Source organism: Lepidochelys olivacea (assembly GCF_965140295.1).
Source record: "Lepidochelys olivacea isolate rLepOli2 genome assembly, chromosome: 7".
Taxonomy (NCBI): domain Eukaryota; kingdom Metazoa; phylum Chordata; order Testudines; family Cheloniidae; genus Lepidochelys; species Lepidochelys olivacea.
In genome coordinates, this window is record NC_140417.1 from 108111740 (window position 1) to 108255918 (window position 144179).

The 144179-nt window shown below is 39.0% G+C and overlaps 1 protein-coding gene across 3 annotated transcripts; it reads right to left on the reverse strand.

The window, feature by feature from the left end:
- Positions 1 to 33617: 33617 nt before the first annotated feature.
- WDR11 (WD repeat domain 11) lies at positions 33618 to 109096 on the reverse strand. Of its 3 annotated transcripts, none has more exons than XM_084635033.1 (29): positions 108859 to 109092; positions 104461 to 104572; positions 95876 to 96029; positions 89048 to 89221; positions 87324 to 87510; positions 83355 to 83520; positions 80283 to 80397; positions 78874 to 79069; positions 77514 to 77617; positions 76209 to 76385; positions 73152 to 73236; positions 67565 to 67671; positions 61166 to 61241; positions 59036 to 59144; positions 58593 to 58717; positions 57922 to 58069; positions 52564 to 52670; positions 51198 to 51312; positions 50299 to 50470; positions 48348 to 48456; positions 45725 to 45787; positions 44380 to 44445; positions 43234 to 43405; positions 42695 to 42790; positions 41508 to 41673; positions 40453 to 40550; positions 38550 to 38695; positions 38015 to 38097; positions 33618 to 36832 (listed from the first exon to the last, which is right to left on the reverse strand). In XM_084635033.1, the coding sequence occupies exons 1-29, from the start codon at positions 108942 to 108944 to the stop codon at positions 36678 to 36680; spliced, it is 3669 nt and encodes a 1222-aa protein (XP_084491159.1). In that variant the 5' UTR covers positions 108945 to 109092; the 3' UTR covers positions 33618 to 36677. The 3 variants fall into 3 exon arrangements, 2 of the variants coding, with proteins under 2 accessions (XP_084491159.1, XP_084491158.1); XM_084635032.1 differs by having other exon boundaries at positions 76209 to 76388; XR_014712497.1 differs by lacking the exons at positions 33618 to 36832; positions 40453 to 40550 and having other exon boundaries at positions 76209 to 76388; positions 108859 to 109096.
- Positions 109097 to 144179: the final 35083 nt, after the last annotated feature.

Below are 144179 nucleotides of genomic sequence, written 5' to 3' on the forward strand. Positions count from 1 at the left end.
GTTGGCTCTTCCACAATACCTTAAAAAGATCCCTGATGGAACAGAATCATTCTGTTTGTTTGTGTGGTTGGGGGGTGGAAATCCTGTGTTTAAGATTCAGGAAGCAGGAATCACCCTGTTACTAGACAAGAAAATTCCACAGGCTTTAGATGCCTTAAAAAGGAGACTGACTGACACTACAAAACATGTAACTGGGGTCTAAATCATTCTGTGCAGCCCTGCTAGTTTCATAATTATACTCTGATCCCCATGATTGCTTCTGTGACTCTGAATGGAGTTTTAAGGGAACGGGGGAGGAACAGGTTGACTAGGAAGTGGATGGAGGTCTTTCAAGATTGATTTTAATTAATTTCAAATTCATAACATGCTTGGGAAATCAAAATGTATTAACGGAACCTGTAAATTGGGCCTAGCTCTTCAAAGGGATCAAAATGAATCCAAATATGTTGTCAACTTTAGTAGTTTTTGACTTGTGGTTAAGGAATTTAGATTTGGACTCCAACAGTGCTTCACAGGAAAAATTATAAATGGTAACTGTAACCCCCCCCCCCAATAAACCTACTTCTGTTAAGATCATCCCTGAGAACTGTAATATGTTCCTTTCACAATTTCTTCATATGAATCCAATATACACATACAGAAAAGTACAGTAAAAGTAGGAAACCATGTATTGTTGGGTAAAGTTTTTACCAAATACAATCTTAGCTTTCCATCAATACTAAAATAAACATGACTCATTCTGCTTTGTTCATCATTATTTGGGTCCATATCATTCCAAAACACAGTTTAGGTGTCAGCAGTTTGGGGGTCTCAAATGCCAGAAAGGTTGATAAAAATCTCATAAAAGTCAAACACCAGGAATTTATACACTGACCGTAGAGCAACATTGTATTTAGCATATTTCAAAGCAATAAGCACCATAAGATCATCAGGTGACACTAGTGCCAGTAACATGTCTACATGAAGGTTTCCACTGGGAAAAGTGTCTGGTTGCATAAATTGCAATCATCTTTGGAGATTTTTGTGTATCTTTTCATTAGAATTAAGTAAATGTTACTAGAGGATTCAGGTTTTCTGAAAACAAGGATACTTTCCCTGCATACATTCTCCTCCAGATACTTACTTTACTTGTCTCTCCCACATAGGACATCCCATCCCTTATTTTTAGGAAAATAGCCTTAACTTTCAGCCAGCCAATCTATTGTATGTCTGTCTCAGATAGTATAGCCAGTCGTCTACTTATGCTACCTTGGAAAGACCAGACATGCTGCTATACCTGTGACAAAGGCAGGAACCGTTTCCTGAATCTATTCAGAAGGCTTGTTACACAGGTAGAGAATGGTTAATTTATTATCCACCGCCAATTAATATAGTATTACTGTTTTTAACGTTGTTCACACTGAAAGATATATGTTATGTGTGTAAATGTTGCAGCTTTGTCTCAGTTCAATATCAGGCCGGGATTGACATACTCACAGATTTTAAGGCAAGAAGGGATTAGATAATCTAGCCAATAAAAATCATGAATGGTGTGGAGAAACTGAATAAGGAAGTGTTATTTACCCCTTCACATAATGCAAGAACCAAGGATCAGCCAATTAAATGAATAGGCAGCACGTTTAAAACAAACATAAGGAAGTACTATTTCACCACACACAGTCAACGTGTTGCCAGGGGATGTTGTGAAGCCAAGGGTATAACTGGGTTAAAAAAGCCCCAAGATAATCCATGGAGGATAGGTTCATCAATAGTTATTAGGCAAGCTGGTCAGGGATACAACCCCACACTCTGCGTGCCCCTAAACCTCTGACTGCAGGAAGCTGGGACTGGACAAAAGGGGATGGAACACTTGATAAATTGCCCTGTTCTGTTCACTCCCTCTGAAGCATCTGGCACCAGCCACTATCAGAAGACAGGATACTGGTCTAGAAGGACCATTGCTCTGACCCAGTGTAGCCATTCTTATGTTCTTAATCTGACCTCCTGTATAGAACAGGCTACAGAATTTTATCCATATATTCTTGTAGTGAGCCCAGTAACATGGGTAATTGTGTTAGTGGAAAATCATGGTCAATTTTAATTGTACAAAGGAGAAGACATCAAATAGGAGGTTGTAAGAAATGTTGTATATTCATTGTCCTCTTAAATGATTCACAGGATGAAAATCAGCTGGGACACACATGCTTATGAGAACGGCACACTGTGGATTTAAGCAAATACGGATTTGGGTATTTCTTTCCTCTTGCCCTATTTATAAAAAACATTTACACTGCAGTGGCACCTAGGGACCTTAACCAAGGTTGGACCCCACAGTGTTAGCCACTCTATGCACACACAGGAAAAGAGAGTCCCTGCCCCAAAGATCTTACAATGTATTACTTGGATTTTTTGTATACTGCTATTGTGATGATTTTGAAACTACCTTACGCAAGGCTCCTGTCACTCTAATTCTCCTTCCATGTGTCTAATTTTTGTTAAAAGAAAAGGAGTACTTGTGACACCTTAGAGACTAACCAATTTATTTGAACATAAGCTTTCATGAGCTACAGCTCACTTCATCGGATGCATACTGTGGAAAATACAGAAGACGTTTTTATACACACAAACCATGAAAAAATGAGTGATTATCACTACAAAAGGTTTTCTCTCCCCCCACCCCACTCTCCTGCTGGTAATAGCTTATGTAAAGTGATCACTCTCCTCACAATGTGTATGATAATCAAGGTGGGCCATTTCCAGCACAAATCCAGGGTTTAACAAGAACGTTTGAGGAAGGGGGCGGGGGGCGGGTAGTTTAAAAAAAAAGGGGAAATAGGTTACCTTGCATAATGACTTAGCCACTCCCAGTCTCTATTCAAGCCTAAGTTAATTGTATCCAATTTGCAAATGAATTCCAATTCAGCAGTTTCTCGCTGAAGTCTGGATTTGAAGTTTTTCTGTTGTAATATCGCAACTTTCATGTCTGTAATCGTGTGACCAGAGAGATTGAAGTGTTCTCCGACTGGTTTATGAATGTTATAATTCTTGACATTTGATTTGTGTCCATTTATTCTTTTACGTAGAGACTGTCCAGTTTGACCAATGTACATGGCAGAGGGGCATTGCTGGCACATGATGGCATATAACATGAAGTGCAGGTGAACGAGCCTCTGATAGTGTGGCTGATGTTATTAGGCCCTCTATGGTGTCCCTTGAATAGATATGTGGGCACAGTTGGCAACGGGCTTTGTTGCAAGGATAGGTTCCTGGGTTAGTGGTTCTGTTGTGTGGTATGTGGTTGCTGGTGAGTATTCACTTCAGGTTGGGGGGCTGTCTGTAGGCAAGGACTGGCCTGTCTCCCAAGATTTGTGAGAGTGTTGGGTCATCCTTCAGGATAGGTTGTAGATAGGTTTTTGTTGTTATTCCTGAACTCATGGGATAATATTGCAAAATCAAAAATAAAGAATGATGGAGGTTCTATCACTTTTCCAGGAAATGCTACCTCCTATAGGAGGCATTAATTGGAATCGGGTTTCTCAAGTGCCCAGAATTGGGCAGAACATCTATGGTAATTTTGGGGGGGAGGGAGGAGAAAGAGATTGTGTGCCATACCCTGCTTTGTTGCTTTTAAGTGTCTTGGCCTGGAAATTAATTCCATTCATTCGGTGAAATTCATCACAAGGGCATAATTAGCCTTTGCAGTTGTCTTTAAACATTAAATATAGTATAAAATAAGGCCTAATTTTCCTTAACTATTATCAATGGTAAGAGACCATATTCCCTAGATCTCAGGTGACTACACTACCACATTGCATTGCAATACCAGGGCCTGTGTTTTTAAAACTCAAGTAGCAAGAATCTCTGGCACACCTTGTAGACTAATTTCAATCAAAATTTATTATATATATAGCAAAAAAACAAGAGGAAGCATGCAGGGCTAGCTTTAGTGTTTTGTCTTGTGAGGCCTGCAAAAATATTTGGCTACCAACACTTTCTCATAACCCACACTCCATGCAAAAAAGGAAAAAAATAAATAAATTACTGATTACTCCCCTTTAAAAAGCCACTTGGTGCCTTTCAGGTTGCTCCATTCGGACACAGCCTTCAGATTCTTGGGAAGCTGCTGATGAATCAGAAACATTTTGAGTTGTCTCTCAGCGTAACAGCAAGCTGGTGTGGTGTCCTCTTATGGGTCCAATGTAAAATACTTGGACAATAATATTTTATATAGGTACTATAACCATTATATAAAACATATATGCCAAAGGAGTAGTGACTCAGCCCTGTAGACAGTACTATACTTTATCTGATATCCTGGTGATTATATGGCCTTCGTTCACCATCATGTCTGAGCACCACCAAAATGCAGCCAGCTCTGAGATGGAGGGAGGCAACCAGATGCCACACACCACACTGCACAACAAAGAGGATTGGAAAGAAGGATAATTTTGATAATATAGTCATATAACGACCCATTTGTTTTTAATACAGACTTTCCCCTTACAAAGTCCCAAAGTCTGCTGTTTGGAGTCTCCTTATACAGTCCTACAGAATAAATAAATAGTAGTAATCTCTTATATAGCACTTTTCATCTATAGATTGCAAAGCAGTTGAACAAAGGCAGGCAAATAACATTATCCCCATTTTACAGATGAGGAAGCTGAGGCACAAAAAAACAAAGTGACTTGCCCAAGAACAGAATCCAGATCTCCCAAATTCCAGTCCACTTCACCATTCTGCCTCCCTTACAGCCTAGAGTTCTTAGTATTGCTTTTGTGAATAAGCAATACTACACAGTACCCTCTCGAAAGTAAACTTTTTACTGATACTTATTCAAGTTAACTTTCCTTAACCTCTTATTTTGCCATAGAATCATAGAATATCAGGGTTGGAAAGAACCTCAGGAGGTCATCTAGTCCAACCCCCTGCTCAAAGCAGGACCAATCCCCAATTTTTGCCCCAGATCCCTAAATGGCCCCCTCAGGGATTGAACTCACAACCCTGGGTTTTGCAGGCCAACGTTCAAACCACTGAGCTGTCCCTCCCCCCATATACATTCTGACAAGTCATCTCAGCCCTTGGAACTGAAAGCGACCCTATGCTGTAAGCAGATGAAATGCAACTGCTGCACAAGGGAGGAAAGTCCGCCCCTCCCCTACCCCCACCCACTTTGTTAGTTAACTTCTGACTGATTTAAACATGTGTTAGAATTTTCCTGGAATCTTAAAGTTTAATTTGGAACACGGTCATGGAGAAAGGATTCAACTGAGTACATAGTGTAAGAATATGATAGCTTATGAGAGATCCTGATTTACTAGCAAGGGAAGATGACAAACTTTGTGTTTTAAAAAAATACCTGATGATTTCTCAATATTTAAATTCACTTAGAATCTGGGTTCTAGATTTCACCTGATAGTATGGTGCAAAATAAGCATGCCTCTTCTTTAGATAAGCTATTACCAGAAGGAGAGTGGGGTGGGAGGAGGTATTTTTTCATGCTTTGTGTGTATATAAAAAGATCTTCTACACTTTCCACAGTATGCATCCGATGAAGTGAGATGTAGCTCACGAAAGCTTGTGGACTCCTCCTGAAGGTCGAAACAGCAGACTGGACTTCTACATAGAGTGCTTCCGCCGACGTGCACGGGCTGAAATTGTGGAAAAGCAGCATCACTTGCCCCACAACCTCAGCCGTGCGGAACACAATGCCATCCACAGCCTCAGAAACAATTCTGACATCATAATCAAAAAGGCTGACAAAGGAGGTGCTGTTGTCATCATGAATAGGTCGGAATATGAACAAGAGGCTGCTCGGCAGCTCTCCAACACCACTTTCTACAAGCCATTACCCTCTGATCCCACTGAGAGTTACCAAAAGAAACTACAGCATTTGCTCAAGAAACTCCCTGAAAAAGCACAAGATCAAATCCGCACAGACACACCCCTGGAACCTCGACCTGGGATATTCTATCTACTAACCAAGATCCATAAACCTGGAAATCCTGGGCGCCCCATCATCTCAGGCATTGGCACCCTGACAGCAGGATAGTCTAGTTATGTAGACTCCCTCCTCAGGCCCTACGCTACCAGCAGTCCCAGCTACCTTCGAGACACCACTGACTTCCTGAGGAAACTACAGTCCATCGGTGATCTTCCTGATAATGCCATCCTGGCCACTATGGATGTAGAAGCCCTCTACAGCAACATTCCACACAAAGATGGACTACACGCCGTCAAGAACACTATCCCCGATAATGTCACGGCTAACCTGGTGGCTGAACTTTGTGACTTTGTCCTTACCCATAACTATTTTACATTTGGGGACAATGTATACCTTCAGATCAGCGGCACTGCTATGGGTACCCGCATGGCCCCACAGTATGCCAACATTTTTATGGCGGACATAGAACGACGCTTCCTCAGCTCTCGTCCCCCAACGCCCCTACTCTACTTGCGCTATATTGATGACATCTTCATCATCTGGACCCATGGAAAAGAAGCCCTTGAGGAATTCCACCATGATTTCAACAATTTCCATCTCACCATCAACCTCAGCCTGGTCCAGTCCACACAAGAGATCCACTTCCTGGACACTATAGTGCTAATAAATGATGGTCACATAAACACCACCCTATACCAGAAACCTACTGACCGCTATTCCTACCTACATGCCTCCAGCTTTCACCTTGACCACACCACACGATCCATCGTCTACAGCCAAGCTCTGCGATACAACCGCATTTGCTCCAACCCCTCAGACAGAGACAAACACCTACAAGATCTCTATCAAGCATTCTTACAACTACAATACCCACCTGCGGAAGTGAAGAAACAGATTGATAGAGCCAGAAGAGTTCCCAGAAGTCTCCTACTACAGGACGGGCCTAACAAAGAAAATAACAGAACGCCACAAGCCGTCACCTTCAGCCCCAAACTAAAACCCCTCCAACGCATTATTAAGGATCTACAACCTATCCTGAAGGATGACCCAACACTCTCACATATCTTGGGAGACAGGCCAGTCCTTGCCTACAGACAGCCCCGCAACCTGAAGCAAATACTCACCAGCAACCACATACTACACAACAGAACCACTAGCCCAGGAACCTATCCTTGCAACAAAGCCCGTTGCCAACTGTGCCCACATATCTATTCAGGGGACACCATCAGAGGGCCTAATAACATCAGCCACACTATCAGAGGCTCGTTCACCTGCACATCCACCAATGTGATATATGCCATCATGTGCCAGCAATGCCCCTCTGCCATGTACATTGGTCAAACTGGACAGTCTCTACGTAAAAGAATAAATGGACACAAATCAGATGTCAAGAATTATAACATTCATAAACCAGTCGGAGAACACTTCAATCTCTCTGGTCACGCGATTACAGACATGAAAGTTGCGATATTACAACAGAAAAAATTCAAATCCAGACTCCAGCGAGAAACTGTTGAATTGGAATTCATTTGCAAATTGGATACAATTAACTTAGGCTTGAATAGAGACTGGGAGTGGCTAAGTCATTATGCAAGGTAACCTGTTTCCCCTTGTTTTTTCATACCTCCTCCCTTCCTCAGACGTTCTTGTTAAACCCTGGATTTGTGCTGGAAATGGCCCACCTTGATTATCACATACATTGTAAAGAGAGTGGTCACTTTTAGATAAGCTGTTACCAGCAGGAGAGTGGGTTTGTGTGTGTGGTGGGGGCGGGGGGGGGGTGAGAAAACCTGGATTTGTGCTGGAAATGGCCCAACTTGATTATCATACACATTGTAAGGAGAGTGATCACTTTAGATAAGCTATTACCAGCAGGGGAGTGGGGTGGGAGGAGGTATTTTTTCATGCTGTGTGTGTGTATATAAAAAGATCTTCTACGCTTTCCACAGTATGCATCCGATGAAGTGAGCTGTAGCTCACGAAAGCTTATGCTCAAATAAATTGGTTAGTCTCTAAGGTGCCACAAGTACTCCTTTTTCTTTTTGCGAATACAGACTAACACGGCTGTTACTCTGAAATCTTCCTGTACTGTGATGAACATGCGTGGGACCCCCTGTTACGTGTGCTGTAAAAAATTTGTAAAGCAAATCCTACAGCTTAAAGATGCTAGTCACAACTAGCATTGCAATGTGTGTTTTTATTCTGTGATCAGAATGTAACCACCAGTGCCTAATATGAAACTAATCTGCTGCTTCACTGGTTTTCGCCTTGCTTTAATAACTTTCATCTTAGGAAAGTATGAAGAAAAGAACAAAATCTGCTCTTCTATAACCATGAATATGCATTAAAAAAATTCAGATGACAAACTACTTTGTGCCTAGAAACAAAATCTAACATAATTCAGGAATAAATTAAAATGATCACCGTGTGCTGAGCAGCAGCATTGGGAGCACTTTGAGTTTAGACATACTTGGATTTTTCTGTCATCAGTATGTAATTGTCCCAAGATATCAAATGATGGCTTGGTAGCAGCCGGAATTCCTATTGCTGGGAGGTTCGGCACTGATAATTATTGGGAACCTTGACTCTACTAAAATATGAGCCTGATAAAAATCAAAGCTGACCTCTCAGGTAGGTGGCTTTCAGACAGCAAAGACACAATATGGTGCCTAGTCATAAATGCTTAAAGGAATGAGGACAGGGAAATATTTGGCAAAAAATATAGAGAGAATAAAAAAAATTCTTGCATATTTCTATAAGGCTTTCCAAGGGAAAGAGCATTCATTCTATTATAAAAATGCCCCAGGAATGATGAGTTTCAGTAAATTTCCACTTTTGACAAAATGGCCCCTTGTCCCAGCATTAACTTTTAGTTAGGTAAAGCTTTAAAGGAAGAATTCTGTAGCAGTGACTTATTCGGTTATTAGAAGATGAGCGAAAAGGTGTGACTGTGTGTTCCTTTAAATTGTACTTTTCTCAAAGAAATTCATACTTAGTATGGACAAGTGATACTTCTCCTAGCAATATTAAGTAGGCTTTTAAACCCAATTTTAAAAAATGATGTGTGGGGTGGTGAATGGAAAGTGGTACAAACTCTATTTGATCAAAATGCTAAATGGCTGGAAGCTGAAGCTAAATAAATTCAGACCAGAAATAAGGCAGAATATTTTAACACTTTACCTAGGGATGTGGTGGATTCTCTGTCACTTGAAGTCTTTAAATCAAGATTTGACTTCTTCATAAAAGATCTGGTCTAACGCTACCAGAAGTTACAGCAAGGGTGCAGGTACCACTTTGTAAAAGACTGTGGTTTGTGCTATCCAGGAGATGAGAACAGTTGATCATAATGGCTCCTTCCAGCCTTAAAATCGATGAATATTAAAGGCAAACTTCATTTTATTTGTTTTCTACTTTCCTGGTACCAAAGAGGTCAGAGCTCTGTTTGGTTGACACAGGACTGTCAAGACTCTCAAGGAAGCTGAGGTTGCTCTCTCTGAGGGCACGTCTACGCTCGCAGCGCTACATTGGCGCAACGGCACCAATCCAGCTGCACCGCTGTAGCTCATCTGGTGAAGATGCTCTGTGCCAACAGGAGACTGCTCTCCTATCATCATAAGTATTCCACCTCGACAAGAGGCTGAAGCCTTCTTGGCAGGAGAGCCTCTCCCTCTGACACGGCACCGGTGTGGACGGTGCTCAGGTTGCTGTAACTTGTTTCACTCGGGGATGTGTGTCTTTTTCACAGCCCTGAGCGATGAAAGTTAGATTGACTTAAGCGGCAGCATAGGCCTGCCCTGAGATGCAATATACACCTCTTCATTAAATCAACACCTGCAAAGTTGAATGAAAGCCTCTAAACATTTTCAGCAAATATTCACTTGAATAAAAATTAGGAATTTGCTTTGCTGGTCTTTCTAACCCCCTCCCTCCTTCCCCGCAAAATTTCTTTTTGATTCACTTTCTGTGAATAGTCTAGTGCCAATGAGTTTTGACAAAAATTTACATGGAAACCCATAGCACAGATCTTCAGCTGGTTTAATTGTCTTTAATGGAGCTACACTAATTTACACCAGCTGAAGAACTATCTCAGCAAATTTTAAGGAACTGTTCAGTAAATATTCACCTAATGTGAATGGGACTGACTATTCACATCAGATATCTGATTCCAAGAGCTAAACTCATCCAATCACAGGACGCAGACAATACCATGTGATCAAACTAATTGACACTTCATGTCTTTTCATTGTTGATACTTGCAATGAACTGCCTACAAAGAATCTATAGATCAAGAGTGGTTCATAGGAAGCATTTATCAAATAATTTTTACTAATGAAGAGATATGAAACAAAAATTATGATTTGCTTATGGACAGTTTGTGAACAGCAAAAGAGAAGAAATTCACTGAATTATTTACAATCAAGTATTCACTTTGATTTAATAAGTGCTATAATGTCCTCAATACCAACACAGAGGTATTAAATAAATAACATGGGAAGATACCAAACTATCTTAAAATGACAGGTTTCAGAGTAACAGCCGTGTTAGTCTGTATTTGCAAAAAGAAAAGGAGTACTCGTGGCACCTTAGAGACTAACCAATTTATTTGAGCATAAGCTTTCATGAGCTACAGCTCACTTCATCGGATGCAGCTCACGAAAGCTTATGCTCAAATAAATTGGTTAGTCTCTAAGGTGCCACAAGTACTCCTTTTCTTTTATCTTAAAATGCTAACCAGAAGCAAGAGTGAGGGATGAAAACAAATGGCTTTGATACAAAACAATCTACACTTATTAATAGTTACCTTTCCTATCTAATAAATCAGCCTGCGTGCCGCCCCAAAGTTCAGTCTATTACAGAGCTGGCTGGCTTCATGGGAATCAGGATCCAATTTTGCACGAGAACATCGCCACTCCCAAAGATATCTCCTCAGGGAAAGTATACAGAGTGCCTTTCCCTACCCTGTATTACACTTCTGAAACAGTCTTTTGTCTCTATTAATAGGCAGGGTGATTCTCTGTCTGTTGTAATGTTCCTATTTTATCTCCAAGTGGTTTCAATTGTTTGCAGTTATCTCTGATGGTTTTCCATTAAAAGTCTTCAGATGGAGCAAGGCTTGACAATTGAGCCTTGCATTACATCACCAGCTAGCCCTGGTGGGGTGACAACTCCCTCCTGTTTGAATGGGCCATCAACGAGACATATTATCCCTGAAGAATAACTCTTACTCCAAGTTCATAAAGCATACTTTCAATATAATTGCATTATTCATTAAATATTACCTGTACATACATCTCACAATGATTATGAATCTTGACAAGTTATGAGCTTTCTATAGATACCTTACGTGTTAGTCTTTATGGATAAATACCATGCAAGATCTGTTTTTGGTGTAGTGAGTTTGGCAGATCTGAGGTGAAAGTGGTTTGCAAAGAACCGGGAGACCTTTTGTCAAGGATCCTGTGTCACATAGCATCCCTTCACTAACACAAGTTTCTTATGCTGCGTTCATAGCCGCAGTGTCTGAGCACTTTTCAGCAGTGCATTAAGCAACATGTTTAACATCTGTCACATGTTTATTCTCTCATCCTCTCCCAGGGGGAGAAATATGTGCAGTGGAGTGTTTTGTTTTGGAATGTGTTTAACTATATCCACACATTGCCGTATGTTTATGTTAAAGAAGGTAAGGTCAAAGAAATGCACTTTGCACTTAGGAAGATAGGGAGGTTTGTGATGCTCTTTAGTCCCTCGGGGAGTTTACGCTATAGTTTTAGTTGGCCCCTCAGAAAGCCAGATTTGAACTAGAGACCTGGATCTGAGACATTAATTCTTGAGGCTCACCCAGTTTCTAATATAACCTCAGATGTGTTATAATGTTATGGCTGGAAAGTCCAAATCAAGGGCAACTCGAGAGGAGTGAGGTAGATTAGCACATCCGATCTTCCATAACAATTCTGCAGGGTGCTACCACCCCCTTCTTATAGCTCTTCTGTCTGGAAAGCAGCATGCTGTCCTGTAACCCTTGCAAATGCAGTAATTCAATATAAACTGATACGGACTCAAACATAAAAAAGCACATACTGAGACACTGCCACCTTGTGGGAATTTAGACAGAACTAAACAAAACAGTCGCACATTCAAGAGTAACTTAAAAACAGGGCTGCGGCCAACCAGTATTCAGTAAGGAACAGAGGCATTGTCTAAATAATCATTTTTTAAGTCCTTAAGTTTTTCAGGGTGAGAGTAATATTTGGTCTATGTTTTAAAATATAACTGTTTGTTTCATAACATTAAGGGTAACTGTGTTCAAAGGATAACTGTGATGCATCTGATGAAGTGGGCTTTAGTCCACGAAAGCTTATGCTCAAATAAATTTGTTAGTGCCACAAGTACTTCTCATTCTTTGTGATCAAAGAAAATCTTAAATTATACTTTTCTTGATAGTTGTCACAAATCCTTGTTGTAAAATGACTTTACGTGGTATTTCCCCTTCCCCCATTCTGTGCCTACAAATGAATAAGAGAATCATTTATATATCAAATGTTCAGAACTAGTTCTCTCTAATGCTTTTTTATAGTACCGCTGACCAGGATATCTAAGGCCCCAATCCAGGAAAGCACTTCAACGCATGCTTCACTTTAAGCACACGAGTATCCTATTGACAGCCAAATATCTACCATTCAGTTAAACACTGGGACTATTCATGTGCTTAAAATGAAATATGTACTTAAGTACTTTGCTGGATCAGGGCCTGAGCCTCTGCAATGGTGAAGAATTTCACCAGTGCTTTAGTTCACAGCTAGCAAAGATTAAGTGCTTGTGTAGAACGGTGAGAAGTACTGTAAGAAATAACTTCAAATGAATTGTCATCTTGTTAACCAAATCTATTTCCTTGTTGACTTTTACAGTTGAAAGTTCAGGGGATCCTTTACTATAATGTGCTAAAGCTGTTCTTTCTATATCTTTCTAGCGGTTCCAAATAATTTCACACAGGGCTTTAAATAATACAACATGTATAGACATTTCAAGGAGGAGTGGGTTTTGGTCTGGGTTCCTCCTCAAAAGAAACCATAAACCGTGAAGCCAACATAGCATGTTTACCCTGTGATGCAAGAGTCAGCATGTTTAAGAAACATGAACTTGAAATGAAGATGAATTGGGCCACTAGATTGCCCAGCACTTATTGGTGCCTCTCACCTGAGGTCAGTTACACTCCCAACTTTTCACAATTTACTTAAAGTTCTTAAACTGTAATCCGTCACTCAACCAACAATTCATTACTCATCAGTAAAACATGTACATACAAGCAAGCTTTGAGGTATGTATTTTTGAAAACTCTAACACAGAAAGTTCTTCCTGTCATAAGTTTTCAATGCCCCTTTCTTCCTCCTACACACATAAAATTAGCTACTGTAATCTATGCTTGTACATATGAATGTTGTCCTGACATTTTAAGGTGCATTATCTGATCTCAGTGTACTCCAGTCCAATACATAAATGACGTAAAGATTTGCTTCAATTCAAGACATATTTGCTGCAATTCATGCTTAGATTAGAGGGATATATCATCTCTATTTTCTATTCTGCTGGTAATTCTTTGTAAATAAAACAAAAACAAAAAACAAAATCATGTTTTCCAGATCAGCATAATGTGTCTGAAATGCTTCCTGTAGTTTAGAATTAAGCACAGCTAAAACCTTCTATGCTACCAATAATGAACAGAGATATCCTTCCTTTATGAATTATACTTTAGGTATAGAAGACAAACATCTGACTTTTATAATAAATAATGACTACTGAAGAGAATCTTTCAGCAGAGGGATAAAATGAGCCAGAGTTGACCATGACAAACTAAAAGATTTGAAAACACATCTTTGTTCTGTCTGCATAAGGGGCAAAGTTGTGTTTAAAATCCTGCCTTATTTTCCCAGCCTAGAAAAATTCCAAGTGAAGTGTGGCCTAGTCTTTGCATACAACCAGTCATTCCCTCTTTCTAATTCCTTTTTATGGGGAGGGTTAGTGTAAGACACCAACATGATATCCTCCTTTCCTGCCCAGACAGTTATAAATTAAACTGAATTTCATACTTACTAAGGAAATAGCTACTGCTTGGCTAGTTGTTGCCTTGGAGCTGCCACATTATTTGAAGTAGATTAGGGAGTATATACATGTGCGTGGTGGATCGTCAAAATAACTTAATTTCATAATATTCCACTGTACAGTAGCTAGCTTGTCTCCTCGTCCCAGTCTGCTCTATTCCCTGATCTTTGCTGCCCTCTTCTGGTTGCTATTAATGAAAAATGACACACAGTTAATATTAGTTGGGTAAGAAAACTGACAACAAGGGGGAAGGAACACAAACCAGAATGGGGCGGGGGGGGGGGGCGGTGGTGGAGGAAGAGAAGAGTGGAAATGGTTCAAGTATATTTAGACAAGCTAGATGTATTCAAGTCATCAGGGATGACATTCACCGTAGGTTACTGAAAGAACCAGCTGACACAATCTTGGAACCATTAGCAATTATTTTGGAGAACTTATGGAGGATGGGCGAGGTCCAAGAGAACAGAAGGGGAAACATAGTATCTATCTTTAAAAAGGGGAACAAAGAGGACTCAGGGAATTATACAAGAGTCATCCTAACTTGAATACCTGGAAAGATACTGAAACAAATTATTAAATAATCAGCTTTTAGCACCCAGGAGACAAGAGAGTGCTAAGTAGTAGTCGATATGGACTGTCCAGAACAAATCATGCCAAACCAAGCTAATTTCTTTTTTGACAGGGTTACTGGCCTAGGGGGTGGTGGGGATGCAGTAGGTGTGATATAGCTTGATTTTAATAAGGCTTTTGACACAGTTCCACATGACATTCTCATAAGCAAACTAGGGAAACATAGTCTAGGTGGAATTACTATAAAGTGGGTGCCCAACTCTTTGAAAGACCAGACTAATAAAGTAGTTATCAATGGTTCTATCTAGTGGGGTTCCAAAAGGCTCTGTCCTAGATCCAGCACTGTTCAATATTTTCATTAGTGATCTGGCTAGTGACGTGGAGAGTATGCTTATAAAATGTGCAGATGACACCAGTGTGGAAGGGTTGTTACTGCTTTGGAGGACAAATGTCAATTTCAAAATGACCTTAATAAATTGGAGACTTGATAAAAAATCATCAAGATCAAATTCAGTGAAGATAAATGTGAAGTACTGCACATAGGAATGAAAAATCAAATGCACAACTACAAACAGGGAATAACTGCCTAGAAAGCAGTACTGCAGAAAAATCTGGGGATCTATAGTGGATCATTAATTGAATATGAGCCAATAATGGATCTCTTTTTGGAAATGGTTAATATAATTCTTGGGTGTATTAACAGGATCGTTGTATGTAAGATGTGAGAGGTAACGGTCCGCTCTATTCAGCATTGATTAAGCCTCAACTGGAGTACTGTGTAGAATTTTGTGTACCACACTGTAAGAAAGATGTGGACAAATGGAAGAGAGTCCAGAGGAGAGCAACAAAGATGATAATAGGTTTAGAAAACTTGGCCTATGAGGAAAGGCTAAAAAAAACTAGCCATGTTTAATTGCGAGAGAAGAAGACTGAGGGGGACCTGATAATATAAATCAGATAAAGTAAGGGCTGTTATAAAGAGGAAAGTGATCAATTGTTTTCCATGTCCACTGAAGGCAGGACAAGAAGTAATTGTCTTAATCTGCAGCAAGGGAGATTTAGGTTAGATATTAGGAAAAACTTTCCAACTATAAGGGTAGTTAAGCACTGGAATAGGCTTTCCAAGGAAGTTGCGGAATCCCCGTCATTGGAAGGTTTTAAGAACTGGTTAGACACATGCCTGCTAGGGATAATCTAGGTATACTTGGCCCTGCCTTAGTGTGGGGGGACTGGACTAGACCTCTCAAGCTCCTTTCCAGCCCTACATTGCTATGATTCCATAGCTGTTTAAAGGTTTAGGTACTGAGAGGCAATATTAATCATATTAGATGCCTCTTGTAAGAATGTATAAAGGGAAAGGGCACAATTCAGGGCATGGATAAAATGCAGACATTGTTACGTATTTGGAAACTCCACAAGGCAAAAGACCCACACTGAGTCATGGTGAAATAAAGTAGATAATTTTGTTTCTGGAGTTGGGTTCTTTATTCATATTATGTGGGCCACACAGCTTTGTGCCTCTGGAAGGCTGCAGGTAAGGTAAAATATGCTGTGCTACCTTTCAGTGCTGGCCTCCACTAATGAAGATAGCTCTGGTGTGGCATGCACCACACCTCTAAAGGGAGCATTTGTGGGAGTGATTTGACAAGTTAGTGGCAGGGTGGGGCTTCACCCGACATGACATGGGGCTATCGATACTTGCAGAAATTTGTAGAAGTGACATTTCCAACACTCACCATTTTTGATGAAAAATAGAGCATTTAAAGTTACATCTCTTCAGAGCAGTGGGACTAATGCAGATATTTCTTGGGAGGAGGAGCAAATTCCAGTAGTTCTCCCCCTTCCTCAGCTGTGGAGTCTTCCCTCCCTCTAACCCACACAATGCATGAGCTGGTGCTGCCAGGAACCAAGTTCTCAGTGGACTCCTCTGCACTTCTCTGTACAGGAACAGACTCCCTATGTGCCAGGTCATGATGTCATTGGCCACGGCCCCCCTCCATCTGTATGGAGAGGCAGCTGGGTTAAATTTCAGTGGCATTGCAACCATGCAGCAGACATGATACTCCAGACCACACCAGCAGCTGGCATACTGATTTAGTACCAGACCACTGCTTAAAAATGGTCGGGCCATGTCCCTCCAACACTTGGCCTATGGAAGTTTGAGCAAGTAAAAAGTTTTTTTGGGGGGAGGGGGCACATTTGCTAAGCTCACCTTCCAAGTGGTGCCACTGCTCCAGAGAGTGGGTGATGGGCCCTTTTTTCCCTGTGACTCTTCTGTGGGGGAGTGGCATGACCTTCACCCTGTTTCCACAGCTTCTTCAGTAGGTACCTGACAGGCCCCTCATCGCCTGTGGTCTCCTTAAAGTCAGCTCCTTCCTGATTCTCGGTGGGGAAGTGAAGACCCAGGGCCTCTCTGGTTCTTAGGTTCCTTTCGTTGTCTCTTCTCCTCCTAAAATTCTCTTCACTGTGACTCTCTCTCAGTATCTGTCCACCCTCCCTTGAGGTCTACTAGCTCTCCTCTATTCTGGCTGCTCCCTACAGAGTGATGGTTTTCTAGCCTCCTGTTTCTCTTCCCATCTGTCCACAATGTCTTGACTCCCTAACATGGAGGAGAGGGAGAATAAGAGCTACATAGTTTACTTCAGTTACCAGGCCATCCTGAGATTATGAATTTGTAAGTATAATGGAGATTTAAATTTTCCCCTAGGTTCAGCAGGTGGCATCATATGGGGAAACATCATAAGCCGCTCAGTGTGCATCAGGCACACGTACGAGAAGGGAAAACAGTATTCTTTACAAGTAATTGCCTTAGAGTCCATGGGGGATGACATAGAAATAGCTAGACAGGACAAATGAGTCAATGAGGTTTAGGTAAAATATGTGTTGACTTTTTGATGAATGGCTTAGATTCCACTTTAAGCAGGATATTTGTGGTAAAAACAACAACATGCAAAAGCCTTATTATCAGCCTGACAGTAACAAAATAGTGAAAGGCCCTACTGGGATTAAAACTGGTCCCGGAAAACAACACACACAGGACAAAGCTTTCAATGACAAATTACCTTCCTGCTTTCTCTTCATATAACAAGTGCTGGGTTTTTCTTCCTGCAGTGAACTCATGTCTCTTTCAGTTTGCTTTTAATTGAAAACAGACTTAACTTTACAGCATGGGAAAAGCAACCAGACCAGTGGTAAACCGCAAAGTAGAGCAAGGAGCAAGAGTCAAAATAGAAAGTAGTTTTGATTTGTTAAATAACCATTCTTAAATACTATTTTTCTGAAAAGATGGAGGGGAAAGAAAAATATTCTATGCCACACCCATTTAGGGAGGAAAGATGGTCTTGTGGTTAAAGACCTGGACTGGGACTCAGGAAATCTTCAGTCAATTTCGAGTGCTGCCACAGACTCTGTGACCTTGCCACTAGGTTGCTCTGTGCCTCAGTTCCCCATCTGTGAAATGTGGGTAATACTCTCTTACCTTGTCTAATAAAATCTGAGAGCTTGAAACTGTCACCTACTATGTGTTTGTACAGTGCCAAGCATGTTGCAGCCTTTTCTATTCTAGTAATACAAACAACATAGCTAGTTACTGAAATCTGAGGGAAAAAATCCATTATAACTAACAGATATTGTTCAAGTGAAGAGTAAAACTGGTACTAAAAATATTTTTCTGGATATTCAGGAGCAATATTATGTAAGCAAACTGGAGGATGCCATATAGAACTTCCTGTTGAGAAAATTAGCAGTGAAACTCTCAGAGAAAGGGAACTAGTTTTATAAAGGACGTTGTAAGCTTCATTACCACAGTAGAACATGGCATAATGCTGCTATATAGCTACTGTTGACCATGCACGCAGTCAATATTGATTGCAGTATACATAATATGCATTCCAAATGGTTTGGCTAGTGTATCCAAATCATTATGAAAATTCAATTTATTTGAATCTTTAAAGAAATAAACTTCAGATTAACCACTTATATAAGTTGGTTCTCTTTTGTCCTCAGATACTTGAATAAACCAGCTGAAATAGATGAGCTTATTCTATAATACCCTGTCTCTTCATTGATCCTGCGCCTGTAGGTTTTAATTTTAAAAACCAGAGGCCATAAGCCACCAGGTACTTCCATAAGTGATGTGAAAATGTGTTCATAATGTTGAGAGAACTAGCCAAAAGGAATCAATTGCTATTGGCTGATGACAGGTTTCAGAGTAACAGCCGTGTTAGTCTGTATTCGCAAAAAGAAAAGGAGTACTTGTGGCACCTTAGAGACTAACCAATTTATTTGAGCATGAGCTTTCGTGAGCTACAGCTCACTTCATCGGATGCATACGTGGAAACTGCAGCAGACTTTATATATTCTCTGTGTATATATAAAGTCTGCTGCAGTTTCCACGGTATGCATCCGATGAAGTGAGCTGTAGCTCACGAAAGCTCATGCTCAAATAAATTGGTTAGTCTCTAAGGTGTCACAAGTACTCCTTTTCTATTGGCTGATGGTTTGTTATCATCATTACCATTGGTCTATTTAAAACAGGCCTAGTAAGTTTCATTGAATGAGTACAGACTGACTTTCTAGGCAAAGCTAACACATACAAGAGAACATATGAATAGCCATACTGGGTCAGACCAATGGTCCATCTAGCTCAGGATCCTGTCTTCCAACAATGGCAAATGCCTGATGCTTCCGAACAGAACAGGCAATCATCATATGATCCATCCCTTGTTGTCTAGTCCTAGCTTCTGGCAGTCAGAGGCTTAGGGATACCCAGAGCATGGGGTTGAATCCCTGACCATCTTGGCTAATAGGCTATCCTCCATGAATTTATCTAATTCTTTTCTGAACCCAGTTATACTTTTTGGCCTTCACTGCATCCCCTGGCAATGCAGTACGCAGGTGACTATGGACTGTGAGGTACTACCTTTTGTGTTTTTAAAACATGATGCTTATTAATTTCATTGGGTGACCCCTGGTTCAGGGGTTACATGAAAGAGTAAATTATACTTTCTTATTCACTTTGTTCACACCATTCATGATTTTATAGACCTCTACCATATCTGCCTTTAGTTATCTCTTTTCCGAGCTGAACAGGCCCAGTCTTTCTAATCTCTCCTCATAGGGAAGCTGGTCCATACCCCTAATAATTTTTGCTGCCCTTCTCTGTACTTTTTCTAATTCTAATATATCTTTCTTGAGATGGGGTGACCAGAACTGCACAGGCTATTCAAGATGTAGGCATACTATGGGTTTGTATAGGGGCATTATAATATTTTCTGTCTTATCTATCCTTTTCCTAATGGTTCCTAACAGTTAGCTTTTTTTGACTGCCACTGTAGATTGAGCAGATGTTTTCCCCAATGACTCCAAGATCTCTTTCTTGAGTGGTAACAGCTAATTTAGACCCCCAGTATTTTGTGTGTAGAGATGGGGTTAAGTTTTCCAATGTGCACAACTTTGCATTTATGAACATTGAAATTCATCTGCCAATATGTTACCCAATGACCCAGTTTAGTGAGATCCCTTTGTAACTCTTTGTAGTTAGCTTTGAACTTAATATATCTTGAGTAATTTTGTACCATCTGCAAACTTTGCAACCTCACTGTTGACCCCTTTTTTCAAGCTCATGTATGAAACTGTTGAACAGCACCGGTCCCAGTGCTGAAAACAGACAATTTATTCCTACCCTTTGTTTCCTGTCATTAACCAGTTACTGATCCAGAAACTACACCCTAATGACAACAAGAACTCTTGGCCTGTTTGGGATTAGACAATGTATGTAGATTTCAGAGTAGCAGCCGTGTTAGTCTGTATTCGCAAAAAGAAAAGGAGGACTTGTGGCACCTTAGAGACTAACCAATTTATTTGAGCATGAGCTTTCGTGAGCTACAGCTCACTTCATCGGATGCATTATGCTTATGCTCAAATAAATTGGTTAGTCTCTAAGGTGCCACAAGTCCTCCTTTTCTTTTTACAATGTATGTAGAAACTCTTTTTCTGCACACAATTCTGTTTTGGGGGATCAGACCACTACTACGATCAGTACAATTCCACAGTCTTGATGGCTAGACACAAGGTCCTGTCAAGACAAATTCCCCTTCAGGCCAGGGAGCATGCAGAAATTGGGAGTGGCCTGAAAAAAATGGCTAGAAGATTTGTGCTGATTCCCATCAATTTCACACTGGGGAGCCAAGCATTCTGGATGCAGTAGTAGGGAGAGGTGCTAAGAACTGATGAACACTAATCAGAAAACACTGATTTATAGTGTTAGAAGGACTGACTTAAAAAAAAATCCAGAAGCCATAAAATATGTTTATGATTAATAGAAAAGATTGTCTCATCCTTGAAAAGTCAACTTAAATTTATGTTGACTTACAAATATTCAGAACCCTTCTCCAGTTACAAAGCTACTTTTGGCAGTACTGAACGTAGAAAGGGGAATAGAGTTGCTGCATTCATATTTGCATAACATTACCCAGAATCCCTTTCTAAGTCACAGCTACCTGGTGTCCGCACTCTGGAGGAAAGGTTCAAGGTTTGTTATGATGACCTGTTTGCAAAGTTTTATCTAATGCAACTGGGTTTTATAAAAACTTTTAATATTTTACATTTAAACTGTTCTTTCTATCTCCAAAGCTCCGAAATAGCTTTACAAACCATGGGCATATGTCTTTCCTGGTATCTCCATGAAGTTCCCATTTGGCACTCCGGCCATACCTCCTTCTGAGACAGAAAGTACCCAACTACCTAGAATATAGAACAAGAATATTTCTGGGGGCTGTGGAGGCAAGGATATTGAGCTAATCTCTATTTTTAACAAAAGCCCCAAAGGGAATTGTAAAGTAGCACAGAGCAAATAAGAGACTGAGACTGAAAAGTCTCATTTGAAAAACCTAGATGATGTAAATTGTATGGCACGCCTCTGCCTTGGAAAGATGTAGGAATAAATCCACCTATGTTTCTTGGAAGTCTATGTATTTGATAACTGAAGTTTAGAATACAAGCCATCACCTGCATTCATGCTCAAACTGTTCCACAGGTGCTTTAAAAAGAATGGTCCAAATTCATCCCTGGTCATTAAACTGACAGATTTACAAAGAGGATAAATTTGATCCAATGTATTGGATACTATTAGAGCAATGGCTATGTAGATAAATATGGCAGCTATTATGAATTCAGCAGCAGTTCATAACTGTGCACATTGGAACTGACTGAGAGCTGGAGTACTAGTCAAAAGACCAGGGTCACCCACTGATTCTGAAAAGTGTCTTGGAATCTTTAACTCACACATGGAGAGTCTGGGATAAAAGTTTAAGTCACCATCTAAATGAGACATTTTCTATTTTATGCTTTTTTCCCTTAAGGAGCAAAGTAAATACACAACCGAAGAGCACAAAAGAAAATGAAAATCAGAATTAACTGGAAAAAATACCATTAGTAGACATTTTTATTGGTTCTTGTGGAGGCTTTGAATACCTAGGTACATGACATTTTGTAACTGAGAAGTTGTTTTTAATTCACACAATATTCAGAATTTTTAAAAAAGGGTATTCTGAAAAACTGGCATCAGAGATTGCAATAATTTGCTTAAGTGTTAGGAATGCACAAATGAGCCGTCCAAGAATTTATTCAGCCTTGACCTTATGGAGGCTGCCAATTCCTTGGCAAAAACATAAATCAAAAACTCTTCTACTGCAACAGCATCTTTCAGTAACTCAGTCATTTGCCTGTCTCTAGGGTCTCTAGGATTTGCACTTCCATAAATATAGTTGGGGTGTGTTTTGTACAGAAAGCACAGATTTGACCAGGAGTAATTTTAGAACATGAAGTGCCAGATTATAAAACAATTCTTACTGGGGTGTGTATACCTCCCCATGGAACTTCCTGTCCTCCCTGAAATACACACCTGCCCTTCCCCCATTAAAAAACAAAGGTTCTAGGGCTTCTGCTTTATGGAAGATAAACATAGTTTGGGCGGATCGAGCCTTAAAAAAACTGTACATTTTTAACACTGTAATCAACAACATAAGGCAGCTCTGGAATATTTTGGACCAAGCTCTTCTATTTCCTGGCTTATGTATAAAGGATATTAAGATAATTAGGGTGTGGACTTTAGGGTAAACAATCACACTTTAAGTACCAGTATTAACTTTTTAATTGGTGACCATTTTAATAAATGGAATAGGTAAGAGAATTCTAACTTCAAAATAAAACGGTAACTGGACCCACTTAGCAAATGAAATTAGCCAGTGAGTCAAAAATGGCCAAGGCAATAACACCCTAATTTATATTCAGTTGAGATATCACATTATTAAATTGGCTAAATATATGTACCTGGCATTCCTGTTGACATAAAATTGCTGAAGTGCTGTGTTTAATTGGATGACTGACCTACAAACTTGACCCATAGAAAGGAATTACTTTCCCTTTGGAAAGAACAACACGGCTTAGGTCAATAAGCACCAAAATTCAGTCAAGTGGATTTGCTGCCAAAGATGAAAAACCAAGGAAGTTATATAATATGGTCCACTTACTTCAGCAAAGAAAATCTGGCTTCTCATCTCTAAGACGAATGACTACATTATCACCATGACAACATTATTCATAATTGAGATCTAGACGGGGTGAAAGTAACTTAAAGGAAAGTAACGTACCGGTACTCGGAGTCCTGAATAGGGGGTGTGGCCTCAACCGGAAGAAGCAGGGCCTTTAAATACCCAGGCCCTTTAAATCCAGATTTAAAGGGCACGGGGCTCTGGCTGTGAGCCCCAGGGCCTTTAAATCAGTCTGGAGGTACCAGCTGCGGAGGCGGCTGGGAGACCCGAGGCTCAGGGACAATTTAAAGGGCCTGGGACTCTGGCCACTGCTACCACAGTGAAGCTCCAGGCCCTTTACATCACCACCGGAGCCCTGGGGTACACCAGAGCCCTGCCACTGCTACCCCAGGGCTCCGGCAGCTTGGCTCCAGCGGCACTTTAAAGGGCCTGGGGCTTCCCGCAGCGGCCGGAGCCCCTGGCCATTTAAATCATCACCAGAGCCCTGCTGCCACTACCCTGGGCTCCGTTGCTGCAGGGAGCCCCCTGCCGTTTAAAGGGCCCCCATGCCCTGGGGAAGCCGGTCTGGTCCGGCACAGCGTACTGGCTCTTCCCGGTATGCCGTACCGGATCGGACCAGCTTACTTTCACCTCTGGATCTCGAGTACCTTGTTGCAAACCCCATAGTGACAGAACTATTCAGTTGCAGAGTGTATTCTCTGCAAAATGTGTCTCTGTGAAATACTTATTAATATAAATATATCCTCAAGAGTGAAGACCATATGAAGCAGACTGGCTCTTCACAGTTAAGCCTTGGGATTTCAGTTTCACTCTGGTGAATTGTGGGAGTTCAGGAAATGTTACCAGCAATCTCTTCATTAAAAGTCTGTATTGCTATTAAAAAGTGTAATAAATAGGTTAAATCAAAACTCTGATACACATTGGCTTCTATTAAAACAGGCACATGCCCAGTGGTAAATTCATTAGTGGTCTTGTTCACTTCAAAAGAATTCAGACCAGTTTTTCTATATAGTTGGCACATTAGTTCCATGGTAAAATGTAAAGGATAAAGCAAATGTCATTTTTCTTCAGTTGTGACCCCACTTAACACAAACGTATAACTGAAGCAAAATCCAACATATTTTGGAGTATGGGGAGGGAGGGAGGCAAGAATTTGAATAAAACAATTGTTTAAAGAGAACCATTTTATACTCTTCCATGAGATTCAATTTTAATGTAGACATTGAGCACCATCAATACCCACACGTAAGATATTATGAGACACAACTGCATAATCAGGAATGTATTAACAGAGCCATCTGAAATGCTAGTGGAAGCTAGAGACAAGGTGGGTGAGTAATACCATTTATTGGACAAACTTTGTTTCCCCAGCTACAGACAGGAATCCGCTCCCCCTCCCCACCCAGAAGCAGATTTCTGCTGGCAGCTGGGGAAACGAAGTTGGTCCTGTAAAAGGTATTACCTCATCCACCATGTCTCGCTAATATCCTGGGACCAACACAGCTACAACACTGCACACAACAGTGGAGGCTAAGTCACACAACACAGGATTAATTTCCTGCTTGTATACAACACTGCGAGTGACAAACTAAAAGGTAAAAAACTAGATGGCAGACAGATGTGAGGAAGGAAATTTCAGAGAAAGCACAGGCACAAATACAGGATCATCATCCTCAATATGGAGAGCAACTAGTGGAAAACTCTTAGAAAATCCTGTTCTGGTGGCACACTCCACTAGATTCTGATGCGTCTATAAAACTGGTTTGGGGAAGTGCTAGAGCGTGTGGAGATTCTGTGTGTATTTAATGGGCATAGCCAAACATTTGTAAGTATTGGCTGCTGTGAAGAGAGCAAGCGTGTTTGATAACTTCCTCTAATCTCCCAGATGCCCCAATAGCTATATTATCAGAGTACCCAGGAAATGATCCTACCTCTAGACTGCAGTCAAGTGATCTTACACCTGTAGTATTAATAATGGGAGGGTTTAGTTGGGGATTGGTCCTACTTTGAGCAGGGGGTTGGACTAGATGACCTCCTGAGGTCCCTTCCAACCCTGATAGTCTATGATTCTATGAATAGCAACAAGATTGGTCTTGCCATGCTGGAAACAAAATGATCTCTCAACAATTACCCATTGGTATGGCATGGTCTGGGCAATGGAAAAGTTTACTCATGGGAGACATATGCAGAAAGTGGGTTGCCTTCTATTTCAGATTCAGATAAGGAGCTTAATGATGTGATAATTATGAATATGAAACATTCCCCTCAAGTCCAGTGTATAATAAAAATGAATAATAATGTATGTTCTTTGCATTCTACCTCTAGACTATGAAAAAGGCATCTGAGACAATGATTGCTCTGGAAAAACAAACCATCATCAGAATTACTGTCAACTAAAATATGTTCGCAAAAAGAAAAGGAGGACTTGTGGCACCTTAGAGACTAACCAATTTATTAGAGCATAAGCTTTCGTGAGCTACAGCTCACTTCCTCAGATGTGGCTTGTTTGTGGCTTTTTATTAGCACTTGTAAGGGAACCAGAAGCTAGACTAGTCTAATATAGCATGACACCATCTCCTGTTGTGGTACAGAGAAAATAAAATGTCAACAAGATCACTTTTTTCTTTAAAAGCCCCTTTTTGGCACCTGGTTTCAACCATGCAGGATGCTAGTACTCTGAATAACTCTCTGTAAAACAGCTATGGAAATGGAGGGTATCAAACTTATAGGGAAATTACATTGAAATAAGAAAATGTTATTTGCCAAATGAAGAAAAAGGCACCTATGAAATAGAATAAACACACCTTCATCTTATGGTACTTGACTCATAAAAAACAAAACCTTTAACTGAGGTTGATTAAACCATTTGAAAAATTAAACTATTCGAAATATCATTGCCGTTGTCACTGTGCCCGTGTTACCCCAGAATTTGACATTCCTGCATGTACCCCGGAATTTGATAGTGCTGCAGTCAGCCATCTTGTGTATTCAGCCACTTCCAGCTGAAAGCCAAACATCACATAACTAGGAAAATCTTAGGCCCTGAGAGGAAAGGCCAAATAACTACATGTTTGGAGTTCTGCTATCAGAATGGGAGAATAAAACAAAAAAGTGAATGTATTGTAAGAATGAAAGGAATGTTTGGACGGCTGACCTTGGTCTTGAGCACCTCTGTCACCTTTGACATGTAAGTTTCATTATTATGATTAGAAATGCTTTAATAATAAGAGAGATTATTATTTGCTGAAAGTAAAAAAATTGGTAACACATTAGGGAGTCACTATATGTTATGTGCTTTGTTTAAAATTAGCTATAAAAATTAGGCAAAGCAATTTGCTTTAGAGCAGTCCAAAAAAACCTTTCCTCTGATCAAAAATTTAACACCTAAATTCCCCAGTAGCTAAACAAAAGGGAGGGCCCCCAAAAGCCTGGCTTCTAATTCCTCAAAACCATTTCAAACTTTTCAAATAACTACAAATACTTAAAATGCTCTAAACCTACTGCTACAGCATGTGTATACACACAATGCTTAAAACCTAATAAAAAAGTTTTAAATAAAAGCCTCTTGCTTGTGTCAATAATTTATCAAACAAGCTGTGCCCCCATTAATTTATTCCTAACAATGCTTAACAAGAAACAGTTAAATTACCTCTGCTGTGAGTTCTAAAAACTCTGGGTAACATTAGTTTTGAAACTTTTACAGCCAACACACACTATATTTCTAGCATTAGACCCTGTAATCTCAAGTCATTCCCACCTACCTGCCAATTATGGACACTTTACAATCCCTCCTGTCCTTCCAACTTTTGCTCCAAGGCCAGGTATTGATCCTTTGTTCCAGTAAATAAAAAAAATTAGGACCAAATATCCCTTTGAAAATAATGAAAATTCACTCACTGACATCATGACTCCAGTTGACCCAAGATCTTGGACGTAGCTATTGGAATTGACCTTTATATTCCCTATATTTAGGACAGCGACTATTTACCCCCTAAAAGTTTATGTTGGTTATTGCCTATTGGATATGACAGTTGTTTCCCCCCTTCAATATTTATTTTTTTCCTTTTCTCCAATTGGTATTGCCTAAGCCAGAAAGCCATTAGAAGTGTTTAAAAAAAATCCATTATAAAAATCAGAATTAAATTAAATGAAGATACATTCTGAAGGCTTCAATTAGGATAAGCTTATGACATTCTGAATACAATGCCAGACAAGTGATGGGATAAAAGATTGTACCCTTTTCTGTTCTGTATCGGATGATAACCAAAAGTGAGCTGTAGCTCAGGAAAGCTTATGCTCAAATAAATTTGTTAGTCTCTAAGGTGCCACAAGTCCTCCTTTTCTTTTTTCAGAAGAATGTGGTATCAATTATAATGTATCATCAATACACACTGTCCTATAACCTACAGTAATATGCTATATTTGGCCCTTTTCAGTATTTACATTTAAATTATCCGCTCATTTTATTTCATTACAGCTTAATTCACTGCTATGGATTGAAGGAACAGCATTGTACTATATCACACTGGAAGAATCAGGGTTCTCTATTATAGAATAGAGGGACCATTCACATTTTGATATTTATTTCTTAAAAAACAGGTTGTGTCCATCCTGCACCAACCTCCCTTCGTATTCTTTGCTTTTGTCAAGATTTACAATATAGAAATTAATAATTTTCCTCTCAATTGTCAGAATGTACTTTTGTAGAGTCTCTTGAAATGAAGCAGACATACTAAGTTCTTGTCAAAAGCCAGGTAGAATAAAACAGGCAGAATCTGTCTTTGGATCACCCTTCCGAAATAGGAAGATGGACTGTATCCAGTCTGGTTAAACCTATCAAGTTCTGCATCTTGAATCTGGCACTGTTTAATGCTTTAGAGGAAAACAGCATAGCAGGAAAATATTTTGCAGAGGAATAGCAAGACAAACAAGTCAAAAGTACCCTGCATTTGCAGTAGCTGGGTTGTCCGTTAGAGAATTTAGGGATGAGATTTCAGATCAATTTAGGGAATTTAGACATACATCTTCCCTTAAAATTAAGGGAAGATGTATATCTAAATCCCCTAAATCGCTTTAGAAAATCTCACCCTAGGATATTAAAAGCGTTGAAGCCCTTGCTTAGGCTTTAGAATCTAGAATACCCTTTTCTAGTGTCAAATAGACACCTTAAAAGGTAGGTATTTAAACCCTTTCAAAATTTTGGCATGTTAACAACGTAGGACAAGCCCAAGATGAAGATACTGGCATCGTTCAGATAAAGAACAAACTTTTGTGTTCATACATATGGCACATACTGGAAAATGAAAAAGGAAGGACCCAGGATCATGAAGGGAAACACCATAAATGAACCTGTTTATTTCTACTGATACTATTTCTGTTGTGAAATACCCTAGGTGCTTTCCAAACAAAAGAACATTTTTTCAAATGTGCATTTTTAAGTTTCCCCAAACAGGAGTTTCCTTCCAACTTCACATTTTTAAGGCCTTTCCTGTGGTTCTCTTGCCATCGTAGATACAGTAATTAACGGACTCTAATTCACTGTGTGGGGATGTTTTGCCAGCAGGGTGCCCCGTTGACTTCAATAGGGCTGGGCTCTCTGGCACTGCCATGTACCCACATGCAGACAATTGCAGCACTGGGGACTAAATCTGAAATAAAGTTTTAAAGAATTTATTTTACTTTTCACTATTTTTGCTGTTTCTTTTTGGACAATGAAAATAGATTGATTAAGTTTGACTGCTTTTAGTCAGTTGTCTTTTTGGTTCCCATGCTTTAGCACATTTCAAAGAGGACTGTTTAACGACCCAGTTCCATGGAATTGTATTTTAAATTTATGATTTAAAAAAAAAAAAAAAAAAAAAGCTAAGCTTTCGCCCTTAAGTACATGCAAGTATCCCTTCAGAGTCTATTCATTAGTGTTCATTTACAATGTTCTTTTGGTTTCTGGTTTAGTATTTTAAAATATTTTGCCTTTTTTTTTCTCCTGACAGTACCTAAGAGCATCAAAAGGATTTTCTGTTTTTTGCCCCAGTTTAATTAACCACTGTACCTTCTGATCCTTTAACTGATTTGCTTCAGTACTACTTCTACTGGGAAATTCATTCTAATATTTGGCATCTGCTCCCAACTGTCCTTTCTGAACAGACAGGGAAAAGTCCATTTTTATTTGTAGCATCATTTCTCTCTTTTGCCAACAAATTACCTGTGGCATCTTTTACAGCCTTTTGGTCTCCTTAACTGTGTAATTGTTTCCCCTTTCCATAATGTCTTCATGAGGGTCACGCTTTTACGTTACCAATGATCTCATTTAGGCCAGGATTATGCAAAGACACATTTAATTAAAAGCATTAGTAGTCCCAGTGAATAAAGTTAAATATATGAAAGTCTGTGAAGGATTGGGACCTTAACAAACCCAACTTGATTATTAGTCCTGTAAATTAACTTTCCTTACCTCTGCTTATATTTCACAGTTCCTTATTCACCTGTATTGACACAGAACATATGACCAGGTTACTCCTACTGAATAACTTATGCTGATGTAAAAGAAACTACTGTGGAGAAAGGTGCTACTTAGTGTGAGCAAAAGTTTCACAATCTGTCCCAAAGCTTGAAGAACAGTAGATTGCTAAGAGGCTTTCCCTGATGTAATTAAATTGATCCTCAAAAGCATAAATGAGTCCTAGTTATTGGACATTTGTTATTTTTTCCATAAAGACAAAATGTAAATATATTCCAAAGGGATTAGCCCGGTGGAAGCCATTTATAGTGCAATGCAGGGAAATTTCAATTTAAGTAGAAAGTCCTATTAAATGCATTGAAGAGAATCATCCTACTTCACTAATAACTGGAGTTTTGCTATATCCAAGTTCATTTTAAGCGGATTTCACTGAACTGTAGAAGCCATCTGATGCAAAGCAAAGCAAAAATAGTTTTCCATCCATTGCATTTGGAGATGCAACGCTAATACTACTGGAATAAGAAGTGACTCCTCGTGAAGGGTGAGGGCCTGAACAAAAACCCTGGATCCAATCACCTCCTTAAATTTGGGGAAATTTGTTTCTGGGTGCAGACTTTGGGTGCCATCTCTACCCATATGTGCAGAGCAGTCCCTTGGGTAGGCCGAATCAGGGTGACTGCTCAGGGCCTGTGCAATTAGCCGGTGCAGTTGGTTCCAGAAGACGTAGGCATGGGAAGTAGGAGCTTGGGGGGTGCTGCTCCCTGCGTGCCTGGGGTCCTGGGTGCTGCAACTGCAACCCAGAACCAGGCCGGATCCATCCCACCAGCCCAGTCGCTGATGCAGAGTGGGGCCCCCAAGCCGGTGTGGGGTGATTTGTCCCAGGCTCCGCACCCCACTAAGGACGGCCCTGCATATGTGAATTAAGTTACATTGCCTAGAGTAAACTACAGTTGAAAAGACATGAAACATTAAGGGCAGAAGATATCAAACATCAGTCAAGTACATGAGTGCTTTCCATCTTCTCATAGTATAGTGTCACTTGTGACCTATATAAACAAAAATCAAACTCAGGAGGGGCTAGAGGAGGAGCAAAGGAGAAACATCCATGAAAACTTAATGACAATCACTCAATCAACAAAACGGTTACTAACCTTCTCGTAACTGTTGTTCTTTGAGATGTGTTGCTCATGTTCATTCCAATAGGTGATTCCCAATTAGATGTGTGTGTGCCTAATTGGAATGGACATGAGCAATCATTCGAAGAAAAAACGGTTACTAACCTTCTTGTAACTGTTGTTCTTCAAGATGTGTTGCTCATGTCCATTCCAGTTAGGCGCGTGCACACCTAATTGGAATCACCTCTTGGAGTAGACATGAGCAATCTCACTTTCTCACATCTCACTCCTAGAGCCAGTTAGAACTCACTGCTATAGCAGCTCATAGAACCCACTCTAAAAGTAAATGAACTTTCTTAAATAGTTAGACTAAGATACACTTGTTTTTGGAGATCATGTATAAATAAATTGGAAGAGCTCTTTCATTTTGATAACTGATACAAGAATCTATTCGAAACTCAGTATGCATACCCATAAAAGACAGACATTTAAAAAAAAAAAGCAACCACCTTAGTCTTGGACTTTAATTCTCTCAATATCGTTGTTTTTGGTCAACTTGATCATGCATGCAAATAAGCAATGTTTTGATTAAGAAAGCTTCTTGCTTTGTTACTCTGATCCAGTAGACAAATAAAGGCAAAATTCTTCCGGATCTGCATACTGCAATTTTTGCACTTGCTCAACACACAACGTTTACACTGTGAATTGGATGTGCTGTATGAGTGAACAATCATAGTGATAGAAAAAGAGCTATTAGCTCATTTGTCATCCTTCTACCAGTGCTGGATTGCTCCCAAGAGTAATGTTTGTCAGAATTTTGTCCAGTCTCTTATGAAGTGTTCCAGTAAACAGGACTCTCATCAGTTATAACTTGGTGGAGTATCCCAAAGTTTAAGATTGCCCTATGTCTTTAAAAGAAAATGGAAATATTTTTTTTATTTTATTAGATATATTAACTGAAATTATCCACTTCAGAAATTAAATTGTTGATATATGACAGCTACAGATGAGCTCCAATGAAGCTAAATTTAATAGATTTAGTAGTTTCTGGTTTGTATGTGATAACCGAGGTTTTGATGCTTTCATCAGATACAGACATGTCTTCCTCACACATTATTACATCATAAAAATATGGAAAATTCTTTGGATAAAAAATATAATTTGTGCATACAGCAGTATCAAGAAACCGAACAGCAAACTAGACCACATTTAAAAGTGCTGGCATGCAAACAGTTTTCTTCTGTGCCTTAGTTCTTTTCTTTTTGACTCTGCTTAAATAGGTGGCACTCTGCCTTCTGGCTGAGCTAAAAATGGAATAATTGTTGCTCATATCAGACTAAAAAGCATTTAGTGCCTTGATACGAGTTCATAGGTGCTCCATGATACATGGGTGCCATAAGATTGATTACCTCCCATTCCAGACTCCTTAAAGGATTCCATTCTCAAGCAGGACTCATTCTAGTAACAGTATTCTCCTGAATTCTAGTTTAAAGATAAGCATTTGTTAAAAAAACAAACAAACCCAAAACATTAAGTCTTTGCCAGATTGTAATTATTCTTTTACGCTCCAAATCAATTGCTAGCTGAATCTTTACTGAATTGCATTTAGCTTCAGCTAGTGATCATCCAAACTAAACAAATTCATTGTTCAAGGGTCATGAATGTTCTCTTCTCCCTGTCCCCAGGGTCAGCTCCTGCAAAAACAACTGAGATCCTAGACTAGTTACTCAGGCATTGATCACATCATCATCCTGGATTGGATTTTCTTGATGTACGATAATATGTCTTTATCTGGTTGCAAAGTCTCTAAATTGGCACACTCTCAAAGATGTTTTAAATTTCAATAAATTTAATGATTCATTTGCAATATAGTACTAATCATTTTTGTTCTGCTATACATGCTAACAGTTTGTCATTTTCCATAGATATATGCCCATCAAATATATATGTAGTATACACATCAAAGTATTTCAGATGCCTACCCAATTTTAGACACTTAATTCATGTAATTAATTGTCAATTTACACAGACTACCTCTATTGCAACATAATATTTTATAATGCAACTCTAAAGGCTTGCTTATATTAAAACACAGTTGTTAAAGAGTACACTCTGGACATTTCATTTAATCTTAAAACAAGAATGTTATCATTGATGTAGGAGCCATTTTTAAAATAGTTTGAACTTCATTTGTTTTATCACAGGATCAGGCGATCAAACAACATAGTTTCAAATTAAAATCTTACTACAGCTGTCCCCCAACATTTATGCAAACAGAAGAGTTTCTCTGATTCCGAGAACGGTAGCTGGGACTGAATGAGCTTCAGACAACAGCTGCACAAATTTAAAAAAGCTTATTTGGTTATGTAGAGTCATATACAAGTAATTCAAAGAGCTAAAAAAATAGACAACTTTTCATCCAATGAGACTAAAGGCTGTCTTCAACGGGTGAGAAAGAAGGGATCACTACTGTAAGTCTACTTGTGTTCTAAAAAGTGTATTTTGCAGGCTCCCCATCAAGACACTCAAACAGCTTGGTCAGACTCCTTAATTAGAGGCAGGGGTTTTGGTCCTTCTGAAGTAAATTTCAAAACTGGCAAAGGGCACGCGTTCAGAAAACCAACAGCAAGCTTGATTTGATATAAAAAAGCTGCTAGTTATATAGATATTCAAAGAATTATGGAGCATATTTGTTTGCAAACTTAATTCCCATATGTTTCTTCACTGTTACTATGGTGCAGCAGCATCATACTTAAGGCTGTGTTAGAGAGTTCTGTTTTGATGGGTGCTTTAAATCTTTATTTTGTAAAAGTTTCAATGAAATGACAAAAACCAAACACACAGAATATAGATAGCAAACACCATTTGAAATTCTTCATGGAGGTTTGATAATAAAAGAAATACAAGAAACAAGATACAAAAAACAAGAGTTTAAAAATCACCCATTTTGGCAGTTATTTGATTGGACAATCTCACTTTTATTTGTACCATTTTGCAAGAAATCTCACACGCTCTAGGACCTGTCCTTTGGCCACATTTTGCTGTACTGATTCTAGAATCTCAGTTACACATCAGGAATATCAGTCCACAACGTATTTTACAGTATTTAAGCCATAATGTCAAGTTTGTTCACCAAAATTAACTCAACGATTTTTAATTTGACAAAGAATCTGCTGTGTTCGGAATGCTGTCACTCACTTGTAAGGGCGACACACAGCACACCAGAGTGAGAGTCCTTCCCTCAATACCCCTGAAACCTAGACAAAAGTTCTCTGAGCTCGGAAAGAAGAGACTAGGAGATTAGTGACAGAGACCTCAGAGTGTTACAGCAAAATAACTTCCCAAATGCATGAAATGTGTGACAGCCAGATGTGCTGATCTGTTGATATAATCGATATCAAGGCACATAGTCATCATTAAGCTTTCACGTTAGAGTGCAAATTTTGAGGAAGCTGAGGTACATAATGCTTTCTGATATTGGTGGGAGATGGAAGTGAAAGCCTTATGAAGTGTTTGAGTGTGTTACTGCAGTGTAGACAACAGAAAGGTGTAAAGGGATACACATGTCTTTCCCCTAACTTCTTTCCATGCTTTTAAGGTTTTGAGTGGATGGGGTGTGTCCTACTGTAATTTTAACCGAAAAAGAAAAAGGAGATACAGGCAGCGTTCGGCTAAGTATAGTGATTGCAATATTTTTGAATTAAATCAAACACACCACAGTGGTTGTCAGAGTATTTTTTAATTACATTCTGTGACTGTGTTCATATCCAAATGGATTTTAGGAATGATTTTTACACTGTCCATAATTTGTGCATAAGATAACAAAAATCAGGTAACCTTGTGCAAGATGTACAACCTTCATACTTAAAAACGAAGCACACAGAAACACATCCAGTAGGAGGAAGGCTTTTTCAATAAGTTTTTTTTCATAACATGAAATCACAGATTTAAAATTCAAACTGTACACTAAAGCATATGCAGAATTTTTTCAGAGACTTACTGAGAAATGCCTATAAGGATTTGCCTAAGGACAGATTCTGATATGCTTACTCACACTGAAAAGAACATGAGTAATTCTGGATATACTCAGTGTAAGTAAAGGTGCCAGAATTTAATCCTTAGTAGTTACATTAACTTTTTTTCAACTATGAGTCAGGCAAAATAAATGCTTAAGGCAAATTTTATTGTATATATTTTTCAAAGCTAACATAATTATATGTACTTGGTTTATAATACACTAAAGGAATGTACATTATGGTATGTGGAACATGTGGCAGGAAGAAGTCAGATACGTTATAGTTAAAACATTCAGTTTCCTGTTTATAGAAATGTTTTTCTATTTATATAAAACCCACCATGTACTGAAATTTTATCATACATGCCACTTTGGCTTACAGTTAAAAACGTTTCTGGAGTTAGAGATGTAAACAAATATGGAGACCTGGGGAAATTTTATGTTCTGTTACTTTTAAGGTGTAATGCATGAAGTCAAAACAACTGCTGAGCTACCACTCTGAAGATTTAAGTGCTTTGCTTCTTTACAGCATCACCTATTAAATTAGTTAGTGACAGTAACTTAATTTTAAGTGATTAACGGTTCCTTAACTGACATAGTTTCAGTATCCTTTACCTTCATTTTGTGAGTCCAGTGTCACAATCCAGGCAAATCATATTTCAGCAGACTTCTTGTAAAATGCTTCTTAATCCATGCAATCGTAAAATAGATATGTTTGCCACAAGCAACAGTAATGCAAAGAACACGGTCAAACAAGCAGCTAGGATGTTCTGGAAAATACCCTATGCTGAGGCTCAAATACTGTATGGCTGGCACAGCAATCAGGAGCAGAGATGCTGCCAGAGGCATTATCTGTTACGTTAAGTCCTGTCAACCAGGGGATCCCTCCTCACAGTAAGGTAGGGAATGACATACTGAAGTCTATACTTCGTTATTCCGTAAAATGCTTTCTCTACCAACTGATGATGGCAGCACATTCAACAGCGAACTACGCCACAATAGCTCCTGAACCACAGAAGAGGCGCAAGAGCATGCGTGTTAGCAGCCCTTTCTCCTAGTGATCTTGAATGCTGTGGAGAGATCCTGCCCTGCAGCTTGTGTGGTAGGATCTTTTCCTCTCCTTTTAATCTTAAGAACTGAACAGTACAGTGCATGGCAGCATTTAGTCCTTAAGGCATGGAGGAGGTTCACATTTAAAATAATATGGAATGGAATGCCTTAAAAATTATAACCACACTAATGCGCTGAAGAAAACACTTTTTGATGGGTTTTGAAAAGTTAAAAAGGAGAATTTTGTAAGTACTTTTTAAAGATTTCTTGTCCTTAAAGTTTTCAAAGGTAATATGCACAGCCCACTTCGAGAATGTCAAAACACGCTGCACTTAGCCAAAATAATTATGGGGCTTGGGCAAAAATTATGGTTTTCATGGCAAGAAAACCACTGCATGTTTTTGTGATTTACATTTATTCCTTGACTAATTTTTCTTATTAATGTACAAAATCCATAATATATGCACATAAACTCACCTATGATCAATTCCAAATGTCTATAAAGGTCTCTTAAAAAAGTAAAAGTAGCCCTCCCTCAAATTTAACAAATCTTTTAGCAAATTCTGGAACCTTGATCTCTGTGCCTAGGATCAAAAAGTTAAAAGCATTTCCAGTTCTATGATTTTTCAGATGTTTCTATGCCTCTTCTCAGAAGTGAGGATAATTAAAAAAAATCTGAGATAACTTAAAAATAAATTCTGTCTTAACTAGTTCTTATCATTGTCTCCACATACATCTTTTAAAAAAAGTCTCGTCCAAATGAAACATCCTATATATATGATCCCTAATGTAATGGTCCAAGAGAAAGGATATTTTCATACAATGGAATCTCATTAACCTTGGAAATGTAACTAACAAATACCCCATCGGATGGAAATCTTATATTTTTATGACAAAGTTGTCACTCTTCAGTCACTTCCTCTTCAGGTTGTTTAAGCTCATTCAATAAATCTTTACCAGATGCTCCTGCTTTTGAAGCAAACATAATAGCACCCTGTTTAAAACCCAAGGTCTTCAAACTTCTGGCATAATCCGCAAATACTACATGGATTAGTTTATGTAAATGACGGTTAAGGAAAACAGAAGTGAGAGATAATGGAGAAGGCTCAGAACCAGGCTTCTCTTATACCAACCCCTGTCTAAGCAGGAAATACTGAACACTGCTGTTAATCACTTGTTCACTTCTGGAACAAGATACCAAATATCATCTAAATATAACCTCTATGCACAAATTAAGGCAAAAGGCCTAATGCAAATGATTTACAAATAGCTGCTCAGCACCATTTTTCCAGATCGTCTAATGGCAGCGAATTAAAAACAGCAAAATTTTGATGAGGATCTATGGAAATTAATTTGAACACCCAGATACAACAATACAAAATTTAATATCTTGTCTGGACATATTTGAGTTTTCTTATGGTACACAGATCCCATTTTTAGCAAACAGACTGCAAGATATTGGCAATAAAATAATTTGGGATGATCTATAGGACTCACTTGTGGCTTTGTCAGCTGGGAGCACCCAGGTCATCCCAAAATTCATGTAAATAAAAATCTTTATAATGGCTACAATTTTCAAGATTCAACACGTTAGCAGAAGTATACACTGGAAGAAACAAGTTCTCAGGTGGATTTTTTATTGTTAAGCTTTCATCTCACACTACACTTCGATTTATAACTTACATAATTCTTACAAGCTCAAAACTGATGATCCTTTTAGTAAAGGAAAAAAAAAATATTCTTACCAGCACACACTGCAGGGGAGTGTGCCAAAAGACCTGAAATTCAATGTACATTGTGGCGTACAATTTTTAAAAAGATAACTGCCTTATTAGCCTAGCTAGCTCAACCTCGCTATGTGCCCAGCAGTAACCAGCAATTTAGCCCAAGTTCCATCAGCATCAACACTCTGCCATCTGCTCCCTTCTCCATTCCCAAATTTAAAGGTGTGAATTTAGGTAGTAGCATCCATAGGTTTGCTCTTATTCTTGCTCCCTTGTTTGTTTCCCAGTGCCACTGATTTAACAGAATACAGGAAGAGCCTGGTATTATGATTTGGGTGTATATTTTCTCTCCACGCATTTTCTTATTCTGTTGTTCCTTCAAGAAGTGCAGTACACACCCTGGGGGACATAATTATTAGGAGTTTCTTTTCCTGTACAGACTAGCTGATTTTTTTATATATATAGATATACACACACACACATATACATTCACCGTATGTCTTTTGGAAAAGGATATTTGTAACTTCATTAACTTCAATTGTGCCATACTTCAGACACACCTCAACAAATAAGGCAGCTCTATCAAAATACCTCATGCTGTTGAAAAGAAAAACAAACAAACTGTTAGGACAGGAAGATTTAAAAGTTCAAACCATTTTGATCTGGCTTACCTAACTCTATAATTCAAGAGTATTCAATGAGTTGATCTTTGATGCTAAAGTTTTGAAAGGACAAGGTTCAATTTACTAGCTCTGAGTAACAGCTGTTATAAAATGTTAGCACTTGTTTAGATGCTGGCACCTTTAAAAGCTGCTGAAAATTTAAAATGCCAACATGTTCCCTTGAAATTACAGAAAAAGCATCAGTACAAGCACACAGACAAGGATGACATGCTGTTGAAGTAACTGTCAACTAAATAAAACAGAATGAATTGTTCAAAAAATGAATTAAATGTAAGTAGTTCACAGAAAAACACACATTTCCTGATTATACGTTCAGCTGACAATTTTGGACAAAGCAGTGTAGAGAATGTGCTCATTCAGTTCTACCTGTGCAGCATCTCTGCAACTCTTGTAAAACATCCTAGCGATAAGAGGACAAGGATGGCCTTGGATTTCTGGTTAACTTGGGGAGAGCAAAGGTGATCAACCCAACGTTTCAAGACATCAGCACACTCCTCTGAATTCAAACGAACCTTTGGGAGATAAAGAAGACCCAAGTCTGAATGCAACAACTGCTATATAACGAAAGAAAACATTTCCATGACAAGCCACGTACAAGTTTACTACATGATTTTATCTGATTGTAACTTCATTACAACTCAGCAGATTCTTACTCAGAGTTTCTCTCAAGTTACCACTTCCCAAATTCACTGGTCCCTAGAATGGTAATAATGAGGAAAATGAGAAACACAAAAAAGTTCTCAGATTACTTAAACCTTGACATAGGAAATCAGGCTTGCTTGCTATGCATTACATTACACGTACCCCTGACGGTATGCAGAAGTCTTCCAGGGGGTACATCAACTCATCTAGATATTTGCCTAGTTTTACAACCGGCTACATAAAGAGCACTTGTGAAGTCAGTACCAACTAAAATTTCATACAGTGACTTGTTTATACTGCTCTGTATACTGTACATTGAAATGTAAGTACAATATTTATATTCCAATTTATGTATTTTATAATTACATGGTAAAACTAAGAAAGTAAGCAATTTTTCAGTAATAGTGTGCTGTGACACCTTTGTATTTTTATGTCTGATTTTGTAAGCAAGTAGTTTTTAAGTGAGCTGAATCTTGGAGATACGCAAGATAAAGCCTGCTGCAGTTTCCACGATATGCATCTGAGGAAGTGAGCTGTAGCTCACGAAAGCTTATGCTCTAATAAATTGGTTAGTCTCTAAGGTGCCACAAGTCCTCCTTTTCTTTTTGCAAGATAAATTAGCCTCCTGAAAGGGGTACACTAGTCTGGAAAGACAGAGCCACTGCACTAACAGGATTCACTGCAATCAAAAGTGTCAAGGAATTAAATACAATGGGAGAAATGTCAACTTCTCCTGAAGATCTAAAAAACCAAAACGGGCAAATAAAAATGGGACTCATCGATTTGGAAAAATCTATATTGCCCCACTCCCTTACCTCTTACCAGTGAAATAGCTAAACAGATTGAAATTTTTATTACTTTAGGATAGACACCCATGAAAGTGAAATATATTATCTTTTTATTATTTTATTTTTTTCCAGACATTAAAATAAATCACATAAGGGATATACAATTTTACAAAAGAAAAATGTAGACAACAATCAGAACAGGTTATTAAAATGTCTTTAACAAATCTTTGGTGACAAACTTGAAAACTGGGAATTTTGACCATTGTTAGTCCCCAATCCTACAATCTGATCCATGCAGGTGGGCCTCTGTGCCCACAGGGAGACCTTCTGGGGCTCCCTATGGGAGAAGGTGTCTGCCGGCAATGATCCAGTTGCAGGGTTGGGACATTATAGCTTAATGCATTGGAAAGAACTTTTCTCATTGATATGTTTCTGAATTGATACTGAATGTTCTTCAAGTCTGAAGGACCTTGAAATCCACACTAATCTCTATAAATATACGTCTTGAGGCAGGCCTTTTATGTTCACAGTTTAATTTATACTTATTTTATTTCCAATGTTCTGCAAGCTGTTGAAGTAAAGAAAATTTCTTTTACTACTAAGTAAAAGATATAGAGATAGTTACAGGTGGCATTGTTGACTAGGTCATGGGAAAAAATGTAGACCGTAACCAATGAATATAATAACAAAGTCATCAGTGTACTTTAGTTGCAAGCTAACTGAATCATTGACAGTATATAAACAAAACCAAATGCCACTGCAGTTTAAAATAAGCCAAAAATTGATGCAGGGCTTCTTTGTACTATCTGGGTAATAATCTGGATTGAGCAATTACATACTTTTGCAAGCCATGCTGCACGGTTCCATTCTCCATAGGTTTGCAAATAACGACACGCATCAGCAGCTTTATCTATTAGACTGAGCAACTGCACTCCCTCTGGAAAATAGAAGTAGATTACCTAAAACTTGACTCTTAACTAATGGGAAAAAAAAGAAGTTGCTATTTAAATGCAACAGATCCCTCAGAAAGGGCCACTTGCTGCCTCTTGGGATACAGGAGCTCCACAAAGTCTCCAGTTCTTAACACCCACCTCTTCATGCATTGTAGAGCTTTGGAGCTCTGAAGTTATCCACGACACCATCTCCCTTTGCCTTACATGACATCTGCAGAGCTTAGAAATGCTCCACAAAGTTCTAACCTCTCCTCTGCTTCTCTTTGCCTCAAACAGACATGCTAAGGAGATCATTGGACCATGTAGACTTAATCAGTGTCACAGAATTATACCAAACAACAAGCTCGATTTCTGCAAATCATCCTTTAACTTTTTTTTTTCAAAAAGTAGCCTAGGCCCTAAAAAAAAAATATTAACAAAACAGAGTAATATGCTTAAGAAATGTCTAATCACCTATAAACATAAGTAGTTCCACCACATGACTTCAGAAATTCCAGTCACCTTACAACAAGCATCTATTACATGAGGTAGAAAAACACAAAGATACAGTTCTAAGAGCCTATTTATATATTAATGGGTTTGAAACAAACTGAAATATAGAAGGCCTTTCATTTCCAACCTGTGTGTTTTAATTTTATCCAATAAATATGCTTTTGTTTTCATTAGGAATGTGACAGCAACCTTCTTTGGGATTAGCAATAAATTGCAAACAGGTTCATTTCTGGAATATGGTTTGCAATAAAAAAATAGACCGACTTGTTCAGCCTTCTTTTGAAGTACTTAAAATTATGTCTAATGCTTTTTGTACATCTGCAAACCCTATAAAATAAGCACCCTATATGGTTTACTGTAAAAAAGAGGCTTTTTGTCTAACCGTATTAATTTCCATAATAATTATCAGTATTGATTGCTTACAAACAAAAGGAAAACACATATTTTACCTGCTAGCTTTCCATTTGCTATCATGTTGGTTGCTACCAGTTTAATGGTGCTTTGAGAAGGACCTGATGAAGTGACCGTAGTGACCAAACATGCCTTGAGTGAATCACAGTAGTAATGTGGGTTTTCTGCATTTGTCTCTAATAATAGTTGTACTGCTCTGTCAGTCTGGTGAGAAAAAATAAAATTACATCATCTTAAAACCCCCCCCACTTTTGTTTGGATGTTTAAAAAAAAACAAAAAACAAAAAAAACAACAAACAGTTATAGTAACAGAGATAAAAGGAAAAAATCTATTTTTTCAAGTTTGTATACTAACTTGACTATAGTCCCAATTCAAGATAGCACCTTATTTAGGACACCACTTAAGCACACATGCTCTGAATAGGGATAGGGTTAAAACACACGCTTAAGTGCTTTCCAGAAAGAGGGCCTACATAGGAGAAACAATAAATTGCGTATGCAGTTTTCCCTGTTTGTGTGGTCTTTCACAGAGCAACGGAGGAAAGAAAAGCAACTTAAAAAGTAGGGGTGAGATAAGACTGTATAAGCAAAGAAACTGGTCAGATACCCAAAGGGTGGCACCTGCAATAACCTAGCACATTTTTTTTGAAATTCACTGTATTTAAAGTTGATAGGTTAACAAATTATGGAGAAATATGAAAGGCATTATGTATACTTAGTAAAATCTGATTTTAGGCTGCACTGGTTGTGTTGGTATATTATCTCTTTATTCATGTCAAATCTTTTAGATTTGACAGGAGTCATTGACACCACTATGTCTTCTTGTAAACTTGCATACCAATACTAGCAGTTTTTCCCTGCAAATACTAAGCTATCTGAGCAGCTTGATTATTTTCTTTCAGAGAACTCAAAGGGTAGTGTCTGTTTGGTCATCTGACTGAAGAAAGATCCACGTGGAGTTCCAAAAGAAGGATGGGTGTTGAGGTGATTTTCGTATTTGGATGACACTTAACTCTGTTTCCATTTCATTGGACCCAGACGGTGCAGTGGAACAACTACCCAGCTGTCTAGCCAAGACTGGGTCTTGCATGTAGGCTAGCTTGAAGAAACTCAGCCTAAATAAGATAGACATAATGTTGTCTGGATAGAGGAAGTATTGAAAAGAACACACAAAACCCACAGAAACAGGTAAGGGACATTACAAACAAACAAGCCACCCACAAACCTGCCCCAGGAGAAGAAGCTGGTCAGCACATTTCCTGGTGTGGTCATAGGTTGATCTTTTAACTTCCTGTAGATGTACCCTTTCAAGCTGAAATTTCTGCAGAGAAAAATTAAAATGATTACAAATCTGAGAATAAACTAGCTAATATATGAAATATATATTTTTATATATATATATATATAAATATACTTTTCCATAATATGAATTAGAAACACCTGCAAAAATATGTGATCTTAAAATATATATATAAATTTTAAGTACATACAAATGATCTTATAAGCCTATGATACTATTTATTTATTAAACCACAAAGAAAGCCCAGCCTTTAAATAGTACTGAGTGCTTTAAGTTCAAATAACAAGTACACTGAGATAAGGGTAAAACTCCATTATTAACACACAGTCATGCACCTTTTTCTTTGAAATAAAAGTGAGGCACTTATATGTAGGAGCTTTAAATTCAAAAGGGAAGAAATGCTCGTCATTTTGTTGATTTAGTCACACACCTACTAAATATTATTTATAAACGGTTTTCAATACCTGGAAGTAGGAATTTTCACACAGTATGTCATAGCATATATCCAACGGGTTGATTAATTTTTCTTGCAGACTATCTGTAGTTTTTGTAGTTTGTGCTTTTTCCTGAGAGAAACTGTACAAATAATGGGAAGCAACACTCCAAAAATGCAGTTCTGATTCATCCCCATAGAGTCTGAGAAGTCAAAAACCAAAATGAAGCAAACCCTACCATTATACATTGTAGCTACAACATCAGACTAGTTTAAATTCCCAGCACCCCCCAATACAATCACTTGTAACCATAATACTTATTCATTGTAGATTTTTTTCCACATACTACTAGTAATTGTTCTGTATTTTAAAATAATTTCTTTATTCAGAGAATAAGGTACATTCTTTTTGGCATCACAAATATTGTGGGTTACCAATAAGACTTATATATGACATCACAAACAATGATCTCTTTTGAAATATGTTCGACAAACTAGGAAGTAGCCAGTTGGAGGAAAGACTTTTACAAGGTTAGTTAAAGCTCAGTAAATCTCTCCACAAACTAGTTTAGCGAAGGCATTCAGAACTTAATCTATCCTCAACTTAATTTTCTGGGTTGCTTTACGCTTCACCAGGAAAAAAATCTATCATAAAAGCTTAGAAGCAACTAAAAAATGCAGAACAGGTTAAAAATTATCATTTGAGCAGAGCAACAACATGACAATGGTCATGGAATTAAAAAAGAGCCCCACTTTCTCTTTTCCTTTGCTTGCATATGGGCCTAGGTTTTAGGTTGTAAACTCTTTGGGAGAGAGATTGGACTCTATATTCCAGTAAAGTACCGAATACACTTTTGGGCATTGTACAAGTAACAACTACTATTTCACTGTAGGTACGGTCGTTTCTTATACCTTTCTAAAATGCAATTCTATTCAATCATGTTAAAGGAGTCTTTTCACTGTAATATAAAACTCAGTGGAAATACAAATAATTCACTAAGATAATAACTTAGACCCCATCCTTGAAATACATACACATTCCTAACTTTATGCACATCATTAGTGTCATTCATTTTAATAATACTATATACATGCTTAAAGTTAAGCACATGTGTAAGTGCTGACAGGGTCAGGATTATTTAGAAAAACCTTTCGACTTCATCTGAATCTCTGTTACCTTGCAACCAGTAAACATCTCTGCAATAGAGTAAATTCAGGATCAAGCACAAGTTTCTTGACGTCACTGCAAAAGCAGAAAGCCATATCTGATCTGTAATATGCTGTGCTGGATTTTTAAAAAACAAGTACTATATATTACATCTAGGAATTAAAGTTTACAAACGAAAACAAGACTTATTTCTTCTTGTCGGACAAGGAAAGTAGAAGCTTATCTCATGCTGACCTGAACAAAGGCCTCTATCAAACAATATTTCATCACGGCAATAGGAATTATACCAAGTTTAAGTATGTCGAAATCTTTACAGGAGCAATTCACTGTTTATCAGTTTTAATAGTTAAAACCAGCCTGTCAAGAATGCCTTCTGACTTACATGTATTGCAATAAATGTGAACTACCAGAAGAGTATACCTGAAGCTGTAATATTGGTTTGCAGCAATTCTAAATATTATAAAATTAAATTAATAAATGTCATAATTATGTAAATATAATCTGTATGGTGTCACTGGACAACAAATACATCTATTATAAATCTATGAATTCAGGTTTTGCATAAATTTTTCTGCATACAAAAGAAAATTAGCCTTTTTTTTGGGTAGAGGGGAGGAAAGGGGAAGAGCTTCCAGTTTCTTGGCTGCAAAGGCTGCCTTAATAGTTTAAATGAATGTACTGCCATCTGTTGGCTATGCAACCAGGGAGACTGATGTAATATCGTCAGAAGTATGAACTTCACCCATGAAGAGTAACTTATCTTGAAAGGGTAGGATTTTCAAAAGGACCAATGTGATATTTTTCTGGTTAGGGTTTAAAATTCTGCATAATGTTTCGAATGATACATTTTTTTTTTAATAGGCTGCACCCATTTGGCCCAGGCAGCACTCTGAGGAGCAGACATGTTGAGAAACAGTTGCCAATAAACTGTGAATGCCATTTGAATTTAAATGCTGAGTATTCCTGGGCCTCTGGCTGGCAGCCACCGTTGTCTGTGGCATCAACAATGTGACAACCTAAATGTCTCAAATTAGGCATGAGTTTCATCCCACTTTAATGTTTAATACAGTAAATTATTCTGTCAAGCCAATATTAAACAATTTGTTTTAAGAAAGATCTCCGATTTGGTAAGAATGCTACCGTTAACTTTTCATTAGACAAAGCAGGTCATGAAGTAAGCTAAATTTCATTTATTGTAACAAGTACTTATCTTTAAGCACAATCAAATGTTTTAATACAAAAATAAAGTTATTCCAGAGTGGCTGCTAAATGAAAAACCAATCATTACAACTTTTGCTGCTGCAATCTCATTCAAAGCAGTATTTTGTTAAAACATTAATAAAATGGTGCTTACTTGGACAATGAATTCAACTGTTTTTGAAGCAGATTTTTAATATTTTCATTCTCTGGATAATCACTGCAAAGAAAACATTTGATTTAACAGGAATATATATTCTAATTTTATATTTTATAAATTATTTTATATTTTTATATATATATATATATAATTTTATATTTCCTCATAACTATATTGGCAATATTATCTGAAGTGGTGGAAAAGTGTTGGCTATGTACAACACGAAACATGGTGGAAGCCAACTTAATGTTCTCATGTCCTTAATAAAAAAACAGTTTAGACAGAAAATCTTGGACATCAGTTACTAGTTTCGAAGTACTATTCATGGCCTGTTCTTCATTCCTGCTCACCCTCATTACTCCCACATCTCTGTTATTGTCTCCTTTCTCTTCGCATTTCTTTCTTACCCACTCACCTTTACGTCTCCCCCTTTTTATGTTGCCTGCCCATTCCTAATCCTCAATCCCACTTGTCTCACAAGTTCTTTTCCTATCTCCTCTTCTTTCTCTATTGCTTACTCCTGCTTATTTTCAGCAATAATAAATCCAATCTTGACCATCCTCTTATTCTTATCTTTTATGCCCAACGTACCCACTGTTACCATGGCTTTCCCACACTGGTCCCTCACTCATCAATCTCACCCCCATTTCCACCTCTTTTTCATCTACAGTAGAACCTCAGAGTTACAAACATCAGAGAGACGAACTGACCAGTCAACCACACACCTCATTTGGAATTGGAAGTATGCAATCAGGCAGCAGACACAGGGACAAAAAGCAAATACTGTACAGTACAGTGTTAAATGTAAACTACAAAAATATAAAGGGAAAGTTAAAACATTTGACAAGGTAAAGAAACTGTTTCTGTGCTTGTTTAATTTAAATTAAGATGGTTAAAAGCAGCATTTTTCTTCTGCATAGTAAAGTTTCAAAGCTGCATTAAGTCAATGTTCAGTTGTAAACTTCTGAAAGAACAACCAAGTTTTGTTCGGAGTTATGAACAACTTCCATTCCCGAGATGTTCAGAACTCCGAGGTTCTACTGTATTCTAGAATGCCCGCTTTCATAAAAAGACCATCTCCAATCTATTCACCTCTCACTCCCTTCCATCTTGAACTCATAGAAACCTAGATTTCCCCGTACAACACTGTAGCCTTAATTTTCAAAAGTGGTTCATGAATTTGGGTGCCTTACTGTTTAGGTGCCCAACTTGAGAAACCCGAAAGGGGCCTAGTTTTCAGAGGGTGGGTGCTCAGTACTTCTGAAAACCACTCCCTTTAAGGAGTCTCTGGTTAGGCACCCAAAAATAGAGGCCCTCAAAATCACTACTCACTTTGGAAAATGTAGGCCAGCATGTTTGCAGCTGTTCTTTCTTATGGCAGTCTTTACTTCTCTCACATCCTCCAAACTGAGGGCTTGCCCACACAAAAACTTAGTTGTCAGCAAGCTTGTGTGTGAATCTACCCCACACTGGCCTGCTGTACAATGAGTGTCTGTGTTGACCCTGCTGCTGTGCACTAAAAATTCCCAACTGAGCTTTAATGTATTCTGTTTCAAGGCAGCATAGATCAAAGCATACAAGGGAATTTTTAGAGCATGGCAGCACAGTCCACCTGGACACTTAGAGCACGGCAGGCTAATGAAAGGTATAGTCAGACTCCAGCTAGCCATGAACTAAGTGTCCATATAGACAAGCCCTGAGATGGCTCCCAAAGGCTGCAGTGGAAGTGTCTATCTTCTCTTCTCTTGCTGTTTGCATCCCCTTCCTTTTTCTCACTCCATTTCCATTTTTGATCAATACCCCATTCAACTCCCTATTCCCTTCCTTTCAAAGCTGAAATCATCTGCTCCCCAATGGACTCACTGCTCTCCATCTCATCACAAACCATCATGCTTCTCTTTGAGGAGTTCAAGCTTCATGATGGCGTCCTGCCTAGCCCCTTTAGCTTCCACCTCCTTAGACTTATGTACTTTATATTTCATTTGCATTACGGCCATATTAATAATATATATCATGCAAATAAGTTTGCATATATTGACCATATCATTTTGTACATTGATTATCTTCTTAGATTGCAAACTCTTTAGGGCAAGGTGTGCATCTTCCTATGGTCTGTATGTTGCCCTGAACAATCCTCATGGGGTCTAAGCTACTGCCCTATAAATAATAAATGTTACATCCTTATAAGGTGCTCCACTCTGATAGGAATCTGCACCACTAAAGAGGAAACATGATCATTAGTGTAGGGGAAAGGGCTGGAATTACTCTCTAGTGGCCACCTCTAACTTTGAAATCACCTGCTTTTAGAATGAAAACATTTTTGTTTTTTGATGCAATATGTTGCATGAGTTTCTAATTCGGAGTACAGACAATTGCTATTGTCTTAAAAACGTAGGGGCTGTTTTCAAAGATGAAGGTAGGTTGGTGCCACTTGAAATAAACCAAACCTTTGACCTCACATCGCTCTGGTCTGATGAGAGGGAAGTATTGCCCCTCCATTCCGACTACTCGTTAAGTGCTGAAGTTCACCCATTTAACAACCTCCTCCCAAAGAATACGTAGGGGACCTGCATGTGATAACAGTTAAAAGTTTGAACAGAAAATTAAAACAAAGCCTTACATGTGTAAAATATCTAGAGTACATTTATCATTCCATGGCTGATGCAGCAAGAAGGCTTTTAAAGCTAATGAGGCCCTTGGAACAAGGAGATAAGGGCACCACACAGGCTCTGAAATAGAAGAAAGAAAGTGAGGAGGGAAATGAGTCATATTCAAGAGCTATGAGTAGCTAACCTCTAATGACATAGCATTTAACAACTATAAAATATATAGGTAGCTGCCTGTAACAGAAGATAAAATATTAGATGTTAGGCCAGATTGTAATCCCAGATGTACAGCATGGATCATTGCACATGGAAGTCTGCTGCTACACATGAGCAAAAAGATTTTCTAGGAGATACAGTTAGTCACTAGACATTTACAATCAGAACCTGGTTTCCTCGGTCTTTGGCTTTTAGTTTAGTTAAAATCTGGTTGCAGATGAACTTGCAAAGTAAAAGTGAAATTTGAGTTAAGCAGAGATGTATATGGCAGGATGCTTCTATAAAGCAGATGTGAAAGAAATTCATACAAGATATGCCAGAATGCCTCATCCTTACACATCACAATTACTATGGACTCCAGTGAAACTGTATCACAGTTATTATCACAGTATTCAGGAATATCTGTATTGAAAACAGGAAGCATCAATATGGTTTTATAGGGAGGGAATTAAACTAAACGTATATCAATACTGAATGCCTCAAAAAGTCTGGTCAGTAGGGATACTTGTGCTTAACTATTGCCATAATGAATCAGATTGGTGGTCCATCTAGTCTGGTATCTAGTCTCTGACACCAGTAAGATGCTCCAGAAGAAGGGGTTAGATTCCCTGTCCTAGAAAATTATTGAATAATCTGCTCCTATGGGAAGTTTCTTTCTAACCTCCAACTGTTAGTGGTTTGCTTAAACACAAAACTATGATGGCTTTTATTTCTTGTATTTTCTATCTATCTCATGTAACCTAAGACTGTTTTCATTATTGCTATAAATGTCTAATCCTTTTTTGAATCACACTAAATTCTTGGACTCTGTGATACCCTGTTCTTTAAGCACAACAGGTTAATGAAATAAATATGCATTGACACAGTTTAATTTTCAGGTCTCAAAAGATAATTTATGATAACTAAATTATCCTTCAATGATGCTGATCCCACTGTTACTTGTCTTTCGTCAAAACTATAGCCTTCATAGTGTCAGGAGAAAACAATCCATTTTTATTTTAGACAAAGTTAGCGAAGTATATTAAATCAGAATATCTATCAAACACAGCATCAAATGATGATACTCTTACTCTCATTAAGTAATACCTTACTCCACAAGTAGTCTCAAAGATTTTAATGGGATTGGCCCACAATTTGAAAAAACTGGATCATCTTCAAGTCACGATTTTACGTATTAACCATTTTAGCTGCACAGTTCATCCCATAGACAAAAGAATGTAAAAGCAATTTTTTGTAAGAACTTATGCTAGCTAAAAACATGTAAAAAGTCAGATAACAAGGCTATCAGAAACTGATGCATTTCTACAATTTCATGGAAACATCCACGTTGGCCAGTCACTGAACCAGTCAATGAGCAGGATTCAAACTCTGGAAATATACAGCAGTATAAAAAAAGCAATTTTTCATGTATGACAAACATGACTAAAACTCATGCTGTGTATGTGAATGACTGTTCTAATGCAATGAATTTATACATTCATTTGCTGCATATTTATGCAGATAAAACTAAAAAAGCAAAATATGAGTTATTTAGAAATATCAAAAGCTGTATATCCTATTATTATAAAACTGATCCATATTCCCAAAGTTTCTGGTGTTTGTAAGCTACCTCATTTTCTGTCTTAGACTGACAGTTTTAAATAGTAAAGACTATTTTGCACACCCTTCCAAATGAAATATACTGTGGTCTGCAGCAAAAGAGAAAATTCAAAACACATGAGCATTAGGTACTCTTGAGATCTCTCAGACCTGTTAATTCTTGTTCATCCATTCTAAAACATGTTGACTTCATAGTTGTCTCTAGAACTCTGATGCACCCATCATCTGATGCCAGGATCACTTTGTCTGAGGTACACCAATCCACATCCAGTATTCGGAAGTTGACATTTCTTCCACTTCTTAAACTGCTTACCATCTGCACCTTGAAACATTAAGACATTTTCGCTTTAGTAATGCTGTTAATCACACTGGTCAAGATTCTGTGTTGTGCCTCCCAGAGGCGTTTCACAGAACTCGCAAGAACATTCCTCAGACATCATTCCTCGGGGAAAGGATTACAGGGTCATAGCCTACTCTGCCTGTGAAATCCATGGAGTTCAAGTGTCTATGGACCTCTGGAGGGAGGAATGCAATTCCAACTACGTAAGATGAATCCCAGAATTTTTAAGAGCATTTTCCCTAATACAGATTTTTCTTGCAGGAGGAGAAGCATGGCCAATGTTAATATAAGTGTCTGGCCTTCTCATATCCTCAAGTGAGTTAAAACCAAGCTCTGAAGATAAGACAACTTTACAATTCCATAAATGTAGATGTTCATTAAACTTTGATAAAGTTTTTGGAAGGGAGATTTTTCTACTTATAAGTGAGAGTTCAAAACAACATATACAACTCAAACTCACTTGAAGAGTAGTAAAATTGTACATTTCAATAGAGTGTCAGCTTTCATAATGAAAGGCACTTCTCAAGTGAAAACAGATTGAAAAAATTAAAAACGAAAAGTCCTTTGTGAAAGGCTGGGTAACTATTATACCAATGTCAGCAACAGATTAAGTATTATTTTAATCAGATTGCTTGGGCACCTGACAGTCTCTAATTCAAAGCAGCATATTTTGCACACACGGGAATACTGATAAGAAATACATGTGCACCTCTTTTGTGTCCCAAACTTCAGCTCCATCAGTGTACATTGTTATCACTTTTTGATTTCCTTTCCCAGGGGCAAAGCGTATTTTTCTCACCCAGCTTCGGTGTGTGGGGATCCCCCTGGGGACAAAAGGACAACAGGTTCAATTTCATTCTCAGGAACAGATATGCCACAAGTTGTTAATATAAATTCTCCCTTAAGCATTTACACTTTAATCCTGTATAAATTTGTAGAACTAAACTTCCAAGGCTACCTAAATAGATTAGCAAAAGCCCCACAAAATATCAAAAATTGACAGCGCTATTAAAAAAAAAAGTGGTCATGGGAGGGGAGAACATTTAATACTATTAGTTATCAAAATTTAGAATGAAATAAGATTTCTTGGATTAAACATAACAGGCAAGCTCTCTGCTTGGTGTGAATCATCATCAATTTCATTTAAGTCAGTGGAACAATACCAGTTTACACTAGTGAGAACATTCTATATCACAGAACCAGAAATTAATGGTGAATTTGGTATAAGTGATCATGACTTGATCACATTTATAATTTCTGAACCAGTGATGTATATACTTGATGCTTTAAAATGGCCAATTTCACAAAGCTGAAACCAATTATGAGCCAGATCAGCTGGGAAGAAGAATTTAATCAGAAAAATGTGAATGATAATTGGGAATGGTCTAAGGAAACTTTACTAGATGCCCAAAAAGCCACAATCCCACACTGAGGAAGACAGTCATATTGGTTAAAAAACAAAGACCTGGTTTAGGGGTAAGTGAAGGCAGCTATAAAAAAAAAAAAATCATATAACAGATAGAAGAAAGGAGTGAGTTGATTACAATCTAGAAGTACCTATATGGGGAACAAATATTTGATAATGGGCTCTTCACTCTAGCAGAGAAAGGCACAAGAAGATCCAAAAGCTAGATATTGAAGCGACACAAATACAGACTAGAAATAAGGAGCAAATTTTAAAAAGTGAGAGTAAATAAACAAAGGAGCAATTTACCAAGGGTCATGGTGGATTCTCCATCACTGACCATTTAAAAATCAAGATTGAATGTTTTTCTAAAAGATATGCTCTCGGAATTATTTTGGGGAAGTTTTATGGCCCGTGTTAGAGGTCAGACTAAATGATCACAAAGGTACCTTCTGGCCTGGGAGCTGTAAATCTATTAACATGGCCCAATATCTCTCTGGTTAATCACTCTCTGCTAGGACATGACTGAGAATTTTCATTTTAAAAATACAATCTTGAATAGTTATCTCAGACAACACACAATCGTCTATTGCAGAGGAAAAAAAAAGAAATAAAGTTTTACCTTTCCTTCATTTCATATGAATAAGTAAGATTTTATCCACACTCATACCTGGATACTCTTGCTTTCAAATCCCAGAAGTTTAAGTTTCCATCAACATCTCCAAGAACCAACGTATCTCCTTTCCATGCAATACAAGTAACGCTACCCATGCTTCCCTGCAAGTATTTCAGAAGAAGAATAAAACTGTAATTAATAGTAGCATACATCGGCATAAATGTATCAGTATGGATATTTCCTCTTTTTCCACAATAGATAAATCTAATGGGCCAAATTCTTCTCTGTTACAACAAAGAAATTCAGCGGAATTTAATGGAGTTGTTCTGGGTCAGAGAACAGAATCTGCCACATCATATTTTTGAAGACCTTTTGTCCTGAATGAAGTGTTTTGTATTTTCATTTTAAAGCAATGAAAGATTTGGAGTTTTAAAGCAATGAAAAGCTTTTGTGTCCCTAGCTGCATGTAAACCCCAAGACAGGACTGGACTGAACTATCAAACTAGACAGGACTGAACTATCAAACACTCACAGGACCAACAAACTATACTAGGAAATAGAAATAAGAGGATTCCAATTTGATAGATAAATTTATCTGAGCCTTCATGTTTGATGCCGGAAAGTGGCTGCACTTCAGAGAAGCAAAAAAATTGTTAAAAGGTCCCAAAAAGAGAGCTCTGACCCATTACAAATCTGAAGTGAACCTGAGCCCTTTCTGTTCAATTCACGATTTGAATGTCACTACAAAAGAAATTACCGCTGAACAAATGATTAACTTAAGAGAAACTCATACCAAGGTTAATTATTAGATGGCAACATTCAGTTTTTGAACACTGAAATATAACATGAAATTTTAATCTAAAATGACAAAAGCTGTAATTAGTCTGCACCTAGATATTAATATTTCTTGTTCTACAAATTGGTCTCAAGTTTTTTTTGGTTTTTTTTGTCAGGTCACAATGTAAAAACCATGATTGAAAAAGTGTTACGTGTAACTCAGATAATGCATTTTCCAACCAATAATTCTGTTGTGCCCCAGAAGTAGGGAAAACGATGATCTAGTGGACAGGCTACCAGACTTGAACTCAGGAGACCTCAGTTCAATTCCTAGCTCAGTAAAGGCTTCCTGTGTGATCTTGAGCAAATCACTTAATCTGCCTATGTCTCAGATGGGAATCGCAGGGGTGATATGAAGACAAAATTCATTAGTGACTGAGGTGCTCAGATTCTATGGTGACGAGGTCCATGTAAGTATCTAGATAAATAGTTAGGTTTTCCACAAATTTACTGATATAAAAACAACCCATCATATAACATGAAAAGTGACATCCTCCAAACTTATGACTAAAAAGTGTCTGCAAACATTTTTCTCCTTGTTTGACAGGTTATAATGTATTATTTACCTGTAAAACTGTCTCTGAAGATAGGAGCTTACAAAAAAAAAAATATCCAAGATCTTGGGTCACTAAATCCACTGTCTGGCAAAGACAGTGCCAATGCTTAAAGACTCCTGCCTCACCGTGGGTAGCAGCCATAAGCAAGAAACACACAGAGCTATGCGTAGTGTGTTATAGTCTCCAATGAGCCTTTTTCACTGCAACCATAACAGAGTCAGGGAACCTATATTCTAATTTGATTGTTATAACCTCTGTAAAGTGAAAGTGAGAACTAACAGTCATTTAATCTTCTAAAATAGGGGTTGTCAAGCTTTTTCATAATTTGGACTGCATCTTAAACTGTGTTATGGGACCACATTCTTTCCTCTGACAATGATATGGAAAAGTAATTTTAGAAAAATATTTGAAATAGTTATAGCTTCTTCTAATAAAATTTAGAAGCTGAAAACGAGGAGATTCAGCACCATACATCCGGTCAACTCTGCATGGACCATCAGCAAGGGTTGTATTTACCACTGTCTGTCATGAACCATAGCTTAGGGTCACTATTCAAAAATGATGAAGAGCTGGCCAAAACCAAGGCCATGCATCTGAACTTTGGACTGTCTGAAACCCAGATTTTGTGGCTTTAGCACACCTCTAGAAATAGGTCAGGGATTTGTGTGTATTTAAGTATCTTTATCCCAATATTTTGTATTTGCTTTACTCCTAAACATTTAATCTGTGGAGAGGTATTAATTAAAAGAAAAATAATTCTTAAGAGACATCTGGTCTGGAATACTTTAAAAAGTTTGTTCAGCATAATCCAGTAACATTAGACTTTCTAGTGAACTACTTTTATCTTGAGCTAAAACTCAAAGTATATGAAGAACATCTATAAAACTGTTCTGTCCTAGTCAACTTGTAATGCTCAGATATATTTTAAAATTGCTGTCTAAGTTACCAGACATAAATATCATACACTATCTGTATGATTATATGGGTAACTTTTGTTTGTATTGTTATAGCTATATATACATGCACAAAATATACATAAATTAAAAAAATATTTCAGGAGACCTCTGTCTTTAAAAATGCTTTGTTTATGTAATGGCAGGTAAAAACTCACCACCTATTTCCTAAATTCTGCAAATGTACTCTGAAAATACATAATTTTTCATTAAATCCCAAGGAAAAGAAATCACACAATAAAACAGCAATTTTTCCATTGTTTTTTTCTATCCCCTGTGCCCAAGTCTGCTCTAAATTATTTACTAAAGCCATCAAAGACTGGATCCTTAATACCTGGTCTCTCTTTGTGAAAGCTGCCACTATCTCTGAAAACAGACAACCTGTCACATGGAACAGAATGATTTTTGTAATATTTTGACTGCTGACCTAAACAAGGAGAATGGGATAATAAAATGAGTAACATTTAACAATGTTACTTAAATGTTTTGAAATGTATAGGATAAGAGGTGTCAAATGGAGAAATATTCGGGTTCCTAAGGTTGCAACATGTATTTTTAAGAAGCAGTCTGAAGACAAACAGGTTTTTTAAATAGATAGGGTGTAAGTACCTGCAGGGCAAGCTCCATTAACTGTTCAACAAGGAAGACTTCATCTTTCCTAGAGCAAACCAATTACTTTAGGAGTCACAGGAGAGTGTGATCTTGGATTTCAATCCTTTTCTGAGTCTATATTGCCAACTATACCATGAAACTTTTGCCTAGTAAGACTGACTACTAGCCACTGGGGGCTAACCTGAGAATGTCACACATGTCACTTATAGTTATGAGGGGTTGTAGAGATCATTGGTTTAGCCACTAAATCACTGCATAAAGGTTGTACATGAACTTTATTTTTTCTGTCCCATGAAGAAAAAAAATTAAGACGTGGCTATTGAACCATAGGATATTATTCTGTGCTCCTTACTAAGGCAAATTTGCATTCACTTCAGCAATAGGCCCTTAAGTAAGTAGTAATGCACATGCTATTAGCAAAAAGAACAATCCAACAGAACATCTGCAGCCTAAAATATCTTAAGAATGAAAATAAAAATAAATGGAAATTCATTGCCACTACATAGCTCCGATTCAAATATATAACTATGACCAGTAACAACATTTTGTACTTAGGCATGCCACTATAAGCTAAATTCAATCAAGTCTTGGTTCAAGTTAAAGCTCAAACGTTTTCCCTATCCTAAACCCCATCACATGCATTTAACATGCAGCACTGCACAATTGTTTAGCAGCATGTGATAGTGTTTTGGGCAAAAGGTAGGCTTCACTTTCTTGTGAAGGAATAGTTACTGGCCACTACCAGAGGAACGCTACCAGAACTGATCGACGAGTAATCTGATCTAGTGTTGCAAATCTTGTATTCCAGGGCTATGACTGATGTACCGGTCCCCACTGAAAATGAGAAAACAGACTTAGACCCCAATCCCACATACACTTACACAGGTGCTTAAATTTTTACATATGTGAATAATTCCCCTGAGCTAAATAGGGCTGTTAATACATTTAAAGTTATTCATATGTGTTTACAGAATCAAGGCTAAATATGTTCATATTAAATGCAATTAAACATTTAGTAAAACGTTAAGGATGAATGGTTAAATCACAAGTCACACAATGCACAAACTAAGGCTCCAACAGAAATATCAACCTGTTCATTTTGAACATCTTGTATGTTTACTGGCATGCATCTTATGACAAATATATAATGTACACATTTAAACAGAAAAACGGGAATACTACATGTCCAAGTTAACTTTGCTGTTGGAATATCAGAATCATAGTCAGGAAGTGTAAAAATTAACTGTGCAGCCTTTAATGTTGCATAAATATTTTTTTTTAACTTTTATTTTCCTTGTGATTTTTAAAAGTAATAGAAAGAGATCTCATGCTTAAGAGTCAACTTTTCAAAGTTGACACATCATCACCCTGGTCAGGTCTTATGGGGAAAGTGTGCAATTATATCACAAAATGGGCAGGGCTTCATTAGGCTCGGTTTAAAAAAATCCAAATGACCAAAGATGCCCAACACCCGCTCCATACATCCCACTCTATCCAAAAAAAAAAAAAGGTCTCAGAAATGCTTTATAAATACAAACTATTTAAAAAGTGTTTCCACCCTCAAACGAAGCAAAGGCGCCAGTGCTCACTGAGGACCATGGTTACACCACATTTGAAATTTAATTTCAGCTGTTTTTGTTGTCTTGTCTGAAAGAATATGCCCCCATTTCCCCACAAAGCAGTGGAACAAAGTATCTGCAAAATCAAAATTAGCTAAAAGTATTTTGCTCAAAAATTAAAGAAAAAAATCTCTCATGTGAAAAACATGCATAGAATTTTCAAAACATGTGCTGCTTTTTTGGGTTATGTTAATTGGGCAAACAATGGAAATAGTTTTGTTATCTATAGCAGTTGCTATCAGATGCCTACTATATGATCAAATTGGTTAATGCCTTGTCTCATCATACATAGGTGAAACTACTGTTTTCTTAAACCAAATATGATAGTGTATACCTGTACAGAAGTCTAAGACAGACACAAAACACATTCTATAGCTAGCATAAATGGAGTGTTTTCCTTTTTCCAAATGCTGTATTTACTATTTCCATAAGAATTCAGACACCTTCAACATCTGCATACAGCTTCCCTCGTTTACGTACTATTATGCAAAACAGGGACACAATGAACAAAAATCCTCCATTGTTCTTTCCAAGTAAATATAGTGATCACATATATAACAAATTAATGCGCTCTTGTAAATAAGAGCACTGTTTGAATATTTACATAAAATCATATAGTCCTACAAAATTGTAAGTGTCCTTTTTTTAAAGCCAGTAATTTTAGTTTATGTTTTACATCTTATATTTTTGGTTTCATGTTTCCAATTATTGATTTCTGGTAAATATTTGCCATTAAAATGCATATCCCTATTAATATTAATGTCATGCTATTTTCTGCAACAGTAAATATGAAAACAAACGACAGCACTGATGAAACAAAAATATCGAACTCACATCAGGTGGAATTCTTGCACCGTCTTTTACCGAGTTTCCCTCCACCGTGAGATGATAAACCTGCCCATCGGTATCTGTAAACACGAAGTGCTCTCTGGCAGAAATGTTCTGACTCAGCTCAGATTTACTTTCGGCCTCCTGTAATAAGCTTTAAGAGAAAGATAATAAGATAAAGGTGACCTTTCTTTTTCTTGAAATGGATATAAGAGGTTGTGACCCCAATCAACAAATACATAAAAATAGACAGTAGATTGGTAGGGAGTATTTTCCCTGAGAATTGTCTACATAAGTCCTGAAATAACAAATTGGTTTATACACTTATTACAGTTAACAAGTGGCAAATTAAAATTTGACTTCAAGAAGTAGGCCACTAAAGGATGTTGTTAAAGTCTGTTGAGATAACTTTTCTTGCTCAGCAGTGAAATCAAGGGACCATGTTCAAGTGCTAGACTCTGGCCCATTCTTTGGCTCCTTTGTGCTGTTCAAATGGCACAAAAGAGCCTGCAAAGTTGCTTTAATGGGACAGCTCAAGGTACCTCCATCATGGGAGAGCATCTGGATGGCATGTACCAAACAGCACTATTAACGAGTGACAATCTGTAGAGTAAGAGAACTTATCTGAAGAATAACTGATGTATTACCATATCATACGAGACAGTGATGGGCAATACCTGATCACAGAAGATTCTACACTGCTAAGTTCTGTATCAGACACAACCGTCTGTCGGGCCATGGCTTCACGAGCTGCAAGCTGTTTCTTTTTCAAGCTCTTCAAGTTATGAGTAGGTGACCATTCCTGTGAGAATTTTTAATTAGGAAAATGGAAAATATGTCCCTTTTACTTCCTAGTTTTATTGATTAATAATTATGATGCCAATTACAGATTTATTTTTATGAAAAAAAACCCCCAAACCTATGTTTTAGAAGGGCATCTTTTCAAAATAGGGTTCCCTCCTTAATAGCCTAGTTTGTGAGAGAAGAGTAGGGGTGGGGAGATAGGTCAGACTGTGTTTGTAGACTAGAGAAATACAAAAAACAATCATATTATTTCAAGATATACAAATTTAATAACCATTTACATTTCAAATGAGAAGCAACAGATTGGATTCCTTACCAAAGCAGTCACGGTAGGGAAGTTTTTTGACATTTCTCTAAGAAGAGTACACGTCCTGACATCCCAGAGTTCCAGAGGCTTGTCTTTAAACACTACAGCTAAGTACTGCCTGAAATAAATGAGACCTTTATTACATTCCAGTTTATTTTTTAAGTATTTTATTTTCTACCTTTTCTTACTGGCATCATGTTGCTGATGTGTGCATCTGTGTGGGGTTATTATTATTATTTTTTTAATTTTATTTTTTAAGTAGAGGGCGAAAACACACTGAACAAATTTAGACTTGCCCCGATCTCGCAACAAGTTCTGTGGAACTAGACTGCTGCACCCATTCAGAACCCCTCTGACTTTTCTCATGGGAACAAATGTCTAGATTTCATTACAGAATTAGAAACTAAATGATCCAAAACTTCTGGTCACTATCATAGTTTAGTAGTGCATGGTATGTGTGAATTACTTTTGAAAACTGTTGCAAAAACTGATATATAAACTCATATTACCATTTCCTGATATATATACATCCATAAACCACAATTAATTTTAAAACATTGTTATCATAAGGTTCCTGACATATATGGAGACTAATGAGAAGAAGAAAATTTGAATTAAAATGTGAATTTGTTAAACTTGATGCTGTTGCAACAATCTCTTACCCAGCCAATCCAGGATCTATACTACACAGTAAATATTGTTTTTTTTTAGATTTAAATGAAAGAATTTTTCATTTCTAAATCCGTCTGCTAAAGCAAAGAAGAGCTGGTAGTAGTATATACTGATTTGACAAAAACTCATTTACCCGAGATAAATGTTTAGCAGACTCTCATTGTACAAATATTAATACAAGAAAACACAACTGTGTTTACAGATTAGCTACCTAAATGGGCTTTTAAAAATACTTATTCTGCTATTCTGATTTTGTTCTAGCATAATAAAATGAGGATAATCTGATCTCAAGACTACCTAGCTATAGAATTTATGCTCTCCCCCTACTGAAGATAATATTCTTCTGAGAACAAGGCTAGATTGTAAGGTCTTCATATTTGAATGCTTATTATATAATGAAAGCTGTCTGCTATATTAAACAAAAAATCTATAATAAAACATTTTATAGAATTATATTGAATCCAATATTGTTTAAATTATATTTACAAAGAAAAAAAAAATCAGAAGACTTCACACCATAGTCCTGCAGTACATGGACATGGAATCTTCTAACTACTAATTCATTTGCCACTTTTGCCTTCCAAAACGTTATTCTTAAGGAATTTCCTGCCTTCATCCTGTGGAGAATTACAAGTCTCTAGTCCAGGATCTTTGCCTTCCCATAAGGACATGTGCAGGTGCAGAGAAACCCTTCTAGAGTTAACTCCCTGTTTTCTGGGCAGTTTTCTGTCACACCACAGTTTGCAATTGACTTTTGCAAAGTAACTTTTTATGACTTGGATACACGCTGTTTCCTTGTTTTTTCACATTGTACATTTTAAAAGTAAAATTCACACTTTAATATTCTGTAAGCTATCAACTCTACCTTCTCCCTCAAACCGAAGGTATTATAGCCTCTTTCCTAACCCATCTTAATCTCTTGCCAGTCTAACTGTTTCTTTTTGGTCTCACCTAATAATCGTCTACATCTTCAGACTGAACCTGCTAATTTGTAATTGTGGTGGCAATTTCAGGGCCTAACTGTGTTAAATGCTGTGCAAAACACATGAAGATCGATGTGCAACCCTGAACTTCTGATTTTATTTAAGGTTTAGATTCTAAAAAGACCTTGAAACTCATGGAGAAACCCAAACTATGAAAAAATATTTCATAACAACCATTCTCTAGTGGCCCTGGACATCAAAATACAACTATTAGATGAAAATCCTCCTTAATTATTCTAGCCACCCAATGGCATTTTGAAGTTTGTGAAAACATCCATTACACAAACATTCACATTTTAATAAAAGCCTACAGTAACAAACATATGTTAAAAATAGATTATTTCCTTTGATTAATTTGCATATTCTTTTCCACCTTTTCCTTGTGCAGAGTCTTTCCTCATCCCAGTTTACTTCTGTCTGTTACAAGCATCTCCTGAAAATTCAATACTAGATAACACGAGCTTTACAAGGCTGATCTACTTACTTCAAATGAGACACCTTTATCATTTCAATGGCTGGTTCATCATTGCCTCTTTCCCCACGAAATGCAATGCTCCTGCCTAGAATACAGAAGTTATATGGGGAAAAAAAGAGAGGGGAATAAAAAATAGTAACCCCAAAGAAGTAAAACCCCTGTAATTGACCTGTCACATCCCCTGCTTCTCTATTCACATTGTTATTCATCTTTTATTTGCCTTCAAGACACTAAAACATAATATACTCTCTATTGCCTGAGAAAATACCCCACAACAATCTCACTTCCAGAGTGGAACAACTGGAATTAATGCATGATTGGCATTATGCAAATACTGACATCTCAGCGAGTTAGTTGAGTTGTGGCTCATAGACAATATTTCATATCTATTTAATGACTGCTCCACGAGGAAACCTTGAATGGATTTCAATTTTCATACCAAAAACATATTCTCCCCTTGTATTTTTTAACTCCTTTTGAATATAAGAAATGTATAAGTATTTCTCAAATGAAGTATTAACTTATTTACACTCAGTGAATCACTGCATTCCTGATGGCTTGTATGTGTAACTTTCAAAACGAAGTGATCACTGCTGAATACCAATAATGAAACTTGCTGTCCTTTCTCAGCAAAACTTTATATTACCTATACAACTGTCTAGTGTCATAGACTTAAAGGTGTTTTAAACAAAAGTGGCCCAGCCAACTCACAGTGCCCTACCCATAGGGTCAGATGAGGAGACATGGGATATTGGCGGAGGAGGGGGCGCATCAGATGGACAGAGTGGGGCACACAGGGCTGCTGGGGAATCACACAGACCGAGGTTCAGAAGGGCTAGTGTGGGGGACAGATTGGAGCAGAGGCACAGGAGCTTGTGAGGTGACAACATTGAGCCAGGGGCTAAATGGGAGTGGGGGTGCAGGGTCACATGGAGACAGGAGGGAGTGAGGGTGCAGGGACACACAGGGGCAGATGTACCCGACTGAATGAGAGAGGCTGGGGTCAGCCAGGGTCTGCATGGGGGAGGCTCCCCAACTCCCTAACTATCCCTCACCCTGAAAAAAACACCTGTTCCATACTTCTCCTACTCCCACACCCAACAACCCTCCAGGTTCACTCTGAGGCTCCTGTCCAGCAATTACTTCCCTCTCTGTTGGCTCCTCTCTCATCCCTGACTCCGCCAAGCCTTTGCATTGAGAGGTGCAGAAAATATGTTTCTGTATTGTAGTTTAAATGAATTATTACTCAAACTTCCATATTAAATATGCTTAGTAAGGAATCTGTCAAAAAAAACCCAAACATTTCCTGAACCTTTTTTGTTGTCTGTATTGTTACAGACATACTTGCTGACAAGTATTTTGAAATAAATTTCCAAAATAATTGAAACCGGCATGGTTATATTCTGTTATTTTGACAAATAAAATATGCAGAATTTTGTGTGCAGAATTTTTTGGTGCACAATTCCCCCAGAAGTACTTTTCCTATGGTTGCAGACTTCCTCCTTAGTTAAAATAGCCAAGCATGTATGGGGTATATGAAGTCAGCAGTGAATCATAAGCAGTAGAGCAAAAAGTCTGCCTGTGTGGAATATTAAAGTTTGTTTTCTTCATAACTGAAAAAATACCTTCAGGTTCTCTAAACATTCATTATTAATATACTAAAGATATAACGGCAACTTTAGCAAAAGGCACAACTGGGCTACATTTTTTCAACCCTCCATGCAGACTCTTTTTCTAGTGCTTACAGGTCTACTGATAAAATAGTAAATTGGGAAGTCCATGACTGCTACTCTAGGAAGCTACTAAAGGGACAAAAGGGGAAGGTTAGTCATTGTCAGCATCTGATAAAATCACAGCTAATTCAGTTTACTTGAGAACATAGCTGCTTATGGAAAGCTTGAGTCTTTTTATTACTTTTTTTTTTTTTTTTTGAAGTTGATGTTACTATTTAGGAATTTCTGTAGAATAAAAAGTTTAGTGGAAACCAAATTTCTTTTAGCTATAATGTCACAAATATATTTTCCACTTCTTTTCTCCTTACTGCTCATTTGGTTTTATAAAAGATTAAAAAAAATGCAATAGCAAAGTTAGATAAACAGCTATTTTGTGCAATGCCTTAGAAGTGCTTATAAAATTAGAAAAGTACTTTTATATCATTTTAAAAGTTGTTGCATGCTACATAAAGTAATTCAGAATTATTGGTGTGTTACAAAACTCAGGGTCTTCAATCAGAAATTAAATGGTTCTAGGTTTATACATTTTAAAACAATTTAAAATTAGTGAAAGTGCTTCCCATTCCTAGAAACTCTCTAATCTTCCAAATTAAATTTCTCTGTATTGTGCAACCGTTAAACTCAAAGATCACAGATGCATTTTTCACCCACCTGAGCCCTCGGTGTTTGATAGTTTGACAACTAGGCCAAAGAGCTTTCAACAGACAATTTACTAACAAGCTGATTAGAAAGAACTTGCAATGCATTGTTTTAAACTGTCTCAACTCTCCACAACTTAGTGTTAAAATATCTATTACATATATACAGCAAGTTTATTTTCAAAAAGTATTTTTAAATAATAACCTTATATAAAAACCAAGAATGAACATTAATTTCAGTAGAATATCAGCTTATAATGTAGCATCATACATGTGTCACAAACTAGATTTTTACTTTAAAGTAAAACTATACCATAAACCATCACATTTTGGGGTATCATTTGTTTCCCCAGTAACTTTGATATCAAACATGCTTATTTTGTAAGTAGGGAGTTAATGGCAGAGGGATCTTCAATGGACTGTAGGGGACGTTCACAGTGCCCAGGGGAGGGGCGAATACAAAAGCCCATGCATGGTGGAGTGGCTGCCCTCTCCACTCCCAGCTCCACTGTCTTCTCACTGGCTGACAAACCAACTAGCCAGTTGGCTCTTGTGGGCCACCACCTCATTTTAAGCCTCTTGTGCCTGCCAGCAACCATGTTCATTGCTGGCCTGAATGGATAAGGTAAAAGGGACCAACTTTCAGAGTTAAAGGAGATCCAGGATTTTTCTGGTTGTCCTTTTGCCTGTGGGGAAAAAGGAGAGACCTGAAGTCTTTGCAGACTGAGGCCCTCTCTTGGTAACCTCTACTGCCCCACAAGTGGCAGGAGGTAGAGATTCAGAAGTGAGCTCAGTCCTAAGGGTGAGCCTAAGTGGGTCTACTCTGAGTTACTGGTTATATGTAGGGCTGTTAATTAATCGCAGTTAACTCACGCGATTAACTACAAAAAATTAACTGTGATTAAAAAAATTAATCATGATTATTAGCACTGTTAAACAATAGAATACCAATTGAAATGTATTAAATATTTTGGATGTTTTTCTACATTTTCAAATATATTGATTTCTATTACAATACAGAATACGAAGTGTACAGTGCTCACTTTATATTATTATTTTTATTACAAATATTTGCACAGTAAAAATGATAAATAAAAGAAATAATATTTTTCAATTCACCTCACACAAGTACGGTAGTGCAATCTCTTTATCGTGAAAGTGTAACTTACAAATGTAGATTTTTTTGGGTACATAACTTCACTCAAAAACAAAACAACGTAAAACTTTAGAGCCTACAAGTCAACTCAGTCCTACTTCTTGTTCAGCCAATTGCTAAGACAAACAAGTTTGTTTACATTTACAAACCTGGCTGCTTCTTAATTACAATTTCACCTGAAAGCAAGAACAGGTGTTCTCACAACACTTTTGTAGCCGGTGTTTCAAGGTATTTACAAGCCAGATGTGCTAAACATTCATATGTCCCTTCACGCTTCGGCCACCATTTCAGAGGACATGCTTCCATGCTAATGAAGCTCATTAAAAAAATAATGCATTAATTAAATTTGTGACCGAACTCCTTAGGGGGAGAATTGTATGTCTCCTGTTCTGTTTTACACACATTCTGCCATACATTTCATGTTATAGCAGTCTCGGATGATGACCCAGCACATGTTTGTGGTAAGAACACTTTCACAGCAGATTTGACAAAACGCAAAGAAGGTACCAGTGTGAGATTTCTAAGGAAAGCTATAGCACTCTACCTAAGATTTAAGAATCTGAAGTGCCTTCCAAAATCTGAGAGGGATGAGGGGTGGAAAATGCTTTCAGATTCTTAAAAGAGCAACACTCCAATGCAGAAACTACAGAACCCGAACCACCGAAAAAGAAAATCAACCTTCTGCTGGTGGCATCCGACTCCAATGATGAAAATGAACATGTGTCAGTCCGCTCTGCTTTGGATTGTTATCGAGCGGAACCCATCATCAGCATGGACGGATATCTTCTGGAATGGTGGATGAGGCATGAAGGGACATATGAATCTCTAGTGCATCTGGCACGTAAATATCTTGCGACGCCAGCTACAACAGTGCCATGTGAATGCTTTTTCTCACTTTCAGGTGACATTGTAAACAAGACGTGGACAGCATTATCTCCTGCAAATTGTAACCAAACTTGTTTGTCTGAGCGATTGGCTGAAGTAGGACTGAGTGGACTTGTACGTTCTAAAGTTTTGCATTGTTTTATTTTTGAATGCAGTTATTTTTCTCCATAATTCTACATTTGCAAGTTCAGCTTTCATTATGAAGACATTGTACTACAGTACTTGTATTAGGTGAATTGAAATATACTATTTCTTTTGTTTTTTAAAGTGCAAATATTTGTAATCAAAAACAAATATAAAGTGAGCACTGTACACTTTGTATTCTGTGTTGTAATTGAAATAAATATATATGAAAATATAGAAAACATCCAAAAATATTTAAATAAATTGTATTCTATTATTGTTTAACAATGCGATTAACCACGATTAATTTTTTTAATTGTGAAAAAAATTTTAATTGCTTGACAGCCCTAGTTATATGGTATGGGAATCATTAAGAAAGGGATTAATAATAAGACAGAAAATATCACGTTGCCTCTACATAAATCCATGGTATGCCCACATCTTGAATACTGAATGCAGATGTGGTCGCCCCATCTCAAAAAAGACATATTGGAATTGGAAAAGGTTCAGAAAAGGGCAACAAAAATTATTAGGGGTATGGAACGGCTAACATCTGAAGAGAGATTAATAAGACAGGGACTTTTCAGCTTGAAAAAGAGATGACAAAGGGAGGATACAATAGATGCCCATAAAATCATGACTGGTGGGGAGAAAGTAAATAAGGAAGTGTTATTTACTCCTCTCATAACACAAGAACTAGGGGCCACCAAATGAAATTAATTGGCAGCAGAAAAGTATTTTTTTTCACACAGCGCACAGTCAACCTGTGGAACTCCTTGCCAGAGGATGTTGTGAATGCCAAGACTATATAACAGGGTTCAAAAAAGAACTAGATAAATTCATGAAGGATAGGTCCATCAATGGCTATTAGCCATGATGAGCAAGATGGTGTCCCTAGCCTCTGTTTGCCAGAAGCTGAGAATGGGTGACAGAGGGCAGATCACTTGATGATTGCCTGTTTTGTTCATTCTTTCTGGGGCACCTGGCATTGGTCACTGTTGGAAGACAGGATACTGAGCTAGATGGACTTTTGGTCTGACCCAGTACGGCAGTTCTTATGTATGGTAGGAGCCCTGTAACCCTCCACCAGACTCAGTTAAATGTCTGATATGTGACAGCAGGGGTTGGGGATACATAACACCTCTTCCCACTGTTAAAATAACAAAGTTGTGGCTTGCTGTTTAAAATCTATTCTGCGTGTCTGTCGTTCATGTGCCTGTGTGTCCTGATCAAAGAACCTTTTCTTGTTTATAAACCAATAGCTCTATAAACTCAGATTGGGATCTGAAAGTTGAGTTCTGCTCTTTCAAATAAGGTCACAGGCTCTTTAGGCCAAATTCTGCTCTCAGTGACCTGGCGTGTAGTACAATAATTATGCATTCACTGATGTGTATCATTAAAGGGTTCGGCACCATTTCAGCTGCACATGGCATAAATGCAAGTTTAGATCAAGACAAACCACTTTCAGCACCATTTCAGAAATCCATGGATAAAATACATCTGGAGACAGTCTTATCCACGGCTACATAACAACTGGTGCTCAACATGTTTTGTCTTGGCTGACGCAGTGCTGACTCTGTTGCTGATAAGTGGTAATTCTTCTAGGTTGGACCAAACCAGAGATATTTGAGCAAACCTCCTACCTTCAGTAAGTTTGCACAGATCTGACAGGCACTTACCCCTGTGGTTGGACAAGGAAGAACAGAATCAGCTCATTTCCTTTTAGTTATGTTATCTCTGCCATGACAACAGGATAAAGCATAATTTATTTGTCACTGAAGTCAGATACAAATCTGGGTATGCCCCAACAAGCAATTCTGTCACAGCCACTTTCCCAAGCATAATCTATACAGATGTCTCACGAGAGACTAACCTGTTGGAAGATCAACCAGCTGCAGTTCATTCCTTACCAATCCCAAATTGTTGGGCGTTGATGTGGCAAAGGAAAGAAAACCAGTCAAACTTGTCCACTCAATGCCCCTGTCACCAGAATAGAGTACATGGAGCAAATTAGCAGAAATTTTTGAGAGCCTAGAAAATGTTCTAGATTAGTGCAGAATTACTCTATAGCTTATTCTACACTTTGAAACAAATACATAGCTAATTTTCTATATTTTACAGAAACTTTTTTATTTAAACAAAATGTGAAAAGCAGGATACATGTGCATTTACATGTATGATAAAAATAAAAAAAATGCAGTTATCAAGTGATATTAATGCAAGATCTTTATTTTCAAACAGCGTTAGACACAATTTTCTTGACACAGTCTCTTGTTGGGTCAAGAAGACGTTTTGATCGAGGAACAGTAGGAAAGTTTTGCCCAAAATCTCAAGCTATGGCTGTAACTACAAGGAGCAGAACATGTTCACCACAGTGTAGAAGTGGGCCATAAATGTAGGCCATATGAAACCCAGACGTTTGATATGAGAACATCCTGTTCTATCTGGCACACAAAGTTGTGTGGGTAAACAGATCAGTCCAGGACAGCCAGGATGGATTTGCATGCTTCTAAGCAGCCAGGAATTAGTAGAGGTGGTAACATTCCCTTCCTATCAACATCAAGGACACAGGAAGAGAGAGGAGAGAGTGAATAACCAAACAGATTTGAAAAATGCCCCATACAACAAGTATGATGACCTGACAAACTCCAGTCTCATGTAAACATGTAACATTTTGTGTTTGCATATAAGCAGTTAGTATATTATAGGGAATATTCTGAAATGGTTGGGAGGTGGATTAGGAGGCCCAACAAATCTTTGTTGTTGCCAAATTCTATTCTATGATTTAATTTAATTGTATTATTTCTTCAAAAGTTGTTGTACATTATAGAAACACCACAGAGTAATTATAATTCATTATTATTCCCAGTGGCCATTTTCAGTCATCTTTAAAAGAACAGAAGCATGTTCTAGATTTTTAGTCATCAGCTCAGACTTATCAAATAAGTATTAGTTTTACTGCTGTTCCCTTTTATGCCATTTGGCCATCTGTCCATGTTAATAATGATCTAGTGAATCCCATGACACCCAGATTAACTAAGAATTTCCCTCCCTTTATAAATGCTTGCACTGCCGAAGCAATATAATTATTTGTTATTGTCATATGCATATATTAACCAATCTTGAAGAAACTAATAATTCATTGCACTAATTAAGACAACTGTTCTAGTTTTAATACAGCAAATCAGTAATGACGTCTCATTTGCTGGAATATTTCCTTTCTACAAAACTTTGTCATAAAACTACTATCCATTTATCTGATGCAAGTAAGAGTTACACTAAGCTGGTTTTGTAGACTACATCTATTTGTTAAAATGTAAGGTTCATGGATTTTGTATAAATAGCACTTTTTAGAAGCTATTTTACCATTAAAGTCTATAGCTCTGATCAATGCGCACTTTCAAGGGAAATGAAGATTTTGATCACTGGAGTTATAAGTTCTTACAGTTTTTAAATCCTTAGGTGGATAACAAGCTGAATCTAGCCAGGGAAGGAATACTGTCACTTTACAGTAGACTTATTATCACAAAGAAAAAAAGCCAAAATTAATGTGATTTTCAACCCCAAATTTTTATTTTTTCCACACACTTTGATTTTTTGATTTTTTATTTTTTCCACACACTTTTGATTTTTCCACACACTTTGCTGACAAAATCAGTTTGTGCATTTAAGGTGCCAACATGTAAGAATCTCAGTAATGGTAACAAAATATTTCCTTCGAGGAAGGTTAATAAAGAGAAGCTGAAAAGGTGCTGAATTTAATATGCCCCAACAACACTTTCAGCAGAACTGTATCCATTGCCTTGTATATAGGCAAGGCGTCTTCCTGCTTTTTTTTCATAGGTATTTGACCATTATGAGAGAGAATGGACCCAATGTGTGGAATTTTTTTTATTAACGGGTATCTAAAATTAAGTTATTATCAATTTCGCATCAGAACATAATTAAAGCATTTAATCAATTTAATCTTTATATCATTTAAAAATAAATTCTTCACTAAAATTCAACATTTATGAGTTCCGAATTAGTATTTTTACCTAGAGTAATAGAATGCTAATGCATTAACTCAAAATTGATTTATAGTATATCATATATTACATATAAATGAATCATTGGAAAGGATAGCTCTTGCTTTTCTAAACTGAAATATGGCGAAGTGAAAGCTTCACATTGATACTTGAATCCAACACATATTATGCCAATTCTGGTCATTCGGAGCATAACTGTCCAACACAAAACTAGCAGTTTGACATTGTCCAACAGCAGCTCAGCAAAATATTTCTAGAAATCCGTGGACAAGCTATTGGAAATTAATTTTCATAATTGTGACAGAATTCTCTCTTCTGAAATGTGTCAAACACCTGAAGAGAATACTAGTTAGGCTTCAATGCCATCAGGAACCAGCAAAGAACACAGTATGTTTCTACGTAGTACATTTTCATGCGATGTAAGCTGGGAGTAGAGAGAGGAGTAAAATACCATTCTCAAAGAGCCACTGTATCTCAAATGACAAGCAGACTATCACTATACAAATTGTTTGCCCACACCAGTATAAGTTGCCCTCCATTTTATTCTCTAATCCAACATTAAAAACCCAATATACAATAGTGCCATGTTTGAGGAAGCAGTATCATCTTTTTGCTTCGTCTGACTGTGGAAGGTTTAGTAATATGAATAATAAATAACTGTTCAACACAGATAAGTTTAATTACATGCCTTGAATAAAATACATTCAGAGATTTTAGCTAGCAGTCTTTCCACAAAAACATACATATTTGCAAAATTAAAACCCAAAGGGTATTTACATGCATATCTTCTACAAGAACACTTCCATTCTCCAGAAAATTTAACCATTATTATTTGTATTGCAGTAGCACCTAGAGACCAGAGTTGGCATCAGGCCCCCATCACGTTAGCACAGTACAGATGTAAAAGAAAGACCGTTCCCATGCCAAAGTGCTCCAAACTTTAATTCAGCTATTTTCTAGAGGGCACTGTAAGCTAGGTTGGCGCTTCGCTGCATGCTAATATGCTATCTATTATAAGTGGAGTGCATGGGATGTCTTTCTCTAAATTGTACATTTTCAGTTAAAAAAAAATCAGAAACCTTTACCTATTTTAGAGATTAAGTAAGAGTTCATACTAAAGGAAAATTTCCTGTATTCCAGGCATTTTAATTCACTGCAAAGATTAATGTGCAATATCTTACATTGCTTAATCATTCCCTTGAAGTTGTTAGAATTGGATACGAAATATCTCCTACATTATTAAAAATTAAATCAAGAGATCGAAGCTAGTCTCTTAGAGCTCTGCCTACACAATAAATGATGCCTATCACCATTAAGTAACATTTATGATAGTTTTAGTTTAGTTCAAAAACATACCGAGCAATAAGCAGTTAACAGAAAAATGTTACATTATCAAACTTCTAAAATATATAAGTATAAGAAGTTTGAGGAGTTAAAAGCCCTTGCCAGTGATCTTTTAAGTCTCCATAAAATTAAAACAATTTAAATCAAAATAAAATACACATTGATGTAATATATAAAAAATAATTCTAAAAAAAAAAAAAAGTTTAATTCCCCTGCCATCCATTGCCATATCTTTAGTAGTCCAATGTGGATTCATGGTTTCCTTATCTTTTACATTAAATTTTCCCAATTAGGAATCTCTCATTATGTTGTTTACTTTATAAATATGATGAACTATATTTTCAGAAGATGCAATATTAATCATACCCATGTCTGAATCTTTTATAACTATAACATAAGCACTTCCAATTTTCTAATGCTTCTACTAACCCTTTTAAGAATATTTTTGTAGGTCCACATTTTATTGATGCATCATTAAAACAAATACAACTAAAGTTTAAGTGGGAATATAAAATTTCATATTAGATGGATAAATTGATTTTTTCTATTTATGATACAAAAGCACTAAGGATTAAAAAAAGCCCAGCACTAGTATCCATTCATTATTAATGGAAGAAAAGATGAAAATAACTTTTCTGAAAGTTATGCTTTCAACATGCATACGAAACTGTATAATAGAGTAGTTTAGCTTTAATGAGAAGCCTTTTAAAATGTTTTTAAAAACCATATATGTAATATGTTAGCAATGGTTTTTAATTTTAAATGCTATAATCATGTTAATGAAAACTAAAAAAGCAGGATTTAGTAACCTCTTGGGTTTCATAACAGAATACAAAATGATAATAATTTCAAAACCAGTTGTTAGTAGGAAAAGAAGAAAAATCAAATGAAGATTAAAACAGATATCAAGTCCCTATAATGTCTATTAATCACACCACAAGTTCATTGGTGGAAGAGCCAAAACAGGGTTATTGAATAGCAGTTAGTATTCATTCTGTTATTCATATATTTCTTATGTGTTTGTACAATGCAGGGGCCAATCCTAATCAGGGCCTCTGGGCACTACTGAAATCTAAATCAGTGGTTTTCAACTTGGGGTCTGCAGACTAAGCTTTCCCAAGGGGTCTGCACATCCATTTTAAAATTTTTCAGGGGTCCTCAAATGTGATCTAAATAATCAATAGTAATAATAAATATTTTATTCCCTCCACTAGTATGGATCCTGAATTTGGTATTCAGACACATCCTCCTGATTATGGTCTCAAATTGCAGTGGGGGAGGTCTTGGTTGGATATTAGGAAAAACTATTTCAGCAGGAGGGTCCTTAACCACTGGAATGGGATACCTAGGGAAGTGGTGGAATCTCCATCCTTAGCGGTTTTTAAGGCCTGGCTTGACAAAGCCCTGGCTGGAATGATTTAGTTGGGGTTGGGTCCCACTTTGAGCAGGGGGTTGGAATAGATGACCTCCTGAGGCCTCTTCCAACTCTAATCTTCTATGATGATTCTATGATTACTCTTCATGTGCCATATATTTATATGGCATTATATATCTATAAATAAATGATGTCAGCTCTTTATGCTCCTTATTAAAAATATCTAAATATTACATGCATTGTGTCTTACAATTTTTTAAGATCAACTGCTTTTAATTCAGTTTGTACTAAAATTCTATCATCAGCAGTTTCAGCTTAATATGAATGAAAAAACAAACAAAATGAACTTTAATAAATGGAGTGGAATTAGTTCCAATGAGAAAAGGAACATGAATAGTAAAAGCCATATAAATCAGAGATTGTAATAAAGTTTATCATGTTAGAAAGAATTCTCTGTCCTACAATGTTCTAGAGAAAATGCAAACAGCCAATGTTCATCCTAGATCAAAAAGCACATTAGTTACTAATTCAAATATTTATAGTTCAATGCAGTGTCCAATCTAATTTTCACAAAGAGGTATTGGTTTTGCAGAGCAAAAAATTCAACGGGGTAATTTTCTTGTGTGTCAAAATGACTGCATTGCTTATGGAATACTAAATACTATAATTCTTATCCCCCCCAAAGGATTAGCAAGAATTAAAAACAAACTCACTTGACTTCGCAGGAATGGATACTTAACTCCTTGTGTAAAAGTCCAGTGGTAAGATTATACACTAAAACTGAGCCATTGCTTGTACCTATAAAAAGTCATTTGTATTTTAGAAAAAAATATATATGCAGAGCAGCTTTTGCAGTAATTTTTAAAAATGAAAACACAAGAGTCACAGCTACTTCAAATGATTTAATCTATAAATAATTCACATTTCCAGCAAGAAGTGGGCACTTTGATTTTTAAGGGGCTAAAGTTTAAATCCTACTTCAAAAATTGTAAGGTTCCAGTTTATGCCAGGAAACATTAGGTCTTCCAACTTTTAGAATTTGCTGAAGATTTGGGAACAAAGATGGAGGGGTTTTTTTATTACATAAAAGCATGTTCACTAGATACGAAAGTACCAGATACTTTTACTACAAAGGAGAGTTGCTGAATCATATGCAAAGATAAATTGGTTTCCTCAATAATCCAGAAGGAGCAACATGGCAAATTTTCATTAATCAATATTTACAATTCTGCTTTCTCTTCTTTGAAAAAAACCATTTCTGTTTTAAGCTACAAACCAATAAATGTATTAAGAGCTTCTAGCTTAAACCAAAAAGAAAAGGAGTACTTGTGGCACCTTAGAGACTAACCAATTTATTTGAGCATAAGCTTTCGTGAAGTGAGCTGTAGCTCACGAAAGCTTATGCTCAAATAAATTGGTTAGTCTCTAAGGTGCCACAAGTACTCCTTTTCTTTTTGCGAATACAGACTAACACGGCTGTTACTCTGAAACCTAGCTTAAACCAATTAGATCAAAAAACTTCATGGATAATGAAGTTTATAATTTTCTACTTCGTGTAGTTGACAGACTCTCTGGGTTTTTTTCTTAATAGTAAACCCAGTAGAAATATTGCCTTTTTCCCCTCTAACAGGGTTGCTATGGGTATAGATACGGAAAAGACAGTCTAAAGCCGTGGTTCTCAACATGTACCCCAGGGAATATGCAGAGGTCTTCCAGTGGGTATGTCTTCTTATTTAGATCAGAATTTCTCAACCTGGAAGCCGCAGGCCCCATCAGTCTCACAAGATGGGTTTAGGGAAATGGTGGGCAACCTGCGGGCCGCACGCAGCCTGTCAGGGTAATCTGCTGGCGGGCCATGAGACAGTTTGTTTGCATTGACGGGGCCGCATGTGGATTACCCGCTGATTAGGGTTTAGGGGGATTGCAAGTGCAGGGTAATTGTCTAAGACCCCACGCCACAGGGGTTCCCACGAAGCTAAGTTACTTGCTTCAGACCCGTTGCTTGGGCTCAGGCTTCAGAGAAGGCTCAAAAGTGAAAAACAGGCTCAAGTATCACACTGAAATATAAGTACAATATTTATATTCCAATTGATTTATAATCATATGGTAAAAATGAGAAAGTAAGCAATTTTTCAACAACAGTGACACTTTTTTTATTTTTTGATGTCTGATTTTGTAAGCAAGTAGTTTTTAACTGAGGTGAAACTTGAGGTACGCAAGATACATCAGACTCCTGAAAGGGGTACAGTAGTCTGGAAAGGTTAAGAACCACTGGTCTAAAGAATAGGATGAAAGACTGGTGCTTAAAGAACACACTCTTGGTGTACAGCAAATATTATCCTATACTGCTGAATGCATTTTATAGCTACATATTAGTTTCTTAATCTTTATATTTCACTCTTGGAACAAATACTAAGGCAAAGCTATAGTGGAAGGATTAGATATTTGTCAGTAAACACTGATTTGCTATATACACATAAATCAACGAAAAAATATTTCCATCAATAATAGAAATTTACAGGTAGGAAAAGAAAAAATGCTGCTTGAGAACTCAGTTTGATTTAAAGATATTTACAATACATATTTTTGACATGTGATGTTGATAATTTGGTGTTTTAATGGTAATAAAGCTTTCTTAATCTCAAAAAGTCTACTGTCATTACATAATTATTGGATGACATTATTTGCAATTGTGCTAAGGGACTAAAACAGGATTTATTAGGAGGAGGATTTACAAATTTCCAGAGTGAAATCCCATGTCAGAGAACTGGAATGGTATAAATAGCCCCCCAAATGCCCAGTTGTGGCCACAGGAGGATTCCCCAGCACAGACGTTGTGACAGACAACCATAAGCTGCCTTCTGAAGGTCCCTTTGCAATCCCTGGGAAAGGAAGTAGAATGGGAATGTTGGGGGCTGGACTCCAGCATACCATGTTGCAGAGACTCCAGGCAGTGCTGAAGTCCATAGGGCAGCCCAGGGAGGTTGCTGTAATTTAGCCAGGCCCCAAGGGTTTTCTAAATTATGCTGGGAGTTACTTCAGCCACAGAAGAAGTCAAGAATCAGGGTCCAGTCTTGCAAACATTACAGTGTGTTTCAGGCCCCAGTCCTGCAACTGGCTCCACTCAGGCAGATGCCTGAGCCTGCCTGGAACCCCAGTGAAGTCACTGGTGCTATGCACTAGCACAGGTGTCTTGCCAACATGGAGCCTGTTGAAGGATCAGAGTCTAAATAGCAAGGGTTTGCAAGATCAGGCCTTAGATGCCAATCACAGCAGTATCAAGATGCTTTAGGTCAGAACCAGATATGGCAAGGAAAAATAATGGCATGGTTAAAATTAAGTATATCCTTAGTTACTCACTTGAATCGGGGCCTTAAGGCATGTATTAAGCTCATTAATTCATTTTGGACAAATGGCATACAGAAATGAATTTTTAGGAGGGTTTGGAATGAGGAGCAATCACTGCCTTACAGAACAAATTTTGGAAAAGTATCCATGAACAGAGGGCAACATGGAAGACAGAAATACCACCAAAATACCTGTTTCTAAGCACAAGACAGCCAAACCACTTAAATTTACAAGCTGCACCACATATGCCCAAAGTTGCTGGCAGCAAAACTATGCAAAAAATATTTCTAATGAAAGTTACTAAAATGGCCACTGCTTTGGACTGGATGCACAGTATTAAAAATAGACTGAAATTATCCTTGGTTTTGTACATCCTTCACACATAAGTACAAAACATCAAGCACACCATTCAGAGTACTTACCAACAGCTAAGAGAGGCTGATACTGTTTTATGTTTTTTGTGGTTAGAGGTGGACACATACGGATAGCAAATGGAGGCAAAGGAAGTCCTGAGAGAAGCCCCGTCAGCAGGAATTTGAGGTGCACTTCTTGAAAGAAATAATTTTTTAACTGTTCTTCACCAGTAACTGCACCTTGTCCTGCTTTATATTTAAAAAAAAAAAATAGAAAATGAAGCTTCTGTAAGCATTGCATTTTAATCTGACAGTAGATACATACTTACCAGCTGCTTACAAAATAAGGCAATTAATTATCAATAAATGTATGCAGTAGTAACTTTTATTTAAAGAGGCATTCAATATTGTTGCAATAGACACAGGCAGAACTATCTTCAGGAGACTTACATTTCAGCTGGTAATTTCTTAAGTCTCAAACCTCTTACCTCCACCTGCCCCCACTTTTATCTTTAGGAACTCAAATATGTAAACTTTGTAGATTCTGATCTATTTCCATAAATTCAGAAATGGCTTCATTTTTGTCTTTTAGAGTTCAAAGGTGTTTTGCACATGATTAGTCCATTTGGAGAGAAAAAGAAGAGCCAATTCTGGAAAGTTACTACCGTATATACTCCACTTCTAGAGATTAAGTGCACTTGCACAGTAGTTATGTTAAAGACAGAAGAAAAATAGAGCTTGATTCTGTTGCCCTATGCTTTGCACAGCCATTTACGCCAATGCAAAGCAGTTGTAAGAAAGGTACCAAATCAGAATGGCACTGACGTAAATGACTACACAATATGCAGATAATGGAGAATCAGGTCCTAAGTGTCCATCCTTAATGCTCCAAATCATATCAAGTTATCGAAAAGAAGGGTTTTTTGAACAGTGGTCTGCTGAGGGTGAAAATTCATTCAAGTGCAGTATATCTTTATACCATGTCGGGAATGGGTGCACAGGTCACATCTCACAGTCAGGGTATCTCTGCACTGGATTTGAATAGGGCTATTCCAGTGAATCCAAATTGTCACACACGTGATTCATAGGAGCTGTAACCATTATTTCCAGATATACAAAGGTTCTCCTGCTACTGAAATGTTGTTTATTTTCCCAACATTACATTTTTAAGAGGAGCACATACAAGGTATGTTGTCTTCATGTCATAGAAAGATTAATTGAATATTTTCTTTAAAAAACAGAAATGCTGTTCAGTTTTTCAACATCACAACTCAAACTCTGAATCTAGCTTCAGTATTTACATATAATCCATAAACCATAAGATTTTCTCTTTAGTTTTAAAAGACTACCTCTAAAATTGTTTGTAACGCTTACCTATCATGTTATCCAATGAAAGATCTGGAAGTTTATTTTGGAATGCTCCTACAGGAATTCCACAGAAAGCAACTGGTGAATACAAAGGTGATGCACTTGAATTGCTTTAAAGGAAGAAAAAAAGTTGTGAACGCAAAATGGCATGGCTGTTTGCTTGATGCACTTGGTTCTGTTTTTTCCCTGAACTGTTCTTTCAAATGTCACTTAAATGCCCTGCTACTTATTATCTGCAACATTATTTTGGTGATTTTCCATATACAATCTCACCAATATATGGCAATTATCCAGAGATAATTGCTTTGAGTTAGCATGTCTCATCTTCCATATACACATTTTCTAACCAATCCTCTTTGCTTTGTATTTGTGACTAGTTACCCCAATGTAGTTCTTGTTCTGAACTGACATCCAAAATTTTATACATGCATTTTTCCTGTACTATTCCTATTTTAACACTAAGTTAATCAGTGCAGTAGCCACAGACCTCAGATCTAGAAAAAGTATTAATACACAGTTTAGAACATTGTAGCAACATAATTTTAGAACGTGGTTACATCAGAATATTCCCTATCCCAACCCCTTTTTAACTGACTCAGTACTCAAATGCCTTATAGCAATGGATCAAATTCAGAAAAGTAGCTGAACAGTGGTGTAAAAACCACCCTCCTTAAGCCATCTAAGGACTTGTCTATGCAAACATTTAGTTTGCAACAAGCTGGAGCATGAAACTACCACTAGCCTGAGTGGATTAATAAACCACACCTAAGGAGGGCTCTTGTTACCAGACTTATGAAAGCCTCTTTTTTGAGTTTAATGAGGAGCCAAGAGGGGAACTATGGGGAGGGGTGCTTATAGGACTGCCCCAAGGCCATGAGGGGGCTCCTGGGAAGAGGACGTTCCCTGACACCTATTAAAAAGTGTTCTAATTTCCAGACTATTTTGGCAGTCCTTTCTTCATCCAATCAAAACACACAGGTCTTTTCTTCAGGAAAACAGTTTTGTCTAAAGAAAGCTAAATGACAGTGTTCAGGGTAGGAAGGAGGGATAAAGCTGAAGGAAAATTTTCCTTGAAAAAAATGCTAATGTTGGTCTCTACAGTATTTTTGGATACCTTCCCATTTGCAAGACAATTTTTTTTTAAAAAAAAAAAGAAAGGGGGGAGGGAGGAGGGAAAAAAATCCCTCAAAACACAAATGAAATCTAAAGCCCTTTAGTTAATTATAACTATTTTAATCCTCCTACTGCACATAAATTTTCAAGAAGCATGACTCAGTGTTACCGTTATATCACATCACATAATGTGATTAAGTGCTTCGTGTAAATACAATTAAACAACAATGTAACGGAAACATAATACAATTACCTGTTACGTAAATTTCTGCCAGAAATGGTAGACTTCAGTTCCCATATCATCACCCTGCCATCACTGACTATGAGAGCAGTAGAGTTCTCATTCACTGGGCAGCACACCATACTGAATGGGCGAACTGTCTTTGTCACCCTGATTGCATCAGACTGACTTCGTAAGTCATAAATCAGCTCCTGAACTGGATCTGGATCTGTAATATCAATGTACCAAGTATAAGCTGCATAACATTCAGACCCAAAAACAGGATACTATTCTTGGAGGGTAATATGGTTAAGTGGGAAGAACAATTTACTTTATTGTTAAGATTTACAGAATGTTCATAGGAAAACAAGTTTTTATGAAAGAAAATTAGAAATTAAACACATTTTCACTTCTAACATATACAACGGGTGGTCTTAAATTCTATCCTTTTACTTTGAAAATGGGTAATTCCATCAAAATTTTTCAAACGTTATAAACATGACTTCTCTATTTCCAAAACTTCTCTTCAAAATAAGTAAAAGAAAGGTGTCCTCTAGATTAGTAAGCAGATAGTGAAATAAGATCTCTAAAATACGCTAACTCAAAAGCCAATTTGCCTTGGGACATCCTCCTCTCTCCCTAATCTAAAATACATTTCTGACATGCTTGTAAAATTGGAACAAGAGAACGTGATGCCAATAGCAGCTCACTAAAAACACACAAACTACAAAAGCCTATCGAAAGACCTTATCAGAAACACCACTTACTCTCCACGGATTTTAAAATTTACAGCATTAAGCATGTATATAGAGTTAGCTTATGCCCTTTATTCCCTGTTTCATTTAATTAAAACATTTAACTGAGTAATATTCTGTTACACAACCAATGATAGAAGTTTAGTAACTTAGAACTGGAATTACGGTATTATATTAGTTGATCCCAATTTACATTAAACTGTAATAAACTCTTCAGAGCAAATTGCTTCCAAAAACTTGTGTATACACATAATAATGCATTTAGAAACATAAGCATCTTTTGCTTTGTCCACAGACACGGTAAAGCAAATTAAATACCATTTATTGGGACTTTCCCTACAGATTTGATTATTAAGATGATTCATAATTTAAAAAGATTATTTATTCAGCAATTAAAGGATTTTCAGGATATTCAGGCTCTTATCTTGCATTAAAAGCCAAGGGAATTTAGAATTAAGTTGGAGAAAACAGTGGAAATTCAATTAATTTGAAAAAAAAAAGACAAGAAAACACATGACCAACCATCACAAAAAAAAAAAAAGGCAAATACAGTTTATTGTAAGACCCAGGTTTTAATGTTTTTCAGAAAAAGTGCTTGTATTTGAAAAAAATAAATTGAAATTTAGGCCAGAGGAGCTGATTTTGACATCATACTCAGTTTTGATCATTTATTGGCACCAAACTCACCTGGATCCTCATTTGATGTACCAGTTATACTAATGTTAGATCTGCGAACTCTTAAAGTTATACAACCATTCTCGTGTAGACAAAACAAACCATCACGCTGAAAGCATGGAATTACCTATATGAACAGATGTCAAAAAGCATTGAATTACACACAAGATCACTTAGTGTGCAACTTATGTTAATATGCATCAGAAGGTGCTCACTCATTTATATTGAAGGAGTTACTAAAGAACATATCACTAAGGAACTATTTAAATCAATTTATCTAGTTATATTACCTGTAAAAAAGCACTGTAATGGAGATTTCAGTCCCCTGTGCAAAAAGTCCAGGACCTCATTTAAGCAAACTCAGTGGCAGTCTTTAGTTTAAAAAAAAAATATAAAAAATTCGCACTTCAACAATGAGATTTTCAGCATAGGTTTTCTTTTAAACCGTGTTATAAAATTATTCAGCATAGGAACTTTATTTTTAGAGCTATTTGAATAATTATATTATAAATATTTGTGAATAAAGCCTCAGTTCCTTGTAATTTGGGATTACATATTATTCATGAGTAGCCAGACAACTGCTGGGTATTCACAGAAATGTCTGCAAATCCTAAGAATTCCACGAGTTTAAGCACCAGGAACTATCATCCAAATGGAGTAATTGGAATGCCTTTTAATATAAACTTAGCAATTTAAAATAAGGAGTCATCATGTGAACAATCAGCTCTGTGTAGACCACATTTTGAGAACTTCTCTTTTATAGCATCATCAATATCTTTGGAACTAAACTGGGAAAATCAATTGATGGTTCAAATGACACTGGTACAGGTGAAATCAGTCGGCTTATGAGGAATTCTATGCTTTTCTTTTTAGGGGATTGGAGGGAGGGCATTCTTTCCACATGTACATACACAATTGCACTCACATTTGTTTTAGCTGTGATATTTTGCTCTACTTTTTCTCTAGTCCCAGGAATTCATGATTCCATAAGAGCAAACAGGCTTCAATAAGACCATAGACTTGATTTAGCTACCTAATCAAGCAAAGCCAGATGCTCAGAAAAGTGCACGTCACCTTGTGTATAAAAAGCTAAACACACAGAAAATGAAATGTCCTTTCTCCACAGGATTGTTTCCACATTGGTAGTTTTTATACCACCACAAAAAGATTGGATTTGCAGTAGACCTCTGTGAGCTTAATTAAACAATGCCTGCTGCATCGGGGCCAGCTTTTTCCCTATCTAGTTTATTTCTTTTCACTGTCTGTTACTCATCAAAAGAAACTGTCAAGTGGGTGAAGAACTTATGTCTGCCACATTGCTTCTAAAGGCCATGCACTTCTCCCACTCTTGCCCAACTAGCCTGCCCACCCTTCATGAGGAAGCACTTAAAAATTCATTTTAAAATGGAACTTGCAAATATTTTCACACTGACATCAGTTTAGAGTGAACATAATTCACAGTTTTCAATCTTTTCATTTTCTCCCTGCCCACACAAATGTAAACTATTTGGAAAATGCAACTATTATGTTGAATGATTAGATCCTGCTGTATGAATATCTCAACAGCATGTCAATATTCCAAATGGAATCTTGATCAGACAAACTAAATGACTAAGGATTCACAAAAAATAGGAAAGATTAATGTGGATATAGCTTATGAAAAAGCCAGTTTACCTTGCCTAAAGCTACTGACCTAGGCCCTGCTCCAAGTTACACTGGTGTAAGCGAGAACAAAACTTAACCATTGCAATTGAGATACCATAACTTCATGATTTTTCACAATTATGTTTTAGAAATAACAAATAAAATCAGTTTCCATACTTATCTCCAGAAACCAAGCTACATCATATTTAAAAAAAAATTGAGCAGGGCATGCAGGAGAATGAAACAGATGCAGAGATGGATTTTAAATTGGCAGCCTGCAACTTTATTAATTTTAACGGGGAGAGGTACCTCAGTCTGTGAAGATATGGTCTCCCCTCCTTCCTAAAGCTACATCCATCTCCCAGCTTGCTTATTCATGTTTACATTTGGGAGTTGATTTCTTTGAGCTTCCCATCTGCACTGGGCACAGGTTGTGATGAAGTTACCAACTTCACTTATTAAACTTACAGCTTTTAAATACCTTTCCTTATTAGCCTCTAATCAGGTCCCCAGGATGCTATGGGAAAGTAAACTCCCCTAGGCACTACATGAATCTTCCCCTGAGGGAAAAATTCTTTCTGGATTCCAAAACTAGTGATCTGGTCAGATGCACAGAATCTTGGAAATGCAGTTCAAATTATACCTCCATTTTTCCAATAGGGATAGCACAACAGTAATCACGCCAGAATGGCTTATGCATGCATGCCAGTGAAGCTTTATATACAGCAAGGAGATGGGAGGGATGGGAGAGCTAATCATCTCTCTCTCTGTCTTCCAAGGGCCAATGGGTGGCAGAGGCACCTCTTCTCTACCCCTGCCCAGGACAAATCTTCACTTGCAACGGGGTTGGGGTGGAAGAGAAAGGCTGTGGAGCACTCAAGCCTATTCCACCCAGTCTATTCCCTGCCAGGCTGATCAACTACTGTTCTTGATGAGATGAAGGGGGCAATTTTGTGATCATATCACAGTTTGAACAAACCATTCTAAGTGTCATGGGACCCTAGCTCTAAATTCAAGATTCCTTTATAGGTTATAACTGAGAAATCAGAATTGTCACGTTAAAACATTTTCTTTCAATAGATGTAAAAGCAGCTTTTCCTCATAGCACATGGTAAAATAATTTACGTGATACAGTGTTATGCAGTACAGAATATATGGTTGCTCAGTAGTATTTCTCACATATTAGTGCACAATAAGAACCTTTGCTCTTCACACTAAATTAAAGTTTTCCTTGGGTTTTACAGACTTAAAACCCCAGCCTAAACATCTCTTTGACAGCCACATAGGAAACATAACTTTAGAAAGAAAGAATCATATATTTGATATTTATAAAAATCAAATTTATCTAGTTATAGTCCCTAGAATTCAGTAACGGCTGGTATTAATTGCAAAGAATGTTAAATGAAATAAGCGTAGGCAGAAACAAACTAGATTTGTTACCTGTACAAAAGGTATGCCTGTTCTTTCAATAGCTATTACACCTACTGTCTGGTTCACTTCAAGGTCAAGAATCAAAATTTCTCTGGGATAGAGTAACAACATGTAGTTTCTTTTGGAAGGTAGATATGACAACTGAAGACACTCATTCAGTGTTACAGATTCAGCACTGAAATATACCAAATGCACATCTATTAAGCAGTTTTTACATAGTTCATAAAGCAGGAGCAGCTTTAAAGAGGTTTTGATATTAGCATATTTCAAACTCAGAATACAATTAATAGCAGCATGGTAATATTTTGCATGCAGCCACAAAAGCCAATTTCCAAGGACTGCCCACTTCAACAGATAAGACAGTTGTAGTTACCTCATTTGATCCATCACAATTCAAAATACACCTCTGGAAATTAAAGTCAAACTGAAAAGCCTTGAAAAATGAATAAGTTTATGATGCTAGGGAAATAAATGTAATGTAATGGTTTCACATTTCAAGAGAAAGGCTGTCCAACTGTGAATAGCGTTAGCAGTTGAAGCATCTATTGGTATTCATGAGAAATCAGCCTCACTCATGGGGCTCATTGCAATTTGCATATCACTGTGCATAATTTTTTATTTTGTAATTAACTAAAACTAGCCTCACAGCCAGAAAGTATGTTAAAGTTGAAATAAAGAAGTTGAGAATGCACAAACAGTATTTCAGCATGTTGCTGACTACAACACTATTAATAATCAAATGCAATGTATCTAAACAAGAGAGGGGCTGTGAAACAGAGGACATTCTTGAGACTATACATCTAATAATTAGTCTGTAAATCTGTGATAGAGTCATAAAGGGCATCTGTATCTTATGTAAACTCTTCATACTATTGAAAGTTCTGAGCAATTTATCATCTATCTCGCAGCTCACTTCTTTTTGCTCTCCCTTTCTCTCTTGTTTTGCACAACCCATACAACTAACTCCCCCTTCATAACTAAAGGGCAACTAAAACAAATCCAAACCAATCACCGCTGTACCACTTACTTTTTGTTCTCTCATTCCCTTTGACTATTTATATTGTTTTGGGTGTGAAGGTAACTAGCAAACATGAAGTTTAAGAATGCATTCAGAACAACACAGAAACAAATTCCACCTTTGTTAATGTATCGTTACTATACCTGTGTGCGTATATCTATAGACAGATATACACACTCACCCCCCACGTTGCAGCAGCACATTCGATCTCCTTGATATTTTTTTTTTAAATCAAATATTCTATCTGATGTAGCACAAGCAGATCATGATAGAATAATATAAAAAGAATGTCACACACTTTAACTTAAAAGTATAAAGATCACAATTACTTAAACGATTACAAAATGAGATGCCATTAAGTCTTCTGTTCTATTTGCAATTTAAACAGCTTATTAAAATGAAGTCCAAATTTTTAATCTGCACTAAAATTTGGCGTTAAGCGCTGATTGACAATACTGTCTGATTAGTTTGTTCACACAATCACTGGCAGATTGGAAGGTATTTTTAACAAGTAAAAAAGTACAAAAAGAAAAAAAATCACAACATATAAAAATGGAAGTTAGCTGATTTCTAGAATAACTTAAAATGAAGTAATTTTAGCTTTTAAAATACTGAAATTTAACGTACAGGTTTAAATTCTGATTTTATTTATGTTATTTATTTATTTATAAATCATCTATCGTTAATCGCTAGGTGCAGGATAAAAAGAAATTAAGAGTCACTCTTAAACATAAAAATAATGTCTCTCTTTACTGCTGCTATTATTTAGGGTTTTCAGATTTTCCTCTAATACTCGCCCCCCCAATCCCATATTCAATGGGAAACGATATCAGGCCCTTCTCAGCTTTCATTATTAAAGGAAGGCTTTTCCAAAAAAGTGGGGCTTGGTTTGAAAATAGTCAGACTTGGACTTATGCTAATCTCCTTTAATAAGTTGTTTAACTGTCATAGATCGCCCACTTAGCATACTATGCCATCTACCCCTGCCATAATATGCTTGACACAGAGATTCTAAGGCTCTGTCCACACTATGGTGGCCTGTAGAGTACAGACACTACATGCCCCCCAAGACTGAGTAAAAAGAGCAGTGTGGATGGTGAGGCATTGCTCGGGTGAGTAAAGACACACCAGAACCTTAGGGTATGTGCTGTGCACAGCTCCCTACACACCCAAGCAGTGCCTACCGCATCTACACTGCTATTCCTAGCAATGTAGTATCCTGCTGCTGGAGCCTTTCCCAGCCCCAGCGAAAGACTCCAGAAGCAGGGAAAGGCTCCAGATGGGGGAAAGCTTTTCCCTGCCACATGTAACTACAACTGCAGTTTGGATGCAGCCAGTTTTTCACTGTGGCATGTAGCTACATGTACTCTATATGCCCGTGCAGACAATTCTCTGAGTGGGATTGGAGAGGTAATCTCAGATAGTCTTTACAGAATTCAAGAATAATCTTTAAGGTTTTACAGACTGGGACTAGAACCTCAAACCAAATAGGGAAAATGGGTATGATATGCTTGCCACTGTTTTTCCTTACTCAGAAAGCAGATGAGTCAATGTGGCTTTTACTTGGACAGTTGCACCTCACATTAAGTTGGAGGTAACAGCAGCATTGTTCACAGTTAAATCTTTAAAGAGGTACAGTCTCCTGGCAAACTGGAGACAGGAAAAGGTATGAATAATTGGTATTTTCTTAAATGCATTATACTTCAGTTTTAGAATGAGTACAACGCAATCCTAATCAGATTTTACAACCCAAAATTAAGAACTGCATATAACTAGGTACACATCATCTTCCGAAGTTTGAAGAAATACATTTAAAAACTGAGATTGCCTCATTTCAGAAGATACTGACAATTATTAAAAATACTAATACTAAAAATTATTAGATATTTGAAAAATAATCATACATTATATGCACCGTTTGAGCAAGTTCCTTGAAGGAATGCAGATAAAGGCAAGCAGTTGTACTTACTAGGGTTAGCAGATCACTAATAAAGTGCAATCTATTTACTATGTGGTAAATTCTGATAATGATTGAAGTAATTTTTGCTCAAATGCTGAAACAAAGTGCAATTTATTAAGGAAAAGTTACTCTAAAAATGGCATTGCGGTTCAGTATTCATTGTTTGAATGTTTTCTATATCATTTTGCTCATTTGCTCACCTTAGAAATAAAAAGATTTGTTCCTATCTACCAGGCTTACAAACTCAGCTGAGATCTGAAAGTTAAGCTGTGTTCTTTTCTGTTTCTTCAACATCACTATTCATCAGAACGCAGACCTTTACTATGCCATTTTGATGCCACTGAAGACCATAGATTTCTACAGTTGTAAATTAGGACAAAATTGGGCCCTTCAATTGGGATATATTTAACAACTCAGCTGATGATGCAGGAGAAGGAATAAAATCCAACTCCGTCTTTCAGGATTATTGGATCTGTAAGAATAGGGTGGGAGTTAGCAAAACTTATTCGTCCATAATGTAAGCACATGACTCCAAAAGTCATGAGACAGAAAGCAGATTTGTTGAATGGGAAAGTGCTCTTTGTTCGCTAACTTTTTAGAATGTATCTACTGTAAGAATTCCCTCTCTTCCCTTCAACAATCAGAAGTAATTACTAAAAACAGGTTCAATTAAACCTTATCCAGGGAATCAAAATTAAAAGGAAACAGACGCCTGCAGGATTTAATAAAAGTAGATGCCTGACATCAGGTTCTTCACATTTCATAATCACAGGGCCAGATGCCCTTTAGTTTCACTACTACAGTGGAGAAGATTAGAGATGCTAGGACATGGAGAAAAAAATAATTCTGCAATTTCCCTGTCCCTCAAAGATTTTTTATCAAATATTGTATCATAAATTAATCCAAGTAGTATTTACAGGATTTATAATATGACACATATATATATATATAGTTCCAGAGAAAAAGTTCTGTCTGGACAGAAGAAACACTTGCAACTTACCTTGGTTTTTCATTAGTGATTAAAATTTTGACTTTATCAAGGGCCTTTTTGGCCCCTGTAGCAGCAACCAGCTTGTTATGAGAAGGACTAGAATGTGGACTGGAGATGTAAACTTTTTTCCCTGAGCTGGCAGGAGCCTTGGAAGGAGAGAAGTCTGAGATGAACACAATGCCCTCACTGGTGAGCACTGTATCAAGAAAAACATTTTTTTATTATAGCAAACTATGATGTGCAATTTTCTTATGATGTTTTATTTTTAATATAGCTTTTGGGTGGAAAAATTATAATAGTTTTAATGATATTGAACTGGCTGGGAAATTCATAATTCTAGCTAACAGGAATCTTCTAGTGAAAGAGCAGCAAATGGTCTATTACAATTCATTAGAGGCCACAAAACTCAGTTTTTCAAAATTAAGTCCGTATATTACAAAATACTGTACAGATTATTGGCAGAAAGTTCTTATTTGTCCTTTTACATTAGTTACGTACGCTGATTTTCAGTCATCAACTATTCCTCATTAAGTTTTACAATGCAAAAGGAAAGCATGGTTACCCACAAGAATAAGTCCCCATTGCCAGTCTCACGCAGAATTGTTCTCTCAGAACCTCTAATTATAACATTTACATGATTGCATAACCCAACTCAGCCTTAACTATGAAGCCATGATGGACATCTCCATAATTTTATATTATGTATGTATACACAGATACACCCAAAAGCGCCTTCCTTCAGTTTGATTTGCATGGAGGGAAGCAAGAAAAATGCAGAAACTATACCCAATCTCATTATGGAGAAAAGAGTAGTGATGGAGCTAAATTCAGAAATGGAAATGGTAATTTCATTTTTTTTTTTTTTGCTATTTCAACTAAATTGTGCACAGATTTCCTTTGACATCTTGGCTGCTTTTGACACTGCTGATCAGATGCTCCCCTTCTTGAAAACCCGCCTTTCCAAGGCCCCATTCATTCCTGGTTTCCTTCTACTTCTCTAGTCAGTCCCTCAGCAGCTTTTCTAGTGGGCCTTCTTCCCCATCACCCCACCTCACTTTCAGAAGGGATCCCACAAGGCTCTGACGTTAGATCACTCTTGCTCTTCAGCCTTTCTTGAAGTAATTCAATTACTGCTTAAGGCTATTGTTTGCAAATTCAGAAACAATGCTGGATCCTTCATCTCACAACCTGGACACTTGTTCCCTTTCTCATACACAGTTAAGTAGCGTACATATGGAATGACCTCCTAATATGCCAAGTCACCACCCACACAATCAAATCCTCTTCAGATTCACTTCCACAATGCTCGTGAGTTAGTAAGAAATGATACTAGACAAACGTCTATGGTAGTGGTTCCCAAACTTGTTCCGCCACTTGTGCGGGGAAAGCCCCTGGCAGGAAGGCCGGGCAGTTTGTTTACCTGCCACGTCCGCAGGTTCGGCTGATCGCAGCTCCCAGTGGCCACAGTTCGCTGCTCCGGGCCAATGGGAGCTGCGGAAGTGGCGTGGGCTGTAGCTCACGAAAGCTTATACTCAAATAAATTTGTTAGTCTCTAAGGTGCCACAAGTACTCCTTTTCTTTTTGCGGATACAGACTAACACAGCTGCTACTCTGAACCAGAGATTCTAAACTTCTTCTTCTAAACTACCTGTATTTTCTACTATACCAAGTATACTGTCAGCACGAAACAAACATCATAAAAATAAGAAATTCCTTTTGTATAACAAGCTTACAAGTTAAATGTGAAGGATCAAAGGGATCAAATGAAAAAGAAAGGATGTTTTCTGCATAACTCTTCTTCCAAAGTTTAGTGCCTGTATCTGCATTCCACAGTACAATGTAGTTTGGTGGATGAACTGCAAGTAATAAGTCTCGAGAAGCATCTTGATTCCACAGCCACTGCATGTCTGTCAAAAGAAAGAAGCAACAACTAGCCAAACTTGAAATTAGTGTTAAAAATATTCATTTTGTTTTAAACCTACTTCGCTTCCAACTACTTGGCCTTATTAGGCTGAAAAAGTGACTTATTAGGAACACCACACTAAATATTTCATGATTTCAAAAAAATTCCTTTTATTACTTCAAGTATTTATTTACAGTATACGTTGATGACATGTTCTCTTAGTCCTGATCAACTGAAGTATACATATTTGAAACTATTTATTTTAGTTTATAACATACCCTAGACATTGGTTTGACAATGAATGAGTTCAAACAACCAAGAAATGTATAAAACAATTTACTAATGCATGCACTGCTATTAGAAAACCTAAAATAGTGGAAGTACCATATATTAAAATAAAACAAAGGACTTCTGTGTTTCAAATTCTCCTTTTGGAATAGAGTCCTGAGTTTAGGAATAACTTTAAATTATCATTCTTATACTATGTATCCAAAAGAATAACTAACTATACTGCTAAAGTGATATGATTAGTCACAAGAGAGGACACCAACCATATTATTCTTTGACATAATGTACCAAATTATTCAAGGTACATGGTCCTGTAACAGTAGGTGAAGTTAGCTAGCAGGGATGGGAGAAGGGGATGGGCCACAGAACAATGGAGTGGGCAAATGTTTATACATGACTGAAAAATGCGAATCTCCCTTCAGTAGAAGCCGCATTGTTTGTTTTCACCCCACTCTCTTTCACCCATTTCCATTCAAATGTTCTTTTCAGATCTAAATAAAATCCTATTGCTCAACCACCCTTGAAAAAAAAAAAAAAACATCCTAATCCAGACAACTAAAAGTAAGGGGGAAAATCTGTACTGCCAAACCAAAATGGAATCCGCAGACTACTCTGAAGTTCTGTAAAATAGTACCTAAATCCCTCAGAACACAAATGCAATGTTTCTACTATCAAAAGTAGGATGAAAATAACAAAAAGTTCTGAGCTCTCAATTTTTCTTTCCATTAATTTTTAACTTGATAGCTCACTTTAACAAATGACACTTTTTTATGTGCCAGATCCAACATAAAAGTTAATACAAAAATGCTGTAAGAATGTGCACAAATCATTCGTGTGAAATATTAAATTACTTTGATGTGTTTCTAAGCTGGCAAGAAGAACTCATTACCCAAATCTTTTCAAAGGATGGTTTTCAATATATAATTTCCCTTTATTCTTTAAATAAATAAATAATTAATTAAAAAAGATGAATGACTTCCAATGACATTGAGAATATACTTTGAATCTATCCTGCTGAAGAATGCAGTGTGTCATTACCTACTCAGCTGAGCGAGAAGGACATTTTAAAAAAGCCAGGTACCAATATACAGACTCAGCTAAAATAATGTAACGTATGTGTATAATGTGCTTGAATTTTCAAACACTCAGCACTGACCTAACTCTGCTCCCACTGAAGTCAATGGTAAGATTTCACTGACCTCAGTAATAATGTAAAAAGAAAAGGAGGACTTGTGGCACCTTAGAGACTAACAAATTTATTTGAGCATAAGCTTTCGTGAGCTACAGCTCACTTCTTCTCAAATAAATGTGTTAGTCTCTAAGGTGCCACAAGTACTCCTTTTCTTTTTGCAAATACAGACTAACACAGCTGCTACTCTGAAACTAGTAATAATGTAGTTAAAGCCAACTCAGAGTGCTTTTTTAAACAACTGCAGTGGAAGTACACAGAGAGATCATGAAATGAAAGATATTGTGTATGTATACACACACGGGAAGAAAATTAAGGTTAACACAGGGAGGGATGTCATGTGACTGGACTGAGACTCAGGAGATCTGGACTTAATACCTTGCTTTGCCACAGATGGGTGTGACCCTGGCAAGTCACAATTTCTCTCTACCTCAGTTCCCTATTCATAAAATGGGGCTAATACTTCCTACTCCCCTTCCTTTGTGTTTTGCCTATTCAAGTTCTTCAGGGAAGAAGGGTTAATTGGAGAATGCCGTGCCCAGCTCCCATCAGACTGACATGGTTTACTCTTCCCCAGGCCAAAAGCCCAGGATCAAAGAAAATCCTAAACCTTATAGAAGATAGGCTGAATGGGCTGTCAGCAACAGTGGCAAGTGATGGGTCTCTGGCAGACAGACATATGAACTGCAATAAGTAGGCTGGCTTTCCCAACAAGAGATGGGAATATGCTGGGTCTAACTGACCTCTGGATAGAGAGGTGAAGCTTTAAAGAAATGCGCATACAGAACTCAGCTGTTTTATTAATCCATTTTATAGACACTATGTTTCTTTTGGCTAACAAATGCCACTTTGTTTGAAGATACTGTTTTTCAGTTACTTCAATGAGCTGATTTAAATTTAAATCAGAAGACTGATTTAAAAAAAAAAGGATAATACTCTTGTTACACTAAAAGACTGAAAATTACAATAAACTTTCTCAATATTATTTTTCTATGTAAGTAATTGATGTAACTGCCAAAGGAATGTTATGTGATGGTAGGAGGGAGATGATCTGTGGGATAATCTCTTTAATAAGATGTGGTTCACACTATGAAAACTTTGTGAGTACCCTGTTCTAGATGGTGGCTTGGAGATGTGTTTTACTACAATGGAGACTATATTCAGAAGTGCTGGTGGAAGGTGCTTGTAGCACAAAACATTGTAAAATATGGATAAAAAGTTAATCAAATCTTAAAAATAACTTCACCAGTTTCACACCTTAAACAGAAAAAGAATGGATAACCTTGCTTACAAACAGCAATGTAAAGCAGGATGATGTTCTAAAAATACATTTAAAAATGAATTTAAGGTGAGGAAAGGAATGACAATTTTGTTATTTTGTCCCCCACTAACTTTTCTTCCATTCATCAAAACAACAGGGATAATGATTTCCTTGAGTGAGAAGGTACAAGTTACACACTACTGGGAGTAGATGGCAGATTGGTGCTAAACAATCAGAAAATGGCTTTAAGCAACACGTAAAAAGCCACACTATTCGTTCAGTAACTCAGTCTCATCATCTTAGAAAAAAACCCGTAACTCTAGAGAAAAAAACAAAGCTAATTGAATTAACTGAAGCCAACAAAAGCATGTTTAAGCTTTGCTGTATTTTATCCACTTTATTTTATGCTTCTGTTTTATAAACCTTGCTAAAGAAACAAAAGTCTAATTTGTTAAGTGGCTTTTCAGATAATACAGTTAAAGATAAACACAGGATTCAGGCTGATGTCAGAGAGTTTGGAAGAGGGGAAAAAAAAGAAAAAAAAAAAAAAAAAAGGCTTGGAGCCCAAATGAACTATCAACTATTCTCAGAAATGTACCATGAAAATTTCATTGCACAACAAAACTTTATTTCTGAGTTTTACTTCAGAAATAAAACAACCTATAAAGTGTGATGCTAATAAGGACGTGGGTAGCTGTAAAATAAAGAGATTTACTCGGAGTTTGGTTTGATTTTAAAATTACAGGAGAGCTTAAAAGATGACAAAATGTGTTTGCACAGAAACTTGTTTACTGAAAAATTCCCAAGAAAATAAAACTGCATGTTTCTTTTAGCAACCAGAATCTCATACACAAGAGGAGATCTTGTAAGTCCCTACTACCAATAATAATAAAGTAGTTTTTACCCAAGATCCTCAATGTCATGCATTGTGTGTGTGTGAGTGAGTGTGTGTCAGAGAGGATGTGTGAGTGAATGTGTGTCAGAGAGAGAGAGAGAGAGAGAGAGAGATGTATCTAAGGTCATTCAGCGAATCTGGTTGAAGCAGAATGGTTTAATGTTTAAGCCCCTGTTCTAACCAGCAGACTAAGACTTCTCCACTGGAGGCATTTGCTGGATGGTAACCCGTTGACTGAAGCCAGGTAAAAGGAAGGTTGTTTACTACTCCCCCTCTCCTGCTGCTCTTTGTTCCACTCCACTACTAAGTCCTAGAGCAGCTCTTCAGTCCTCCCACCAATTCACCATACCTACTAGTATGACAATGAGCTCTGCGGCAAGCAGCACTTCTAGAGACTATCGGGCTGGCTTCCACAACTTCCAGAGCTAAGTAGTTTGCTGAAGGAAGATGGGATGAGGTAAAGCATCCCACCAGACATCACCAGTAATTGCCACTACACCCAGCCCAACTAGCATTAGGAGCCTGCTATCCAGCACAATCAAGCACAGACCCTCCACAAGTCCCAGCACAAAACACACCTACAGTTTCATACTGATTACAGCCCACAAATTTTTGTGGCCGGAAAGGCCTGTGAAATTTAGGTATTTTGCATTAAGAAACTGGGTGGTTTCTAGGTTGTGGGTGGAAAAAGATTGAAAACCACCGTCTTAATCTATGCTCCTTTTTTATTTTTTAATAGGGGCACAATAAAGAACATTCCAACTCCTAAGCAAGGACGACTATTTATACATGGCTTTGTGAGTATTTTCTATAGCTTCCCGTTGAAGAGTTGCAACATGCAGATGTATACAGATACGACAATGTAAAAAGCAAATGCCTTCTTGACATATCTTGTCAACTGTAACCAAAAATCAATGATCATCCAGAAATTCCTTCCTTTCCTGCATGTTCTATCACGGGGTGGGCAAACTGTTTGGCCTCAGGGCCACATCGAATTTCCAAAATTGTATGGAGGGCCAGATAGGGGAGGCTGTGCCTCCCCAAACAGCCAGACATGGCCTGCCCCCGCCCCCATCTGAACCCCCCTGCTTCTCACCCCCTGACGCCCCCCCGGACTCCTGCCTCATCCAACCCCCCCGTTCCCTGTCCCCTGACGGCCCCCCCAGGACCCCTGCATCATCCACCCCCTTGCCACTCCCTATCCCCCCACAGACCCCGTGCCCCTGACTGCCCCGCCGCCGCCCCATCCAACCCCTCCTCTCATTCCTGACTGCTCCCCAGGAACCCCTGCCCCATCCAACCACCCCTTCTCCCTGTCCCCTGACCGCCCCAGACCCTGACTGCCCCAGGCCACCCCATCAAACCCCCCTCCTCCTTCCTGACTGCCCCCCCCGGAACCCATACCCCCATTCAACCCCCCTGTTCCTCACTCTCTGACTGCCCCGACCCCTCTCCAAATCCCAGACCCCAACCACCACCCTGAACTCCCCTGCCCTCTATCCAACCCCCTGCCCTGCCCCGCCCCCTTACCACGCTGCCAGGAGCACTGGTGATTGGCAGTGTTACAGCCGCGCCCCCCAGAGCACCAGGACAGGCAGCCGTGCTGCCCGGCTGGAGCCAGCCATGCTACTGTGCAGCACAGAGCACTGGGTCAGGCCAGGGCTCTGCAGCTGTGCTGCCTGGCAGGAGCTCACAGCCCCGCCACCCAGAGCATTGAGCCGGCAGCACAGTGAGCTGAGGCTGCGGGGGAGGGGGGACAGCAGGGGAAGGGCTGGGGGCTAGCCTCCCAGGCCAGAAGCTCAGGGGCCGGGCAGGAGGGTTCCGCGGGCTTTAGTTTGCCCACCTCTGTTCTATCAAGTCAAGCCCTCTCCCATATGTCTCTTCACTGACTCCTTCTACATCTGACTCCTTCTACTGACTCCTTCTACATTCAAACACTGCAGCCTCAACTTAGATTCGTGGATTCATAGATATTAAGGTCAGAAGGGACCATTATCATCACCTAGTCTGACCTCCTGCACAACACAGGCCATAGAATCTTACCCACCCACTCCTGCGAAAAACCTCTCACCTATGTCTGAGCTATTGAAGTCCTCAAATTGTGGTTTAAAGACTTCAAGGAGCAGAGAATCCCCCAGCAAGTGACCCGTGCCCCATGCTACAGAGGAAGGCGAAAAACCTCCAGGGCCTCTGCCAATCTGTCCTGGAGGAAAATTCCTTCCCGACTCCAAATATCGCAATCAGCTAAACCCTGAGCATACGGGCAAGATTCACCAGCCAGATACCCAGGAAAGACTCTGCCCAGTTAAACCCAAGCACATATCAGCTCTAGTTTCATCTTACATCTCACTCATTTGCTGCCATTTGCCTGCTCCTTAATGCTCCCTTTTCCAATCCATCTTATTGCCTTTTCTATACCAGTTCCTATGCATGAAATAGTCTTCCTGTTCCTGTGTGCCAAGGAAGACAGATATAGATATTCAAAGGAATCTAGGGCATACTGGTTTAAAATACCATATTCCTTATGAATATACAATCCAATTTTAATTTGTCGTATTAGTATGCTTGGACTGTAATGGCTATATAAAATGCACTTTAAATAAGAATACAGTCAAATCCATGATTAACAGCACTGTAATGCTGTACAAGTATTATTATAATGTGGACTGCAAACTGCATTAAATCCCAAACTCAAAAACAAGGAGGTTTATTTAGTGTATTGTATGAACATTTATGAATAATAAAATACTTCTTAACTTATAGCACTTTCCATCGGAAGATCTCAGAACATTTTATAGGCATTAAACAAACCCCATAGCAGCGCTGCTGGGACATCAGCATTATACCTATGTTAAAGGTGGGTAAACAGGCATACAGATTGATGTACCCAAGGTCAGACAGTAAGTCAATGGCAGGCCTGTGAATAGAATTCATGAGTCCTAGCCTCCAGTCACCACTATAACTTGTAGATAATACTGCCTCTTACAATACAACTCATTATACAAATAGCATACACCTTCCTTACCTTGGATTGGTTTTGTATGCTCCTGTATTTCACAGCGAACTGTTCCCGTTGCCACATCCCACACAATTATCTTTCCAGAGGCATCAGCAGAAGCTAAGCGCAAAGAATACGGAGAACCAATATTGTGATGGTAGTTTTCTTTAGCCCATTTAACCTGAAGGTATGAATGAAACAGGTTAAAATAGACAGTTATGTATAATAAAGACAAGTATTTAATACTTTTTAGTTTGACCCCACTAAATGGGATATAAACTATCTGAACACAGACACCAGAAGATTATGCAACAGTTAGTGACATACATGTGAAATGACTACAGTTTAATAAATAGAGACTTAAACTGGCAACTGTTGTGCAAGTTTAATTATTTTAGTTTATCCTAAATATATTACCACTGTGCACAGGTATACTAAAATTACACAATAAATCAATAATTTTCCCTGCATTCATGGTTTATAATAATTCTATATACAAATATTGATAACTTTAAGGTTCCACAGTTAAGGAAAGTCAAAAAATGCCAAAATTAAGATGGCATGTGCACCTGTCTTTTTACATGTACACATTAGAAGATACACAAGTGCAGTTTTTATTGCCATCAAACATTGTATACAAAGTAATACACATTTTCCTAAAACCTTAAATGTGTGAGACAGAATATAGCATTTTTTAATTCTTATACTAATTGCCATAATGGCCAATATACGATTTAAACTTTTTATATGATAAAAAGTATACATTTTAAAAATGGTCAGCACCCAGGCATAACCCTCCCTCCAAACCTCTCTTTCTCTCAAGACTTCAAAGCCCTGCTGGTTTGTAAGAAGACAGCAATCTGTGTGCATAAATTAATCAGCTGTAACAAATGGACTGTAGTACACTGGAACACACATGCACCTTCAGAGACTTAATGAAGACTGCTCCTTCCCTGCAAGACTTAGCAGGTGCCCTCTTAAATACAACCTTTCTAAACTGTACTATCTTACTGTAACCCTCTGAGCTGCAGAGCCGGGCCCCAGGTCCCCTCAGCAGAGGGAGGAGCAAAGCTGACGTGGAGGAGCAGTGAACCGTCGAGGAAGGAGCTTTATGGTCCAGAATCTGGCCCCTAGCAAGGTTCTATGCATTGCTCTGGCACACAAGAAAAAAGCCTTAAAGCCAGCATAACTGGCTTCTTGGGGATTCCCCCAGTGAGTGTGTCATAGGTGGCTGGCATAACTCTATGTCTCCTCTCTCTTTAGAGTCTCCAGCTTACGGGGCGTTTTGAGGAAAGGGCCAGGGGTTACAACCTCCAGATGATTGCCATGCCACAATGGTCCATGGGGGCCATAGGTGGCAGGTGATAAAATAGAGCTGCCATGAAGCAGCTACCTGTACTGTATCAACACCCCTTATATTAGGACAATGCAGACACCTTCATGTATTCTCTACTCCTCAGAACAGTATGGCCAGTTTCCAGGATCTTGCTCGAAGAGCCAAGGTTAAAAAAAAATGAATGTACTATGCATATGCAGGGTGCAATTTTCAAGGGGTTCAAAGTTTGTCAAATCAAAATCAAATTTCATCAGAACAATCAAAAGGCACTTTTTGAAGAAGGGCCATGCCAGGCCAAATTTCAGTTTTGTAATTTCATCTGGACAGCTGTTCAAAAAGGTCACAATATTGTGAAAAGAAAAGGAGTACTTGTGGCACCTTAGAGACTAACCAATTTATTTAAACATAAGCTTTCGTGAGTTACAGCTCACTTCACTGGATCTCCCCACTATATTTTCCACTGCATGCATCCGATGAAGTGAGCCGTAGCTCACGAAAGCTTATGCTCAAATAAATTGGTTAGTCTCTAAGGTGCCACAAGTACTCCTTTTCATTCTTTTTTGAACCCAGTTATACTTTTGGCCTTCATAACATCCCACAACACTGAGTTCCACAGGTTGACTATGTGTTGTGTGAAGCATTTCCTTTTGTTTGTTTTAAACCTGCTGCCTACTAATTAATTGGGTGACCCCCTGGATCTTCTGTTATGTAAAACAGGCAAATAACACTTCCCTATTCACTTTCTTCATACCATTCATTATTTTACAGACCACTATCATACTCCCCACTTAGTCCTGTCTTTTCTCAGTTAAACAGTCTCAATCTTTTTAATCTCTCCTCCTAAGGAAACCATTCCATACACTTACTAATTCGTGTAGCCCTTCTCTGTACTTTTTCCAATTCCAATATATTTGAGATGGGGTGAACAGAACTGCACAGTATTCAAAGTTTGGGCACACCATGGATTTATGTAGTTGTATTATGTTTCCTGTTATATTATCTATTCCCTTCTTAATGGTTCCTAACATTTTGTTCGGTTTTTTGACTGCTGCTGCACGATGAGCTGATGTTTTCTGAGAACTATCCATGGCGACTCCAAGATCTCTTTCTTGATGTGGTTTAAATTAGCTGTTACCACTCATTTTGTATGTTACCACTCATTTTAGGATTATGTTTTCCAACGTGCATTACTTTGCACTTATGAACATTGAAATTCATCTGCATTTTGGTGCCTAGTCTAGTGAGATCCCTTTGTAACTCTTCACAGTTAGCTTTGAATTTAATGATCTTGAGTAATTTTGTATCATCTGCCAACTTTGCCACCTCACTGTTTATTCATAAATTATCTGGAAAAAGGAATATGTTGAACAGCACTGGTGCTAGTACAAATCCTTTGGGGACCCCACTTATCACCTCTCTCCACTGTGAAAACTGACCATTTATTCCTATCTTTGCTTCCTATCTTTTAACCAGTTACTGATCCATGAGAGGATCTTCCCTCATTCCATGACTGCTTATGGGGACAGTTATAATCTCCCCTTATTACTGTATTTTCTGTTTATGTAGCCTCTCTAATCTCCCTGAACATTTCACAATCACTGTCACCATCCTGGTCAGGGGCTTGATGGTGTATTACCTACTGCTATACTCTTATCATTCAAGCATGGAATTTCTATCCATTAAGATTTTATGATTCTGTTTGAGTCAATTAAGACTTTTACTACATGGGATTATGTTTGCTTTCACATATAGTGCCACTTCCCCACCAGTGTGACCTATTCTATCATCCCTATATACTTTGTATCCTGGTATTACCATGTCCCATTGATTATGATCATTCCAGCAAGTTTCTGCGATGCCTACTACATAATATCCTCATTTAATACCAGGAACTCAGGTTCACCCATGTTTGTATTTAGACTTCTTGCATTTGTATACAAGCACTTTTAAAATTTCTCAATATTTAGCTGTCTGCCTTCATGTGACGTAACTGAACAGGACTTTTTTTGTTTGACTGTTTCTCTTCAGTTCCTACATATACTTTTGTCAAAAAAATGTATCAGGTGCTGCTTCTTCACCTATGCTAGCGTCGTCTAGAATCTCTCTTTCCACCCAAAGAATCACCACCCTCTACACACAAACCCTAGCCCCTTTTAGCTGTCTCTGACCATTGTTTTTGAAACTTTAGCACTCTAGTTGGGTTGATTTCACGAATCAGGTGGGTAGTTTGGCCAGTATGACCAAAGAGATCAATATGATAAGTTTCCAGACCAGATCACCATAATCAGATTCCAAACTCTGGTTGTTCTGATAGCTGCATCTGTTCAAAGGTCCTTCAAATATCACTGTTACACTTAGCACTTATTATACAGGACATCTCTCTTCAAAACACTTTACAAGCAACTATTAATGAAAAGTTAGAGTTTCATTTTTGCTGTAGGGTTCAAAGATTAATATTCTCATCCAACAAAATGTAAGTTGTGTGGTGTCCGGTATCTATGTATTGGATGACACAATTCTAAGCTACAGACTGTCTAAGCCTAAGTCATTTATTTTCACTAGGCATGTGCAGCATGTCTAACTCACTACCTGGCAGACTCAGCAGCAAGGTTTATGGAGGCAGGCTCTGGAGTGGGAGCAGAGCAGGTCTGGGGAAGATGAGAGGCTGAACAAATCTTTTGGGTTTTTTTTGTGTGTGTGGGGGGGGAGTGGGGAACAGTGATGTTTAAGCAGACGCACGAGGTGTCTGGATGGCCAAGAAGGTAGTGTATGCGTGAGCGAGTCCAGTGCTTTTGCACAAAGGCATTGGCACATCAAGGGCTCCTTGGCATTCTGATTTCAAATCCCGGGGTGCAGCAAAACAGTAGACCTTAGGCTCCACCACCGCAAGTTCCTAGCCACATCCCTGTGTCCCTCCAACCAAAACCCTCTTAGCACTTCCTCAGTCGTTCCCTGTACCTCCGCCGCTACATCCCTGCTCACCTTTTCTCAGTTCTGCCAGAACGTTGAGCTGAATTGGGGAAGGGAGGTGAAAGATCTTTGAAACATCAGTTACTTCTTTCCACCATCCACCGCCTACACATATCACCCTCACCTTAACAACTAAAAGGGCAAGCTTGACTGTGAACAATTATATAATATGCGAATGCATACTCAAATGTAGATTTCAAACCTGTAATTACTATATAAAAAAGCCACATGAACTTTAGAACTATCACTAGCTACACTGATCATCAGCTACACTGATCACCCATGCATAACTGTTTAAACATTACAGACAAACATCGGGCAATCACTATTAGCAATCTGACATTACACACCAATAAAAAAACCCCTAAATATAGATACACTACAGATAATATTATTAAAGCCACACAAAATCTATATTATTCATTAGGACAAAGGGGGTAAATATATAAAGTAAACATGGCTGGACTTTAAGGATACCCATTAATAGTTCAACATGAAGGTAGAGACATGTGTGCAAAAGATAGAAGGTTCGTAAGGTTAAAAAGAGGATATGTTTAATAGATTGCAGATAGTGTGTTGAAATACTTAATTGCTTATTTCTTGGCTTTTAACAGTGTTAACTGCTGGGGTATGCAGTCCAGTAACATAACATCCAACAAGTTTTTTAGGTGAAAATTCCTTGTAAATGGAGCCTATGTTATTTCTTTGTAACAATGGACTCAGAATATGTTTCTTATGTCACTTGCAACTGTAATAGTTTTTTTAAAAAGGAATGTGGTAAGTAGACTTCTTAAATATTAAGTTCAGGAATGGAAGAAAATTATTTATGAATACATCTAGAGAAGTGTGGAAAGATCTTGGCCAGTATAATAATTTCTTATACAATGTCCACTGATCTTTAAAGCAGAAAAGAACAGAATTCCACTCCTCTCTTTTTCCTCATAAATTAGTCATTTTCCTGGGTCTGCTCCAGTTAATAAAAGAGATGGTGGTTTTGAAAAATGATCTAATAAATTATATAAAGACTGCAGGGACTTTAACATTTAGCTTACTGTTGAAATAGTATAACATCAAAAAAATTTGCTGGAAAATATGGCTATCCTGATGCAGTTATAATGCTATCATTATAAAGCAGAAGAGTTGATATAATATATAATTATATCGGTTATAATTTATTAACTAACTTATGTTTAACTTTTAAACTAAGCTATTAATATTGCCACTGTCCTGTTCCACTGTGTGTTTAATTTGTTGTTTGGACACTATTTTAGGTTTTGGTATTTACTTATATCTCATGACCAGTTCTGAGGACAGTCCAGCACATGTCAGGGGTGTAGGAGACTAAGACGACAATCTGCTGCTCATCCAGAGTGAGTGTCATTCATTGTAATGTCAGAGTATATAATTTTAAAACATGTTGTAAAGAATGATTTGATATATTTTCTTATACAGTATCTTGCCTTAAGAGAGTAAAGTCATTAAAAAGTGTTTTAATATACTTCATAATATACAGGTCCCCAAAATATCCATGTGGATTGGCCAATAGGTATGTTTTTATTACCACTCTCATCAGTCTCCATTTTGTGACCAACTGCAGGACGATCTCTAACCAACAGAAGTAATACCTAAATATTATGTTCAATTTAGAACAGTTATGATGCTGACTAACTATTTGTATGGTTATTTGCCAACCTCTTGCACATGTCCATATCACTTATTGCTCCATCCACTATAGAGGATAATATAATTTATTGTTCAAATTTTGGCCACATATTTCTTTGATACTCTCCATACACGTAATAAAACAGAAAGGCTTTAATCAAAGTGTTTGTGGCATAGAAATGTGTTGTCATATATGGAGATACGACATGGCACACAACTTATATAGCAGTTCCAGATGTTTACATTTGAAAAATACTCCTATCAACAGAAATAAAAATCTATATCTATATATATGTTAATCAATAGGCAAGTCAGAGACACAGCCTGGCAGTATCAGAAAAATGGTGGATCTAAACTTAAGTAGAAAATTCAGTTGCTCTCTGGTATGTTATTGCTCCAAATCCGGAGACTAAATTCAATCATTAAAATGTGACTAGAGGGATTCTTGTCCTTATTTAGATGCTAATCTTAACTATTCAGTAGCTACCAATGTTTCCATAGCAATGTAAACAGGTTTAATTTTATAATATAAAACATCCCAAAAAACCCAAACAAAGCATTAAAAAGGAGTACTTGTGGCATCTTAGAGACTAACAAATTTATTAGAGCATAAGCTTTCGTGAGCTACAGCTCACTTTATTGTAGCTCACGAAAGCTTATGCTCTAATAAATTTGTTAGTCTCTAAGGTGCCACAAGTCCTCCTTTTCTTTTTATGGATACAGACTAACACGGCTGCTACTGTGAAATAAAGCACTGTATTTGAAGAAACATAAACATGGTAGATTGCTGTCACCCCACCAAAATAAAAAGTACTCTCATGCAGTTATCAACTTTTAAATACACAAAGTTTCAGCCACCTGCAATATCTTGATAGATTTTACCTCTGAAGACAGCTGCTTTCAGGATTTGGTGATGCTATTTTAATTTATTTGGGTTGATATATATCCAAGTGCAGAGGATCAACTATAAATGAACCTCTTTAACACTGCAAGATGGTATTCTGCACCTCACTCAAAAATATGGCAGTCTACAGAGTCAAAACAGACCACTTTTTCTTATACAGCCCACTCTCCACTATACAAGAACTGCAGAGGAGGGGTGACCACCATTCCAGTCGATAGACTGGAGTATAAGCCAAGGAGGATCTGCACTGCAGCTCCCAAACCTGCCCTCTGCTTGGCTGATAGGGCAGAGACTGGGGAATTGAACTGCATTGTCCCTCAAGAAGTGCCCCACACAAATGCTTATTAATGTTTTTCAGGGGAGGAATATTAATTTAATCTCCAGTCCTGATTTATATCTGGAAGATCTACTCTATGAATTATTTTTTTGATCTTCTATGCTATGTGTTGTATTGGACGTCAGACTAATCACAATGATCCTTTTTGGACTTGGAATTTATTAATTTGTTATGTATCTATTGTTGTAGCATCTGGATAGAACAGATTCAGTATTACCAGACATGAAATCTAACTGTCCACCAAACAGCCCTCAGCCATGCAATGCACCAATCATTCACTAATAATCCGCCAATACCCAATGGTCTAAGAAAAGATCAAATTGATGTGCCTTGTACCATGCTCTGAAGGTTGGCAAGGTCAAGCCCTGACAAACTATTTGATGGAGTTCTGAGCTGAGGAATCTCCACAGAAAACATGCGTCACCCCTTCCCCAAGACTAGACAATCCATAGATAAGCAGATTATTGCTAAAAAGAGCTCAGAATTTGTCATCTTTTTAGGGTTGTCATAATTATTGATAATCATGATGAACTGATGACTTAAGAATGTCAGCACAGTTTCATTTTCTCAGAAAAATAGGAATCCAACAAGAAAATACTAAGGAATTAAACACACACAAATACGCAAAAGCAGTATTTCCTAGGAGATAAATGTTGCAAAATGAAATTGAGGGCACTTAACTCAGCCAGTTGGTGCGTTAACTAAGGAATGCTGCTGCACAACCAGCTATCACATGGTTGCCAAAAGTGGCACTATAAGAACACCAATGACAGACGCAGACTGAACACTGAGCCAGACTTAGCTCAAAAACAATCGTGGTGCTTGATCTGCAAGGAGACTGTGTCTCTTTGGCAGGTGCCATGATAATGAACTCAGCTACCTAACTATCAGGAAAAGCCTTCCTGGTGACTCATTACTGCTATTACATTAAGCCATAAAAATAGTTGTAAGATTCAAAAATAACAGGAAAACTGCAAAAATATTTTTATGGATTGTGAAGTTAGTAGAACTGTATGTTGCCATGCATATCTCTTGTTTACAATGTTGGCCTTTTTCTAATAAGGAAAGATCAGTTAAGTCAAAAGCAAAGGAGAATTTCAATGTGTATTAGGTGTATAATAATTGGGTTTTTTTAAGGAGTGTTTCTGTTTTGACCACATCTGTATCGTTAACACACATACAGATGTTTCTCCATACATCCGAAAATATAATGGTACATAGATGCCTGTTCAATTTCAACAAATGATTGGATCTTAGCCATCAAAGAGGTCATTTTATTCCTTAAAGATTAGTTATATACCAGATTTGATGTGAAAGTCAAATTAGATAAAATGGTAGTTATTTACACTGAAATTTAGAAAAAACAACACACACAAAAGAAAACATGAAACAAATAAACTCACCTTGACAACAGTAGTTTTGTGTCTTTCCAAAACCTGTACAGTCTGGGCAGTGTTGGAATCAATAACTAGCACCAGGGACTGACACCCATATGCAATCAAACCTTGCCAGCCCCTGGAAAAATAGCAATGTTACTATCAAACAAGGAAAGAAGTAAATGTGCAGACCATCAGTAGGTGTACTTGGATTTCATGAGATTTTTTTAGCTGTAAAGTCAAACTGTAGTAGCTATGATCTATACTTCATTAGAATTTCTGTAGCTGGATTTTCAACACAACTGATATTGTGTATAATAAGTAATAAAATAAAGCTGAACTGCAACTACAGCAGCATGGTTGATTTATTTGTGATTGCTTCTATATCATATGTTTTTAAAAACTCATTGTATGACTAAAACATTGTGTTTATTATGAAGAGAGGGCTTGTGTTAACTGTAATCTCCCTCTCTCCTACACTCTGCCTCTGTTTGATCATTTTTAAAATTAAAATCATTTGGGGGCAAGAAGTGTGCCACTTGTTTGTACAACATCAAGCATGTTGTGTGCATGCTACTGGAAACAAATAAAAATAGTAAAACCTACCCAACAAAATAAAACTTGAAAACATACAAAACTCAATACCAGCACTCTACAGGGAGCATTTTTTCAATGCAAGGCTAATGTATGTCAGAGGCTGTTTAAATGCTAAAAGGGTAGGCTAAAACTTACATAGTATGGCATGCTCCTTTATAAGATATGAGATAATTTATAATTGTTGGGATATTGGTTGGTTGGTTTTTGCAGGGAAGGGGAGAAGTGACAGAGAAAAGGGGCATATTTTAAGTGAGTTTAGTAGTAGTCAAAAGTTTCGGCCTATTTGACCTCAGAGAAGAGGCTGACTGCCACATATGAGGACCACAAAAATATGAGGTTCAGCTGAATGGTTGAGGACAAACAAGAATAGGATTGGAGTCAAGGGGTTGAAGCAAAGAATCCAAAAGGGAACCAAGCACAGAACCCCAGATAATGTCCACTACTCCGAGTAAATATCGAGGAAATCAGTGGAGGGGAAGGTGTTGTCTTGACTTGACAGATATGGAAGCAGAAGTCCTCAGACAGAGGATTGGTTCAGTTATTTAAGCATGGGACTGAAAAAATCAGGCAGCCTGTTCAGTTTCACAAGCTGCAAAATGGGTATAATTTTAACCTCCCAGACAGAGCAGTTGTTTGGATTAGTTGGAGGACATACAGGGCATTGAATATATAATATTGCTTTTTATCTGCCATTTCATAGGTAGATAGGTGTATCATCTCTACAACACATAGCAGAAGGTTTCTACCATTTATGTTTGTCAACACTTACACCATATGTGGCTTGTCACACCAATAAAGGAGGCTGCAGAGAGCGAAGCCCAGCCAGTCCCACAGCACAGGTGATGGATGAGTGCTGGGTAGGACCCGACCAAAACTACCCCAGGGCCTCCACCCCCAGACAATTTACTGGGTCACAACAGGCCATAAACATTTACAAATGGGTCCTGAGCCAAAAAAGGTTGAGAACAACTTCTTTTGACCCTACACCAATATAAATATTTAACAGACAAAACCAGAAACAGTCATCGATGCACAGAAATTTAACAAAACTGAATTTGTCAAGAGCATGTTTATGATAAGTTTTCATTTGCAGGAAGTGAAAGTGATCAGATCCTCCAAACTCAGTGCTGACAATTTTCACAATTATATAGCAAGTCCATAGGCGCCGACTCCGCTGGAGCACCCATGGAAAAAAAAATAGGGGGTGCTCATCACACACTGGGATGACCAGCTGTTGGCAGCCAGGGATCAACAGTTTTGCGGGTGCCTCAGAAGATGAGCTGTTTCCTGCGGGTAGCCAGCGCGCAGCTGCGATCAACTGTTTGGCGGGCAAACTCAGATCAGCTGTTTCCCACCTCCCTGCTCTGGCAAGGGCTAATTGAGTCTCACACACACACAAAAAAGCATTAGGGTTAGGCATGGGCAGGAGTGCAGGGCTATCAGCAGCAGCACAGCCAGCCCCTGCTCACCTAGGGCCGCCCCACACCTCTTGGGCTGTTGACCATGGCATCCATGTGTTTGGTTACTCCCTGGCAGCCAGGCTCGACTCCGGCCACAGCAGGCATCAGGTGACCCAAAGGAGCCCAGCTAGGCTAGGGCTGGTGCAGTGGTAGATTAGGGGGAGGAGAAGCCCTGGACCCTGTCAGGAGCTGCACTGGGGGGAGGAGGAGGGAGGAAAAGCTTTGACCCCGGCAGGAGCCACGCTGCGGGGGGAGAAGCTCCGACCCCAGCAGAAGCCACGCGGGGAGAGGGAGGAGAAGCCTCGGACCCTGGCAGGAGTCATGCTGGGTGGCGGGGGGTGGGGCGGTCAAGAGGCCCTGGACCCTGGCAGAACATTTGGGGCTGAAGTCCCTGGCACGGGAGCCCCAGCCACCCTAGTGGCAGAAGTTACAGGGCTGAAGCCCCAACCCCACTCTGTGCAGAGCTGGCCTGAGCGCCCCTCTCTCCCGTCTCCCCACACTCTCCGGCTGTGGAGAAATTCAGCCCAAATCTACCCACATTGGTATCTCCATTTCCACCATCATTACACAGCCATGAATGGATTTAGCCTAGCAGGCAGGGTCAGCATTAGCCCCATTTGCAGGTGGGATCTAGGGCACACAAAGGAGAAGTGACTTTCCCAAGGCTAAGCAGGGAGTCTGTGGCAGAGCAGAGAATCAAACCCAGAACTTCTAAGCCCGAGACCTGTGCCTTAGCCACTAGGGAACCTCCTCTGCCACTTTGAGTGTGTGGGTGGGAACAGGCACTAGACAGAGCCACCAGGAGGTGGGGAGCTTAGAGAGATGGGAAAAGGGATATGGGTGGGAAGCAAGAAGGGAGAAACATCAGGAAGGGGAGCAAGGACTTAGAGAAGAAACAGGAGAAAGGGAAAGGGGCAGGGAGAGCGAAAGGAAGGGAGAGGAGAAAGGGGCAAGGAGAGGGGAAAAACTCCCCAATGCTTGTCCCTCCCATCCACCTTCTTCCCACAGCCATCAGTGGCCTTAGCTCCCAAACAGGCGCTAAGCCGGTGTGAAGCCCAGAGCAAACGTAATGTCTTTACACTGGGATGTTAGTGAAGACAGCTTATAGCTGAATGTAATGAATTTAATATACAGATGCCCCCCGACTTACACAATCGTTCCGTCCCGGAAAGTCTTGCCTAACTAGAATTTTGCATAAGTTGGAAACATATACCTGTACATTACACAAAAATTTCCGCAACTCGAAAATCCTATTTCTAGCTTATGAAACTTTTTCCTTAAGTGCGAATTTGTATAAGTCAGGTTTTGCATAACCCGGGGAGCATCTGTACTGTAATTCATGATAATGTAATGATACTTTTCATTACTATTTTAATAATGATTACATTGTTCAGATGCCAAATGATAGACACACATTCAATAACAGACTATGAAAAGTGTATAAATATGCTGAAAATTGCCAGTTTTGGGAGGAGGCTAACCCCCCCCCCCCCCAAAAGCACACATCTCTCACCTTCAAGTCAGGAAGGGGCAGAAAGGAGTGAACAGTGGGCAGGAGATGCTCAGGGGATAGGACCTAGGGGAGGGGACAGAGCAGGGGCAGGAAGAGCTGGAATGGGGAAGAGTGAGGGCAGGGCCTTGGAGAAGGGGGCAGAGCCGGGATGGGGCACCCACCAGCAAAACCAAAAGTCAGCACCTATGAGCAAGTCCCACGATATTTGGTGTCTGATTTAATGTTTCACCTCCTGCAGACAAGTGATTATGTGGGAATCTCAACTTTATATTTTCCTACTCCTTCCGTTTGTGGAAAGAAACTGAAAACATGACTATAGTGTACCCTATACCAAGCAAAGGCTCAGAAACCTAAGTCGCCAAATAAAAGAACACCTGTTTTTTTTTTTTAAACATGTTTAAAGCTCATGTTTTCAGTGTTTGAGGCTGCCCATGCTGTACTCTTAGAAAAGTGAGTAACAACCTTCCCAGTCGCAGAGAAAGTGGGTCAGGCACAATCCCTCGTTGACAATTGTCTCTGAAAGGCCGGAGCAGGAGGGAGGGCATAGTTCGCTCCCCCACTCCAAAGACTCTGGTCCTCTCTCTCTCTAGCGCCCAGCCTCTCCCCGAAAGGCCTCCCCCCCTGCACCCCTAGGCCAGGGCTTCCTAGCCTCTCTCCCCCACCAGCCCCCCTTCCTCCTCCGGGGCTCCAAGGCCTCCTTTCCTATTGGTTCATCAACCGACTCTAAACCAGAAGCCGCCCCCCTCCCGCCCTCCATCCCCAGCCAGGGCCCTTCACTCTCACTCCCCCACCCACCGAGCCCGGGCCCCTCACGCCCCCCCAAGCGAGAGCTCCCTTGCCCGGCCGCGCACTCACCAGTCCACCGCCCCCTTGTTCTGCGCGCTCAGGGCTCCGGTGAGGGTCCGGGCCGACAGCCGGATGTTCACCGTGTAGGGCAACATACTGTGCAGGGGGAGCCCGCAGCGGCGCGCTGGACCCCGGGCGGCGGCGGCGGCCCCCCCCTGGCTCTGCGCGGGGCGGGGGTAGCCGGGCTCTGCGCGGCAGCTGGGAAGCCTCAGCCCGCCGCCTCAGCAGGAAGCGTCGCGGGGCAGTCCGCCGCCGATCCCGTTCCCCAGCGGTCCGGGCCGCCCCAGCGCCTGGGGCACTTTGGTTCCGCCGCGGCAGGGAGTCGCTGAGCGGCGGAGCCCGAGCCCCCACCTCGTGCCGCTTCTGCCTCCCCAGCTCACCCACAGCGCTGCCCCGGAGTCAGCGCCTCCAAGCAGCACCGCACCGGGGAGCCGCTTGCGCCGCCCCAGACACCCAACCTCCCCTCTCCGCGCAGCGCTGCAAAGCAGCCGCATCCAGCCGCTGCTTCCGGTCAGGTTTTCCTACATTTTTGGCAGCAGTCACCCAGAGGCCACGCAATGAACCCGTTCTCCTGGCGGGACAACACCAAAAAACACGGATCCAGCACCAGGAGCCGTCCGATTATTGACAAATTCGGGGGGGGGGGGGGTGGCCCAACCTCAGAGTGTACAATCTAAATAGGAAACAAATGTGGCCACTCCTATTTCAGTGGGAATATCTGGATCTTGATCCATCCTGGCCCAGTAGCTCTGGAAAAAGACTTATCTGTGATTTGGATCTTGTCATTTTTTTAAAGCCCAATTGTTTCAGCACCTACTACGCCACAACACCCAGCCTCTGTTGCACACTGATAGAGCGGCACTGTAAAAAATAGTTAGCCGGCAGCTGAATCGAACCATTTTTGGGTTTTTTTAATCCTCATCCCCAAAATTTTACCAGCTACAGGGCAGCTATTCCAATTACACTGCAATAATCCAGATCCCCACACATCCCTCCTCACAAGGAGCGCAAAAGCAGGTATCCTGCACTTGTCTACTGTTATTAGCCCCAACCCTGGCTCCCTTTGCCACCCTGTTTGTACTTACGTAAAAACCTATTGCCATTCCTACTTAGCCATTACAACCCAGGTTCTGAGTACTGAGACATCCTAGTGCAAGAGCAACTCAAAAGCACACATTGTGTGTTTTTGCAGTGGTACTGCACCAGTTTGCAAAATAATACAGGGAAGCAAAAGGGAGGGTCCAGGTTTTCCTACTTACATAGAAGAAGCTACACTTGTTTGGTTGTTTTATTTAGATTTCTATTTGAGTGATCGCTACTAAAAATAGGCTCCATTTGCTATAGTCAGGTTTTTCAGTGCTGGGGCGCACAGGGATCCAGATTATTTTGGTGGAGTAGGGGCAGCTGCTATTCTCTATTCATGCCATGGAATTTGTGAGGCAGAGGCAAGGATCAGATAGATCCAGATGTCAGTTTTTTGTGGTGAAGTTGTATGTGGTTGTATGGGCGTTCCGTTTTTTTTTTTTTTGGTGCAGTGGGATTGACTAAATATTGCCTCTGGTTGCAAAGGAATTTGGGAACTGGGGGCCAAAAATTGGCAATCTCCAGCTACTGGAGTATTGTTATGCCAGTTTGCAGCAGGGCCTACATTTTGGGGTATATTAGGTGCTACTACACTTTTTCTTATTTATGTAATAAACAGTTGTTGGGCTTCCATTCAAATAGCCATCTGCGGCTTATGGTTTCTTCTATCTGCTCCTTAGGACCCTGCTCTTGGAACAAATACATGGCTGTATAAAATTGTCAGCTAAAACACTACAATGGAGAATAGAACTCAAGATCTTCAGATCCCAAAACACTGGTATCTATTCTTTGAGATGAAGTTTCTGTTTACTAGTAGTACTAACAGGACTTTTTTCTTTTTATAATCCACCACTAGGGGCAACATAATCGTACACACCTAGAGTTCAATCTGCCAAAGTACTGAACACACTGAATTCTTACTAATTGTAATTGTCCCTTTGTTGCCGGCACCCAGTGCCGAGAGGCAAAACAACAGCAGGGGTTGGTTCGCTACCCGGTCTGCTTCACCCAATAATCACAACGGGGTGGAGAAGCAGAAAAGTTTATTTGCAGCTGCAAAAAGGTACAGGGAGAATAGAATCTCAAATCCTACACACAGAGCAGGAAGTTACACAGGCTTTTATACATCCTTTCTTCAGCATACTTATCCAATAGCAAGCTGCCCTAAGTATCCATATAGCCAGCCAATCCAGTTACAAAAAACAAGGGAACTAGCTGGTATCATTTGTTAAACTATACATAAACCTGCTTTATTCAGCATTGTTCTTCCATATCTGCCCTGTTTGGCCTTGTTTCATTTCAGGCAGTCTGACTCTGCAACATATTGTTGCAGATCCTCAGCATAACTGCTGCGAGTGCCTCCAAGCGGGGGGGCCAAGGAGACTTGGGCCTAGTGCGAGGGGGCTTCATCGACACTTGGGGGCTTCCATCCCTTCGAGTTACCTAGTGGCCATGCCCCAGTGTCCCCAACATCTTTGCTAATATGGTACATTAGACTTTGTGTCCTTGAGTGTGCTGCTGTTGCTTCTCTCCCTATCCTCACAGGGTGGAAAGGAATTCCCTAGTCACATTTCTATCCAGTTCCTTCAACTGGAGTTGAAGGAGTGAAAGAGTCATCTGATCAGATACTGGGCTGAAAAAGAACATCACACAGCAGGAGGGAAGTAGAGGAAAGTGAAAGCTCTTTCCAGGTTGCATCATTTGTCTCACTGAAGAAATCGACAAGATCCTCAACAGAGAGAAAGAGGAAGCATGTGAAAGATTTTGAGGGGATATGCTAAGGAGGAGAAGTGGTACTGGCCACTCCTCCCTGACTCAAACAGGTTGAAGAAGTCAGAGATGCAGTGCTGAACGAAAAGGAAAAGCTGCAGTGAAAGAACCTTGGGTTTTATCTAAAGGTGTTTAGCAGCAGGAAAGAAAAAAAAAGAGGAAAAGGATGTAAGTTGCCAGCCAATGTTGGGGAAACAAATAGTTTGCTAAAGAGAGAGGGGGGAGCTGAAGGAGGACATCAACCTCTTGGAGGTTAGTGAGGGAAGGAGGGGCAGCAAGAAGGCGATGATGTTAATGCACATGGTGGGAAGTCCTGGGTCAGTGAACAGTATTAAAGGAGATAATGTGATCAGCGAGATGGCCTCTTCATAATAATTACTCTTGAGAAATGTCTTTCACTGCTGCAAATGTAAAACTAACTCTGTTTCTGCAGTTGGTTATCTTCTTCTAATGAGAAGTACTTCTGATGTTGGAACAGAACCTGTCATATTCTTGTGCGACTCTGTTCTATGGATGCAATGCCAATAATTAGACTATAATAGTATTATCAAATATATAGCAGTGCAGTCAGGCCCAGACCCTAAAGAATATTTAGGCAGCTAGTTCCCATTGAAGTCAGTGGTGTTAGGCCCCTAAATACCTTTGCAGACCTGGGTCTTAGTTCCGACGCTAATAATATAGCTGTGAAACCTCAGAGAGAAAAACAGCAGCCTGTCTTGAGAAAATGAGTCAAAAATGACCCTCTGGAAAATATGGGGTAAGCTCAGTGACTATCCAGTCTCTAGCATGTTGCAGCTCATCCCCCATTTCTTTATCTGTAAATGTAGTGAATTTTTAAGCAAGCTCCATTTGGGCAGAATAAGGAAGGGCAGTACACAGGAAGCTTTGGTCAAGGGCAGCTGGCCTTTAGTGGCCGTATTCAGGAGTGATAGGTTCTAGGTGGCTTAGGTCCAGGCTGGCAGCTTTCAGGTAATATTTAGCAAAATTTTGCAGCATATGATATTTACGTGCTGTGTTCATAAGCTTTTCAGAAGGAACTTTGAAGCCCAAGAGATGGAAGCTTCTTCATTTAAACTTTTTCCTTCTAAAACCACAGAAAATAAAATGCAAAAATCTACATTAAGCTTGCACAGCTAGGCCCTAATTCAGAAAAGCAGTTAAGCACATGCTTGACTTTAAACACATGAGTAATCGCATTCACGTTCAGCAGAGCACCTGCTTCACTTTAAGCATTGCAGTCAATTGGACTTTACACCCCAGTTCAGCAAAATGTGTAAGCACATGATGAATTCCATCCATATTCAGTAAAACACTTAGGGATTGGTCAGCAAATTAAGCTACATTATGTAGATCAGAAAATGCTGGGATAAAGTGAGAACTGCCAAAAGTCAAGCTGAGTTAGAATTGCGAAGCCAATTAAAACCAATAGTGAAAGGTTCTTTAGTTACGTAAATAAAAAGAGAACAAGAAAAGAAGTGGAGCTGCTATGCAGTCAGGGTGGGGGAGAAATTAAAAATTATGTAGGTATGGCCCAAAAACTAAATGCAAACTTTGCCTCAGGGTTTCAATAAGGATGATAATTTATAACATGGATGGAAAAGGCAGGATAGCTAATGGGAAAGTCTATATAGAAATGAAAATTACCACAACTAAGGTGGAAGCCACATGCACAGAGATGAATGTGCTCTAACCAGGGGGACCATCACAGGATACTTAAAGAACGGGCAAATGAAATTGCAAGTCTGGTAACAAGGACTCTTAATAAATCTATCAAATCAGGGGTGATATTGTATGACTAGAGAATAGCTAATATTGTACCTACAGGGAAACCTTCCCAACTGTAGGAACAGTTGGACAATGTAAAAAGCTGCCTAGGGAAGCTCCTTCATTGAAGGTTTTCAAAAAGAGGCTGGATAGCCATCTGTGTAGGATGGTTTAGACTCAACAAATCCTGCATCTTGGCAGGAGGTTAGACTAGAAGACCCTTGCAGTCCCTTCTAACCCTGTGAGTCTATGATTTAAGAAAAGGGGGGGGGGGATGACCCAGGCATATACAGATCTGTTAATCTGGCCTCAATAGTATACAAGGCTTTAGAATAAATTCTGAAGAAAAGAATAATAAAAGACATGAAGGTAATGGATGTAATGGGATAAGATGCAACATGGATTTAGCAAAGTTAGAATATGGCAGTATCTGGTATCTTTCTTTGGTGAGATAATGGATTTTTTTTAGACAAGGAAAATGTGATTGATCTAATCTATCTGGACTTTAGTGAAGCATTTGACATAGTGCCATATGGGAAAATATTCATTAAACAGGAGAAAATGGGGATCAGTACAAGAATTGTAAGGTGGGTAAGGAACTGGCTAAAAGTGAAATTATAACAGTTGGTGTTGAAAGAACAACTATCGGACTGAAGGTGGGTTGCTAGTGGAGTTCTTCAAGGTTCGGGCTTGGGACTGATCTTATTGAATATTTTAATTAATGACCTAGGCACAAAGTCCTACAAAAAGTGGGGGTGTACTAATGGAATTTGCTGATGACACAAAGTTGGGAGGCACTGTGAATACAGAGAAGGACGGGATATTTACAGGAAGAATTGGATGACCTTGATGACTGGAGTAATAGAAATGGAATGAAATTTAATAGTACAAAGTGAAAGGTGTTGCATGTAGGACTAAAAGAATTTCTGCTCTAAACTAGGGGCTCATCTCTTGGAAATGAGAGAGGAGAAGAAAGAGTTGGGTGTATTAATCAACCAGTTTAACTATGAGCCACCAATCTGATGTGGCCATGAAAAAGGCAAATACAATCCTCATATATCAGGTGAGGTATTTCTGGTAGAGATAGTGAAGTATCAATGCCATTGCATATGGTACTGGTGAGACCTGATCTGGAATACTATGTACAGTTCTGGTCACCCATGTTCAAGAAAGATGAATACATACTGGAACAGGTTCAGAGAAGAGATATGACTGCTCTCTGTAAATACATGGTGGGGGGTAAACACTAGGGAGGTAGAAGAGCTATTTAAAATAAAGGACAATATTGATACAAGAAAAAAGCGGTATAAATTGGCCATGAATACATTTAGGCTAGAAATGAGAATTAGGTTTCTAACCATCAGAAGAGTGATGTTCTGGAACAGCCTTCCAATAGGAGCAGTGGGGGCTAAATAGCCTTACTAGTTTTAAGATGGAGCTTGATACATTTGTGAACAGTATTACATGATAAGATTGCCTGTGATAGGAGGAGACTGGACTCAATGACTTTGTCAGTCCCATCCAGCCCTATGTCCTATGTCAGGGGAGTGCAAACTACGGCCCACCAGCTGTTTTAATCCGGCCCTCGAGCTCCCACTGGGGAGCGGGGTCTGGGGCTTGCTCTGCTCTGGCGCTCCAGCTGGGGAGCAGGATCGGGGACTGCTCCACATGGCTCCCTGAAGCAGCGGAAAGCCCCCCTCCGGCACCTACGCATAAGGGCAGCCAGGGGGCTCCACTCTGCATGCTGCCCCCGTCCCAAGTGCTGCCCCCGCAGCTCCCATTGGCCAGGAACTGCAGCCAATGGGAGCTGCAGAGACGGTGCCTGCGGACGGGGCAGCATGCAGAGCCACCTGGATGCACCTCTGCCTAGGAGCTGGAGAAGGGACATGCTGCTGCTTCCAGGAGCCGCTTGAAGTAAGCGCTGCCTGGAGCCTGCACCCCTGAGCCTCTCCCCATGCCCCAAACCCCTGCCCATCCCTGATCCCCCTCCTGCTCTCCAAACCTCTCATCCTTAGCCCCTCCCCATAGCCCGCACCCCCAGCCAGAGCCCTCACCCACCCCCTCACCTCCCTCCCCCATCCCAAACCAGAGCCCCCTCCCGCAACCTGAACTCCTCATTTCTGGCTCCCAGTACGGAGCCCGCATCCCCAGCCAGAGCCCTCACCCTCTCCCTCATCCCAACCCCAATTTTGTGAGCATTCATGGCCCGCCATACAATTTCTATTCCCAGATGTGGCCCTCAGACCAAAAAGTTTGCCCACCCCGTCCTATGTGCTTGAATTCCATTGACTTCAATGGAATTTAAACATGTGCTTAAATGCTTTACTGAATAGGTGTGCTTTGCTAACCTGGGGCGTATGGCTTTGCTGAATAAGAATGTGATTATTCATGTTGCTGAACTGGGGATTCAAAAGTCAGGAAATGCCAAAATGATCAGGTTGGAAATGCAGATATAACTCCACCCACTTGTACATATGCATTACGATAGTTGTATACATAATCTCATACTGTTTCTCACATAATACAATAGACTATCATACCATCATATTAACAGTTTATCTTGGTAGTTCGTGTCCAGATTTTGTGAGATGCTGAGCTCCCTGAACTCCAGGGAAGTTGAGGTCTCTTAGCACATTCTGAAGGCTTGTAGCCTCTCACAAGCCTTATTTTAAAATTGAACCAAAGGAAGGAAGATTGAGTCTGCGAAATATCAGTTCTTTCTCTTCCTAAAACTGAAACTCTTGAGATCTGCTGTCACCTTGCCTTGCACACCTAAAAGAATCTTGCTGAGAAAGGCAAAGGGAAGGAAAATGAAAAAAAAAAGTGGAAGAAATAATCACCCTCTCCCTTAACATCACTCTAGCTGAGTGTGAATCATGGCTCACCCGAAGGTTCTTGTGGATGGTGAGTCACTGCCATTAAAATAACATTCTGAATAGCTCACTAGCCTTGGGTTAGGATGGCACTGAAAATCCCACCTGCGTCAGATTTAAAAGAACCTATTCAGCTTTGTTATCTGTTATTGAGAGCTTTCTTTGTTGAACAGATGTTCATCTTGCTGCAGCCTAGGCAAAGCCAGATTTATAAATGTTAATGCCTTGTCATATTCAAACTAAGGGCAAAGGCCTACAAGCAAATTCCAAATAGAAAGTTGGAAGTGAAAAGCATCAATACCTTTCCCAGATCTGAAGAAGAGCTCTGGGTATTTCGAAAGCTGGTCTGTTTCGCCAACAGAAGGTGTCCAATAAAAGATATTACCTGACCCAACTTGTCTTTCTGATATCCTAGGACCAAGACATCTACAACAACACTGCAAACATAAAAGTAACTTAGTTAGATTCTATTAAAACAGGAAATGAGAAGTCCTTGCTCTCCTTTTAAAGTGCATGAAAACCAGTTCAAAATGACTAATACAATGTCGTTTTCTCTATAGCCGCTTTCATGGATGAACCACAAGATAGTTCCCATCCTTTTGCAAACAGAACATAAGAATGGCCATACTGGGTCAGACCAAAGGCCCATCCAGCCCAGTATCCTGTCTACCAACAGTGGGCAATGTCAGAGGGAGTGACCTCCCAGAGGGAGGGAGTGACCCTAACAGATAATGATCAAGTGATCTCGCTCCTGCCATCCATCTTCACCCTCTGACAAACAGAGGCTAGGGACACCATTCCTTACCCATTCTGGCTAATAGCCATTAATGGACTTAACCTCCATTAACAAACTGCTGGGAGTAGTTATATAGGATTTTTGAGTAACAGCAAGGACAGGATCACATTTGTTTTATAGAACACAGATGATTATCAATTTCTATTCTATACTTCTTGCATGTGGAGGCTTCTATTTAGGAAAATTATTACAATGTTCACAGTCTATATGATCTTTACCTCTACCATTACCTTTATTCTGTGACTTTTTCTGAGCCTATTTCTTTGCAACAAACTCTCTACCCTCTTTTACAAATAAATACAGAAATAGAATATTCAAGGTATTGTGATATGGTGTTGCTTGCCATTCAGTCTGCACAATGCTGGAGATTGGCCCAGTCCCATGTGTGCCATGAAGAGTAACAGAAACAATGAGCCTCAGTGCAAATGTCCTAGCTTTCCTCAGATAGCCCAATTTCCATAGGATTTTCCCATTGACCTTGGAATAACTGCAGGAATGGAGGGGTCATGCACCCTGTCAAGTAGGCAGGGTGGTAAAGCCACTTCTACTTCCTAAAAGTAACCTTTGGTTGAAAGTGCATACCCTCAAGGTTACATAGTTTTTTACTTACCCTCAGCCTTCAGGCAGCTTTTTTTCACAGAAGGGTATCCTAGAAGTGTAGGACTGGAAGAGAGCTCAGTAGTTCATCTAGTCCAGTGCCCTGCACTCAAGGCAGGACTAAGTAATAACTAGACCATTCCTGACAGGTGTTTGTCTAACCTGTTCTTAAAAACCTCCAATGACTGAGATTCCACAACCTCCTTATGCAGTTTGTTCCACTGGTTGACTATCCTGACAGCTAGGAAGTTTTTCCTAATGTCCAACCTAAACCTCCCTTGCTCCAATTTAAGCATCTTGCTTCTTGTCCTATCCTCAGAGATTAAAGAGAACAAACTTTCACCCTCCTCCTTGTATCAACCTTTCATGTAGCTGAAAACTATTATCATGTTTTTTCTCAGTCGTCTCTTGTCCAGACTAAACAAACCCATTTCTTTCCTCCTATGTCATGTTTTCTACACCTTTAATCATTTTTGTTGCTCTCTTCTGGACTTTCTCCAATTTGTCCACATCTTTCCTGAAATGTAGCACCCAGAACTGGACACAGTACTCCAGATGAGACCTTATCAGTGTGGAGTAGACTGAAAGAATGACTTCTCATGTTTTGCTTACGACATTCCTGCTGATACATCCCAGAATGATGTTTACCTTTTTTGCAGCACTATTACTCTGTTGACTCATATTTGGCTTGTGATACACAATAACCCCCATATCCCTTTCCACAGTACTCCTCCTTTTTGTATGTGTGCAGTAGTAGTTCCTTCCTAAGTGGTGTACTTTGCATTTGTCCTTACTGAATTTCATCTTATTTACTTCAGACCATTTCTCCAGTTTTTCCAGATCATTTTAAATTATAATCCTTCCTCCAAAGCACTTGCAAAACCCCACCCCTCAGCTTGGTATCATCCATAAAATTTATAAGTGTACTCTCTATGCCATTATCTAAATCATTTATGAAGGTATTGAACAGAATCGGGCTCAGAACCATTCTCTGCAGGATCCCATTCGATATGCCCATCCAGCTTGATTGTGAAACACTGATGATTACTCGCTGCAAACAGTTTTTCAACCAGTTATGCACCCAACTACTTGTAGCTCCATCCAGGCTATATTTCCCTAGTTTGTTTATGAGAAGGTCATGCAAGACAGTATCAAAAGCCTTACTAAAGTCAAGAAATACCACATCTACCACTTGCTCCTTTCCACAAGGCTTGTTACCCTGTCAGAGAAAGCTCAGAGGAAAACTGTAATCTTGCAGTTCCTCACTGTGCATGTGCCTAATTATTCTACTGCGCAGAGAGATCAGATTAATGTGTGTCTGAAGAAAACTGGAACAAGGCTGGGCCCTGGTCAATATGAGAGCAGCACAGTATAACAGAGCAGAGAATGAGTTTTCTCCTGCTTTATTGCTCTTGGCTGTGTCTGACCTGTGCTGTCTATAATAACTGGAGGTTTGCAGTTATGAACAGTGCATTGTGCCTATAACCCCTTTAAAAAAAGATGGACATATTTGCTGTTCTATCTGGCTTGGACAGACTTCTGTGGAGGAAAAGTCAACTTACGACTGAGGATTTGGAGTCATATGCTATAATGATGTTGGACAGACTGCAATAATGGGTCAGTTTAATCTTGCGGATGAGGGATAAAACTAACCATAAAAAAGATTAAAAGCTTTTGAAAAGAGAATAATCCTGTTTCCCAGGCAACATATTCTATTTCAGCTAATACTGTGATGAAATAATTAACAATATAGATATATTTGCAGAGGTAAATTACTGCCGCATCTACTCTGTAGGTACTAAATAGGATGTATTAGTCTGTTAAACACAATTCAAATACAGGGGCAGAAAAGTCAAAAATGAGATGAAGGGGGGTCTTGTGGATAAAGTTACGGGGCTGGGACTCTGGATAATTGGATTCAATTACTGGCTCTGCTACAAACTTCCTGTGTGACTTTGGGCAAATTACTTAATCCCTTTAGGTCAAATTCTACAATCCTTACTCATACTGAATAGTGGCTCCCAGCCCTAAACAACCCATTTTGCACACACCCAGCCCTCCTCTCTATGCCAGGGCTTGTGATGGGTTCTCGGAAGGCAGCCTGACATCTGTCTTTCCCAGAGCCTGCACCAGGGAGATCATCCCCTAGCTTGAAAGCAGGCGTTTCAGTACCTTTTATAACACTTCCATCCTTCTACCTAGCATAAAGAGGCCAGAGTGGGGATTGAGGACCTCACCTGAGCTGTTTGTAGACCCCCTAATCTTATTCTTACCAGCTTAGGTTAAAAACTTCCTCAAGGTACAAACTTTGCCTTGTCCTTGAACCCTATGTGGCCACCACCAAGCGTGTTAAACAAAGAACAGGGAAAGAGCCCACTTGGAGATGTCTTCCCCCCAAAACATCCCCCCAAGCCCTACACCCCCTTTTCTGGGGAAGGCTTGATAAAAATCGTCACCAATTTGCACAGGTGAACACAGACCCAAACTCTTGGATCTTAAGAACAATGAAAAAACAATCTGGTTCTTAAATGAAGAATTTTAATTAAAGAAAAGGTAAAGAATCACCTCTGTAAAATCAGGATGGTAAATACCTTACAGGGTAATCAGACTCAAAACATAGAGAATCCCTCTAGGCAAAACCTTAAGTTACAAAAAGACAGAAAAACAGGAATATACATTCCATTCAGCACAGCTATTTTACCAGCCATTAAACAAAAGAAATTAACACATTTCTAGCTAGATTACTTACTGACTTTTTACAGGAGTTCTGAGCTACATTCCTGATCTGTTCCCGGCAAAAGCATCACACAGACAGACCCTTTGTTTGCCCCCCCTCCAGCTTGAAAGTATCTTGTCTCCTCATTGGTCATTTGGGTCAGGTGCCAGCGAGGTTATCTTAGCTTCTTAACCCTTTACAGGTGAAAGGGTTTTGCCTCTGACCGGGAGGGATTTTATAGCACTGTATACAGAAGGGTAGGTTCCCTTCCCTTTATATTTATGACAGCCCATTATTAAATATTTGTTCCCCATGTAGATACTTGTAGATTGTAATCAAGTCACCCCTTAACCTTCTCTTTCTTAAATTATATAGATTCAGCTCTTTGAGTCTATCACTAGAAGGCACATTTTCTAATCTCTTAATCATTCTCATGGCTCTTCTCTGAACCCCCATCTGGACCTATTGATTTAGAAATGTCTAACTTTTGTAGCTTCTGTTTAACATCCTTCAGAGATGCTAGTAGAATGAAAAAAGTGTTATCCCCACATGATATGATATATGGGTATATCATTGGTTTTTCCCCAAATACAGCATAAAATTATGTAATTCTTCTGTCTTTTCTGTATTATTATTAATAATTCTACCATTTCCATCTAGTAATGGACCAATATCATTGTCAGGATTTTTTTTGTTTCTAATGTATTTTAAAAACCTCCTTTTTTTTGTCCTTAAGTCTGCTGTCCATAGATTTTGCCTTGTGTCCCTTTGCTTCCCTTATCAATTTTCTGTAATCCCTACCATCTGATTTATATTAATTTCAACCAAATTCCCCTTTCTTCTGTTGTTTTATATGTTGACAGTTACCTTTACTTCTCTTCTAAACTAGGTTGTTTTTTTTAATCAGCACAGCCTTCTTCCTCAGTTGTGGGATTGTAGGCTTTGGGGAATCTAGTAAGGTGTTCTTAAATTATTCCTCATTATCTTTCACCATTTTCTATTAAGTTCTTCCTCCCAACTGATTTGGCCCATAATTGTTTTCAGCTTTGTGAAACTGGCCCTATTAAAGCACCAAGTATATACATTACTGATATGGACTTTATTCTGCTTGCACATTATACATGTGATCAAGTCATGATCATGTGTACCTAAGCTACCATTAATTTTTAGTTCTGTTATCAGTCCCTCTTTTTCTGTTAAGACCAGTTATAAGAAAAAATTCCCCCATGTTGGCTGCAATACTTTTTGAGTTAGGAAGTTGTCAACTGTAATGCTTAGGAGTTCCAAGGATGTTTTTGTACCGGCAACATGGGACCTCCAGCATGTGTCATTCAACTTGAAGTCCCCCATGATCATGCAGCTTTTTTCTCCCTACACATTATAGATATGTGCATAAGGAGGTGGTTATCCTGTTCCCCGGTGTAATTTGGTGATCTGTAGCAGACATCAACTAATAGCCCATATTGTGGTTTATCTGTTAGAACATTGATCCATAAGCATTCAAGATCATTTTCTTCTGAATTATCAGTGACTCAGGAACAAGTAATGCAATTTTTGACATACAGGGCCACTCCCTCCCTTTTTGCCCACTCAATCCTCCCTAAAAATCAATGGTTATAACTTATTTAACATTCCAATCATGCAAATCATCCCATGAGGTTTCAGTAATACTAACTAGATTGAATTTATGCATGAACAATTGCAAATGAGCAATTCCAATTCTTCTTGTTTGTTACCCAGACTCCTAGCACTAGATGCAGTGCAAGTTTATTTGGGGTTTTTTTAAGTGTGTTTATAATTGTCTAAAAGAGGAAAATCATGTTTTTGTCACCCCTGACTAATCTGGAAATAAACTGAGACTGTTTCTCTCTTTGTATGACATTAAAGTTTCATGTTGTGATTTAAAATGCTTTGCACTTGTCCTGAACTTTTCCCATTTATTCAGTGATGTTCTGTTGTATGATTTGCACATTGTTTACTTATTGACTCCATTCATCTAATCATGTCCAATGGCCCTGACGTATATAATATCAAAAGTGCACTATGGAGGTGGTATAGGTCCATCTCTAATTCTTCTGTTCATAAGGTAACGTTAAGTAATATCCACAGTTTTAAAAAAAAACAAATGATGTTCTCTTACTGCAGCTTAGAGTCACTGATCTTTTTAATGTACACAATGACTTCTGTTGTGGATAGATTAATCTTAGTGCAGATTCTATATTGCTAATAAAATATCTGACATGAACTCTTACCCGAGAAGATTTTATTTATGTGTCCCATAAAGTAGGAAGCCAGTGCTTTCTTGAATCATAGATTAATGTCATAGATAATGACTGCCAGATTGGCCTTTACAGTCACCATTCCCAGTAATTGCTCAGACTCATCAGTTTGGGACTATCTTAAGCATGAAAGGAGGTGTATAAAAACAAAATCTGTGGTATTCTAGTCGTGCCTACTGTAACTCTGCCATCAGTCAAAACAATTCCTACCCGGGAAAAAATGCTGGTTATAATTTTTCACTAGATACTAAAGTAGACCAACAATCAAATGGGAAAGAAATTTCTCCCAGTCTCACTGAGGTTTTCATTTTAAATTGTTTTTAATGATATTTCATTAATTCCAATAAATTATTATCTCAAAATGTTCCACTATAAAGACTGCTTCTAGAAGGAAAAGTAATCTGGTGGCTAAGTCACTGGACTGGGATATGGGGAACCTGCATTCAGTTCCTCCCGTAGCCACAAGCTTCTCGTGTGACTTTGGATAAATCCTTTCACCGACATTGTACCTCAGTTCCCGATCTGTAAAATGGGGATAATACTTAATCCTTTTGTGCAGTGCTCTGATACTATGGTGATGAGGGCCATATAAATACCTATCTAGATAGATGGATTTCTACTCTTATCTGTTGGGGACAATTTCTCCTTATTTAGTACAGTGTAGTCACCCTGGTATAACTTAGAAGAGAATCTGCCCCTCCACACATCTGTAATACTTGACCTGTATGTAGTGTTTTACATCTAGGCATACTACAGCTAGTGAACTGCTTTGAGGGACACCATCACTGTAAAAAAACAACCAAACAAAAACCCCACAATGGACTTCTGTCAAGAAGTTCTTTTATCTACTATTGCTACAGATAACTGTTAAAATTAGAGAAAAAAAACAACTTTTTACTGCATAATTTACCTAGAGTTATCGGTTTCTTAGTTTCCCCTGGTGCTTGAGTGGGTCTTTAAAACAATTTTTAATATGTGGAAATGTGATTTTAAATAGAAATCAGCCAGGGGAATCAAGGGCAAAGGAAGTACTTGGAATTACTTTGAGGTTGTTTTTTTTTTAATTCAGGAATTTTTAAATTGACAGTCCTAATACTACTCCTATGACATCAGGATAATCAGTCCCATTTTACAGATGAGAATACAGATAATTTAAGTGACTTGGCCAAGGAAACATAAGTCAGTGGTGAGATGGATTTCAGGCGGTGTGGGTATGACAGACATGAATTGTTATGTATGGCTGTTGGTCATGTGAATTTTTTCAAGTTGTTTAATATGTCTGCAGTAAACTATCCATGTTTCACACCCCTATAAAAAAGGGAGGCTACCTCTCCTTCAACACTGAGACACCCTCTGATTATGTAACAATGTGAATATTGAGATTAACCATTTTGTGAACATTGTATGTGACATGGGAAGTGAGGTAAAGTTACTGTACAACTAGAATGGGTTATTAGAATTTCCTATGTTGATCTAACTTATGTTGAGGGTAGTAAAATGTTTATTATAAGACTTTAATGCTCAAATTCAATAGGGTCTGCACTGGGAAGGTGACACAATGGCTTCCCAGATAAAAAACACTCAAGGACACAGTTGAAAGACAATGGTATCCTTCCAGGCTCTAGGCTAAAGTGACAATTGTTTTTCCAGGCTGAGAGGCTAGAGATCAAAAGGGACAAAAGCAGTTAAAAAAGTGTCTTGTTCCCTACAAAGTGGGAGGGAGGGTGTGAGTAAGCAGGAGATGTTGTGCTGTCAGTGAACGCTGACAGAGAGGGGATCTGCAGAAGAGTCTAGCAGGAGCTGGTCCTACGAGGGCCACCAGGTGGAAGATGGTTAGACACCTAAAGCGCGTGGCCATACAACAGCACAGCTCAGGAGTGCGGTAGGGAGAAATGCCTCTGCCCCAGCACAGACCTGAAGGGGTGGGGAGAAGCATCCCTCCCTGCTGGCCCCAGCACGGACCTGCCCTGGACTTGCCACGGCCGGGAGAGACTTGCCCCTCCCTTGGCCCAGCCTAGCCCCACCAGGCCCTGCCGTAGCTGCCACAGCCGGGGAAAGGCGCCTCTCCTCTGGCCCTGAGCTGCTTCAGTGAGAGAGGGCTGGGGGGAGTCCTCCCAACACAGTCCCCGGGCAGCCTGCACCCCAAGCCCCTCATCTCCAGCCCCACCCCAGAGCCTGACCCCCCCCCTGCACTCCAACCCCCTGCCCCAGCCCTGAACCCCATCCCACACCCCAAATCCCTCATCCCCAACCCCACCCCAGAGCCTGTACCCCAGCCAGACCCCTCATCTGCCCACACTTCAACCCTCTGCCTCTGGCCCAAGGCCCCTCCCACACTCCAACCCCTCAGCCGCACCCCTACCACATGAATTTTGTGCGTACCAATATGAAGGTGATGTGTCACACCTTCATATTGGTGCACATAAAATTGATTCCACACATGGACATAAAAAATTAGAGGGAACATTGGTTAGATACCTCATAAGCTAGTCATGTGTAGTGTGATATGTTGATTTTTTTAAAGATCTGCTTTCTCTGAAATGCTTTTGTTCTAAATAATAAATGAGCCTCCTAAAAACAAAGCATGATTGGTTACAGCATTAACCACTGTCATTGCTCCTGGAGGAGCAGAACTGCAAGGTCTGAGCTTAAATCAGACCTGCTGAGGTATTCAGTTAGTACCAGGGGACTGCAACCCAGCGTGCGTGAATTACGTGATACTGCCTGGAGCCAGGTGACAGCTAGAGGCCTGAGACCTAGAGGGGGTACTTTAGAGAGATAAGGATGGGTCAGAGTTACAGTTGGCCCATCAACTGAGACAGCGAGCTACTTCACTTAGGCCCTGATCCTAAAATGAGCTCTGGATTGGTGGACCCCTGCATTTGTGCAGCATTCACTGAAGGATCAGAGCTGTAGAAATGTCATTTGATGGCAATTTTAGGAACTTTAACTCACTTGAGCCCAATCTTGACTCATCCCTGTTCCTGCAAAGTAGTCCTAACTCTTGTGAGTGGTCTCATTCATGTGACTCTTCAGGAAATTCTAACACACTCTAGTTATACAGACAAACACTACCTGTTTGGGGTTGATCACTCCCTCAGCAGCACACAAGTAATTGTTAAAGTCATTTGGCCTCTGGCTTCCCTACCCCACAGCTTGATCAAGGAGGGTGAGCAGGGAAGAGGCTCATGCACTAGCCCTCCACACCACTGGTTAATATCACCAGTAACGCATACAGAACTCCTATTGATGTCCATGGTAGTTTTGTGCCTGGGTCTCTTAAAAAACATAAAATGCACATTCATGGTGTTAAATGACCCATAGGGTCAAGAGGAAAAGAGATCTTTTCCTAAGTGAGCTTCTATCAGTGTATCAGAGCTGTGAAATGGACCTTTAGCTGTAATTCAAGAAAGCATTTATTTTCTACTTTGACATGTACAGAAAGCAAAAATTGCTGTGGCTAATAAGCTACCAGCAGATATTTTATTAGCATTGGAGCATTTTCCTTTAGAGTCATTTATCTCAAGAAGTACTTGAGTGATTCAAAGAGGCTGCTTCAAAACATCTATTTTTTTTTTAACATTGGGGATTTGAGATCTATGTGAAGTAATTTAGGATACTAAGAAATTGTTAAATTAGTTAGTGTTTTTGACAAGCCAGTTTTTCCTTGGCATAGATGTTTAAGGGAAAAGCAATCACTAAAAAAAGCTGTTTCGTGAAATAATAATGTAAAACAAATCTGAGCCCAAGACTGATTTAAAGAACCATATTCAATTTCATGGTTATAGCTAAGGAAAATGCAAGCACATATTAACTTACTGAGCTTGATAAAGTGCAGATTAAAAACTAAAATAAAATGCTTTCATACATACTGTATATTAAAAGTTTTTTCCTTTATTTAATCTACATTGTAAAGATTTTTATATACACTAAAAATCAGGAAATTCAGAATTATGGAAGCCATGGTAACAATATTTCTACTCCTCTGCACATACCTAGTAAAGTACTTTCTGTTGCTGTAGGTGATAACTTTTATGCCTTAATATATAGGTAGAATGTAGCCAAAAAAAGCATTAACCTTCAACTACCTGAACTATTTGTGCCTTCAAAACTTTAACCATAAGTGTTGTGTTAATGGGTTGTTTCCACTTAGTATCTCCATTTTTAAGGAAAAAATGAATGAAGATTTTGATTACCATGGTTTATTGGATTTGGTAAACTGACTCAATGGAATTACACAAGTGTAAAACTAGATTAAGATAGTGGTGAATCAGGTCCCTTTGTGTTTATTTCAATGTTATGCATACCATTTGTGAGATCTTACAAGCTAAGTAGGGTCCTACTTAACCAGTAGCTGGAGAGGAGACTTCCAGGGAATACTCCAGGATGGTGCAGAAAATAGTAATGATAATTCAGAAAGGGACAGTCTTTCCTGTGAATAATAAGGCAAGACATATCCTTGCATATCTTATAACAATACACAATTTTTCCTTTCCTGACCTGAAATGAGGGGGATCTGTATTATTGAACTTCCCTTAAGCCAAGGGGAAATGAGGTTTATAAACAGCTCACAGGACAATGCTCTGAGTACTCTGCCACTTCAAATGGTAGGTTAAAGGTGGGCTGTGAGGGAGAAAGCCCTTGTTTAAGCACAAATAGCTTTGGTGAAGAGATATTTGAATGTGTTTGGACAATGGGACCCCCACTCCTTGCTGGGCTTCTGGGTGCTGTGGCAATACAAAAACTTAGTATTAATGAGACAAATTCCACTGTGAGTTAGACATAATGTTCTAAATTTAAAATCAACAGGGTTAAGTACCAAGGCAAATTCCTCTGACTGGTATTGATGGCTCGAAACCACAGTTTTAAGTGGCACTACTGCTACACTATAACCCTTCTCAGCTGTTGGGAGGTTCCTCATATACATCTTATGACAAGGTCACCGTGGAATGCCACTAACTGCTCTGCTACAGCTGTTGTGTTCTTCAATGATTTTCAGGTGCCCTCGGTAGAATCCTGCTGCTCTTTTTGACCCCCCTAGTAGAAATCAACCTGAACAGTCAGACTGAAGCTGCCACTCATGATTCTGTTATCTGAAGGACCAAGGCCTTGGACCACAAACAAGAGCAACCACCAGGAGAGTTTCAGAGGGAGGTAAAAGAAGAGAGGGTCTGAGGTTCTCAGTTCTACAGTCAATACCCTGATGGCCAGCAATAGAACAGCAATTATGACCTGCAGCCCATGTGCCATGTTTTCTTTCCTGCCTGAGACTTCTGTCTGAAGTTCAAGTCAGTAATTGTGCTGGAAGAAAGACTTGTGATTTGGAAGGACAAGTACTTACACTACAGAACAGAGAGGATGAAGAGTTTTTGGACAACCAGATTTAGGAAGCATCTCCAACCCCAATTCAAGAAAGAAAGGAACTAGTAACAAAGGAAACAGAGTGAGTGGAAACTAGACAAGGATTGTCAGTTCACAAACTGAAGCAAGAGGCTGAGGTGGCATTCTATATGAAGAGAAGCAGATGGAGCATGGGCTGGTTATGACTCAGAGTAGAGGATCAGGAATAATTCACAAAGCTAGAAGTTTCCAATAGATACCAGGTCCTCAGCATGGAAACTGCAGACAAATCTCTAAAAGGCCAGCTCAAATGGAATGGAGAACTGTATGGGACATACCTGTAGATGGCTGCTCAGCCCAGCCTACAAGACAATCAAGTGTGTCCACAGAGGGGATCTCCAGAAATCTAAGGTGGACAATCACTGCTACAGATTCTATACTAAGAACAGAAAGAACTTTCTGCAAGGGACAGCTGGACAAAAGATCTGTGTTTTGTCTTTCTGAAACTAAGGTAGAAGATGTAACTGTAGGATTGGACAGGCTTCTGGCCAAGGATACACTGGTGAGGTACATACTAATGATACTACATCATGGGACAGCTTACAGACAACTTCAGGAAACTCAGCAGGATGATTGAGAAATATGTCCAAGTGATCTTTTCAGATATTGTTCCTGTCCTACAAAGAAGGACAGATTCTGGGTGTGAACTGCTCATGTAAGGTAGGTGGTTTTGTGGAAAAGTGATCCACTGTCTCTGGAGAGGGAGTGGTACAGTTTGGAATGCTCCATCTCAGTAGAAAGAAGCTTCTCTGGGTCAGACTGGCTAAACTACTTAGGAGTAGAGCTGGACAGAAACAGTTTTCACATCTCACAAAACTTTCAATATGTCAAATATTTTTCCTGTTCTATATATGAGCAAAAATTCAAACAAATTGGTTTTACTGAAACCTGGAGAAAAGGTTTGTGTGACTGGAATGTTTAAAAAAAAATCGAATAAAATGGTTACAACCTCTTTAAGGATTGGGTGGGCAAAAAGGAAGGGGGACTAGCACTGTATATCAAATATGACAACCTGTTTCTGTGCTGCTGAAATAGGATCTTGAATTCCTCTAGGTTAATATTCTAACAGATAAAACAAAAGATGGGGTAAAAGCTGGTGTCTGCTACAAATCACTAAATGACACAAGCAGACAGTTGCCTAAGGAGCTGCTCATCCTATCTGTAACATGTAGGGGAAAAAAGGCTACGTTATCAGTCTGAGTAATACATCGAGGTGTTATGCTGCAATACTAAAATGTCCTTGGAATTTCTAAAGATGACAATTTTCTAACTCAGAAAGCATTAATTTGGGAGAATTTGATGTTGGATCTGAAAAGAAATTGTATCCAGAACTAAAATTTTGTTGTTGCTTTTGTACAAGTGGCCATGATTATTATTTTGTATGCATACAAAAAGTTTAATCAAGTCCAAACTAGTAATATATATAGGGCTTTAAAAAAAGGGTCAGTTTCACAAAGTTCAGCTTTGAACCAAAGCATCGGAGGGGCGGGGGGGAATTTTAAACATGAAAAAGTGAACACTTTGGAAATGCTTAAGAACCTTTTACTATATGCTCAAAAGTAACAATCCCACAATTGAGAAAGACAGCTATACTGGTTGGAAAAAAAAAAAAAGCCTTGCAGAGAGGGGAAGTGAAAGCAGCTATAAAAATAATAAATCAAGCATAGCAAAAGGAAAGAGGGAAAAGGGGAAGTTGATACTTACAACATAAATTCAAAACTAGCAACTGTACAAAAATTGATAAAGATAGCAAAAGCCCACAAGGAGAAATCTATCGACAGCAGAATTAAGGCCAATAAGGAGATTTAAAAAAAAAATAGTATATATGGAACAAAATGAGTCCTAATATTGGTCCATTACTAGAAAGAAATGGTAGAACTGTCAGTAATGCAGAAGAGGTAGAAATGTTCAATAAATATATCTGTTCTTTATTTGGGGAAAAAGGGAGAGGACATCATGAGAAAATACTTTCCATTCCAACAGGTTTCAGAGTGGTAGCTGTTAGTCTGTATCAGAAAAAAAAAAAAACCCACAAACCACACACACACACCCCAAAACACTGACGAGTATTTGTGGCACCTTAGAGACTAAAGTTTATCTGGGCATAAGCTTTTGTGGGCTAAATCCCACTTAAAACTTATGCCCAAATAAATTTGTTAGTCTAAAGGTGCCACAAGCACTCCTTGTGTTTTTTCCCCCTCATTCCAACAGTAATTTAGGAAGACGTTAAACAGTAACTTCTGAAGTTAGATATTCTTAAGTCAGGAGGTTTGGATAACTTGCACCCAGGAGTTTAAATGAGATGGCCAAGGAGCTCTCAGGACCATTAGTGTTGATTTTGAATAAGTGTTGGAACACTGAAGAGGTTCCAGAGGACTGGAAGAAAGCTAATGTGAAAATATTTTAAGAGGATAAATAGCTTGACCCAGATAATTCTAGGCCTGTCAGCTTAAAATTGATGCCAGGCAAAACTGAACAGCCGATATGGGACTTTCATGAATAAAGAATTAGAGGGTAGTGTAATTAGTGCCACTCAACATATATTTATGGAAAATAGATCCTATCAAGTTAAACATTGTTTGATGAGATTACAAGTTCGGTTCATAAAGGTAATAGTGTTGATGCAATAGACTTGTGTAAGGCATTTGCTTTAGTATGGAATCACATTTTGATTAAGGAACTAGAAGGATACAAAAAATCAACATTACACACAAATGGATTAAAAGTTGGTTAACAGATTTGTCTCAAAAATATTAAGTAGGAAAGCTTCACCAAGCAGCTGTGTTTTTTGTGGCATTGCCCACAGATCAGTTATTGGTCCAACACTATTTAACATTAACTTGGAAGAAAATATAAAGTCACTGATCAAGTTTACAGATGACAAAAATTGAGGCTGATGGTAAATACAGAGTGATCTGGATTGCTCAGTAAACTAGGTACAAGCAATAGATGTTTCCATATGGCCAAATGCTAAGTCATACATCTAGGAACAAAGGATACAGCCAAGAGAGCTGACCTGATCATTGGATACATAAAACAGGCAAATTTCAAGTAGAAATGAAATGCAAATATACTTATTTTGATTTTCTTCATTTTTCTGAATGAGCATCAGTGTCCAAATTTCAAGTCCATGTGACCCACCACCATGTGTTATTGCTTAACTTACATTTCAGGGATTTTTATTTATGTACCATTGCATAGTTATAGCCAATAGATGAGTGGTACAATGGTGCCAGTTCAATATAAAACTCATAAAAAGTAGTCTTTAAATGTTGGAGAATGGTGGTTGACCTTCAGTATTCTTAACTGAGCACCTAGCAACACCATGTTACAGGACTTCTTGACAAAGTACTCCAACCAATTGTCAAGAGGGCCTTAGAAATTTGAGGTAATTTATCTAGTAATAGACAGCTGCCATTTATAGTAGAATTAAAGCAAATCTTGTTGCCCTAGTAACTATTCTCCACCTCATAATGGTGAATGTGTCTCACCATTGTGGTACCACTAGAGCAGGCCAAGTTCTCTCATATTGCCTGTCAGAGAAAGAGAAGAGGTAGATAAAGAAACAGAAGTGGTAATTGGAAGCCGCACTGTTAGAGAGGGGCCTATACAGGAAATAAGAATCCAAATCCCACTGAACTTTTGGAAAGCCTGGAGCTGAACTTCACTGGTTGGGTCCATTTCTGGTGCTTCTACAACAAAGCCCTTCCCCAGAGCAAAGTACAGAGCAAAAGAGTTAGCTATGCCCTAGGAGAAAGTTTTGCTCTTTACTTTTTCATACTTTTGTGGTGACCGTGACATGTATGTATAAGCTCCACATCTCTTCTGGCCAGAAGTTCCTCCCTTTTCTTTCTTCACTCTGCTTGTTGCTACCTGACCTGTGTGCTGCACTTACATCTGGGTGAGTGATGAACCACCATTATATTAGATCCTTTATCTCAGTTTCTATTTACAACCTTTGCCCCTGCTACTTGGATCCAGGAATGACTGAGGACATCTGTTGCAGACCTCAGCAACTACAGAGGCTGCCTGATTGAGCCACTGCCGTAAATAAATTACATTTCCTTTTTCTTACCCATATCCTCCACTGTTTCTCCTTACCCTGGTGATGTAAGCTTCATGGCCATAGTTCTAGTGCAGATAAGGTTTCTTCATCTTTAAGAGGATAAGAGTTCTCCACATCAAAGAGGTATTAGGTTTAATCCATTAAACATTTGTGAAGCATGAGAGATTCTTGGCTTCTAGGCATTATAGAAGTTCAAAGTTGTGTCACCAATATTGGTTTCCAGTCAGCAGGGCCAAATGAGCTTGGCTTTAAAAAGCTGTTTCAGAGTATGCTTTGGAGAGAACCTGCTGGTTCATCAAGTTGCAATGCTGAGCTTTGCACCCTCCCCCAAAATCTTCAAGGCCCTTTAAGAACTCAATTGAAACAATCCTCACAAGGGTTCCATTTATTTAATCCACTAGGTACACCCAAACCCTCAAGGCCCCAACCCTGGTTCAGTGCCACTTGCACAGTAGTAAAAAAACAGGTCTTTGAAAATAAAAGAAGTTCTCAACCATTATCCCAGTTTTAGCTGGGTACAGCCCCTCCATCCTGAGGGTCTGCGCTTCCCTGTACCTTCTGCTGGGTGTTTGACTTTCTCCATAGTCCTTTCCGGTCTCTCCCTTGTTTGGGCAGGGTCTCTCCAAGTCCCCTTGCCTGGGGAGCTCTCTGTCTCCTGCTGGCTTTTCAGGTCCTGCAGGAGCCTTCTTGCTCCCTGCTGTATCTACAGCCATAGCTGCAGTCTCCTGGGCTTCCTTTTTAATCCTGGGACTATGTGATTCAATGCTGCTGTAATCAGGGCTGTCTTAGCCCCAGGAGCTCCAGACTACATTCAAGCCACCCTTTTACAAGAACTTTGCTGAAGTTCAGTATCTTCCAACAGATAAAGAAAATATTATCCTTCATCAAGAAGGCAGCTGAAAAAAGTTAGAGCTCAGGCACCTGCACCATTGGTTATGGATTTCTTCAGAGAGTCTTGTTGAAGTTGTGTATTTCATCTCTCCATTCTGTGTCATCAGCGCTGTTCAATTTTTCTCCCTCTTCAATGAAAGTACTGGAGAGAGAATTGGCTGTTTTAGAGTTTTTCCCTAAAATAATCACATCTTGTTTAAAGGAAGTTCTTGGAAGGGCAATAGAACTCTCCCAAGGTACAATGGATGTCCTATCAACAGTTGCAGTATACTCACAGCTACGCACAGTGGTTCTAATGTCAGTGTGATAAATTGACTAGTACCTAGACACAGTGGTAGTATTCCTATTCTTAGTTTTATTTACCATGTTTCCATTTTTGATCATTCCCTTTTTCAGGGTAGAGGAAAAGGGAAAGCAGGTATCAAAGACTGGCCTTCAGGGGTGCGCCCTAAGAGTTTCAGCAGTTGGAGACATCTCCTTTCCTCCATCAAAGTGTTGTCTCCTTGGCTTGGGAATTATAATGTGTAAAGTGTTCTCAGAAATTGAGGACTCCCACAAAGAAACATGCTGGCCTTTCACTCTTAATAAGTTTCCCCACAATGACCCACTCTGCCTTGAACAAGTGCTTTCAAACAAAATTCTGTAGGGGGAAAAAAGTTAAGAGCTGGGTGAAAAGAACAGAAGTACAATATATTGAATTTATCCTGGAAATCTGCTAATACGCATGTAAATTAGTGCCAGCTAGGTGAATGGACATACAAGTATATTATACATATAGTACAGGTTGATTAACAAAAATGCAGATGTTAATTAAAAAAGCCTTTATTTTGTTATTTTCCTCTCTTCGCTCACTGTTACTTGTCATCTTAAATTCTGAGATCTTATGTTTTTGGTCAACACCTGTAGCAATGAGGACCTACTCTTGACAGGGGCTTCTGGAAAATGCCACTCTGTGCGCACACATTTTCCAGCTCCCCTCACCTTTGATTTACCAGATTGGGAAAGACATGGGTATTTATCAGAAGGGGATTAGACTGGAAGAGGTTTTCCATGTTGACTGCATTTAGAGCGCTATACATGGCATGATGCGTTCACACTACAAGCCAGCCTGTGAGACTAACTTCATGTTTTCCCATTGTGATTCCACAACCTCAATATATTTCCATAGAAGGCATAAGGCGGCTATTTTTGTTCTAATTTTAGATAGAAATTACCCACCCCATCCCCAGCGCCCATCACTAGCTAATACATCCATCCAGCATCTTGGCAAGACCTGAGCACACTGTAGCTGTTGTACAGATGTAATTACAATAGCAACTCAGAGTATACCTTTGATAGCAACAGTTGCTTCTTTAATGCAATCTAAATAGGAAAATGAAATTTCAATGTTTTAATCAAATCTACACCCATTACAATGAGCCACAATGCATCAGAGCAAGTTACTGTACACCCTTACTACAGTCACATAGAACTAGTCTCACTCAACAGGTTTTCACTTCAAGCTCTTCTAGTCCACCAGCTAAATCAGAGGCCAAGTGGTATTATACTACCAGCTCTTTTCCAGTCTGCCAAAGAACATCCTGAAATGTTTTATTCAGGCTTATCAACCTGGGAAAGCCATTCATAGAGCATCTGTATTTACCTGGAAGTTTCCTTTCTTCTGGCAATAAGGTCTACCAATCTGTTACAATGGATATTTCAGCCTGCCTGCAGCTTGGAGGTAGAACCAGACTAATGCAGTGCTCCTCCCCCACCCCATCCCCAGCGCCCATCACTAGCTAATACATCCATCCAGCATCTTGACAGACGACAGGAAACACAGCAAAGTCAGCCTGTCAATGGTGCTTGACAGTAGTGTGGGAGAAGACCCCGATGTGCGAGTGGCAGACCTTGCCACAGGTCCACTCGCCAGATGAAGCATACTTGCAATGACTGCACCAACCTTGACCTGGCTTTTACAGGCTGAGCAATTGCAGGCAGGGTCCTCCCAGTTGTCAGTGGGAATGCTGAATTTCATAGAAGGTTAGGGTTGGAAGGGACCTCAGGAGGTCATCTAGTCCAACCCCCTGCTTGAAGCAGGACCAATCCCCAATTTTTGCCCCGGATCCCTAAATGGCCCCCTCAAGGATTGATCTCACAACCCTGGGTTTAGCAGGCCAGTGCTCAAACCACTGAGCTATCCCTCCCCTCAATTTCTTGAGACCTTGCTTGACCTTGTTGCTGTGTTGGAGCTTCGGCCTTCCTCTGTGTTGTGGGCAATTCTTGAGTTGGTTACAGAGCACAGCCTTTGGCAGACAGACAATCTTTATGCACATGTAACCCACATACCTTCTGGGTGTGGTGTTGTGTCCCATCTACTGGCACTGAGACCACTTAGAGATAAAATGAGCCTGCTCTACAGACTTAGCTAACAGCCAATTGGCTTTTCACTCATGTGGTAGAGACTCATGCACTAAGCTCCAGAAGTCCCCAGTTCAATCCTGCCTGCTGACGACTGGGGTCTGTTGGCATTACACATACACTCCATGTGCCCTAGCTAGCGAAGCTTGTGAGCATCCAGCATAGTCTGCATAGACTGTAACAACAAGATCCTTGAGAGAACCAGCCTTAATGAGCTGTTGGTGCCAAGTGGCAAGGATTTTTCTGAGACAGCCAAAGTGGAAGTTGTTCAATTTGTGTGGAGTACGACTCATCTTTCACAGCCATAAAAGAGGGTACTTAAGACACAAGCCTGAAAAATGGACACCTCTGTGTTCAGGGTTAGCATCTTGTTCCAGAAATGTGACAAAAAGTTTATCAAAAGGTGACAGAGGCTTTGGCGATTCTCACATCAAGTTCTCTAACAAGGCTAGGTGGACTGGTTACAATTGAGTCAAGATAGCAAAAGCAATCCATATTGTCCAGTGCTTCATTGAAGTAGATTTCAGGTCGGATGTTGGTGCCCTGTGACCTGACACCTATTTTCTTGATACTGATTAGCATGTCAGACTTAATACAATGCATCAGGGAAACTTATTCATCCTGGATCTGCAATTTATCAGGTTAGAGACATATGCAGCATCATGTGCTAAAGATCAGATCCTGAATAGCGAGCTGGTGACATGCCTTTTGCTTGAAATTGTCTGATGTTGAACAAGCTGCCATCTGTCCTCGATTCAGTTAGTATGCCAGATTGTTTCCAAAAGCATACTTAAGAAGATGCCAAAGCCGGTAGGTGCTAAGATGTAGTCTTGCTTTATACCAGTATCGATGCTAAACTCTGATGTTTCATTTTCATACTGGATAGTTGCCTTCATTCCCTCATGGAACTCCTTAAATAGGGAGAGCACTTTTTGTGGACAGCCAATTTTTGACAGGATCTTGTCTATGCTATTCCTGCTAATTCATAGATATTTAGGTCAGAAGGGACCATTATGATCATCTAGTCTGACCTCCTGCACAATGCAGGCCACAGAATTTCACCCACCACTCCTAAAAAAGACCTCACACCTATATCAGTGCTATTGAAGTCCTCAAATTGTAGTTTGAAGACCTCAAGGAGCAGAGAATCCTCCAGCAAGTGACCCAGGCCCCATGCTACAGAGGAAGGCGAAAAACCTCCAGGGCCTTCCAATCTGCCCTGGAGGAAAATTCCTTCCCAACCCCAAATATGGCGATCAGCTAAACCCTGAGCATATGGGCAAGATTCATCAGCCAGATACTACAGAAAATTCTTTCCCGGGTAACTTGGATCTTACCCCATCTAAAAACCCATCACAGGCCATTGGGCCTATTTACCATGAATATTTAATTACCAAAACCATGTTATCCCATCATACCATCTCCTCCATAAACTTATCGAGTTTAATCTTAAAGCAAGATAGATCTTTTGCCCCCACTACTTCCCTCGGAAGGCTATTCCAAAACTTCACTCCTCTGATGGTTAGAAACCTTCGTCTAATTTCTAATCTAAATTTCCTAGTGGCCAGTTTATATCCATTTGTTCTTGTGTCCACATTGGTACTGAGTTTAAATAATTCCTCTCCCTCTCTGGTATTTATCCCTCTGATATATTTATAGAGAGCAATCATATCTCCCCTCAACCTTCTTTTAGTTAGGCTAAACAAGCCAAGCTCCCTGAGTCTCCTTTCATAAGACAAGTTTTCCATTCCTCAGATCATCCTAGTAGCCCTTCTCTGTACCTGTTCCAGTTTGGATTCATCCTTCTTAAACATGGGAGACCAGAACTGCACACAGTATTCCAGGTGAGGTCTCACCAGTGCCTTATATAACTGTACTAAAACCTCCTTATCCCTACTGGAAATACCTCTCCTGATGCATCCCAAGACGACATTAGCTTTTTTCACAGCCATATCACATTGGCAGCTCATAGTCATCCTATGATCAACCAATACTCCAAGGTCCTTTTCCTCCTCCATTACTTCTAGTTGATGCGTCCCTAGCTTATAACTAAAATTCTTGTTATTAATCCCTAAATGCATGACCTTACACTTCTCACTATTAAATTTCATCCTATTCCTATTACTCCAGTTTACAAGGTCATCCAGATCCTCCTGTAGGGTATCCCTGTCCTTCTCTAAATTAGCAATACCTCCCAGCTTTGTATCATCTGCAAACTTTATTAGCACACTCCCACTTTTTGTGCCCAGGTCAGTAATAAAAAGATTAAATAAGATTGGTCCCAAAACTGATCCTTGAGGAACTCCACTGGTAACCTCCCTCCAACTTGACAGTTCACCTTTCAGTAGGACCCGTTGTAGTCTCCCCTTTAACCAATTCCCTATCCACCTTTCAATTTTCCTATTGATGCCCATCTTATCCAATTTAACTAATAATTCCCCATGTGGCACAGTATCAAACGCCTTACTAAAATCTAAGTAAATTAGATCCACTGCGTTTCCTTTATCTAAAAAGATCTGTTACTCTCTCAAAGAAGGAGATCAGGTTGGTTTGGCACGATCTACCTTTTGTAAAACCATGTTGTATTTTGTCCCATTTACCATTGACTTCAATGTCCTTAACTACCTTCTCCTTCAAAATTTTTTCCAAGACCTTGCATACTACAGATGTCAAACTAACAGGCCTATAATTACTTGGATCACTTTTTTTCCCTTTCTTAAAAATAGAAACTATGTTAGCAATTCTCCAATCATACGGTACAACCCCTGAGTTTACAGATTCATTAAAAATTCTTGCTAATGGGCTTGCAATTTCTTGTGCCAATTCTTTTAATATTCTTGGATGAAGATATTCTGGGCCCCCCGATTTAGTCCCATTAAGCTGTTTGAGTTTCGCTTCTACCTCAGATATGGTGATGTCTACCTCCATATCCTCATTCCCATTTATCATGCTACCATTATCCCTAAGATCCTCTTTAGTCTTATTAAAGACTGAGGCAAAGTATTTGTTTAGATATTGGGCCATGCCTAGATTATCCTTGACCTCCACTCCATCCTCAGTTTTTAGCGGTCCCACTTCTTCTTTGTTTTCTTCCTATTTATATGACTATAGAACCTTTTACTATTGGTTTTAATTCCCTTTGCAAGGTCCAACTCTACTTGACTTTTAGCCTGTCTCACTTTATCCCTACATATTCTGACCTCAATAAGGTAGCTTTCCTTACTGATCCCTCCCTTCTTCCACTCCCTATATGCTTTCTGCTTTTTCTTAATTACCTCTCTAAGATGCTTGCTCATCCAGCTTGGTCTACAACTCCTGCCTATGAATTTTTTCCCCTTTCTTGGGATGCAGGCTTCCGATAGCTTCTGCAGCTTTAATTTAAAATAATCCCAGGCCTCCTCTACCTTTAAACCCATAAATTCTTCAGTCCAATCCACTTCCCTAACTAATTTCCTTAATTTTTGAAAGTCAGCCCTTTTGAAATCAAAAACCCTAGTTGCAGATTTATTTTTGTTAAACCTTCCATTCAATTTGAACTGAATTAGCTCATGATCACTTGAGCCAAGATTATCCCCTACAACCATTTCCTCTATGAGGTCCTCATTACTCACCAAGACCAAATCTAAAATGGCATCCCCTCTAGTTGGTTCAGCAACTACTTGCTGAAGGAATCCATCAGCTATCGCATCTAGGAAAATCTGAGCCCTATTATTATTACTAGCACTCGTCCTCCAGTCTATATCTGGGAAGTTAAAGTCTCCCATGATCACACAGTTTCCATTAGTATTTACTTTATTAAAAACATTAAAAAGGGCTCTATCCATATCCAAATTAGATCCCAGCGGTCTATAGCACACCCCAAGCACTATCCCAGGGGAGGCTCTAATAGTTTTCTTCCCCAATTTAATTGTTGCCCAGACAGACTCAGTCAATCATCAAAAACCTTTTGTAGGTTAATGAATGCTACATAGAGAGGTGCCTGTTCATAGCTTTTTTCTTGCAACAAGCACATTGTGAAGGATGTCAATCATAGATCGTGCAGCTCTGAACCTGCACTGGCTCTCAGGATAAAATTCTCTCAGCAAGGACTGAGTCCTTTCAGCAGAACCTTGCAAGCACCTTGCTGACTAGAGATATTCTCAGTAGTTGTTGCAGTCTGCTCTGTCCCCTTTATTCTTGTATAAAGTAATTATGTTTAAGTCTATCAGATCCTGGCTTTCTTCCCAATGGGTGCAGAGAAGCATGTGGATGTCACTTGCCAGCTCTCCCCCCCCCCCCAATGCCTTTAGGGTATCTGATTTGCTGGCTGCTTTCCCAGGCACAATCTCTTCAATAGCTTTCTCTACATCTTCACGAGTTTGTGGTCCAGCGCTTGTATTGTTGGAAGCTGGGAAATGGCAGCTAAGACAATAACAATGGCATCTAATAGAGGTTTTTGCAATACTCAGTCCACCAGCTTGTCTGTCAGTCAGGATGGTAGTATCTTTTGCTTTCAGTCTTCCTACAAATTGGACCAAGTGCCTCTTTGTTTCCATCATTGTGGTACCACAGAGGTCCCCTCTTTCAAAGCAAGTCTGAATCATTTTGCACAGGTTTTGCCAATACTTCTGGGTACATTTTGTGATGGCTTTCTGGACCTTCTTTAGCCTCTTTGAAATTAAGAGTTCTGGACTTAGTTGGTTGTTGAAGTAAAGTTAGGTGAGTAGTAAAGTTGCTTTTTCTTTTCTATGAGTGGGAACAGCAGATGTTCAGATGCTGCAAACCAGTCAGGTTGTTTTTCCTTTGTTGTTCCAAAGACATCCTTGGCAGTAGTGAGTATATTATTCTCGAAATTTTCCCATAAGGTGTCAGAATCAGGGGAATCAAGTTGATCATTTTCAAATGAGACATGCTCAAGCGCACATTAAAACTTTTCACAAGTGTCAGAGTCCTTCATGTTAGTGATGTTGAGGTGAGGGTTACCTTTTGGCTTCACATGATGGATCTTTAAGATGTAATCAGAGCTTGGCCCTGACAAGGGCATGGTCAGTGCTGCAATCTAAACTATGCATTGATCAAGCATGCAGTACATCACAAATGTTTCTGTGACAGATCAGGATGAGGTCAAGCTGATGCCAGTGTTCTGGGTAGGGGAGCCCCCATGTGACCTTGCTACTGCTGCTACCAGCAAAATAGGTATTCAAGACTATCAGGTCACAAGAGGTGCAAAGCTCAAGGATATGCTGGCCATTTTCATAAAGGCTACCTATGCTATGTTGGCCAATGATGTGTTCAAAATGCTCCCAGTCCTTCCCCACACTTACACTGAAATCACCAAGAACCACAAGAATGTTCCTTACGGGGGCATTCTTGATTTGTTCCAGTTGAGAATAGAACCCTTTTTTTTGGTGCTGTTTGGAGTAGTCAAGTGTTGGTTGGTAAATAGACAGAAGAACCAGGATTCCTGAATTTGTATTCACATCCAGCCACATGATGATCTCATTGATAAATACCAGAGGGGTACATGCATTGAGGACAAACTTCCTGACAGCAAATCTGACACCATATACCCTTTGTTCATTTTCAGGTTTCCCACACTAGCAGAAGTGATGGTTTATTTCATGTAGTGATCCAGTTTCTGAAAGTCATCTCACTGAGAGCCGTAACATCAACTCTAATGGAGTTCTGTCAGTTATGGCTGTTTTTTGAAGTTCATGGTCTTTCAGTTCAAGTCCAGTTAATACAATGTGAACATTCCAACAGGTAAAAAGAAGTTGGAAGGGAGCTGTTTTATCCCACCTTTGAGGGCCTGCCCCAAATTGGGCAAATAGGCAACCCCTTAAAGGGCTGCTTGGACAATGTCCCCACCAGACAAGCAACCAACGACCACAGATCTTTGATGTGTATATACTGGAGTGGAGGACTGAAAGTTTACTTGGTGTGAAACTCCACAAATCTCTAGAGCATAGGAGCAAATATTTCCCAGTGGGTCAGGTGGGGAAGTAATATCAGGAGTAAGCTTCTTCATCTGAAGATTAGCCAGCCCAGCCTCCAGGCAGATTAATGGGCTGAGTTGGGCTGTAGTAGGCCACCTGGTTGGCTGGACCACCTGATTGGCTGAAGGAAATCAGGTCATTGGCTGTTGAATGATTATGCCTGTAGCTGTGATTACTCTTATGACTGTCTTATTCCTCTCCATCTCCAGACCCACTTGCTCATGACTCCAGGTTCATGACTGTAGCCATTATGCATGACCACCCATGCCCTGGTTGTGACATTGAAAGCCTGGTGGCCACCTGAGTCACAAACATCCACACTGCTGTTTTTATTGTGCTAGCTCAAGTCTGTCTATCCAGGCTGGGAGGCTCACTCCCTGCTGCAGTATAGATATACTCCCCAGAAGTCACTGGATTAAGTTCTTCAGCTTCTTAGCCTGAAGCCCTGTCTACACTAGTGGTCTTGTCACTGCTTCAAGCAATGGAGCGGAACAGTGTAAGTTTGACAAAATAAATAAAAGCCTATTCTAGATACAACCTAAGAATGTCTTTCCCCAGTCAGGAGAGTTACTTCTCTTGCTCTACCAATAAGGTGATAATTCCCAGGCCTTTGGGAGCCACTTTCCTCAGGTATAACAGTCCTTGATCATATGTCAATAGTGCCTAGTAACCCCAGTTAAGGATCAGGACCCTATTGTGCTAGGTGCTTTTCAAATACAGGACAAAATAGTCCCTGCCCCAGAAATCTTGCAATTTAAGTAAAAGACAAGAGGGGAATACAGAGAAATGGGGAAGCACAAGAAAACAATGTTACAATATGGGTCAGCATGACAGGCAGCTGGTGTGCTGAGATCACTATCTAAGCAGTGTCAAATTTTTCTAACATCATTTTTTGAAGGCTAACAGGTTAGTGGCTCCTGGAAGCCTGCTTCCTCCCTTTTTTCCCCCACCAAGGTCCCCTCCAGCTGGAACATTTTTGACAGGCTTTTGGGTGTAGCCAACTGCTTCCCTTGTCTGTAGGCTATTTCACACAGTTATAGACCCTATGATTAGAGAAAAAGCATGCACCAAAGTCCGCTTCAGTTTGCGTTAAACAACCATAATGGAACTAAGATTAACTGAGTTACAACAGTGAATCCATACCATAGTTAAGATCTTTCCCTCACTATCCTTGTGTCTACATGTTTCTTCTCCTTCAAGCAGCATGATGCACTTACATAGGGGAACAGAGATGGCTTTAATATGTAATTTACAGCTGTAGCTGTGTTTTCCATGATGAAAGCTTTCTGGCTCTACTTTCTCTGTAGCAATTTAAATAAAATATTCTGTTTTTGAATACTCTGGAAATATAGATTTGCATGTATCAGAAGAAAAATATTGAAAATTTAGCATGTCATACAATATTAAAACCAAAGCACCTTAGGTCATAGTAGTAATATTTACAAGGCACTCTTGACTTTGTTTATTTGTGAATTGGCTAAATTATTATTGCCAAAGATCCCTGCTTGAATGTAATATCAATTTGTGTCATGACTGTCTTAATATTCCTCTGAGATTTTAGTTACAGGAGCTTTGAAAACTCCAGTTGTTACATTAGGACAGGTAAAAGAGTTTTATAACACATGTATTCATCCTACAGTTCATATCAAGGGACTTTAACTGTCTTGAGGCTTTCTACAATACTCAGCCATAAATGAAGTTGAAACCATCCAGGTAACCCTGCTATGAGGGCAAGCACCAGGGTGGGTAGAGGAGTAAAAGGATCTGGCTAGTTTGGTCAGGACTAGCGCATATGTTTTTGCCTCTCTGGTAAGCTTTGACAGTTTTGAAGGGCTTCTTGTCACCACTGTTATGTGAACCCAAGACTATCTAAAAACAGTGTTCTTGTCAGGTTCTCTTTCTTGGACCCGAAAAAGGGCTTACAAAAAGTGTTGCATTCCTTTAAACAGGAGGAACAGGCTTAAATTTGAGTGTAAACTAAATACATTGATTTAACTAGCCCTTATGGGATCTGATCTTGTATATTTAATATGGCTACTCAGTCTATTCCTATCATATCAAGTTCCATCCTACAGAAACATAGGTTAAGTTACTGAACAGCAGAAGTAAAAAATTCTAATTTAATGATACAGGTCTCTGATGTGTATTTGCTCATTATGTGAAAGAATATTAATTATGAATTATCCTATTTCTCACCATGTAGATTTACACTGAGAGTCAACTGTTAATACTCTGCTGGAAGTTAATGATATTCTGTCTTTCTAAAAAGATAATCTGGTTGATTAAAAGCATTTATATATCCATTTTATTTTAGACAAATTGCTAAACTTTGCTTCTGGGGTGGATACATGCATAGTTAATTGGCTTGTATTATATTAAATGTACTGCCGTTAGGCAAACTTATCCTCTCATACACATGGTGGATATTGATTCTGATCTTCTGGCCCCAGTGGACACATGGAAAAACTTCCACTAAGATCTATGCATTTAAGAGAAGATCAACACTGGGATCCTCTGTGCAGATTGGATGAATCATTTTACTCCTATATTTACAAAGATAATGTCCACCATTGGCCATTCTAAATGGCATTTCAGTTAAAATGCAAACTCTGCACTGTATATGGTCAGATTTTTTGAAGGGAACCAATAACTCTGAACCTAATTCTCATGCACATTATGCATGGATAGTTGTGATAGTGCATGTGTAATTTTACAAAATT

Bases quoted from the DNA above. Each gene is read 5' to 3' on its own strand.
- WDR11 (XM_084635032.1), bottom strand. From the start codon at position 108,944: ATGTTGCCCTACACGGTGAACATCCGGCTGTCGGCCCGGACCCTCACC. The intron at 73,237-76,208 runs GTAAGTACTCTG...GACTTTTTATAG, and splicing joins TCAGCCTCTCTTAGCTGTTG to GTACAAGCAATGGCTCAGTT. The intron at 48,457-50,298 runs GTCTGAGAGATC...CTTCTATTTCAG, and splicing joins GGATGAACAAGAATTAACAG to AGCCTGTGTGGTGCCCTTAT.